This window comes from Hakea prostrata, chromosome 5, assembly GCF_041222555.1.
Source record: "Hakea prostrata isolate BN-2017 chromosome 5, UWA_Hpros_2, whole genome shotgun sequence".
Lineage (NCBI taxonomy): Eukaryota > Viridiplantae > Streptophyta > Magnoliopsida > Proteales > Proteaceae > Hakea > Hakea prostrata.
In genome coordinates, this window is record NC_142604.1 from 4,088,687 (window position 1) to 4,201,049 (window position 112,363).

Here is a 112,363-nt window from a genome sequence, read left to right on the forward strand (position 1 = left end):
CCACATATTTTTTTTTTTACCACCATTTTTTCCCACCCCACCTTTGCAAACAAACGCAGCCAAAAGAAAATGAATTTCGATAAAAGAGATAAAAGAGAGATGAACACATCGGACACTAGTTTCGATACATTGAATCTAATTTTCTTGCAATTTGAGCATTCGTCTATACACCAAATCAACAGGTTATTATTACATGTTTCAATCAAAGTTAGTAGTTTGCCCAAGACAAAGGTTTTCGTTTAGGTGTAATATATATCCCTTAAAACAGGGAAGAGTAAATGATTATTGATTCATTCTCCCAAAGCTTGGCAATGAATAAAATCAAACTTTAAAATGAGAGAAGAACATAGAAAAAAAAAAAATCACCCACCTTCATTTTCTTTTAAGAATTAATAACACATCAAAATAATAATTTGTAAAATAAATGAAAAAAATGACATGAACATAGAGTATAAATGTTTTGTTTTGAAAAAAGAAAAAAAATTGAAAGATTATATGATTTATCAAAGATACATTAGGTAGGATATACATCCTATACTTTCTTTACATCGAGCATTATTGAGGCGATGTACTCATTTATGCATTTAACTTTCTAATACTTTTTAGAGTAGATGTAATGCAAATGAAAGACGTTAAGAATGTAAACCTTACCCAAAAGTACCAAAACCCTTTCCATATGATCAAATTTTATGATATTAAAATTTTTTTTTTAAAGAATACTTTTCTTTTTTGTTGTTAATAATATACTTTTCTTTGACTACCTCAAAAAAAGCATACCTAATTTCCTTAATTGAAGGGTAAGAAAAATATCTGACATAAACATATTTGTAGAAAACTAAAGGAACCATTCAAACACCACCAACCTTATATAATTTTAAAATCCATACATGCTTTAGCTCCATTATATGTCCATATCACATGAGTGTGTGAAAATGATCTTAAAAATCTTCATTATTGAGTGGCTTTTAGCTTTGGATAAAATAAATTCCCATTTCTAAAGTTTTTGTTATGGTCTATGATTATTGATACATAATCATGAGTAGGTTTAGATTGAACGGGAAACAAATTCACGGGGAGAATTTTCTTGAGCCAGTACTGCAATACAAATAAGGCAATTTCATGTGAGGAAATAATCATGTTATGTGTTTAGATCTGATTGCTTGCTTTGCTAACCATTGAACTGGGTTTCCTTTTTCTCGACCTCATAATGAAGCGGCCCTTAATGCTCTTCACGACAATGTATGATACGGACATTAATTCAATTATACAACCTAACTAGAAGACTAATCATGTTTCGCCTTAGGTTATGGATAAGATCAAACAAAGCTAAATACAAAAACCAATCAATCACCTCCAAATCAGGTAGAATAGGTAGACCAGACCAATATAAGACCCATAACCCATAACCTAGAGACATCAACTATGAAATACAAAAGTCTATGAATACCTCCTATATAGCTTTTGAAGTATACATTTCATATCTTTACTCTCAACCACTATATTGTATGGACTTGAATGACCAAGATTTGAAGGGTTCATGAAATGCCACGTATTGAATCATATTTATGATACACTTTTGTCAACTTTGACAGACAGATTATTAGAATTTGAATCATATATAGACATTCTATAGCAAAACCCATGCAGAGAGGACAAATAAGTACCAAAGAGATTGGTTTAGAAAGGAAGAAACATGAGGATAGCTAGCTCCAGAATGATTTTGATTTGACAAAACTCATACATGATTGGCATTGTGTAGCTTCATTTTCATATCATATCATATCATTCATGCCAACCTATTCATTGGTAACCACTAACTAGATATGTATTTATCAAACTAATCTTAAGGAGACTTTATTTTACTCCTGCCGTCCAGCAAGTCTCATCTTCCTGTGTTAGATTTGTAGTTTTCTGCAAAGAAGCCAAAAAAATCCAGAAACCCATTAACCCCACAAAGCAAAGGTGCTGCAGTGTTGGGTGTAGCATCACTATCATCACCATACAAGAGTGATCTTTAATCAGTCTTCTGTTCTCTCTCTTCCTTGTTGCGTGCTTCAATTTGTTATAATGAACAAAATTAACAGAATCTGTCTATGTACACTGTTCTCTCTCTCTCTCTCTCTCACACACACACACTCTCTTGAATAAGTTATCTTTTGTGATTGTTAGCTAGCTGTGAGTGACATATAATGCTCTCTATATGAAATATCTCTGCACAAGAAACAGTTATATGTCACATATGATATTGAAAGTTGAATGCAGACCATACAGCTCCAACTGTTAGACGACTTTACTGCCTTTAATTTCTATCTCTAGATCTCTCTCTCTCACTTAAAAGATGAGATTTGCTTGGGTTCAGTACAAGGGTTCTATTTTCAGATATTTGGGATTTTGTTCATTCAGTTTAGCTGATTTTAAGCTGTTGGATCATGCATCTCGGTCAGAATTTTAATTTTCACTGCTCGTCTTTTAAGTTAGAGAACGAAATCTCGATCCAATAGCCCACAATGTCTCGCTGAATGATTCAACACCAATTAAACATGCAGATCAACTATCTCAAAATGGGTCCCATTGTGGTTTTGAATTATTGTGTGCAATGCCTTTGCAGGAGCTGTCTTTTTATCTCTTTCAATTCATTTCAAAACATTCTTCATTAAATATAATTTTTTTTCTAATTTTTCTGCACACGACAAACCTGCAAATACCCATCAACCCACTGTAGTAGTCTAGTGCAAGGATTGCTGCAGTACCTAGATTTGAAAACTCTTAATAACTCTTACCAGAAAAAATCTCTATTCAGATCTCTCTCCCTCCCCTTATTTCATTTTCCACAGGTATATATATATATATATGCAGATTCATATTTGGTTTTTGCTTCTGTTCTTGTAACCATCCAATAACTTCATGGAATGGATAAGCATCAAATGTGGAGAGAAAAAATACTTTCAGAAATTGTAAGTGGAGGTAGTTTGTAAAGCATGGCAGCAAAAAAGAATGTTGCTCAGATTCCATCTGAATAGGTTTCTTTCAATAATGGTTTCTCATAACTTTGGTATTTTCCAGCAATTCTATCTTTTGGGCAACTACCTAAAACCAGAAAAGTGGAACCAAAAAAGCTTAATTGGGGCACTAGAGATAGCTAGAGTTCTTAATTAAGTATTAGTAACTAGATAAGCTGGCTTAAGCCAATGGCCACTATAATGCTAAATGAATACCTTTAATCCAACTTAAAGATTTAAAACTGTTAAAACATAATGGTTGAATAATATCCTTTCAAATCTGCTCATATTGAATCTCGTCTGCTTAACTTATCCGTATCTCAATTATATGGAATTTGTTATATGATTTGTATACTTTATTGAGATTCATTTGGCTTCGAGTGGATCACAATTTTTTTTGTCAAATTAAAAGCATCTAGTCATTTGTCATGTAACTCGTTCTACTTTGTTTCTTTTTATCTTTTGAAAGCTTCGACTTTTAGTATGTCATTGTTCTTATGTATACATGACTAAAGAGCTATCACCATCAATTTGTCACAAGACAAAATGCTATAGGTTTCTTGTACATGTATCAAATTTTTATTATTTCTTCTTATAGTCGTCTCACATTTCTTAATTAAAATTTCGAACCTTACATCAAATGTATGTATGTTGAAAGAGGAAAATGAAGTAAAGAGAATAACAGTTGGAAGCAACTTAAAATGTAAGAAGTCTTCATCATAGCAATAAGTTTAAAAAAGCAAATGCTTTATTTAACACTTGATTGTGTGCGAGATCGTGGCCATCATTTTAGCTAACTCAAATCAAAGCGAGAAAAATAAACAATTTCATATATGATGAATCAATGAATCTTTGGTATTGGGGTGGAGACAAATTAATCCAAAAAAATAGTAATTAACAGAAGTTTATTAAACATAGATTATAGAATAGAAGTGTGATATTGACATTTAACACTTGAAAAGCTGCATTGATAAATAAAAGAAGATGAAAATGACTTTTAACATACAAAGATAATTTCTTATCTTGATGTAATGTGCACACAACTTTCCTAGCAGATATACACGAGAAACCCATGTAAAGATAGAACATTTAAAGATGAAGCCTTTCTTGTTCAACATATATTTTACTTTGTTGTGTGTATCTTGTTCCCAGAACTTAGTTAATAAATTTTTTTAATTGTTATGATAATTCAAAGGGTTACATTTGTTTATTTATGCATGTTCCACCTAAACTTTAATCTGATGTGCATTTTCAACGAAGAATCATTGCATGACTTTGAAATCAAATTGATTAACTAATGCATTTACAAAAAAGAATGTTAGGTATTTGTTCCTTGCATGAAAAGCTTTGAACTCAACCCATTAAACACATAATAGAGAATTACTAAAAAAAATAAAATTCCCAACTCAATTATACATTTAACAACCCATGTATGTTGGGCTTTAAATTTTTTTATAAGTAGTTATGTTTTTCATCTTTTGGGTATAAATTCCCATGTTTTTTTGTTGAGTAGGGCACGGTAGGAAATGTGTAAGACCTTCCCTTCGTATAGGACATCAGGAAAAAGTTCCAGTCCTATGCATTTTAACGATCTAGATAGAGATTGATCTAGCGGTGTCTCACTGGACGGTTTACCAAAAAAAAGTTATCTCACCTTGGGCATTAAGGACTGAAGCAAAGTAAAGGTTTAACTTCAGCACGTGTTGTACAATACTGTGTTGTCGGGTATCGAGATCGAGATCGAAATCTTGATCGAGATTTTGATTTTGTCCGTTAGTAACGAGTACTGTGTATTTAATGTGTAGCATTCAAGTCTGCCTCGACAAATAAACACATCTATGAATAGGAAAAGGAAAGGACGGCGGCTATAAACGGATAGCTATGAAGGTGGACACCGGTGCGGGGATGCACCATTTACCAAACCAACCCCGTATGGCTTACGATAGCACCGAAAATCAAGGGAAGGGAATGTGGGGCCCATAATTTTGTTAAATTATAAATAAATAAATAAAAAAACTAAAAAAATGTTATGTTGTTACGCACTGCAGTGCAGCGAATCCCAAGACGAGATGCTGCTGTCTTTTTCGGGAAAGACGTAGTTGTAGTAGTAGTGGTGGGTTATAGCTGGCATTTACGTGACGTGGCCTTCACTCGCATTTACTCCTTTTTTTTTCTTCCATCTCCTCCGTCAACATCTCCATCTCGATCCAATGATCCATCGGCACGAAACCATCTCTCTGACTTTCGGGTAACAGACCACAGCCGCAGTTTTATAGTTTTATTATATTTGTTTTGGCCATTTTTTTTATTAAGTCTGTTTAACCACGTCACCCAACAAACCATCATTGCACTTGTGGGCCCATCCAAATTGACATACGTGGCATAGCAGGTGGCGGGTCATGGAAAAAAACCTACAGACTCCAGGTGTGGATACAATCATACAATACAATACAATACAAGTGGAGGGAATATATCGGGTATGGTATGTGCCGTGTCAGAATGCTTGGTTGGTTGGTCCTACATGTTTTGGGGGCACGGGAGCGGGACCCACATGTTAGTTTCTGTGGAGGAATGGTTTTGGTTTTGGTTTTAGTTCCGGCATGTCCAAATTAAGATGGCGTAGCAATAGAAATTCAATGCACTTGCATATTTGCGTGGCGGTCCCCTCGAAACGCGACACCAGAGAGAGAAAGAGTAAGTCCCTCCATCCATCCATCCATCCATCCATCCATCCATTGAAGCCTCACTCAAGCTTCAACTCGACGACGACGACATCCATGTCTATCCACTTGTTTTTCATGTGACACAAACTAATAATTCATGAGAGAGATCGAGACATATAGAGAGAGATCCACATAAACAACTCTTGGCCCTTGGGCGGTTTGACGTGGACCTCGCCTCTGCTTCACCCGTTACCCTCCCTCTCTCTCTCCTACTTATTTGCCACGTTTTCTTTTTTTTTCTCTCTCTCTCCCTTTCTGCTTTTGACTTTTGTCTTTGCTAAATTATTTTCAGCATCAAAAAATTTTTAATTTCAAATTTAGATCAATTACCCAACCTGGGAAGATTTTTAGTTGGTTGGAGTCCAAGAGAATTCAGCTAGATCACCTTCCCATTAGTAAAGAACAGTAAAACTTACTTGTAAGTGGGTCCCACATATTCGAATGAATGATGAACTTCTATTATCTCTTCGACACATCCATTTTTTTCGATCAAATCAAAGATTTTCTTCATCGTTAGACAAATACTTCACTATTCATCCTATCATAGAGTCAATGAAATAATACTACAATTTTAGTGTGTTTTTTTGATATGTCCACGCATGTGAAGCATCTGTATAGATTTTCATCACATCCAATTCCCTTCTTCAGCAACAACTATGTCTGTTTAGATTCTAATATGCACTTATTTCAATTGGGAAAGAGCTCTCATCTATTGTCTGACTTTAGAAAAACTTTGACTTCTCTCCTTGCTTTCTTCCCCTTTTTGCTATTTATAAATTCAATATTTTCCTCCTTTGTCAATGAATTTAAGAACAAAATAAAGCAATGTGGTCCATAAAATATCCCCCTCTATATAAGGATACAAATTGATTCGATTCTCCACAATCATTTAGGTTTTTCAAGAGGTGAGGATCATAATTGTTTTTAATTATTAGCTTTAAATTAAGAAGAAGTATTGGTCGCTACTAACTGAACAACCCTTTAATGGTGTAATCAAAAACCAAACTTGATCAATAAATTAATAGAGTAGTTATCAGATGATAGATCCTAAGTAGAGTGGTTAAATACTAAGTTAATTAAAATCATTAAGCATATAAATTATGATTTAATATCTAAATGTGATGCCAATTGCAAACCTAGACCGTAATCTATATACAAAAATTTATTGTGTCATAAATGCTGTAACGGTATTATCCAAACTAAGACAACACTTAAAAGAGGAAAGATATAGAAGAAGATTATTGGATGAAAATTAAGTAAAAGAGAAAGAAACTTCCTGAAGAAAGGTAAGTCTTCGTAGGGCAGTTGAAAAAGTTATCTAGAAATTTATCCCTTGGAAAAATGCTTCTTCTTTTTCTTCTTCTTGTTAATCAAAAGGAAAAAATGCTTTTTTTTTTGGTAGTTGGAAAGCTTATCCAAAATTTATTTGTCTTGTTCAATAAAACATGTGAGGGCAATGCTAAGGAATGTAATTGTAGTTAAATTTTTTTGATAAAAAATAATATTTAAAGGGAAAATTACATATATACCCCTTGCATTTCGAATAAAATGTAGCCATTGGATTTCGAATCAATTACATCTACTATTTGTTGGAAAAAAAATCAATTGTAAGTATCACTATTGTCAAATTTTGGGATTAATATTGTAATATTATTGTATTTTTTTTTTTGTATTTTAAAGTACAAATTATGTATAGATCCTTTGAATTTTGAATTAATTACATAAAATACTCGTTAAATTTTTTCAATTTATTATGTTATAACTTTTAAGGAATTTTATACCACAATACATTATCATTTAACTCGAATACTTAACAACAAAAGACATGAATAATTAATTTTTTTTTAAATAATAAATATAATTGATTCAAAATCTAAGGGTATATATGTAATAATGATAAGTACTCAATACATTTGTTAACCAATGATGTCATTTTTTAACTCCAACACGTAAACAGCTGAGAGACATTTATAATTGAATTTTTTTTTTCCCAGAAGAAGTAGTAGATGTAATTTATTTGAAATTTAGAAAATCTAAATATGATTTTGAATTCACCATTGAAATTATGAGAATGCAAAGGCCAAAGAGGTGATTTTATCAGGGAAAACAAGAATGTAAAGCAGTGATTGATTGTTTTCCAAGTAATAATCACTGCAAAAGTCTAAAGTGGAGAAATTACTTGAGAGTTTGGGCGGCGGAAGAATCTTTTTTTGTAGAAATCAATGGAGCTTCATGATTTACTTTGTCTTCCGTTTTGATTTAAAAATCTTAAATTTAGGATTAAGGTCGTCCCATTACGCTAACCAAACACACAACTAAATAATCGGAAAGAAAAAGAAGAGAGTTTCCTTGGCTGGGTCCTCCGTCAGGGTGGGTGGTGGTTGTGTGTAAACTCAATCGTTCGTTTGGACGCGAAGAAAGCAGCAGCGGAGAAAGTATCGTCTCTCTCTGTTCTGCAATGTCTCGGGAAAGCAAGTTTCTGCATTTTTCTCCTTTTCTGCTCCAATTGGGATTTTCTATTCAGATTCAGAGAGACAGACAGAGAGAGCATTTAAAGCTCGAAACTAGAAATTAAATTTTCTAAGCCAACTTGTGCCACTTTGAGGAAACATCCTCGATCCTTCATTAACACGTGCAAATCCCGGTTTTCACATGACCATCATACCCTTCTTACACGAGTGGATCACACGTGACGATCACCCACACACACGTGCCTTATTTCTTTTTTTATTTTTATTTATTTTTTAAAGTTTAATGGCGTTGCTGTACAGACTGGGGAAGGAAGGAGGGATCAAGCTGGTAGTGGTCACTTCAGTTGTGTGGACTCGGACTCTCAGTCTCTGCCCACCTCCCTCCAGCTGTCTCCACCAACGGCTACTTATTAAAGGCACGATTCCCCATATCCAGCTTTTCTTTCTTTCCGTTTTTCCTGTTTTTCTTTTTATTTTTTTTTTAAATTTCTCCTCATCCAAATCCTATTCTCATAATTCATTCTTTCGAATCACCACCGAACCTAACTGTTTCTAATGTATATCGTTAAATTTATTTTATTTTTGTATTGTAGGGTTTTCTGAGAATCTCCGATTCAATCCAAGAAGATAGAGATGGAAAGACGTTGGAAGGTTCCAGTCGGAGTTTTATTTTATATAATAAATAAATAAATAAATAAATAGAAAAGAATAAAAATCTCATCTTGTCAGTTAGCATCAGTTATCACCGACTGTGAGGAAGGAAGAAGGATGGTCGTTCAGTCAAACCGTTCAAAAGAAAGATTTTAATAATTTTCAGGCATTAGGTAGTAGGTAGCAGGTACGAAACGACGACGTACGAGTAACGGATTCTGGAGATACGTATCAGATCGGTTTTCCATCTCTGCCACCATATTTCTTTTTAATTGTTAAAATAAAAGAGCCCATCTTTTGCTTCACGTTCAAATTTGAACGCTTTTCTTTCTGATGGAATGAGTGTGACTAACTGAACTTCCCCAAAGCCTTCTTTCTCTCTTTTGCCAAACCTGGTCCGTACAGGTGAAAAAGAGAAAGAATAGCTGGGGAAGGACAACGGTGACCGGATGGTGTCGGTGAAAGGATGGACGTTAGTTAGGGTTTCTATCGAGGGTTCACAGGCTGGACTGACAAGATGGCAGTAATGATCCTCCACCATCCGATTCGGCAAACATGGTTGTCGTTATTGCCACCTCAGCAGACCCGTGCAGCCGTTCTAATTAGAAGCAAAATCCCTCACGAAATGCTCTCCAGCCTGGCTGGCTCAGTCAAACCATACTAATCTCTTTCTCCCCAACCAACCGTAACCCCCAAGTCATCCGGTTTTTTTTTTTTGGTTTTTAAATATTCTGGCGATAATTTCCCCATTCTTAATAGGTTTCCCTCTCATTATTAACCTCCATAACTTCCGAAACTATCTTTCTCAACCCTCAATCTTTCCATCGCCACAGTGAAAGCGTGACGCGTGTCCTGATTACAGCTGTATCCAAAGCAACCGCTTGCCTGGAAGAAGCATTACTCTTTTAACGCCTATAACCGGTCACCCTAACCGGTTCTTTCCGTTACCTCCTCTCCTTTATATTCCCTTCACAACCTCCACCCTTGGTTTTCTTAACGCCCAAAAGGGTTGAGGTACTTCTTCTTCTTCTTCTTCTTCCCCCTCTTTCACTCCCATTGTTGTGATCTCTTTTAGAAATTTCTACAAACAAGACACAGGCGAGTTTCGAGTTTCGATCATGGCTTCTTCGAGGAAAGATATGGATAGGATCAAAGGGCCATGGAGTCCTGAGGAAGATGATTTGTTGCAGAAACTTGTTCAGAAGCACGGGGCTAGGAACTGGTCTCTTATAAGTAGATCCATCCCTGGGAGGTCCGGCAAGTCTTGCCGTCTCCGGTGGTGTAATCAGCTCTCACCTCAGGTAGAGCATCGAGCATTTACTCCGGAAGAGGATGATACTATCATCCGTGCGCATGCCAAGTTTGGGAACAAATGGGCAACGATCGCTCGTCTCTTGTCTGGTCGCACAGACAACGCGATCAAAAATCACTGGAATTCAACCCTAAAGCGCAAATGCTCTTCGATGATGGAAGACGACAGTGTCGATGGGCATGCAGAGCAGCAACCTCTGAAGAGATCGTATAGTGCCGGAGCTGCGATTCCACCCGTTAATTCGTTCCATCTCAACAGCCCAGGCAGTCCTTCTGGTTCAGATGTAAGCGATTCTAGTCTCCCTGTGATATCTTCGTCTCATGTTTACCGACCTGTGCCGAGAACCGGAGGGATCTTGCCACCATCTCAGCAGCAGCAGCAGCAGCACGAAACATCATCGTCGACGAATGATCCACCAACCTCGCTCAGTCTCTCCCTACCAGGAGCAGATCCCTCTGAGGTTTCGAATCATGCTTCTGGTGGCTCAAGTCATGCACCAAACCCTACCCAGCTACCTACTCCTCTGACCCTTACTACTAGTGCTACTCCGCTCCAGCAATTTCCATCTCCCCAGCTTAATAACCATTATAGACAATACAACGAGTTCGGTTCTTTAGAGGCGGCGCCACCTGCAGAAAAACCATTTGTCCCTTTCAGTAATGAATTCCTTTCTGTGATGCAAGAGATGATAAAAAAGGAAGTCAGGAATTATATGTCTGGTCTTGACCAGAACGCACTGTGTTTGCAGACGGATGGGATTAGGAACGCTGCTGTGAAGCGTATTGGCATCAGCAAGATCGAGTAGAGTTAAATGAAGAAGATGGAACAACTACACCAGCGAGACAGATTAGATAGAAAGGAGAGGATGAGAGGAACTCAGAGAAAAAACGATCTTGGTTATTTCTTTTTAAGGTTCCTTGACCTCGGTTTCTATACAAATAATTTTAGCTGTACAGAAAAACAGAGGTCGATGATGATGGCAAATCAGAAAGAAGAGAAGATTTGGAGTTAAGAACTTGAATGGTTGGTTCCTGAAGGAACGGAAAGCGTGTTTCTCATGGAACACAACTACCCCCACCCCCACCCCAACCCCTCATCCCTTGCAACCCACCAAAAAAAATAAAAACTGCTTTTTTCTTCTCTGGGATCATTGACCAGATTTAGAATCTTCAGAAACTGAAAGAAGAAACCTTCAATCCAAGTTTATCAGATCCTTCCGTTTTCGTTTTTGAAATTATAGCTTCCCATGTTTTTCAGTTTCATATTCAGATCTTTGATGCCTTCTTTTGGTTAAGGTTTAATTATTCCTCCAACGAAATGGTTGAACTTCCCACTTAAAAGTGGTGGCAAAATGAATTCTTAATTGCGAATAGTGAAATTACATGGGTAATTAAAGTTGGAAGCTCTTTCAGGGGCACTGCCATACGAAATCTTACATGTTGAACATGAGTTGGAGATGGAGATCTTCCCTAGTACTTTAAATGAGAAAGAAGAAAATTCAAATTAACAGTGCCAGAAATGGTGGCTGGTTGAGGTTGGAAGCTCTTTCAGAGCACTGCCATAGAAAACCTTACCATGTTAAACAGGAGTTGGGGTCATTCAAAGCAGGAATTTAATTTAGGTTAACAAGAATGGTTCCACCTACTTGCACAAAAACCTGCATTTCATTAAAGAAGAGTAATGAAGAAATGCTTTTTTTGGAAAAGAGTAATGGAAAACTTTTAGTGTAGCACCAAAGTAACCCTTCGCATTCCAATTCATTCATCTACTGAATTATTAGCATGGAGGGTAGGTATCTTATGCGGGGATGTAAGATGTAACCACTAACCACTCCAAATTCTCAACAGTTAAAACTGCTACCAGCTGGATGACATTGAAGACTCGACAGAGCTACAGAAAGGGGGAAAGATAGTTCTCTGTAGTTGGGTTTCAACAGATGTCGGTTACAACAAACTGCTAACTTCAATACAATTTTGATAGTTGAAAGCTGTCATTTCTGTAGTTTCCCCCGTTTATCATTCTCTAATTTTGCCTCATTATATGCATTTCCAGACAATGCCTGTCAAATGTACAGGACAGTCTGCATTCAAACATATCCAGAAGAATTTTTTAGCGGGATACAAGCAAAACCCTAACTCATCCCAATTCTTTTTTGTGTTGGGAGTCCTCACATTATCTAATTTTGAAGCGCCTGTCCAACCACAGAGACTGACTAAAGAATGAATCAAGTAATGGTAACTAGTAGAATTAAAATCTGTTTATTGATGGAATTCTACAATACCAATCAGCAAAACTCTCGGATTGCTCTCCCATTTCAATTATCAAATGGAGCAGGCGGTGTCTCTCTCTGAATTTCGACCGTGTATCTAGCATCGCTGCATCAACACCATCGCTCACAAGCCAGTATATTCTCCTTTTTAAAGTGTAAATAACCTTCAAATGATGAAACAAAGTTTATACATCACATCAATCAAGTCACCTACGACTAAACTTTCAATTCAATGACAAAATCCGTATGAGCAATTGAGTGGAAACTAAGGTGATCACTAATAAATCCAGGTAACTTTTACTCATGAATGCATTGTTCACAATGACAATCTAGTTCAAACAAATTCAACATCCTACATTGTTATCTTGGTGGCTCAAAGTAGACAAATGAAAAGTGAGCCACTTGCATCCTGATACTCCTGCAGGTACAAAAAAGCGAGAGATCCCAACTCCAGAAAGACACTTTTTGCCAGGTTGGTGTAGTTTCTAATGCAGGATGACAACATCTTGAAATGCACCATAGGAAGTGAAAGATTTAGCCAGAAACAGATCCACCAACCGTAAAACGAAAATTCTGGTATCTCAACAAACACAAGCATAACTATATGCATAATTTACTTATCAGCAAGTTTTAGTCAAGCTTCTTTTGTAGTCATTATTACTCTCTGTTTGTAGTTCTTGTAGCTTTTCTAGAAGTGAATCTATAATTTATTTTGAGACTGATTTGAAGCATTTAATGGGTAAGGTTAAGAGTCACAAGTACAGCTTGATAAATCAAATATATAAATATCATTTCAAAGAATGATTGCTTCAATGTTTCTCAGAAGTCATCTAGTGAGCTCCATAGCTGCCTAGCAATCCATATGAATTCTCTGGATGTCCTTCTATAGCAAACAAGCATAATCCATTAAGCTGATTATGATCAACATCTACTAATTGCATGGATACCGACTGATAAACAGTCAACATTCAATTTCTTAAATTGCTAAAAGTTTCGAGTATAATTTTATCACATGACAATGCAATGATGCCACGCATTAACCAAGAGGAGTCACAAAATTTGTGTTGGATTAGCAACCGGATCAACATATGCAGAACAAAAAGCTAATCATAGTTAAATTCCCCATGATACTTGTATTATTCTGCAGCCTGTACATAAACTAACTCATGTACATTATGAAATTGAAATCCATAAATAGTGAATATGACTTCCTTATTTGCACACTGTCAACCATAATGGGATAAAAATCAAAACAGATGGAAGAGAGGAAAAGATAAATAAAAGATAGAAAGAGTGTTATGCATTATTTGACCTGCTCCACCATGTATATGTTATACACATAACAAGACTCACTCCTAGTAGAACAATGCAGATGGCAATGAGATGGAAATTAGATTACAGTAGTCAGACAGGCTTTGACAATACAGAATGGCATACCAGAAATGTTTTCCTGGAATGATAACACATCTGGAACTGCTATTGTCGTTGGACTGGCATGCACAAAAATGATACCCACAGTGGCAGAGGAAGTGTGGTGCATCATTATAGAATCACCAATCATTATCAAACTTCCCCAGCAAGAGTTGCATAATATTTCACTGGTCCAGTATTACGAGTAAGAATGAATTGAAAAAAAATGTATCAAAGACTCTCCGCATATATATATATATATATATATATATATATATATATATATATATATATATATATATATATATATATATATATATATATATATATATATGCAAGTAATGCATGTGGACAGAGAGACTGAGGACTCATGGATACAGTGGATAGATGGGGAGGAAACTTTCTAGGGGGAAAAAGAAGTTGGAAAAGACAAGTAGACTTTGTCTCCATGATCAGAACAGTGAAAAAGCGAGTTATTGAGCTTTCAGGTCCTTGTCAGAGTATTTGTATTCATTCAATTTTACACACTTACTATGTCAGGACAGGACATAGATAAATTCCTGTATAAACTAATCATGACATGCTCTGAATAAATGAAAACACAAAAACTCATCTCCAGGTTAAGAAGATTCCTTGCGCCTTAAGCACACGTAACCTGAAACAAGGATGCTACTGAAAACAAATCACTAGGAATTCACAACATCGGTCACCATCTACAGGATGGAGGTTGGTGCTATATATTTTAATGGGGATGGACAAGATAAAATATTCCTCTTGATAGTCAATTTGTCATCTCATACTGCACGTTTTTTTTGGATGAATAAATAATTATATTAAAGAAAAGGGAACAAGAGAACAAGGTCTTTAAGCAGAAGACCGGAAAGAGGAACTAAGACCCCAGGAGACAAAAATAAGCCTGTTCCTTGGGGTATCATCAACAGGGGGTGGGGAATAGTTACCAGTCTCGAAGAAACATCAAAATAGATGGCATTCCAAATCCTGTCTATAGAGCGAGATTTGGAAGTCCATCTTCAAAGATTGCGCTCTCACCAAAGGTGATGGACAAAGGCACATAACACTAGCTTACCAATCCGATCGCAGATGGAAGAACCTGAAAAGTTCCTCAAAATCCAAGACTAATCTCGACCAAACTTGAATGAACGCCTCGAACGGGGCCATATGAAGGAAAGGGCTTTTCCCTAGATGGATCTGGAGAAAGGGCAACAAGAATTTTTACTCACTGCGTCTGCCGGTTCATACTGCATGTTGATATAACACTAAGAATTATTTAAAGTACTACAACAACACATCTGAGACCATGCATATGGACTGATTGTCTGGAAATCATGAAAGAATAAGCAAAAAAGCTAAGTGCTATAAGGACAAGAGAGTCATGCTGGATCAGGAGAATACAAAGAGATATGACAGCAGTGAGGGAACTCAGGGAAACAAGTAAGAAGTAACTACACTAAAACAAGAAAAATCAGTACAAGTAATTAAGTAAACCTTGACTGGGCTTTATCATATGTCAGTTCTCAAAAGCAATAAGTATATGCAAAGAAACAAGATGCACTCAAGCCTGTGAAGCAAGGACATGCATCATATTTGAAGTGCACGGTAGAGGAGAATTTCAAACCATGAATATAATCAATGAATTTAAAGTCTAAAGCAGCTACATTTGTCATCAAGGAATAAAAAACTCACCCATGTCTATTGGTATAGTTTTCACTTGATTGAGTTTATCCTCAGGCATCAGGCTGCTGTAGACTTCATTGATGCCAACAGCTTTGGCAACTCGTCATGCCTTTGACTCGTGGTCACCTGTTAGCAATCATTACAAGGACCTTCACATAATCTCCTAATGCAGTTATGACATATGACATTTGCAACATGAGGTCAGGGTCTTAACTGAAAGTGAAATAGTGTCACCTGCAAAGAATCTAGTTAGTAGTTAGTACCCCAGAATTTGTCACTGCCATAAGAACCTCATGAGAACAATGATGTTAACGCTAATCCAGCATTTGAGTGGGCATCTTGGACACCATGATGAACAATTCAGGACCTCCTCCATTCAATTTTGGATTATGAGATATGAGTATGTTTAGGCTAGAAACAAAATCTATTCGCAGAGTCATACTGCCAACGCATCAACTATATTTCATTTAGATGTTTGAAAACTGTCCTTGGTGCCTTGGTCAAATGCTCACTGCTAAATGCTTTGTCGCTGGCCTGATAGCCAAATGGAAACAAAACTTTGTGGAAATTGAATTAGTGGATGTCATTAGAAGCATCTGGGGAGAAAGGAACCACAGGGTAGTCAAGAATCAGTACCTGTTACTGCAAAAGTTATAGCTATCATGACTCTCAATTGCTCAATGGATATTCCTAGCTCATTAATTAAGGCATATAATAATTTTGATTCTACATATTGGTTATTTGCCTCTGACTTTAGAGGCCAGGGGAGGCTGTCAACCTAAATTTCAGTGGCTCTTCCCTGGTTTCGTTTAACCTTATAGTCATACCTTTAGAAAGGTATAGTTGACTGGGAAGGATAAAATATGTATGCAACCCAAACCCTCCTTTTGTGGGTGACTAACGATTTGTTACCAAGAAAGATATGCACAGCTTAGAAATTGTATCAAGTATGACCTCATGTAGAGCTGATTGGAGAGCAAGGATACACTAGATGATCCCATTCAGTTGGGATCAGGCTGTTGTTATAGTTTCTTTGCACCTAGAAGGCCCCTAAAAAGGAGACAGGTGAGGAAGACTATGCCAGGAAAAAAACAAATATAACTTGGCCTAACCTCAAGAGGAGGCTGTAAGAGAGAGACAGGCAGACCTAGGAATTACAATGAGCCTATTCTTTCAGTGTCCAAACATAACAATGAGGAAGTAAATGGAGTCGAAGCTAACATCAGTATAGATGGGTTAAGTGAGAGTGGAGGTCAACTAGTCCTTTTCTTGGGTGAACACTATTTTTTTGAATAAAAATTCATCACCAAAAAAAGAGAGAGAAAACAAGAATTCTCTTAAGAGTAGAAGAGAAGGTGGTGGGGCGAGTTTAGAAAGGAGAAACATCCTATAATACATAGGGTTAAGCGAACCCACCAAAGCAGAGAAAGCATATAAAGGAACAATAAGCCAGTTCACTGGGGAGTATACACAAGCAGCAGAGAGGGGAAATGCTTTGGAACTGACACCCAAAGAGATAGAATCCCAAATATGCCTAAAAGATCTAGCAAGAGTTGGTCTGTAAGCCCTTTTATTTGGTGGGAAGTGGAAACTTTCTGGTTTAGTACACTTCTAGTGAGGGAATTTTCAGTTGATTAAGCATTGGCAAAAAGGAGGAAGTTGAGAAAAGTGATTGGGGGCCCAAGCAGGTCTGTAGAGTTAGGGCTTCTGCTTGGGAGGATGGACCAAGAGTACAGTGGCTATGGCTGGTTGTGTGTCTCTTAAGCTTTTCCCTTTTTAAAATCAGCTTTCATTATCTTTCTTTCTTTCTTTCTTTCTTTCTTTTGGTTAAAAGCTTTCAATATTTTTAGTGAAAGGTTTGTTTGTTATTTTGTAGTTTATCTTGAAATTCCTCTCATTAAGTTTAAGGAATTAAGAGGATGTTTGCAGTTTATGGAAGACCAGGCAGGCGGAAACCCTAGTAATTAATGCATGATTGATTTTGCTATATTTGCTCTAGTGCACAGTTGATTTTGCTACATTATCTCTTGTAGAATCAGGCAAGCTAGTACCTTTTTTCAAAGTTTTCTGACTTTCAATATATTGGGTAAATGATTTGGCCAGTAAATGCACACAACCAGACCTCTCCTAAGGTAGAAAACAAAAATATTGCCCCTGTTAATTCTTTGACAGTTTCAGTTACAGAACCGAGAATCTATTGATCTTGGTCCTCTGCTCCATCACCTATTCATTGATCTGAAACCCATTTCTAAATTCTTCGAACTACATCCCTTGTTGACATGCACAACATTGTCCAGACTCACTAGTGCTTGGTGTGGGTTGGTCCCTCTTGTATTATCATTTTATTTCCTCCTAACAGGTACCAGTAATAAAAAAATATAAAATTAAAAAATATAAATATATCCTTTGTCTACTATGCTAACAAGAAAAAGATACATCAAATGACATCTAGGTATAGGCCTATCAGCAATGACATGTAAACTGCTTACTTTCTATTGGGCCACCTTTGATGTACTTTTCCGCCTTATGATGAGCCCTTCCATTAAAGTAATATATGTGGATCTCTTTATTGCAATACCAGTCTTCACTGATTCTTCCAATGTGCGCATTGCTTCTTTGTATTTTCTTTCCTTACATAGGTCATCAATGAGCTTAGAGTAAACAGCAGAACTTGACTCACAGTCGTCATGTGGAGCTTTACTAGCAACCACTACTTGGCTTTTCTCACCTTGTACTCCCGGGGCAACTTCCCTAATAGTTGCAAGAGAAAACTGATCGGGTAATTTCCCATTTTTACTCAAATTGGATAGAAACTCTAGAGCGACTTCAGTTCTACCCGACTCTGTAAGTCCACAAAAAATAGCATTGTAGGTAATGTCGTCCGGTACCAGTTTTTTTCCTTCCATTTCTCTAAGAAGCTCCAATGCCGAATCTACCCTACCATCTTTACACATTCTTGTTATCAGAATGTTGTATGTGACAGTATCAACAACTCTCCCCTTTGAGACCCAAGTTTGAAAAAGCTTATAAGCCCTATCGATCATTCCACTATTGCAGAGTGCAGAAAGAAGAATATTACACGTAAAAGTACCGGGCTTGAAGGATTTCTCAACCATTTTATTGTGGAACTGAAAAGCTTTTTCCAGATTTCCTTCCGTACAGTACCCATGAATAAGACTGTTGTAAGTAGTCTCATCAGGCACCAACCCATTCTGTATAAGCTCATTCAACTTGGCCAATGCCTCCTCAGTCTTGCCACACTTGCAAAGGCCTCCAATAACCGAATTGTAGGTAACAACACTAGGAAGGATCTCTTTCTCTTTCATCTCTTCCCAAAGCTTCAAAGCCCCATCAACATTTTCATCGTTGAAGTATCCCATTATCAAAGTGCCATAACTAACCTCATCAATGGAATAGCCCCTCTTTGCAGCACTATGAAGCAGCAAAATGGCCTCATCTAGTTTCTTCTCCTCACAGAGATGGTAGAGTACAGTATTAAGAGAAACAGCATCCATCTTCAAACCCTTCCGGGCCATCTCATTCATCATCTTCAGTGCTTCTGCCATTTTTCCTGATTTACAGTACGAGCTGATCAAAGTATTGTAAGTAACACAGTCTGGAGAAAACCCATTCTCCTCCATCTCCTGAATGGATTTGCTTGCCTTCTCTATCTTCCCTTCTTTGCACAACCCCTTAATGATAATATTATGGGTAACAGCATTTCGCTCCACACCCTTCTCAGCCATTTTCTCAACCAATTCATACGCCATAGAGTTCATCTTCCACTCAAAGCATGCATTAATCAATGTGTTATACGTAACAACATCTGGAAACAAATTCAATTCCTCCATCTCATTTTGAAGCCTAAAAGCTTCTTCAACCCTAGCCTCTTTGCACAAACCGTGGATCAACATGTTGTAAGTCCAAACATCAAGCAAAATCTTGTTTTGGGTCATCAATTCTATTGTTTTAGCAGCCTCCTTCAGCCAACCCAACTTACAGTACGCAGAAACCAAGGTATTAAATGTATTCCGATTCGGAGAAAGTCCTCTGTCTTTCATATCAGAAAGCAAATCCCGTGCCTCATTTAAAAGACCTTTCTTACAAAGAGCATCCAAGATGGTATTATAAGTAACATTATCAGGTAAGCAAGCTGATTCAGTCATCCGGTTTAGGAACATCATGGCTTCTTTAAACTTAGACTTCAAGCAATACCCATAAATCATAATATTGTAAGTGTTTGCGTTTGGGATGACCCCAAGCCTGAGGGAATCATCAAAGACCTGCTTTGCCATAGGAACTGAATAAGAAGACGGGTATCTTACCAGGGAATTGAGAAGGGTGTTGCAGGTGAGGATGGTTGGCTGGAGATTGTGGCGCTTCATCTTCTTGAAAATCTGAAATGCAAGGTGAGGTTTCCGGTGCAGGACATAGGCACCAATTGCAGTGTCAAGGAGGGCCCTGGAAGGAGCAGGGAAGCGAGAGGGTGGATGGAGAAGGTGGTCATGAAGGACATGACGAGTGTCAGCAGCGATGAAAGAAATGAGAAGAGACTTGGCATCACAGAACTTGTGGTGTGTAAAAAGACAAGGGAGAAGCGTGAGCAGGGAAGGAAGGGAATTGCAGTCTTGAGTAAAATTGGAAACATGAGTATTACACCATTGGAAGAAGGTAAGGAGTGTCCCAGGGCATGAAGAACTTGATGCAGAAGAAAAGATTGATGGTATCAAAGAAGGGGCGAGGTGAGGAATGTATGGCATCAAAGATTGAAGGGAACTTTTGGAATCAAGTACGGTGACTATGTTTTTTACTATCTCGGTTTCAGCAGGTGCTGAAGATGTTGGTGTTTCCATGAGCCTGGTGGAGGAGATAATAACTCAGGGACGATACAGTTGGGGCTATACGCCTATATATCCATCAGTGAAGTTGTTCTTCAAACCATCATCCCTGAAAATCAATGACAACGGGAAAAAAAAGGAGCAGTTGAAGAAGCCATTACATAAATTACAGTTGACCCAGGAACTCCCCCAAAAATACGAAATTTTGGCATGGAAACTATATCTCTAGGTATTAAGGCTTACTTCCGAGTGCACAGCCATTGCCCAGTAGTTGTCACTGAGATACAGAATTTACTCAAAAATAAAAACAAAAACAGAGATACAGATAGCTAGGGTTAAACATTTCGCGGATAGACAAGCTCTCCAATCGGAAAATGCAATGGATCGACAGAAACAAAGGATTTAAGCTAGTACCTGGCTTCGTTGATGCTCCGCAACGTTCCCATCGACTTGCTTGAGCAAGTTAACGGCTATGGCAGATTGAATAGGGACAGGTCTGCGCGAACAAGGAAGCATGGTGGAGTGTATGAAAAAAACTGAAAGGGCAATATGGTTATTTTCACAGAAAATTAGATAGACACTTTTACCCCCCAAAAAAATAGAATATCAAAAATGCCAGTGTAGGCTACGCTCGCGATTCAGAACATCGTTTTTCCTGTGTGCGATTCTGATTTTGACGCTTGATCCGCGAGCTTTCTAGCTTGTAGCAGATCTGGCCAGCAGCACTGTTCCTTCTCAGATCAAATGACGATATGAATTGAAGGAAAGACAGTGAATCAGCGATTCAGAGTTTGTAGCCATCGTTGGAGTTCGGAATTTGGAACTGAAAGAAGGGTGGTAGGTGACTTATCGTAGTAGCAGAAGCTAGCACATCTCGGCGTTGGTGGTGGAAGACGATACAGGACAGTCATGCTGCCCACCGTCTCAAAAGGGCGAGTGCCCACCAGCGGGCGCCAGAATTCATTGCTTCCTCAATACCTCAGGAGAATAGTCAAGGTTATTTTTCTGACCTTTCTTATTACCCCTCTCTGTTTCTGCTAAATTCTTCGTCTCTCAATTTCATCTGTTTGAAGTAGGATATGTCCATTTTATTGCGGAATTCCATCATTTAAAGGTTCGATATTCCATGGGTAGAGGGGATTTGGTGCTCTTTACTGGATTTGAGAAAGAACCCGTAGGGTGAGGCTATGGTCAAATAGCATACTTGTGAGGTGTTATCTTAGATTTGACCTTTTGAAGATAACTTTTGGGAAGCCTGTTTCGAGTTGGGAAAAGTTATGGTCTGCTATTTAGTTGAGAAGAAGAAGAAAAAAAGAAGAAGAGGTCTTATGACATTATAAGAGGAACTAGCTTCCGATTAAAATGTGGAATTGTAACCCTAAGAAAAGAGGCTGCAGCAGCTTCTTTTTTAAAAAACCGCGTTCTTCTTCTTCTTCTTCTTTTTTCCCCCTCTCTTTAATGGAATAGTGATATGTACTGGTAACCTGATCAAACTTGACAGCATCCCATTTGAGAACACCCTGCACAGTCACCAACTCCAAATGTGCTTTATGCCAAACCAAGAATTTTATTCTAAAATTTTGAAAATACCCCTTCAATCTTAGGAGTTGAAGAACCGAATAATTTTAGAACTACATTTTCAGCATTCCAAGGTGTCTTTCCTTTGGTTCATGCTTCTGAGAATAGTGTGGTCTGTGAGTGTGAGATGACGCTTCATGAAAATTGAATCCCTCCACTTCACTTCTTTGTAGTGTATTTTTGACAGGAATTTCTTTTTAGGTTCTTTGCATAAGCATATGAAATGCTTCAGTCATTCAGTGAATCAGTGCACTATTAACTTTCCAAAAAAGGAGTTCCTTTACAATTTGTAGACAACATGCAGATGGATTGGTGGAACTGACAACAGATGATCTGATTTTAACAGATGACTGGTCACTGTTGTTATGGTATATTAGGTTCATAATCTCTTCTTGATGAGATAGGGAGTCTTAACGGTGTTGGGACTCTTCTAATTGGTTCCTTGCCCCCATTCAGTTAGATTTGAAGTGGGAATTTTGGGCATTCTTCTCCTAAAATATGTAAATAAAATTTTGGTTTTTCATTGTCCTTGGTTCTTTTGACTGAGAAGTCAGATGGGGTGTCTTAGAGTATTTGAAACTTTCAGGCCAATGCTTCAAGGATCTGCTGATCCTTCTCTGAAGTTCACTTAGTTGATCCACTGTATTAATACCAACTGGACAAATAGATCTCGATCCTTCGAAACTGGTCCAGTCCTCACTCCATTTCCCTGATCCTCACTTCAAATTGTACCAATACCTTGTTTAGCTAGAAAATAAGTGGGGTATTTGCCTAAATTATATCTACACGTATCTCAACCTTGAGGTTAAAACTTACAATATGGAACTCAATCCCAAACTAACCATCGAGGGGGGGGGGGGGAGAAGCAGGTTGCAGCTCTCTCTCTCTCTCATAAAAGGAAAAACAGACCCAAAATGGTTCAATTTCTTAAAGGATAAGTTGACCATGGGTGATGGGACAAAGATTTCAACTATTGGGAAATGGAGATTATAGGAGTTTTTGTTTTTAATAATTAATAGCATGTAAGTTTGATTATAATTCGATCTCTAAGTTAAGAAGTTGTTCTTTATAGTAAGTATTTTTGTGTTTGTGCTGAAATCTAGCTGTTTTTGTGTGATAGTAGCTTGTCCCTAACTTGCTACTTCTTTTTAACGTTTGGACATAAAAAAGTGAAATGTGTTTATCTTTTAGTGAATTAGAAATGACATTTGTTAACAAGTTTGTATCCCAATTTCTTTTCACTCGTATATGTTGACACTGTCTATTGCATGTTGCAAGCTCTGTCTCATTTTCTTTTTACTGGCTCATTGCAGTGGCAACAAATGGATATTGAATATACTTTCTGGCAAATGCTTCATCTCTGTACCTCTCCAAAAGTCGTGTATGCATCCACCTTCTTTTCCTACACTAATTGCTTATTAATGGAATAGTCATTTTAACAAGTTACAGTTACATGCCACAGTTTTCTACCTTTGATGCCATAACCAATCCTGGTCAACTATTGATGTCAAATACTCAAATTGACATGCGGAAAGTCAAATTAGTCTGGAAATTAACCAATGAGGGAATGATTATGTGAACATGTTAACAAGTTTCTGATCCCGAAACAGACATTTCCATGTGTCCATGTAGGATTTCTCAGTGTGGAAAGTAGCCCCTCCCTCTCTCCCAAGTAGGATTGTGTGATCTCCAAACTGAATTAGAGCATATTCATGACTCAAAAACATTGAAAATGCAATACTCTTACTCAACACTAAGTAAGGGAAAAAGAACATTGACTCTGACTGCTCCTTCTACCCACACAATAAAAAAACACACACACACAAAATGAAACTCCTTGCCATTGTTTGGTTGTTTCAATGCAAAACATGTGGGCCCTGCAGTCAGCAGAGGAAATTTCATAAAAACAAATGGGGGATTAAAATCTGTACTGCCTTTTCTTGTTACTTTAACCAATATGGTTTAACTAGCACAAAATCTTCAACCATTATTGCTAGATGATTCAGTTTTATTTAAAGGTTAGTGACTTCTTCCATGTAGTGCTTCAGACTTAGAGATTCAACTAGAGCACAGAAACAGTCTCACTCTCTAGCAAGGTACCTGATGTTGAACACATACAGAAGTCAGAGATGTTGATGTTCAACCTACAAAAATGAAGTATCCTTATTACAGAACTTAGTGATGCTTTAAAATTGTAAATAAGGGAATTATTTCTACAGGCTGGTCAGAATATGGACCCTTTAAACTCTTGGGAACTAATGATTGAAGAGATATTGCTAATTCATTTTCTATAAATTTTCTCATTACTTTATTTGTCACTTTTTGCATGTGGAATTCAACGATGGAATATAGCTATCAGCATACAAAGTACCATAAGCGTAAGTTTGTCTTCTGCCCTCCTGTCATTTGTCAATTGCTAGTTATGATTTGGTTGGTCTGGATGGTGATTTGTCTGGTATCTTTTTGCATATGTTGATCCGCATGCTATTTCCAATCTAACACATCTGTTATGTTTGTAACTTATTTAATACTAATGCACTTTCAGAAGCCAAGACATCCTGTAGTTTATCTATGTATCCATACGTATTATTTTCTTCTTTCTCAATTTTTTTGAACTTTTGGTGAGTCTCCAGACTCTGCACAGAATGGTAACTCTTCATTTTGAAAAACAATTATATGAGTACCAGTAAAGACTCAAAATACCTCAAGGAAAACAAGTTTTAAACTCATTTTCCTCTGACTTATTAGCCTACAAGAATCCAAATGTTGCCCTTTACTCAACATTGAAATTAAGTTTCCATGGCTGTTCAATAAGTCAATGCTGAAGTTCTCTCAATGGTCTTATTTGCTAGGATGCTCTAAATTATTTTTTTAGAAGAGTTATTTTGCATTGTTGCTTCTTAGTTATGTTACCTTTCTAGGAAATTTAAATTAGAAGACAGTCCAGTCCCTCTCTTTTTAGTAGTATTTGATGTGTTGGCCTTTGTTCTTGGTTGTTGATTTCAGAAACCAAGAACCAGTGGGCAAGGGATGATCCTGCTTTTGTCGTAATATGCAGCTTGCTCTTGGTAGTTGCAACTTCTGCCTATTCTGCTGCGTAAGTTTTTCATATACTTGTTGCTCATAGGATATATCTATGATTGAAATCATTACTGTTTGTCCAATAACTCTATCCATATCGAAGTGTCATAATTTTCTTCAGAATTTATTAAAACAGATTGATGGTGAGAAGTTACATTACCTGAAGACTTGAAAATTTGTCCATTAAATGTTGGCACTCAGAAATAGTTAAGCACCTAATCGCTTAAATAGGTAGAAAGAACTCCTGTTGAGAAACCTAATTCAATGGTCTTCAATGGTGCTTTTTTCTCACAGTTTTTTAAGTTTAGGGAGTGTAAATTCTCTTAGGATTTACATTACCCAAGGACTCCTGAAGCGAGTCTATCAGTTTTATGACATGAAGTCATTTGTAAAATTTCAACCAAAAAAAGAACTCATTTGTAAAATGATTCTCAAGTATGCTGCATTCTGGAATTCTTTCTTTTGTAGTTGTTAAGGTGACTGGTTGACCCAAAGTGTTGAAGGGCTTCTTAGATAGAGGGAATAGCAAGGATAATTTTGTAAGAAAATTATGTGTATAAATTGGAGCCGTATGAATGCAATATGATGTAATTATGCTATTAGTGGCCTAATATTAGGAAACCAATTGTATAAGAAACTAAAAATCAGAAACTTTTTTACTGGCCAATGCAATATGATATAATTATGCTCTAGTGGCCTAATGTGAGAAAAATGAATTTATAAGAAACAGAGAATCAGAAACCATTTTATTGGGAACAAGAGTCAATATGCAATACAAACATTAATACATCCGAAACCAACCAACTTATAAGAAACCATTTTATTGGAAATAACAGTCGATTTGCAATTAAACATTAAGCATCAAACAGTTCCATTAGTGTTTGGTTTACATTGCTTGGTCTTATTTCATTCACATAAACTTGATTAACCCTTTCCCAGGTTATTTCTGGTTTTGCTTTGATTATATTTATTTCAATTTTCAGGTATGCTCATAGTGTGGCCCATGCAGTGTTCACAGTTATATCTGTCCTGGTTTTTCATTTTTTGATAAGTGGAGTAATACTGGCAACATGCTGTTGGTAAGACTTACTATCAAGATGGACACTGTTTGTATGATATTTTATTACCCTACTACCCATGAAATAAGCAATATGAACTGATTTGCTTCTGTGCATGGTCATGCTCGAGCCCATTTATAATACCAATGCCTTCAATGTTTTAACTGAAACTCTGGGTGTTTGTACTTGAGATTGATTCTCCTCCCAACATAACTTACCCATAGAAAATATTTATTTTGTGCTCAGCTAGGGTTCCATCCTTGATGTGATGTTAAACAAAAATGCAACTGTGAATACATAGAGTTCAAGTCTGGGAATAACTAATCCATGTAAAAAAGCTGAGAACTAAGATCCCTTATCAGGTTATGAATCTTCCAAGAAACAACAGTGTCCTTTTTGAGTGATTATGAATGATCGATGATGATAGGCATGGAGAATATTTGACCTCAAAATAGAGATGATTGGAAGGCAAAGATTCATGCAGCCGACCTCATTTAGTTGGGATAAGGCTGAGTTATTGATTGTTTGGTAAATCATCTGAAATATTTACCTCCACTTGTATAATTTGGTGGTGACAAAGGGTAGTGACTAAGGCTCTAGTCTTCAGAAGAGTTGACCAGTGTGTTGCCTCCTCCAAGGACAATCAAGTATTTCCTTGATGCATTGTCATGTGACGGGAATAGAAGAGGATGGCAGTGGGTCAGTTCTCAGTGAAAGCATCTTATATATTCCTTTGTGGAGAGGAATCCAATGTCATGACAAGGCCGTTATTTTTTAAGAGCTCTGCTCCTCCAAGTTGCTGTTTTTGCTTGAATCCATTTGCTTATAGAAGTTGTTAATCTTTGGTCAGTTCAAAGGCAGCAGTTCTTTCTCTTTGGTTCTCAGATATTCTTTAAGCTACATGCTCATAGAATATGAAACATCTTCTGCCCTTTGGAATCTTACTTTGCCTTTCTCATGTTGTTTGCTCCCATGCTCAAATCTCATGCTTACTAATTGGCTGGCATTGACTTCCCTGCTGAGGCTGACCCCCTGGCATTTGATGATTTTGATCCTGTTTGCAGCTTTTTGATTATTTTGAATTTTGAATTGAATGAAAGAGATTTTGTAGATAAGAGAAATAACTCTCACCATTTTGAATCGAAAGAAAGAGATTTTGTAGATGAGAGAAATAACTCTCACCATGGATTGATATTGGTCAATAGTTTGTCAATGATGTCTGCATCCAAGGAATTTTGTTGGAAAAGTGATTGTGATCTATGCAAGTTCACTTGCCTTTTAGTTTTTCTACATCCCTTCTTTTGCCCACTGCACAAGTTTTACTCTGTTTTGGTGGATATGGTATATAAGTTTTACTCTCAATGAATAAATAAATAATTTTGCCGATGCAGATCTAAATGATTATTATGATCATCATATCTATCAAATATTTAACAGCACTTGCCCTGAATAATTTGAAATCACAAGAAAAGGTGCATCAAAGAGATAAGATCAGGGAAGTTTAGATTTCGGAAGAGAGATGTACTACAAACTACTAAGAATGTAAAGTTTTATTCTTTATGCTTGAGAAGTTCATATCATGTCCCACCACCATGCATACCTGACCTTTAAAATTAGTTATTAAAAAGTTTATTCTATGTGCATGCAGGTCCCTTACAAATGCTTATCTTCGTGAGGAGGTTGCAAATAGTCATGTGGTTGAGCAACGGGTTGAATGGCAAGTGATGGAATTAAATTATCTTATGTTAATTATGGTAGTTGCAACCAAGGGTGATGATTGTTTCTTCTCACATTTTACCAAATAATATGAAATTTACTTGTCACTTGTCAACAAAGCTTAACTTGATTTATATGCTAGCATAAAGTTAGCAGTTGGTTTTAAAAACCTCTAGCCAGAATGTGCAAAGATGACCAGATAACTAAAACCTGTGGGAAGTGATTGTTACTAGTTAATGGTCACATTATCGTTTTGGTCAATCGCCTTCCTACCCCTGCCTTCAGGAAAAAGATAATGACATTGCAAGGGAGACTGTTGGCCATGAAAAGCCAGTGCATTTGTTAAATTTCTTTACCAAATTTTCTTTTGCATGTTACCTCTATTTTTGATTGATTTTATCAGTTTCTGTATACTGGTATACCTAATAGATCCTATTTTTCGTTCTACTTGTCATACTTAATCTTGAATGGGATTCTCCCCTCCCCTTTTGCTGGGTTGAAGTTTTCTGTTCTTCGATATAGTTTGCTCTGCTGGTAAAGGCTTTCTGATTTTACTGGCTTCTATGTTTGTTCTTCTGGTCACCACTGTTTCTGTCACTCACACACCATTTTAACTTATGGGTGGATCTTGATTTCTATGTAAGAGTGGATTCCAAAGCTTTTCCTTTTATGTGTCTGTTCAAGAATCAAATAACCAAGCATTGATTGTTATTTGCTGACTTTTCCCTTCTTTTACTTTTATGTGTCTGTGAAGGCTCTATGCATTTGATGTGCACTGCAACGCATTCTTCCCGCTGTTCATTATACTTTACGGTAATTGTTATTTTACTTTTGGGTGCCATGAGAAATATTCTAACTTGTTACTCTGTGCCTCAATGTTACTGACATTTTCTGGTTATGCCAGTGATCCATTATTTTTTATCACCGGTCTTGGTTGCACATGGTTTCATTCCAGTATTGCTATCAAATTTGCTTTTCGCGGTGGCCTTTTCATATTACCACTACCTCAACTTTTTAGGATATGATGGTAAGAGCTTGTGACTCTAGTTACATATCCAGGGGGAAAAAATACTTGGGGTTGATATTGGATGCTGGAAGCAGATGAACTTTCTTCCTTGCCTGTTGTACTTTGGCACGTGTGGAAGTTGCAACACTTACTCTCAATTACCTCTCTTATTGACATCAAAATTGCACTTAGATGATCCTTGTTGGATTATTAGGGTTCTGTCACAAGATAGTGAAGGCTCGAAGAAACTGTAGTTTGGATATCATCAGCAGTTTAGAAGGATGATTGTTGAGAGGTTTCTTGTATCATATCCACTAAATGCTGGGTCTGACTTTGACTGGAAGTATGCACCCACATGTGCCTGCAGCGTCAAGGATCTGCATCTTCCTTGCATATATTGCCCCAAGTATTTGTTGTTTCATTAAGTTCCATTTGTTTATTTGATGATTTAATTAAATTGAATAATCTTTAATTAAGTTCTGTTGCATGAACTACAGTACTGCCCTTTTTGGATAGAACTACATTTTTCTTGCTCCCGATTGGCGGCAACATTATTCTTTCCGCTATCCGTAAGTATATACTGTAGTACTAGATTTAATTTCATTTGGTAGCATATGGCAGTGGAAAATTAATGTTCTTTTCTTGGTTTGCAGTGATTCTCTGTGGCTTCAACCCAACAAGATACGTTATGAGTATATATTTCGGTTAACAACTTTGTTCTCGTTGGTAACCCAACAAAGCATATTGTGAGCGAGAGCTGACACAGATGACTTGGATGGAGGAGTTAGGCTCGGTTTGCTTTCATGGGAAATTTAATTGATTTTTTGGACGCAAAGAGGCAAGAACTGGAGGCACTTACAAATCATTAATGCTTAAAGCTTTTGGTGACCGTGCCGGGGGGGGGGGGTTGTGGTATATTGTATTGTAGGCTTGTAGCATGTTAAGGACAACGAAAACATGGAAAATCATATGCCCTGCTTGAACATTTCTGATCAGTTTTCAGAGGAAAATCAGAAAACCTGGGTTGAAATCTGGGTTTAAGCTTCTGGTCGAGCTTGTGGATGCACATCTGTGTAATTTCAGTGTCTTTGAGTCTTATTGCTGTGCGAAATGTCTTGTAGCAAAAGAATACTGAACTGAAAATTTCATGATTTTGACAATGTCTTGTAATCCCATATCATTTTTCCATGCATATATATAAACTGAGGGGGGGGGATAGGGTTTCAGGATGAAGATGGAAGGTTATGGTAGTTCCAACCGTATACATGTAAGATGCCCAATAGAACAGTGTCGAAGGGTTGATCGCATCGATCCTTTTGCAGCTTGATCATATTCCCCTCATCTTCCTTCAGAACTGTTAGAGCTACCATATGTGGAAATGCAGAAGCTCCTCTGGTTCCTTTGTAAACTGAACCCTGGATCCTTATTCGTCTCATCATCTAAAATTGTAATTATCGGACAAGGAGGAATTATGCCTTTTGAAAATGGATTGGTTCCATTTTGCCTATTCTCAAAGGGACTGGTTCCATTTCAGTCTTTCCATCTCACAGTTGTTATTTTATTTTGAGAGAACATCAATGTGAGTTGTAATGAGAAAAGAGACCACCTCCAGAATTTTTTTATCATTTATTCCTCAAATAATGTAAATAAATTCATATCTATGTTACTTATACTTTACCCTTCACAAATCCTGGAAGCTCAAAAGATACAGAGGTGTTAGTTGTGAGCTAAAGATCATCTTCCATATTTTGAACCCCACGGAAAGTTAGAGACAATAGGAGAAGAAAACTAAAATAAGAAAGAATCAAACACAATCAGCCCCATTTCAATTGATTACCATAGAAGTAGGAGAAAAAGAGAGTAAATCAAAATCTTGATTAATAATATCCTCTAGAAGATAGAAAGGAAAGAAGAAAAAAGAAACAAAAGACACTATCTAGACTCCATTGGGTTCATTAAAGGAAAAGATAGGACCAGGAAGACCCACTCACTCGCAGATTTAGGAGAATGGTCAATCATGGTGGGTACCAGGAAAACCTAACAGGGTAGGTGAGAGATGACTGCTCCCTGTTAGAAAAAAATATGTTTTTGTTCCCATTAGAATATTTCTCCAATACAAATTTCCTTCCCTCACCAACCACACAGAGCCAGAGATAGAGTAGACAAAAAGCAAACAGTAGGGACAGGTCGGTAGATCATCAATTTCTTTGCAACTGGGTGGAGTAGATATCACTAAGATGGACCTGTAGAATCACTGAATTTTTATTTGTTTTGGGTAGGAATTAAATTCTTGGAAAGAAGGGTGATACCACATATACACATATACACGTATAAGCATCAGATCCACCTTGTCCATGCAAATATACAGGCTTTACTTAGAATCATTCTTATTTGGGGAATAATAATGGGTTTTCAGATTCAGAGTGGTTGAAGCTTCTGAGATTTTATTTTAGCAAAAATCTCTCCTTTTCTCCATTCCATTTTGATCTATGCATCTATGGATATCAAATTAGAAATTTAACTGATGCATCAATCGATTCAGTACCTATCAATCAGTATTGATAATATTAAAAATGAACGGAGGAGAGCGATATTACAAAAGGACTCTCTAACCAACGAGTAAAAATGAACCAAAAAGTCGTGCTTGTAATTGACTTGACCCTCCATGCTAATTGATTGGAATCTAATTCAATATTCTACTTTGGTGGCTGTAAGTTTTAGATTTTCTCTAGTGATCGGGTGGAAGTGCGTGGCAATCTTTGTTTAGGACTTGTGTTTGCGTTGATTAATAGTTGAAGCTACAATTTTTTACACATTTTTGAAAGCAATGTTAGACATTTTGATCTTCCAATAGAGGGTATATGGACTAATTGTAACAAACCATTGACTCTATATGTTCTACATTGAATGTTTTCTACTTCTTTTGTATAAGAAAACAAAAATACCCTACACAAACAAAAATATCCCGTTAAATTTTTGATGGAAATAATAATTTGCAGGTCACCAAAACATATATAATAAATTGCAAACCCATTGTATATGTAATTATTTTTTAAAGAAGATTTCTAGTTGGGAAGCATCGATTCAAAATTAATGGAGGCATGGTGTATATATAATATAATATGATTCCACTTCATTCTGTCGGGACATGGAAGCAAAGAAGCCAGTAACTTTTTCTTCTCCACGAGAACACACACAAGGAAATCATAAATTCACTGCAAGCACTGTAGGATTAAAGGGGATAGAATGTTTCTGCAACAAGAACAGAAAAAAAGTATGATTTTTTCCCACTCAGTTTTCACTTGATGGTATCTCCGAGTTTGTTCACCCTTCAAGCTTGCTGCCAGCAACATCCACAACGAACCTGTATCTCACATCGTTCTTCTCCAACCTTTCAATGGCTTTGTTGACATAATCCATCTTCACTACTTCCACCATTGAAGTCAATCCCTTATCTTTACAGAACTCAAGCATCTCTGCTGTCTCGTCCATGCTTCCTATAAAACTCCCTGTAATCGACTTCCTCCCTATAAAAAGCAAAACCCACATCATCAGCATCACAAATCTCTAACCCAGTTCGAGAAATTATAAAAAAAAAATAAAAGAGAGAGAAGAAGCATTTACCAAGCATTACAACAGGGGAAACGAATTGCAGAGGAGTTGAAATGACACCAGTCAAGATCAATTTGCCATCGACCTTCAAGAGAGAAAGGTAAGGCTCAAGGGGATGAAAAACAGGAACGGTGTCGATGATGTAATCGAGGCTATCAGAAGCCGCTTGCATGCTTTCAGAATCAGAGCTCACTAGGTAGGCATCAGCACCGAGATGCTCCATTGCCTCTGTTCGCTTCTTATCAGAAGAACTAATCACAGTGACATGGTGACCCATCGCCTTAGCTATCTTGACACCCATATGCCCAACACCTCCAAGTCCCAAAATCGCTCCTCTCACACCACTGCGATTATACCCAAAATGCCTCAATGGGCTATAAGCTGTTAATCCTGCACAGAGTAGCGGCGCCGCCTGCTCTGCCTCCATACCTTCTGGTATCTTAACCACAAATCTACAGGAAAAAGATAATGGAAACTAAATAGAATGAGAAATTGAGAGAGAGAGAGAAGATAAAGAGAGGGTTTCTGAAAGATATGGATTTACTTCTGATCGACGACCATGGAATCAGCAAAGCCTCCTTGGGTAGGTTTACCATCTGTGTAAACATCGTTGTAGGACCAAATCTTCTTGTTGCAGTATTGTTCAATGTTTGAATTGCAAGGAGAGCATTTCCTGCAACACCCAACGATGCAACCCACTCCAACACAATCTCCAACTCTGAACTTAGTGACATCAGAACCAACCTCCACGACCTCACCAACAACTTCGTGACTTTTTAGGAAGTAATTAAGAACACAACCAGAAACATAGAATTTTAGATATTTCACAAACGCAAAAGCATTAAATGATGGAAGAAGATGAAGTGGGGTATTGTATTGTACCCAGGAACCATGGGGTAGTTGGACATTCCGAGGTCGTTTTTGATTTGATGAAGATCTGTGTGGCAGATACCACAGGATGTAACCTTGACTACCACATCCTCTGGGCCTGTGTCCCTGTAGAGAAGAGTTGGTAAGAGATAAAACTTTCGAATTGAGAAATGAAGCTTCTTGTTCGTATCAGATTTTGATTGATCTTTACCTAAGAGTGTATGTGTATGGCGATAGAATCCCAGATGGGTCTCTCGCTGCCCATCCTACTGTTGTTCTCCCATTTTCTTGGCTGCCCATTTCTTACTCTGTGTGTGAGAGAGAGAGAGAGAGAAGAAGAAGGAGGAGGAGGAGATTTTTGGGTTGGGATAGGAGCGCTCTTCTGAGAAGAGAAGCAATGGAGGATTCTTATTAATAGAGAATTTGATGGGATATGGAAACTGAGAAACTAACACCCGAGCTCGATAGTGACACATCAACCAGGAAGTTTGTCTTTGAGCCGTGGTGGATCATGAACGGCTGGGATTGGTCCCCCAAAAGCACTGTGGGTTGTGGATTCGTTGGGGTTGGTGAGTCTGAGTTAATATGTCATGATTTCGTCACTTATGCTTACTTTACTGTTCCGGCACGATAATACCATGGTTTAGTGTGATCTATATAGATTTCAAGAGATTTTACATAAATAGAAAACATTAGGAAATAAGTTATTTTTTTATGACAGGGAAGTGATTCAGATTTCAAGGTGAACCCAATTCTTATCACATTTTATTATGTGATAGAAAAATATGAACTTCTAAAGGACCTAAACCTCTTTTCCAGCTGTCGAAAAATAATGCATCATCAGAGCTAGTGTTGATTTTGAGAGTTCTATCTGGGAGAAGAAAAAAAAAATGATGAAATAGAAGCCCATGAGCCATTAGATTAAAATTTGTTAGAGTTTAGTTGGTAAAAATCAACAAATCATGATTATAAGATCATAGTGTCTAAATCTTATACCTTAATTCTCAAAAAAATATTACTAATTTAAAATATTATCAATAACAATAATAGATTTACTTAAAGAGACTCCACTGTTTCCTTACCAACCACAATTGTTTATTTTAAGCCATTATTAGCATGGTAAGATATAACCGGGCAACCAAAAAAAAACATAAAAAAAAAAAAAACCAAAAAAAAAAAAAAAAAAAAAAAAAAAACAACCCACCAAAAAATTTTTTAAAAAAAAAAATGAGAGAATCCCAGTAGATAAGCCTTCTTTTGATTACAGAACTAGAACATCTAAAAGGGCAAGAACCCAGAACCAAATCTTAGAAAACCTGAGAGAGTGAACCCTCTGTGCTAAGAAATGGACATCACCATTTGCAAGACCTGGGGATCAACTATATGGCCTATGGGTCTTACTGAGTAGATAAATAAAAAGGAAAATTTTGATTTAAAAACTTGAGAAAAAGTTGTATAGAAATTTCAGGAGTAAACGTTAAACCTCTATCATAACAGGTTTTTTTTTGGCTTTCACAAGTGCTCCTCCATTGCTATTGCATCATGGTTTGCACTTATGCTACAATAAGCTGTAAACGCGTTTGTACCACTTCCTTTTTCTCCAAGATTTATTAGTTATTTACAAAAAAGAATGCTAACAGGTCATCAAAGAGTAAGTGGTCTTATCCTCAGAGAACTTTCCCCTTCAAGATCGGTATGGTTTTTTTTTTTTTTTTTTTTTTTTTTTTGAGTATAAAAAAGGGGTCAAGCAACACTTGGAAAACTAGAAGACTCAAGCTTCATAGTTTGCCTGAATCATCTCCTTCAAACCTAGAGGAACATTTTGAAAGAATCTTCACGTATGCTCAGAGTCAAGCAACACCTTGAAAATCTAATCAGCAGCAGCACGCCCACTGTGACCACACCAAAAAAATCCCGCTTCAAAGAAAAGCTCTAATCTCCTCCACAATTTGACCAAACTTTTCCACCGTCTAGACAACAAGGATCCAACAACCGAAGCGTCTTGAAAGTTGAAAGAGTCAGATTAAAGATCTGTCTGGGTGGGTAACCTATACCTGATATTTAGAGTGAGAATATTAAATCCAGGAGAAATGGTATCCTATTAATATTTGTATGATTAGGTGAGCTAACCAGAATGAGTCAATGTCAGTGTTACTTTACTCCACATCCAATCCAGTTCACACAAAGAGAGGGAAAATAACTCTTTCACCTTCATAACAGGTATCAATCATAGCAGGAAAATCCATATTGATGGAGAATACTTGATAGCTACACTGCGAACTCAACCTCAATTGTTCAAGATGTCCCAACTTCTTTGCATGTGTGGAGGAAAAGGTGCAGACAAGCTGAGTGTCTCCAGTTCTGAAAGTTCACAATGTGATGAAGATGACTCCAAATGCTGTAACGCCAGAGACACATTGGGCAAAATCATCTGCCTGCAATAGAGATGCAGGTAAGGCTGGTCCTCTGAAATACTTCCACCCTCTAAATTGATTCCAAAAGGAACAATCTTCTGCTTGGGAATCGTTTCTGTTGAACAATCCTCAGGCTTTGAACAAGGTAGAGGTTGCCAATTCTTATGAGCCTGCCAACCATACTTGTAGTCTCCAACTATTGGTGTTCTCAAAACCTCAGCACAGTGGACACGGAGCTGTTTCACCAGGAAAAGGGATGGAATATTGTGTGCCAGTGAGCAGGTAGCTAATGGGCTTAAAATATTGTGATGCAATTCTGCCTACTTTTACAGGGTTCAAAACCATACCTGATGCTTCCTACCAGTAAGTGGACACAATTCTATCCATGTAAAACCTGCAGAATTACAAGCAAAAATAAAAAATTCAAAAGAGAACTTGCACCTTTAAGTAAGAAATCCAAAAGGGTTTGCAGAAATTCCACTTGAAAGGTCTCACACCCCCCCCCCCCCCCAAAAAAAAGATTAAAAAAAAAAGGAAAGGAAAACAGAGCCAATATAAAGCACATATCTAGAGTTTTAACTTGATTCAAAATATTGCTCCTCCAAAGAAAACTATAACTAACCATGAATATTATAATAGCAAATAGAAGCATATAAAATCTTCAACGTGCAGTTGGGCGTTGATTGAGATGCATGTAACAATCAGGGTAACCAGATTATTTGGAAATTAAGAATCATCCAAATCAATTAAATCAGGATAATTTATGCAGCGGCAACTCTTAATTTCAGTACATGATAATGAAGTCTTCAAGGAAATTCCTGTCAATAGGTGTGTTCTTTCTTGGATTTTATTCTTTTGGAGTTACTACACAAAATATAGTCCTAAGAGTACAAGACTTCCTTGTCCATTACTAATATCGTTCAGAAAAGAAAAAAAAAAATATTTGACATATTTCCAAGCTAACCATGAAATGAAGGCTGGATCACTCGATACTGCGTCACTGCATGTTGAGGAGAAATTATTTTGTCATTGCTGGCAGTTGTAATTCGCTCAGATTTTCCATTTTCCAGCACAACCTGAATACAATTAAAGCAACAGAGCACAATACTATATTTATAAATAATCAAAAACAGACAATAATACCTAACTCTATCAATTCAGTCATGAAAGATAACATGAAACATATTTTAGAGCCAAAATTCAGAAAAACACATATTCCAAATGTCTGAGTGTCTTGGAAAAAATGCTAGTGCTCTAAGGCTGATCTTGAGAAAGCTAATAAGGCATAGCCTGTATCAAATCATGGTATTCAGAAAAAGAAATCCCTAAGCTTAGAGTTTGCCATGGTTGTTCCAGCTTCCAAGTGCCAATGAAGTTATAAAGATAAAATGATAAATGAACAAAAGTAAACAAAAAGAAGTTGTTCTATCAAAGTCAGTGCTTTGAAAATAACATTATTCATTTTAATAACTCACACTGCAAATGGAAAATGACGTTAATGAAGGACAACCAGGTGAATGGTTTCAAAGTAATAAACAATACATGGAACATTCATATCAATCATTAGTGTGCCAGACAACCAAGATTATTTTTCTATTGTTAAACTGTAATAAAAAGGAAGATTTTCTTTTTTCTAGTGAAGATGATCAAGGCATAAGATGACCAGGTCTGTTTTTCTCCTTATATGGATCCAATTGAGATGTCTGCTTTTGTAGATGCATTAATAACATTACTTGTGACTTCAGGCCACATCTAATGTAATTCAAAGATCTTTATTTTAGCTTTTCTATTACAGTATGAACTGAAAGAAGGGAATACAAGAAACTGATGATAGAGATTTCAGTGGTCCTTTCAATATTTGCATCGGGAATGGATCTCTGCTGCTACTGTCCCAAATCAAACAATTTTATCCTACTTTTCTTTGGAAAATGATTTTTTGCTGATGATTGGATACCAATATGCAATCCAGGATTGGCCAGGAATCAGCCTCAAATGTTAACAATACAACCCAGTCAATCCGATACTAATTCGTTAATCCATGACTGAAACCAAAAAACTCCTGATCTGATCTAGAAACTCAAATCACTCAGATATTATTGTTCTTATCACAGATATGTACTTTTGTCTTGAGTTCATAACCTGGTCATCAATTGAACAACCAAATCTAAAATCACCAGTTTTTGGACAAGTTAGGCCGGATTGTCTTTAATTGAGAGTATAGAGTAGGTTGCCATGGCTGGGCCCTTGGAATTAAATATAGGCCTGCATTCAAATCATGTGATGAAAATAATTTAAGAGGAAAATAGACCGTCCGGTTTAAATTCTTTACATGGGAAATCCTGAGGAAGTACTTGGACTTCACTGATTAAAACATGGAGTTTGCTAAGTCTTGCCTAATATAACTGGTTTCTCAGCCAGTTCGAATATAACATGGAAGAACTACTTGTATCCACAACTGAGCAATGGGATCAAACAATCATATAATAAAAAATTAAACATCTTGAACCTAACGGCCTACAAAAAGGCCGTAGAAGACAAGACCAGGATTAAAGATTCAAGAAGAAAAAACTAACCTTCCCTAATGGAGCAGAAATCAATCCCTTTGAACGTCTTGGAGTTCCTATCACAAGTGCCCAATACTTCCTCTGTAGAGTTCTCTTTCTACTTTCAATGTCCTTGAAAAAATATAAATATATATATGGTTGGAAAATAATTCAAACCAAGAGGATAATAAAAATGACAAGTAAACAAATATATGGGGTAGTTATCTGTGCAACAACAGGAAAAGCATTTTCGAAAATCACAAAGGCACAATGCAAATCTGGGCCATTCATTTATCTAAATTGCCATTTCCCATTCAGAGCTGGAAGTGTGCACAGCAACGTCCACGGTGCTGGTGCACATGCATGGACATGCAAGAGATGCAGGCCAAATGCAAGGAGGGATATCCATCTACTTATTCTTTCAAATGAGTCAAATAGGTACATACACAAAAGCTTCCAAGAAAGAGTACTTAGCGATTGAAGGAAAAGAATACTCACTTCCAGTGATGCTCTGGAAGTTTTATCACGGAAGATGGAATGTAGAACTGTAGCACTCAGCTGCGTCCTCCCCATCACTAATATGCCACTGCTATCTCTATCAAGTCTGTGTACCTGATAAAAAGCTTCAAGCTGTTATGCTGCAATTACAAGAAATCATCCCTTAGAAGTGTTCTAAACATTAGCTCAAAATTGGAAGTCAAGCTATCAGTTTAAATTGTAGACTCAAGATTCTGGAAGCTGGTCAAATATTCTAATAGGGAACAGCTCTTCCTTTGGTTGGTAGAGCTTGACCCCTAACCAGGAAAAATTCAAAACTAGTAAAGAACTGCAACCAGGACTGAGTGAAAATGGCTTAGAGGATTCTGAACAAACTTGAAGGGTCACCCAAACAACTGAATTAGGAGAGAGGGATTCAATGAACTTATCTTCTTCATTTTTCTGAATGCTTCGAGTTTCTGAATTCTTAAACCCCATTAAGATCAGGGTAAAGTCTCCACCAGTTTTTGTTTCAGTTATTGGTTTTATCATTAATGGTAATTCTACGTTAGATCTTGTAAGTAACTGATACCTCTTTTATGTTTCCTCATTTATATAGTGTATCACATAGTATTTAGTTCTATAGTAGTCAAAAGGGTACAGTTGGTGATACCAAAAATTTTCTTTAATGAGTTGGAAATTCTCATGTCACACCAATGAGAAAAAAGACAATGTTTGTTTTTTCAAAAAAGTATTTTGATCACAGTAATCTTGCTGAAGTATGGTGGTTGTTGGAATCTTGGTCTGCTGCATAGGTAACACTATTTGCTCCACCTTAAACACAACAAGAAGGAAGGAAATGCAGAAGGTGCAAGTAGCAACCATATCAAGATTAAAGATGTTCACTGGCAGACGGCTTGTGGTGTTTGGCAAAATCTGGAAATCTGCTAGGTTGGATTATATAGTTACACGTTAAAAGTGGGACAGCAGAAACAAGTTTCAGAAAATACTGCTTATCCGTTATATTGGTCAACTCACAAAATCCAGGCATTGAAAAATCCAAGGACCTGGATCACATAGTCCAGCAAAGGACCTCAAATTTCAGCAACTTGAGACCAACCCATTCAACAAGTCTCCCATGTTCATGGACTACTGCAGCCACAAATGGAATGTGATGACAGTAAATGTGTAATTCTGGTTTGCATTGCTGTGTTCAGTACAGATGATGAGTTTCATACTTAGGAACCACTTTTTCCTTCTTTAACCAAATCTGTGAAAAACTCACCAGACGGGGAGGTTCTGAGTAATCAAATCTTAAACATGTTGCTGCAATCTCATCTAAGCTCTTTTTTATGCCAATGCCACCCTGTTGAAAGATGCAACCAGTTAAAGATGCACACTCTATAACATAATCAAGTGAATATTGAATATCCTAAAGAATAACTTATGCATGAGTTCAACTTACCTGAACTGGCATGCCACAAGGTTTATTGATAACAATGATAGCTGGATCCTGCACCTCAATAAGCATTAGTAATCACTCTGATGGTCAACATGGTTAAGTCACAAATAAAAAAAGTAATAAAGGAAGAACATGAAGACCTTGTACAGCTCAAGGCTACGGATATAGTTGATTTCATCCTCACTGTAAGGAAATTCATGCTTCTCAGTCGCCAGCTCTTTTACCGTAATGGGGAGAAAAATCCGATCCCCTGCATTCAGTACATCCTTGGCTGACACCTTACCAATAATTGAAAACTATCAGATTTGGGAATTTTATTTCTTCTAAGAAACTATCAAGAACCGATGTACTTTTTTCAACTCGATGCGAGGAATCTTAATATTTTCCCAGATTTGAATTTCTCATTTAAGTGAATAAATTTGTATTAGTTGGAACCTTTACCCTTCTGAGATGAGGTGCTTGAGCTTCGGTTTCAACTTCACAAGCACTCCCCGCTGTCATGGACTCCCTCCGAACCTGTTCAACACACAAAATGGAATAAAGAAAAGCTCAGCAACCAACTAGGATGTAAAAACCAGCCATGACTAGCAAATTTGATCCCAACGAACAGAGAAAATAAGGCAGTTAATCAATTGAAGCATGAGGAATTACTTATGTAGACATCATTTGGCAATCAGCATGAGACATGAAGACATACAAAAAGTGAATTAAGATGTCTAACATAATGACTTCAGGATGGTCAAAATCCTTATATTTGCAACAGGACATAATTCTCCAATATTATGCCTACAGCATGATTTCTTTCCCAATAAGAAGTGTGTAATTCCGCAATGTGGATAACAAAATTTTCTCAACACTGCCCAACTCCAGAAAACTCATTATCCATGTTAATTTATCAAGTCAAAAGTGATTACCTTCACTCTAGAGATATAATTTAAAGCAACAAGGTTATTGGAACATAAATATAGAACATAAAGAAGATCCTTAATAATCCACTAAGACACTTCAAGGATTGTTAAAGACAGGAAATAAAACTTAGGGAAAAAATTTGACCTGTCTCAAACGGAATAGCTTTTGTACAAGGGACCTTGGGATACGCGGGCAGCAGCGAAGTACCCATTTGAGAGCCGTTGTGGTGTTGGTAGTGTTGCTGTTTTCTCCATTTCTATCAGAACTACGTCCTGAAAGCTCTTTGGCAACAGAGGCAGCGTCAATGGTGGACTTAAAGGGAGGCAAGGTGAGCCATTTCCCCTTCTCTACTGTGTGCACTTTCTCTTCTTCTGAGACGACCGTTGCAGTGCTAAAGGAAAGTCGCAGCTTTAGTATGAGAGCAGTACAGATGTTCGCAGTGGCTTGTTTCGTCGGCGCCGGAAGGGAAGATCGCCGTCGGAGAACCTGTTCAAACATTTGTGTTTTCAGCCGCAATGTGCCGTGTGGTTCCTCCTCTCGCTTGGAGAGGAAAACCGAAAACCACCAAAATACCAAATACCAAACGTGTCCGCGGTGGGCCATTAAGCCTATACTGGGCTATACCCAACCCAGCTAGCCTGGGCCGCTACTTGGGCTTGGGCCTACTCTGAGCCTGGGTTCTGGAGCAAGGCGTCAATTTAGAACCGAAAAAACCTAAAATGGTCGGACCGGACAAACACCTATACAGGACCAGCCGCCGTGGTCGGACCATGGTCGGCACGCCCAATAGTGTGTAGACCTGCCCTAAATCCTATATGAACCTAGTACATTGACATTATTACGTACGTAGACTCTTGTCTATTTTCTTTTATTCAAAGCTCTACAACATTCATTCTTCTAAGCTATGAACTTTCACTAAATTGATCGTTAGAGCCTAGACATGTTTTTCTGTTGCCACAGCTCAACAAGTTGTTTTGCAGGCCAGTGCAAGACGAGCAAGTTTTTGAAGCAACAAAACCCAAAATCGAAATTCACCTTTTAAATTTGAAAATCGAATCAATTGAGATAATTCAATTTGGTTGTAGATCAGATCAACCACTACAACTCTGCTTGTACTTAAAGACAAGGGGTGTCAAGGGCATAGGTTGTGTCGGGTCGGTTTAAACCCAATTACCCTAGGGACCTAAACCCCCAAACCCATACCCTAACCAACCCTATTAGGGTTTGAAAACCCCAATCTTGATTTGTAACCCTACTAGGATTAGCCTATTTAACCTTGACCCAACCTTGATTTTTAACCTTGAAAAATAAAGCAAAATGCATAGCATAGTGACACCTAGGAGATTTGAAGTCTTGGCCTCTTAGTTATGAAGTGCCATGTTTACAAATTGAACTAATCCATTGATATATATAGTTGGTAATTATTTAAACTCAAGTTATGTATAATTCTAACTTGACTAAATTGATACAAGGTTGGGTTAGATTGGACTGAGGACTAAATTCGAGTCCCAATTGACCTTGTCAGGTTCAGTTATTTTGTAATCCAAATATGTCCTTCGAGTTAAAAAGTCAGACCAAACTCGAGTTGGACTCAAAGTGGGTTTGGACCGACTCAGGTTGATAAGGTTTTATTGACACCCCTACTAGACAGTAGAGAGTTAGAAGAAAATTCCATTTAATCAACTTATTTGTTTCAGATTTCTTCTCTAGAGACCTTGTTGTCAACTGTCAACATTGGCTGTGGCTGTCAAATTAGTCCAATGAAACATGGGACATGTGAATGTCACGGTGACTAGCAGTTGATTACGTTGACAATTGAAGGGCATAAAAAGGAAAATTGAATCAATTTTGACTTTGGTCAGCAAGAAACAATTATACCAATCCAATGGTCCTACCAAAATTTTCCTTTTGTCTGGCCAATTAACGCACCAAATTCTTACGAGTCCCAATCAAAGCATACTAGATTATTGGAATGTTCTTGTTGCTCACTTGCTCCCCTGTTGCAGGTGTTGAATTTAAACAATAACGTTCTAATTCGATCTGCTTGAGACATTACAGTATTTGTTAATATTACACGTTACTTATTAGCTTTGAAATGCTTTGTCACGTCCCACCAAAAGAATTCTACACGTACACGTACATCTATGCATCCTAAGTCAAAAGACTCAAAATCAATAGAGTGATAAGTTCAAACCACAGTAGCTCGTGCTCTAATAGTGTAACTAGTTTTTACATTAGATGAACTCAGAACTTGGTAAGAAACTGGTAATAAGTAGCAGATTACAGAAATATACTGGATGGAGATCTGTAAGAATTCAGGTACAGACCTTACCTGCAAAAGAATAAATGATTTCTTCCTATTTCTCAGATAACCAAACTGGGTTACCCGGATCTCACTATATCATGATCATAGTATTTATGTATTCTAATAAATGAAACAATCATAAACCTAGTGTCCATCACCAGGGCTGTTACCAGATTCCTTAATCCCTCCAAGAGTTTCAGCTTTTGTGAACTTGTGGTGGCCTGCACCAGGAGGGCTGGGACCTGAATCTTTGTGCCCACCCAGTGTTTGTGCATTTGTGAACTTGTTACCTCCACCTGGGCTAGGACCAGAATCCTTAATCCCACCAAGAGTTTGAGCGTTTGTGAACTTGTGACCAGCACCAGGAGGGCTGGAACCAGAGTCCTTCTTCCCACCAAGGGTGTCAACACGGTTGGCTCGCCTGTGTCCTCCACCACCAGGGCTTGGGCCAGAATCCTTAATACCACCAAGATTTAGAGCGTTGGTCTGCCTATGTCCTCCACCACCAGGGCTTGAACCCGTGCTCTTGATTGCTCCAATAGACAAAAAGTCGAACAACCCAGAGCTCTTTTCAATACCGTCGATACCAACCTTCAAGATATTGAAGCCACGCGCAGCTTCAGTGAAGGAGAAGGTAAAGCAACTCAAACCCAAGAAGAGGAGTGGAAGAAAGAAACGAAATGAACCCAGTTCTCTAACCATTGCTAGTTGGTTTTGCGTGTTCTTGAGGACTTGCAGGCTTATAGATGTGTTGGTTGTTCTGCAGATTTGAGGTCACATATGCAATACAAGACGCCTTCAGATTTGTTTATATAGAGAAGAAGAGTGTTTGACATTGATAGTTCATTTGACTTAGGACCAATAGGCTGGGCATTTTGTCAAACACGTGGAGTCTTAATTGGTTATCGACTGCGCCACCTCCGTTCTCATATTCGTACGACGAAGTATCGTGTCAGGTTCTTAACTTTGAATCTCATTTTCATGAATGGACCAGTTCCATCTCTCTGAAATTTGGAATCAAATAAATTTTCCTTTTCTGGAACGCGAACAATCGGGGTCAGCACCCACATCGAAATCGGCACATTCAAGGGCATTTCGGTTTCTTTTAACCGAATTAGCCCGAGTCAGATCAAGGTGGATCAATTTGCTAATTCTGTTCCAAATCAATCGGAATCAATTCTGGTTCTTAAACCCCTGTTCAACCCTTCCACTGAAGTCTGCTAGTCACTGGCGGCATTCAAGATGAAAGAAACAATTTCAGAGCAGCCAGGGAAGTCCAAAGAGGCAAAGACTATTCAATGGATTGTGGAATCTTTTCAAATCCCTCTGTTTTTATATTTTGAAGGGTTTCCTTGACTAGATTCTCTGTTTCTCATCTTGCAATATTGTTCCCTAGTCCTTACTAGTGGAGAATTTTTCTCTTCTTCCTTTTCTAATTTCCCACAAAGAAAGTTAGGTGGTTGATGGAGATAGGTTGATCAGTATTAGGGTTTGAAAGGAAGGCCGTCCATAAGCTTGAAACCCTCCATTTCCAGATTGTATTCAACAAGTCCCCATAAACCTAAAAAGAGACTCTTTATGGGGGATGTGATTACTCCATTGGAGACCAAAAATGTCTCTTTCTTATAGTTTTTCCAAAGCTCCCACTCTCACTCTTCTCAATAGAACAGTATTTACCTTCCCCAATATCTATCCGATACCTACCTGAAAAGTGATCATTCAATTAGGGTTTCAATGGGTTTTTTTTTATCAGTAAAAGATTTGCATGTTCAATTGTGCAACAATACTGATATCACTTGCTGTGTGCAACCCAACAGAACACGCAACATCACTCTTGAACCCCACAATTACTGTACGTCAATGTGAATGACTCACCTCAGCAAAGCATATCAATTTGGGTTACCAAATTAAGAAATGGAAACTGACAGATTATGGTAAACATTCATGCAGAAGTGGCACAACCATACCAGAAAGACAACGGGCACACCATTTCAAGAATTGTCTTTTATGTCTTCCTTCAGAATCGAGAACTAGGGTTGTGGAAAGTGGAAACTTAATTCGAAAAACAGATATTTTGGCTTCCTTAATCTCTGTAACCGTGCAGCGCCAGCCAATTCTAAAGATAACACCTTGGAAGAACCTGCACTTGTAAGGTTTTGAGAAACCCTAAATCCCATTGCATGTATTTTGATCAAGTCTGCATTTCAGATGCCACAGTGCAAAGATAAAAAGTTTTTATCTGGCATTACCGCATTACCCACCAGCTAAAAGACAAATCAATAAGTTATTTTCATGAGCAGACACTAAGTAGAGAATTAACAACCGCACTGCTATCATATCTCAGTAAAAGGAACATCAAAACACCACGGATAAGCTTTTAAGTCTCCTGGTTTTTAAGTGGAAGAGAACCGAATCAACAGCTTCCAATTTCATAAATGTACAGTTGCCGCCATTTTCTTTGATCATGTTGGCTTTCCAGAGAACCTGCATTTTCATTATTTGTCCCTAATATAAAGCAGCCTCCTAGAAATGGATGTTAATCGGTACCTTTTATGGGAACTGTGAGCCTCTTGCAAATATTCACTTTAGATCAATTCCAGCTGATTTGATAAAATAGTGAACTTCGGGATTACAATCTCTGGATGACCACAACACAAAATCTTAATTAAAAAGCATTAACACCGCAAAAACAATTAAATATTTAAAAGCATACAATTAATCAATCCTGATAATAGGAAGCACTTAAACCTGAGACATGATCAACTGAGTAAAAAAATTGAAAAGGGAAGCACAGGTAAGACCCATCCAGTCCCAAGTACAAGATCCAACACATTTTTGCTTTGGTAAGAATCATGGTCCACACAGAACAAATGTTTTTTTTAGCATCCAAAAGAATGCGATCACTACAAGGTGGCTCTGAATTCATGATTAACCATATGAAATTTGATTAAATCTAGAGGACCTGTTGATGGTATCTAGTTTTCCAATAAAAATTGCTGGAACCAGAACCAGAATTAATGCAGCATTGTAAAAGAAGTGATTCTCACAATGCAGCATTGTAATTTTACAAAAAAGTGGATGGTATTAGTCAGTGCTTCAAATCCCCAATGCAGAAGTCATCAATCATGTCAAAGACACGGGTTGCATGCTGTGGCCTGTAAGTAAAACATAAAATTGCTAAGAATGATGGAGAAAATTACCCAAACAATCAATATAAGAAAAAACAAGCTGTGCATTACCCATAAAACCCTTCTGTTGAATCATCCCCTGCATGTGCTAGGATTGCGTCTCCACCTGGATGTTCCTCCACATAAGAAGTGACATCATACACCTACAGTTGACAAACAGGATAAGTAATGAAAATCAAACAGAGTGTGAGAAATAATATAATGGTTCCAGTTTCGGAAATATGACAACCTTATCTTTGATGATAATCCAACAATCATTCTTCTTACTATGCAAGGAGACTTCACTTCTTGTGTAGGCTTTAGATGCCTGGAATGTAAGACAGGAAAATAACGAAGATGTAAATCACAAAATACACCTATGGTTGGAAATATGGCCCAACATTGAAACAATTAAAACATATTAAGTAGGGTCAGTTGCTGAGGAAAGAGGCAACTCTAACTACTGCTTGAATTAAAGGGGGGGATAACTGAAGGGAAAAATCTCAAGCGTTGCTATAAGATATGAAAAATACCAGATGCTTGAAAGGAGCAGATGGGAATGCTAAAGGTTGAAAGGTAAGACTAATATGATAGAATCAGAGATGAACTCAGTCAACACAAAGGAAGCATTACTAAATCACAAGATGAGAGAACAAACTCAGATACAGGTAGTCTGGTTAGTGCAACAATGACAGACCAGTGGTGGTGATGCAACAGCAGGGTCACAAAACCCACTGGGTTTACTTATGGGTCCACGCAAATAATACAACTCAATTAATGCTAAGCTAATACCAATTCCATGATCTACAGAACAGACGTCAAGCTAACAATAGGAGCAAGAGCCAACTCCACTGTTGATATGATCTTCAATGCAATAGCATGTAGGTGGGATGATGACAAGACTCATTCCACAGTCATTTCAGGAGCTGAACTTTATCACCAACCCCAAGCTAGCAACTTCAGCCTTAAACTCCAAGAAGCATGCAACCTGAACTTCAAACACCAATCCTCAGCCTAGATTTCAAATGCCTGACAATCTAATGCAGGACAGAGAGAGATAGCAGGAGGTTTGCAGCAATTTGATTTAATGTGGTCTAACCTTATTCTTCCATTAATGGGTGGGGCACTCAAAGCCATTTACAATGTCGTAATCTAACAATCAATAGAATTTCTAACTATAACATAACACTTCCTCCCATATCTACTGAGGCAGGTATGAGGGTTCTAATGAGATTCTATTTATGGTCCGTAAATCTATGCTGAATTGCTGATTAGGTGACTAGTGTCAGAACACCAGGGGGCCAAGGCAGTGAATACCCAACTTCAATTTGAGGTACCTTGGAGCATCACCTTGCAGATGATATTGTTTTGGTGGATGATACACAAGCTGGAACGATAAAGTGGGGTTTCTCTCTCTCACTCTAAAGGTCAGCAAATGATACTGATGAATATAATGAGAAGGTTACAGAATTAACATCTATGTGTACACAGGAAAAAAAGACAGAAAAATTACAAATTTGAGCTTACAAGATCTACCTTTGGCATTGCATACAGCAGGAACTCCTAAATCTCAAATTTGAATCTATTTTGAATTATTATACCCAAAATAACATCAGTTCCCCAAAAAATTGGATGTGTTACCCAAGAGTCCAATGTTTGAATTTTGCACCTTTCTTTGCTTGAGAGTCAGCAATCACATTATCCTCACTCCAAATATGGGAAATATTCTAATGTTTGAATTTTGCTGGCTTCTTGTCTCAGCAATCACATTTCCCTCTCTGTGAATATGGAATACTTCAACATATGGAAGAAGAGGTAAGACCGGAGAGAAGCACAAACTTGCAGAAATTTCCACAGAATCGAGTTTGGCAGGCATGCATCTGTGTTATTCAGGCAGTGCTACTCCTGTGGGATTAAAGAAAGTAACTCTCACGAAATCAGCAGTATACACTAGCAGGATTCCAGGATGGCGGTGCTGGTGGGTTCTAGTCCTCCAGATCAGGTGGATTCTTATCATACTTTTTTCCTCTCTTCTCCAAAATCTTCAACAATCATCAGGTTCCTTAATCCAATTTTAAAACCTGACTTTGAGTAGGTCTTAACGCATATTATGGGATGCATCCTTGCTGAACCTTGGTGACATTGCCACTGAATCGCTTTATCAATTATCGGTTTCAGATCCATTTTCAATTCAGTTCTTCCCACCAAGTTCAGATTTCCTATTAGCACTCAGTTACTTAAAAAAAACTCAGTTAACTAGATTAATTTTATAGAACTGATTTCTCTTTTCTTTTGTGGCATTACTATTCTGTTTTATTTCATTAGAACTGTATTTCTGGATCCTTTAACAACTGCTATTGAGTCTTTCTTGACTAGGTTTTCATTTTTTTTTAAACAAGTAGATTACTAGCATATCCCTGAATCTGTCCACCAGATTTATACATCATTTTTCATCATCCACCATTAATTGAGATGTACATCCAATCAGAAGTTCTCTGCACTTATGATATGTTGGATGAGTTGTTAATTGTTTCTCAAACTGGATTTTATCTTTATCTGCGATCCCACTGCAATCTGATCTTTGACTCTATTTCACTGGCTTATAAGTTATAATTGGATTACAAACAAGTTTGCTTTATTATGTTTGGATATTTCATGACGACATTGTGTGAGACTCGCGGAATGGCAAACCACGATACACATAGCTGAACCTAATTATTTGGGATAAGGTTTCCACGAAAACAATTATTTGGGAAAAGGTAGGTATATTGAATTCTTTCTTTTTAGCTCTATACTACAAAACTTTGCATTTAATATGGTAATGGTCCATGAAGAAAACTATGCAGGGAGTTGGAGCAACATAACATATTCAATTCTCACATATTAAACGTTGAAATAAATTGTTTGCAATGTTTCAAGTAAGAATATCATCAACAATGATGTTCAAATCCATGATAGTATTGCATGAAAGCATTAATTGTGTACCTTATTGTTCTGATTTGGCTTACCAACTTCTGCATTATCTGTACATGATGGACACAACACTATTATTAGGAAAGGGGGAAAAATTGAAAGTTTTGCAATCCACAAGCTTGTAGTTACACTTGCTAGTTTTCAACAACACACAATAATTTACCAGGTCTACGTGCTCGTGGAATGATAAAAAAGGCACCCAGTAAGACACCCAAAACCAACGTTATTAAAACAATCAACATATCTTGGGCTGTCGTTCCCTGCACTACCTGAACAAAAACATATAACGAAGACGATTAAAATAAAATGACGAGAATATAAATACTTGCCAAGGTGACAAGGCCAACAAGCACTCATCTAGGCAACTAAAGTCTAAAGTACTTTAGTATTCCTACTGTTGTTTCTTTTCATTCAATGATTTCAGCTTCACAAAGTCTCTAACACAACCCCAAGGGGGTCGCTCAGTTGCCAAAGACCAACACGACACAAATGAAAGGTCATGAGTTCAATATCCCTTGGGTCCCAATAACCGATAAAAAGGGGGAAAACCTCTTTTTTTTTTTTTTTTTTTTGGGGGGGGGGGGGGGGAGAGGGATCTCAAAAACATAACATTCTCTATTTAAAGAAGCAATATAAAAGCTTTCAGCACGTATGATTTAGAAATAATTTAACAGCCATTAAAGGTACACAAATCATATAAATTAACAGCTCATGACAGAAATAGCAATCGTACACTTGCACATATTAATCAATGAATACTAGGAGAGTTTCAGACTTCCACCTAACTGTTCATACAATTGAACAACTTAAGCTAACCAACTACAATGTGCAAGGCACGCGCACAATTCTGGTGAAAATGACGATATGACGATATGAAATTAGAGGATTCAGATCAATCAATAAATTTCGAAAGCTGAGCTCTAATATTACATATAATAAATAAATGCAGAATACAGGTAAAGGGGAATCTGAACTTGTACAACCAGCAACTTTCAGAGCAATAGTTCAATGGAAAGAAAATCCACCAAAATGGAACTAAGAATGAGAAAGGAGAGGAGAATAATTTATTTGAAATTTGGAAAACGCAATGCATTCAGAGAGAGGAGTGACACGTAAAACACAATGTCGTTGTGGTTGTGGTTGATGGTGTTGTATGTGTATGTATGCCTGAAAGAGATGACTCTTACCGATTGGAAGAAAGAAATCCGACAGATTCCTTCGATTCCTGGTGTGTTTCGATTCGATTCGATTCTTCCTCGCGCAGCGCCGGTACCCTCCGCCCGGGTGGAAGGTTACATTGATGAACGACGGGCTAAAAGATTTTCATCTGTAGATCCCCAATGTGCTATTGGGCTTCTAAACCACACAAAAAAAAAAATCTTCTATTGGGTTACAAGCCTACGATTGTACTGGATTGAGCGGGCTCTTCAAAACCTTAGCCCGGCCCATTGATACCCAAAACAATTCTCTTTTTTTTCTTTTTTTTCCTTTTTTTTTTTTACATTTTTTTTTGTGGTGTATTTGTTAACCATCTTAAAACTTGTTTCTGTTTAAAATAATAAAATTATCCCTCCAAAAATGTTGATTCTTTTAATATATATATTATATGTGGGTCTCAAGTAAACTAACACCATTAGCAGTTTAAATATATTCAAATTTTGAATATAAAAGGACTACAATATCCTTTAGGTTATTTAATACATTGTATTAATATATGGTTTTGAAAAGAAATAATTGGTCATTAGACGTTAATTTATATATATATATATATATATAAAATAGCATAATGCATTAAATAACTTGAGGGAAATTTTTGTCCTCCCACATTTGAAATTTAAATATATTTAATTGTAACTAATGGTGTTAATTTAAGTTAAAACCCTACTTCCTCTGTTCATCAAAGCAGCGAAGTTCGTGTTCAAGTTCCCTTGCAAAAGCGCCATAAATCCCAGCTCACAACCCAAATCAAAACCTTTCTCAAATGGGTTGTTGCAGACGACATTGAGCAGCGAAGACAAGCAGGATTTCATAGGCAAGAAGGACTGTACTTGAGACGAGTCAAAGTTAAACAAGGACAACGGAAATCACGATGAAGAGTCCACTGATTGCAGCAGTAGATTCTTAGTTGCAATAGGGTTTGAAGACACGATGAGGTTTTTCATATCTTGGTGGTTTTGGATGCTCTGAAAGTCATGGTGAGATGGGTTTCCTCCACTGTGAACGTACCAGTCGTCTTCGAGCATCGACTTGAACGCAAAAAGATGACCCATGTCGTCCCTATTTTCTCCAACACCATTGCTGCTGCCACCGTTTCCCTAGTCCAAGAAATTGCATCTCCTTCCTTGCCCTCTTCTTCCATCCAGACCACATCATTAAGCCTGGACAACATTGTTGCGCTTGCTTTTATTTGTTCTAGCCTCTTTTGGAGATTCCAGGGGAAAAAAGACAATTCAAAGATGACATGTCACCCGACGCTTCGAATAGTCGACTGATCGTATCGTTGCAGGGTTTTGTGTTGCCCCAGCAACACGTCGAATAATCGCCTTGTATCGGCAATATACGGTACATTGGTTATAACCCACACGTAATATAAATATATTAAAGAAACCCAACATTAGTTTGTGGTATTCTAAGAATGAATTCTTATGTTCATCACAAAAAACAAAAATAATTCTTATATTTATTAATAGAAGGTCTTACATATATCATATGATATATCGTTGATTCTCATCCGTCGGATTCGATTCGGATTCTGAACTCCGAATTTGTAAACCCTTGTCCGTTCTCACGAGACGAGCGAAATCCCTGATAAGGTGGGAAACTGCTATCGACGGAGAAGTTGCTGAGAAAAGCGAGAAGAAGAAGAGGAGATCCATGGCGTCGGCGGCAGGTTCAACCGCGGCTGCTCCCTTTTGGAGGGCGGCAGGCATGACTTACATTAGCTATTCCAACATTTGCGCGTCTCTGGTTCGGAATTGCCTCAAGGAGCCTCACAGGACCGAGGCCTTAAACCGCGAGAAAGTTCACTTTGCTGTCTCCAAATGGGCTGACGGCAAACCTGAGAAACCCAGTATGTGCTTCCTCTCTGCTCTCTTTTTATTTTTGGGTTGAATATTGAATGATCTCTAGGACAATTTCTGTCGATGTCGAACTATGTCTTTTGATTTGGATTTTTACTTCATTTCGTAAATAATAATGATGATTCTTGTAGTGAACTTCCACTGGCCGCTTCGAATTAGGTTATCTTTCAGTATTAATGTTCTGGCTGCTATGATTTTTCTGGGCATCAATAGAAGTAAGGAGCGTTCAGGAGTGTTTTGGGATTTAGGGTGAATCTGATTGCCTGGATGGCCTTTTAAAATAATGTTCTGTGAGGGGATCTTCTTTTGGGGCTTCCCGCGGGAAATCTTGCAGCGCATTTTCCAAAACTTCTGTTTGGAATGAATCCATGTTTTTCAGAGTGAGTATATCTGACATCTGAGTCAATCTATACGAAAAAGTTTGTAGTGAGTGACCATCAAATAGAGGAATAGCTTACTAAGTCTGACCTCAGTGAGGCGTAGGACAAACACATAATAGACAAGGATCTGTGTTTTTCATCTTTTAGCCTACGTCCATTAGTGAAGACAGTGAGATGGTTTCACAATCAAACAATTGGAGAATGCAAGAGCATTCTCTCAGTGACCCCAAAGCCCAAAACATTCATTTTATTCTTCCAATCTATCTCAAGCAGAAGTATCACAACACCAACATGTACTTTATGTTGGGGTTATTCTGTACCTGATTGTCTGATTTGGTTCATTTCCCTATCCCTAGTTCTATATGGGGATTGAAGGACACTATGTAACTTTATATTCAAATTCTTTGTTCGGCATAAGGGCAACATCAATTTATTTTCAAGTCAGGGAGGCGGATGCCTGATTTTGAGGAAATATTTTGTTTCTTGTGGACAGTTTCATCATCCCCATTGGATTTTGGGAAAATTTCTCCTGTTAAATAAACTTTAAAATGGGATAGAGAATTCCTGATGAATAGAAAGAAAACAAAAGGAAGATTTTTTTAAGACAAAAGGGTAATAAGCAAATAGAGTTAAAGTTGAGATGTGAGGTATTATGTTTAGAATAAATGAGAGATAGTGGTATGTTGATCTGAATAAGGAGGTCATCGGTTGGGTGGAGAGTGTTGGCGCGTTCGGGATGGTGAGGGTCCAGATGAATTGCAAAAGAAAAAACTGGATTTCCAAAAACATTTCAAGGACTAGACAGAATTCCCACATTGATTGTTTAAAGTGCAAGTGTTAATAACTGGAATGCCCTAGTAGTAGAATATTTTGAATTTTTATTGCTTAAGGCCTGCTAGCCTTGATTAATTGTTGTATATATCGTCTTCAGATGATCTTGGTGGAACAATAGGATGGGTGGCACCTGATGGATAACTAGGTTGCATTATTTTACTTGGTTTTTGTTTGCTGCTTTAATGACCATTCATCATACACAGTTTCCATGTGTCATCCCATACCTCTTACAAAAGAAAGTGTTTGACGCTGAGAGGTGGATGTGTCAGTCCTGTAAACATTTAGGATTGTTGACCCAGACTTGCAGTGGTGGGAATCCCATGCACTGGGTGTGTGCATTAGGAGATGTGAGTAATGATACTACTGTACTGAAACACATTAGTGGGAATCCACTGGCTGGTTTTTGTTAGTGAGTCAAGATCCATATCTGTCCCAGTTGGGCACCATCTTAGAACACGAATAAATTGTCTTTCATCTTGATAGATTTTAAACTAGGGCATAACATGAGCCTTTTTTAGAGCAAGATATCTGGATGTAGTGTGGAATCAAGCTGAAACTGCCAAAGAAATACTGTACTATCAAGGGAAGTTTGCAGTTTCAAATGAACTCCTACTGTGTGTGGGATTCTTGTCTGTTTATTTGTACATCTTCCTGTAGGCAATTGCAGAATAGGTTTGAAAGAAGTTTAACGATATTACCAATCCCCAGAATGATGCTAGCTTTTTTATCTTCACACAAAAGTATAGCAGCAAAAAGAGTCCAAAATGTGGACAAAGTAGGGCCATGTTTTTAAGCACCAATGGTAGGATGAAAGACAACCTTGTAAATGCTGGAAGTTGTATGGAAGGCCTAGTAATAAAAATTACTAGGGATGCAAAATTGGTCTGGAACTCCAACATTCTCTATTTCAATCCGATGTAAGGTCTCATATCTCAAAGAAGGCTCCGTTCATATAAGCCCTGAGTGTAGCTTTCCAAAAGAGGAATGTAGGGTGACCTGGAGAAAGAGGCATATTAGGAAACCACCATGGATTTTTTGGGGCAGGAGGCTGGTATCCAGGTGTGCTAGTCATTTGAAATACTCTCACACTGTTAGTCATTCAGAATTTTTTTTCCACCTAACCAAAGTAACTTCTTTGATCTGGCCATAAAAAACAATCGTCATGATTTCACATGCAACAGTTTTGGTTCTTTTCTGTATTATTGTTGCTATTCAATAATGATATCAATAAGCCCAGTGATCATGTTGACATTGTTAAATGAAAATAACGGAGCATGAGGTAGGTTAATTGCTCGATTGTTGCTGCTGGGTGATTTGTCCCAAACTCATTATATTGCATGGTGGTGGCTGCCAGTGCTAAGTCGAGGGAAAGGTTGCATGTGCATCTTCTTCAACCCCCCCCCCCCCCCCCCAAAAAAAAAAAAAAAAAAAAGAAAAAAAGAAAGAAGAAGAAGAAAAAACCTCTTTCCTCTCCTCGCCCTTAATTGTAGATAACCAAAAAAGAAAAGGTAAAAAGGAACAGAAGTATTTGTGGGAGTGCATTTTATTCTGTTGACTTAATAAATAGTCTGGTGAGGTATCTTATCATTGCTGACTGTTGGTACTTGATGTATATGCTTCGACATGAGATGCTTGATCTTCAGGCTTATAGACCTCTGTGTGGTTAGTTATTTGGTAATATGATGTTTATACTTATTCATTGAATGTATGTCAAGCTTAATAATACTAACCTTTCCCTCAAACCCTAAGAAATAAAAAAGAACTAGGGTTTCTCAACAATGTTGTGGTGAAAGCATCTAGCAATTCTTTTCTACTGCTACTAGTCATGTACAAGATATTTCAGTCATACGACTATGATACTGACCAATTATTTGTGCTGCTGTTTTCCAGCACTTCGCTCGGATACACCTGAAGACTGAAAGGAGAGTAGGGCTCAGTCTTAGAGGCAGTGGAATAATGTGTTGCTGTTTTCTTGGCAGTTTTACCTTACTTTCTGGATACTTAAAAAGTTAACTGTGGTTTTGGATTTGTAAGTACAATGTACTCGCAATAAGATAATTGATGTATTGCACGTTTGAGGTACAATTTGGTTCTATTGTTTACTCAAGTGGAATTTTTGTGAACAGTTTATGGACTGTGTCACAATATTAAAGCATATGGATCGGCTATGCTGCTAGGTGGTATTCTTGGGACTGTATCGAATGAATACATTAAACACTTGCATTACATACTTTTTGTCCTAATAGGTTCTCAGGGGCTCTCAGGGCTGCATGTTTGCATTTGTACTGCTTTGTTTGTTGATAAGATTTTAAGGGCTGTGGCTTATGTCTCATGGACTTGGTTCCCATTGGATTATCACTTTCTAGGAACTTGGTGATTAGTGACTTGGCAGAGAAGTCTGAAAGAAGGAAGTTTCCTTCACCGTTGATTTGGAACTAGATATTGTACTTCACAGTACCATATCACAATTGATATGGTACATCTCAATATGTCTCTCTATTGAATTGTTTTAAAATACATTAGACTCTATAGTACAACACTCGATACGAGGCGATATCTTTCTTAAAATCACATAACTGATATGATACTTAATACCGATACTTTAAACTTTGCTTCATAGCTTGTGTTACCCTCTTCATGCTGCGCATTAAATGTGCAATACCTGCTGCCAACTGTTGAGATCGAAATATTGACCATTGACAGCACTGAAGTCGAATCAGTGTAATACCTAGTCTGTAGGGTATCAATAAAGATTTCAAGATAAGAGTGGTTGGAGACTGCAGTACCTAAGGCTTGGAATCATATCAGTGTTGGTTACACCTTACAGGGTTCTTTCTTATTTGTGACCAATGCCAGCTGAACCAGAATCAAAGTTGGCAGAGCCGTTAATAGATGGAAAGTACTAGGAAGTAATAGGAGATCTGTAATCTGCACTTGATAATGTTTTCTGATGTTCGCTTCCTGGAGAAGGTATTATCCTAAATTTGCAACATATGTACATAAATAATTACTAATTACATGTAGAATCTGAATTTAAACAATGGATTCCACTGAGTAGGCCATTCAAGAACTACTAGACTTTCCATATGACCTAAAGAACTCAATAACATTACTGTACACATCTTCACCTGCGGTTTCACTCAATATAAAGTCAATATGACCATAGTTATCAAGATAAAGCAGCTCTGGTTTTGACTGGAGTTCCTTGAGAGTATGCTTTACATCCGTGATATCTGCTAGGGCATCATTTCCCCCATACCCCACCCATAAGGGCAAGGACTTTGGAATGAGTCCAAGGTCGAAGGCTGGGGGTCGCAGTTGGCTGTATTGCTTTAGGTTACCCCACCAACCATAGTCGTATTTGGCAAATGTGCCTTTCCGTATCACTGCCAGAAGGAGCAAATGGTTAGGGATACTTTAAGCAATGGGTTTACTGAATCAAGGACAATATATAACAAGGGCATCCCAGGGGTTCCAGCAAGCACATAAATAATTAAGTGTAAAAAGAAATAACTATGTATTAAAACAGATTGAAACGATGATAGTTTTCCCCAAACTAAAACTGCATGTAAACAAACACCCCAGTTGTTAAAAAAAACTCAGTTGCCTCAGAAATTGAACCAATAAATGGAATCTCAAATTTTAATGTACTTTCAGCAATATCTTTTTTGGTATGACACTGTACAATCATCCCTCAATGAACAAATCCCTATCCTCATATTTGATAAAGGCAAACCTTCACCCATCTCATCAAGTCAAATTTCCCCAGACAAGCAGGGGAAAAAAGTCTCAAAAGAATGTCAAAACAAGAGTACCAAAAGACTACTGTGAGATGAATGAGAATTCTGATGACTTTGCAGAACCTCTCTCACTAACCATTTTTCATGCTTGTTCTTGGCTGACATTTAGCCATGAAGGTATGTGTGGATCCCCATCATGGAAGGAGAGCATGATTTCCATACAAAACTTGTCGAACTGATGAAATATGACAAAGCTACTATTCCATCAAAAGGTTGAATCAACCAAAATGGTTGGGGAAAAGAAAGAAAAAAAAAAGGATACATCCAACAAAAATTGAACTTCCATGTAAGAGAAGCAAATGAATTGCTTTCCTAAAACTTTCAAGTGGAATCAACAATGAATATTTCACCCTGTACATGTCAGGCAACAATCACCAAAATAAGCCTCAAATGTTTCAAAGCTTTCTGTTTTTGGAATGGAGAACATGTGCAATCCCCATTCCCCAATTTTAAAAATGTAAACTTGTGTCATAAAAAATCCACAGCATTTCTGTGCAATCTTAAGACAGTCAAGCCATGTCCTAATAGTTTGACTGACACAATGATTAGCCCATTAATGATGGAAAGGCAATCTCATAATTATAAAACTTGACTACTGCATATGGACTGAACTAGAAAATATTTAATGGTTCCTACAAAGACATGAATGACAAACAAGAGAGAGAGGGGGAAAAAGTAGTAGCATTAGTAGCCAAGACTACATACTCTGAAAAAGGTGATTCAAGTTCTTTAATGATGACGGATGAGGCTCATATTCGAGATAGCGGTCCACACGTGAGCCATTGAAGCAACAATTTTCCCCTGCAAATAGATCAATTTTGTATAATATCTATTTCAGGCAACAAAATATAACACGAAAGGAGAAAATAATGAAAGAATATATACATTATCACCTAATACAATTAGCCATTAGGGCACCCAGAACTTCAAATCCTTAAAATATCATCCTAGATTCTTTTGACAGTAAATGCAAGCTACACCAACTTATTTCATCTTAGCTTTTATAGCATTGCTGCATGACTATGAAGTAATAGCTACCTACCATTCTGTTTAAAAAATATCGAACTCTACTTTTAAAAAGAGAATCCAAAAATATTTGTCTCCATGTGTAGGTGGTATTTCAGAGCGTCTATTGCTGTAAATAAGCCATTCACATTTTAAGATTCCACTTCATTAGTTTGCTTCTGTACAAAATTTGTTGGTAATTCTTTCTTTGCAGTGGAGGGAGGAAAGTTTTTTGCTCTTATCCAGTAATATACTGAGCCAAATCTGGCTTTAATAGAACCTAATTTGGGGTTTTACCCCTCCTGGTTTAGTATTCAGTTGATCTAAAAGAGCTCAGAGGAAGGCCTAGGCTTGTAAATTGCCCTGAAGCAAGCATGAAATTTAGGGCGCAGTCAATTAGGCCGACCTGCAGATGGCTTCAGGCTGGTCCTGATGTATGCCCAAAAATGAGTCAGATTTAACACAACTCATCCTGCATATTAACTTCATTTTGATAGTGTGTGCACACTTTTGAATTGCATCGCAAACACCAGGTTTCAGGGGACTGATGGGGTAAGGGAGTTGTCCGGATGGTGGGACTGGTTAGGACAAGGGTAAGTAGCTGGGGTGGGGAAGAAGGGGGAGATACAACAGAGTCATAGTTTACTGGTTGAAGGGAAGAATAACAGTGAAGATAATATTAAGGGTAACTGGAAATTAAAGAAGGAAACAAAAACCTTGATGATTAATCTTGATATATGAAACGTAGGATACCTAAGCTGCATTTCTTGAAATGTTAGGTATCCTAGGTGTCTGTTTACCTGAAAAAGTTAAATAAATGGACAGTTGGGTTTACCTGTAACAGAAGAGAGAATATTGCTACAGTCCACACGACCATCACAAACAGAATCCATCAACTGAACACCGAATTCACTATATACAAAGGAAACATAAATTATAATAAAGAATTTCAAACACAGCCTAAATCAGAGAAAGGATATGAAGAAAAGGACCTTCTAAAATTAAGCTGATGGATGCCCATAGTCAGAAGCACCTAGATATATAAAACCAATCTGCTGTCAGCTGAAAGTATTGATTAAAGCAGGCTGTGGAAAAAAAAGGAAAAATAATACCTGATCAAGATGCATGCTAACCATATCAAGCACAAATTGAGCACTGATATGATCCAAATAAGATATAGGACAAAGTAAGGCAGCAGCTTCGACCATCTCCACTACATCAGGCTGAGTGAAAGCAGCAAAAGCCATGATGGTTCCCTACGATAAAATAAGCAAAATGAGCTATTACTTGAAGAAGCAGCAAAATTAGATGATACTATTGGAATGCAAATGAGATCTGGGCACTGCGAAGGAATTAGTGACCTGGGAATGACCCACGTAGAAAATTTTGGAGTTTGTTACTGAGTACACATAGGTAATCACATCTGCAAGGTCATAGAGAGCCAGTTCCTGCCAACTCCAATCCCAGAATTCCTGCAACATAAGTATAACCTCAGATAGCAGAATGAAAGAACAGGAGTACGAATACACACACACACACTCATGTGTACCAACCCACTAAGGAAGTTAAATATGTCAAGTATCCATACCTTATCCTTCTCAGAAAAGGAAACATGTCCATGACTCCAACGAGTACCTCGTACATTTGCAACCCATACGTCGAAACCATGATCAGCGAGTATGAAGCCTAAGGATTGTTCAAATGAATTTGCAAACCATATATCTCCTCCCTGCCCATGCTTTGTAGTTTGAGATTATGCTGAGAAGGAAAGGAAGAACATAACCAAGCTTCCTCTTAACTATTCAAAAACAAAAGCTATTGGTTAATATGTGTTAAGAACAATCCAACTAACTGGCCTTATTCCAATTAAATGGGTTTGCTACATAAATTCATTCTGCAATTCCAGTGTGGCTGGGGCGATATCTTCCAAGGTACCTACCATGCACTAAACTGATGAATTTTTCAGATTTTCACTCCAATGGTTTCCGGAGAGATTTTAACACCAACAGCACCTGAACCCTCCTCCTAAATCCAAGGCTCACACTATCCATTGATACCTTTCTCATAGGTCTAAGGTTCAAGAACTTATTCTGGGTAAATGAAAATTACCTCAAGATTATGAAATTCAGATTCAAGCAACAAACTACAAATGCACGTTAGGTCTGAGTTTGATCCACTCCATCAAAACTTTAATTAAACTCCCTTCCTCAAGGGAGAAGCAAGAAATCGACACAAAAACAACTCAATTGAAAAGTAACACAAAATGTAATAAACAAAACCAACCAGAAAGAGGCCATGTTGAAGGAGAATTGGAGGGCCGCGACTGAGCATGATATCACCGCCTGTTTTAGGAGAAACCCGTTGAAGAGCTAAGATGTAGCCATCCTTAGTTTGAACCTAAATAAAGCGAAGCACATATATCAGTTCTAACTTGATCAGAATAGTCACAGAACGCCGGCAGCGAGAGCGAAGAAGAAGAAGAAGAAGAGTTGAAATTACAGTGTGTTCAGAGCAGGGATACCCAGATGGTTGAATGAGCTGAGCACACAAACCCTCGCTCTGTGATCGGCCGAGATTCCACTGTTCTGGTGAGCATCTAACCACGCCGGTGACCACAAGCAAACATAGAGAGGCTGCCAGAACCGCCACAATTCCCATGCCGCCGGCACTTGCGAGGTACCTCAGGCTAGTGCTCGCTGCTCACCAAGATCTCCTGTAAGTAGGTAGTGGTTGATTGATGATCAGAAGATCGCAATAACTTCTTTTCAATTTTTTATTTTTATGGGCTAAATTTTTAGTTAGAACTTATATTATCGATTATATAATTTTCTAAAACTTAAATTAAATATGGGAAGGGGTTGCTGAACTGATATGTGAATATGTTAACTCAACAATTCTAAATTTCTATTCTATAAAATTTTTATTTTTTCTTGTTGGTGGTTAGAGTAAAATTTCTTCTTACTCTATTCGTTCTCTATTTCTTCCTCTATTTCTTCCTCTATTTTCTCTCAATCATCGGCTCAATTCTTTCTTGTTTCTAATTCCATTTCCATTTCGAATGATACAAACAAGAGATTATCACATATTTATGTTCAATGAATTTCTCACAAAAATGAACATTTTTCTTCTAAAAGTCTCTCCAGAAAATCAATTATGTTGAATAACTATATTAGAGAAGAAATTGAGGAAGAAAAAAGTGTTCAACTTGTAGAAGAATTGTATTAGAGAAGAAATAGATGTCATTGGTGATATTATATTAAACTTAACTAATCCATAAATAATGAGAGGAAAAATAAGAACATTATTGAATGATTCAGATTTAATTTAACAAATGTGACGGTAAATATTCAAAGCAGTTCAACTAACCTATTCACACGTCCGTTCCGCTATACTTTAGTTAAAATTGAAACGGACACATGACATATGAAGTAATGAAGAGCATTTTAATTTTTTAAAATTATACATTTTAGGGAAAATATGAGTGTACTGGCAATATATCTTTGAAAATTTGGCAATTTTTCTTATTTTTCATTTTTGCCCATGAAAATATTTTGATTATCATCCAAATTTCAGCGAAATGTTGTACCATTATTTTTATTGGATTAATTGTAGATTTACCTTTTATTTTTTTTTTCTCGTTTAATCTAAAATTCATCCGAGCCAGTTCATATGCACTATAACTACATCAAAGTAGTTTTTTATGTATAATTTTTCTTTTTACCTCATGAGTTTCATTTATAGGTGTCTCGTGTGAAAATTCATTTTATTCGATAATATTTGACGAGAAAAATCACTTGATAATCAAACGTTTGATAGACAAGATTTAGTATAAATAATGTGTTTTGCATAAACTAATTTCTCGTGTGCATTCAAGGCCAAGGGTCATGCCCCCTCCAAAGCTTAATAATTGAAAATTTTCTTGATAGAAGCCCATTATGGGTGTTAATTTTTTATTTTTTAGTCATTTGACTTTTTTTCTGTTGTGAAATATTATCATCTTTGAATAAATTTTTTAAAATTAAAATAAATGAATATAAAAGTCATTGTAAACCTAATAATGAATCTTATCATGTTACCAAAAAAGAACATTAATGAATCTTATCTCCACTCGTGTGCATTCCTCTGTGAGAATTTTCTAAAGATTATCTTATAAACAAATCTCCCCAAGAAAAGCACAACAGATCATCTGGGTAGATTTTTTAATGAAGAGTCCTATACATCATTTTAGTAAAGAGATAAGGCATGAAAGCAAGATTATTGGCGATTTTCTTTCCATGTTGTTTATTTTTAATTTTCATTATTTTAAGAATGTGAATTTTAAAATTTTATTTATGTATTTCATCGTTATTTAAACAACTTGTTTATTTTTAATTTAATTTTATTTTAAGAATGTTTTATTTTTAATGAATTTTAATGCTCCATGAGTTAAAATGCCATCGGCTAAAACCAGAGCAGGAGATTTTGGATCGTACCTTTTGATTGAGCTAGCAAGGTAATCTACCAAATTGGACACCCTAAGATATAGAAGGAAACTTAATTGCAGTTTTTGGGTTTTTAATTGCATGGAAGCCAATCCAACGTTTTAATCCTTTGCCATTTTCTCTGAAATGGCATCTTTCAGGCCTTCTCGTGCTTCTTCGTTCATTCCGTAATCCATAGAGAAACCCTTGCCCTATTCATAATTCTCAGAGTTATTCTCTTGTTCTGCCCAACCAAACCCTTCCAATTTCAATCTCTCCATTGCTCATTCATCCGTTGGGTTATCAGAGATTGATTTGGGCATTCGGTTTCTTAATATTCATCTGGGTTTCCTTCCTTCCATACATGAACGGTGACGGGCCTCAACTCTCAAGCTTCGTTAAGAAGTTAGAACCCTGAAGAAGCTGTATGATATAAGAGGTCTGTCTACTTATTTCTCATGAAAAAGGTAAAATTTTTCGTACTCTTCTCTCCTCCCCTACTTTTCCTAAAGTGGTTTTTTACTGTGTTTTGGCTATGCTTTTGAAAACAAGCTTGAACATCATGCAAACTCTTTGACCAACTCTTTGTATAATTTTCAATTTCCTTTTTGGGATGCACCGGAGGTGGGTTGTTGCAGAGAATTGTGAGGGATGAACAATGACCTCTGATGAAATAAGTTGAAGTTTATTGTGCGGCTGCACCTGAGCTACACTGAACCTTTCTCCGGAGATATGCCTTCATGATATCCTTGTCAAAACCACCATAGTTTTCCCTTGTAAAGGATGCGTTGCATAGGACTCCTTTTTCCCCCCTCTTTAGTGGTTGGTGCGTCGAGCCCCTGTTGCAGCATGTATGGTTGTCCATCTCCTTCCTGTTTAATTTTTCCCTCTTTAGCTTTCGGGCCTGCTAGTTGTGGAATGGTTGCTTACTGAGCTACATTCAATTTATGTGCAATTGTTGTATGAATGCTGGCTGTATGAAGAATGAGAAAAAAGAAAAGAACTTGTTTTGGGTTGCAATAACCATACTTCCTTGCAAATACTTATGCCATGATATGTATAAACAGACCCAGGGGCCCTTGAAATCCAAAACCAGAGTCACAAATGCAAATATTTAATGGATTATTTACTAAGAATATTTTACAGATAGATAGGTAAGTTGTCCCAATTTCCTGCTCGAAGTTGGAAGTAGCCCTATTTGTTAGCCTCTGTTCGTTTTTTCACCTTTTGTTATAATTTATTATTATAAAAAATGGAAGTCTAGTTAAGATAAGTTGAACTAAGGGCATGGCATACTTATTTTTTATAACTATAATTTGGTAATTCTGGTAGGTTAGTAAAGCTAATTGAATATCAGAGAAACTTAGTAGAGAAAGAGAACATCATTGGAAGGCAATGCTATAGCATGCTTTCAGAAATGAACATATTTTAAGCTGTTTTTATACAAGCAATGTGCGGCCATATCTGAACAAGTGTCTAGCTCTGTCCATTCAAGTGTTCAACATGGCAAATGGGAACACAGGACTTTTGAACAAGAGAGAGGAAGGTCATCTACAAATCATAGCTCCCATTCTCACCTCCATATTCTTTCTTCATATCATCATGAAAATGCTTTTGTAGTTTTTTCAGTGCCATCTGTGTATTTCTGCTTTGGACTCCCACGTAGTTCTGTTCAAAAAGGTTATTCCCTGTCCAATATTTCATTAGTCTCCATGGATATTGTCTTTTATTTGTACAACCCAATGATAGTTCTCTACCTACCTGGGTGGATTGTTTGTCGAGAGTTGCAAATGAAAATCTGAACCTTCATTGCTGACATAGTTGTGGAGGAGATCCTTTGTGATTAGAAAGCTTGAAGCAGAGGAGGGGTTTGGGAGGAAGAGCAGCTGAGAGGACTTAGCCTGCATACATGAGAGGTTTTCCCTGTTCTGCTAATTTCAGTACTGAAAATAGAAACTGTAAGAAATACTCAACATTATCTTTCTTTTATCTTTGAATATGATTAGAAAAAGAACGAAATTGCTCAAAAGCTTGAAAAATCCATTCTGTAAGCTCATGCTAGACTTTTACCAAGAAATCTATAATATTAAAGCCTCCTATCTGGGTATTGTTCCGCATTGTTCCTTGTCCTATCAATTTTTTTTTGATAGGCAATCCCCACGACGAGTACTATAATGGGTGAAAAACTAAATTTAAACCAAAAAGATTTTCCATTCTTTTTTAATTTGAGATCAGCTGAGAATGAAGTATGAACCACTGTTAAGATGAATTGTCTTTCTTATTATGATTATTTATTTATTTGTTGTATTTGTTTTATTTTATTTTGGGGTTGGGGTGGTGGGGAGGGGTTGGGTGTGAGAAGAGGGGTCGGGGAGTGGAAAGGCAGACAAGTGTGGAAGAGAAATGATATTGGTTAACAGAATTGACAGCTGAATTGATGGGTGTTGCTTGCATCATCCTCATAGACATCGGATGTTTTGTGGTCTTAAGCCATTACAAAAGTTGTCTAGGGAAAACTTTGTCCTCCAAAAGAAAAATGAAGATGAAGAAAATAAGGGAAAATCCAATAAAACTTACCTGCATTGGTTTCAAATTGAACAAATATAGGCATCTTTTGGTACTGCACCTGAATCACTCTCTTAGTTGGGTTCACCACATGAAAGCTGTGTAGACGAGCAGCCATTTATAATATTGCTTTGACCTTGAACCTCTGGTTTCACTCAATGGATATCTGGTAAATATTTATGGTGTTGGCTTTGCAACTCAGGTCCTAGTTGAAGTTACATTCAGTTGCTTCATGATGAATTTAAGAGAACCTTATTTAGTTGTATGTTCAAATTATTGAGTTTTTATTCTTTGGAAGTTCTCAAATTGCTGAGTTACTAGATGATCTTTCTTTTCTTTCTCTATAAATGATTGCATAATTGTTAATTTTCTGCAGGAAGGTATAATTTTATATGAAAATATTAATTGGTTAAAATAAAGAAGGAAAGGTACATGAGGTAAGCTTCAGTCCTTTTCTTCTCTTTGTATTTTTCTTTAGTATGCCCAGCATGGCATTTTGGAGTTATGGTCCTATGATCACTAGAAAGTTATGCTAACTTCATATGTGGTATCTAGAAAATGAGTTTTACCATCGGATAGTCAGCAGCTTCAGCAGCTGTGTACCTCGTCGTGTTATTCTATTTTTTACTCCAAGGAGTACCTCTATGCAGATATTTTAATCCATTTGCACATCCTGACCATCTATTCTGCTGACCCATTCACGATACTTCTTTTCTGGTAAATCAGTTTATTCAGTTTTTTTAGCTATCTGACTGGTCTATTAGAGTGCCATCTCTTATATAGAATCATGAGGTGGCAAATGAAATGATTTTTAGCCCAAACATTTTTCTGATCACTTTCCGGTTATTAAATGGCAGTTTCCATTACATCCACTGTGCCTCTGTTTTAATCGACCCACTAAATGTTTCTTGCCCTAGTAGACAATGTGCAACACCTCCTGTCTCAATTCAATCGGCTTTTTGGCTTCTCATGCCATTTTGTGATGTTTCGTTACCTGAGGAGAATAATTACTAATTTTCTTATGGAAAATCATAGGTTGGTTGAGTATCTGCACTTTTTGTTCAACTTCAGGAATACTGTTGTCAAAAGAGAAAAATTGATCCAACTAGGACATACCTAGCATGTGACTGGATGTCTTTGTTAAATCGATCCTATTGTGGTTACTGACCCACCTATTGCAATGTAGCGGTCGCAATTCTTGGTCCAACACCCAAGCCCACCAGGTCTGTTTCCACGTTCAGTTGACATAATTCGAACTAGGCCTGTCTGATACTTATGAAGTACCTGGTCATCTTGCAAGGACCTAATCAGCCCAAAATTTAACATGACTTTCTGCCTTTACCTGTCATTCTTGACAGCTAATTGCAGTTCTACTCAGACAACTTAATGACTTCTATAAGCCATCCCCTTTTACAATACTTCTGAAGCTCTATTTAATTTTATTTTGTTTTCTGATGCTAAAGAGAGTCTCTCCTGCAGATGATTAATAGCATCATGGACTGGAGTGCAATTGAACAATGGTAGTTGCGCTTCTTTGTAATCATTCTTCTCGGAAGTGCCAGCAGAATCCTCTCTTATGGCTGGACGATCCCTTCGTCTAGCTCCCAGACGGGCTCCACCAAAGTTTTTCTGGGTCCTCGTGCTCATTTTTATCCCAATTTGTGTGTTTGGAATCTTCAACCATGGACAGAAGATATCCTACTTCTTCCGCCCACTTTGGGACAACCCCCCTCCCCCGTTCACCCATCTCCCTCATTATTATGCTGAGAATGTCTCTATGCAACAACTCTGCCATCTCCATGGTTGGTCCCTCCGTTCTGAACCTCGTCGTATTTTTGATGCCATTATGTTCAGCAATGAGCTTGACATTCTTGAGGTTAGATGGCGTGAGCTTCTCCCTTATGTCTCCCGATTTGTGATACTCGAGGCAAACACCACCTTCACTGGCATTCCAAAGCCTTTATTCTTCATGGAGAACAGGGCTCGTTTTGGATTTGCAGAGGGAAGAATTGTCAATGGTGTGTTTTCAGGCCTGACTGCAAATCACAGGATTGTTGGGAATCCTTTCAAACTCGAGTCAGAGCAACGTGGGGCCATGAATGCATTAATACGTCGTTCAGGGATCTCTAATGGTGACCTCCTTATAATGTCTGATACTGATGAAATTCCAAGTGGACAAACTATGAAACTCTTGCAATGGTGTGAAGGTATCCCACGTGTGATGCACCTTGAACTGAGACACTACATGTATTCTTTTGAGTTCCCTGTGGATTACAGCAGTTGGCGGTCCACAGTTCACACCTATGCGCCTAATACCCGCTACAAGCACTCCCGACAGACAGATCTAATATTATCAGATGCAGGGTGGCATTGTAGTTTTTGCTTCCGTCATATTGAAGAATTTGTGTTTAAGATGACTGGATACAGTCATGCTGATCGTGTAAAACGGCGAGATTTTCTTAATTATGCAAGAATTCAAAGGATCATCTGCAAGGGTGATGACTTGTTCGATATGCTACCAGAAGAGTACAGTTTTCAGGAGCTGATTAAGAAGCTGGGTCCTATCCCTCGGTCAGCTTCTTTAGTTCACCTTCCTGCTTATGTTTTAGAGAATGCAGAAAAGTTCAGATTCCTCCTCCCCAATGGTTGTTTGCGGACATCAAAGTAACTCTTAAGAGTAACACATTTCCTTGAAGCCAAGTAGGAAACTTAGTCTAATGTTAATGTGGCTTGTGATTAAGCTGTTGCCGGAGTTGTTTTCCACTTTTCTCCCACTTCAGATGAGAGGCCTGAGAAGTCCGGTTGTATATGCAGATTTAAGATCCTTAGTTTTATGGTCCATTTCTAGCTCAATGAAATTATCAGGTAGTTATCAACTATTTCCCAGCTCTCTGTTTTTTCATCTTTTCTTTCTTTTCCTTTTCCCGCTTGTTTTGACTTTTGAGTAGGAAAATAAAAATTTGAGCATGGGGTCTGTTCTTGGGTAAAGCGTCCTGAATATGACATGCAATTGAAGGAAACCTTTGTTGCATCTTGTTTCCCCGATTACTCTGTTTCCGATCTCTCACTAAGAACAGCATACTAATTTCTCCATTTCTGATCTCTCACCAAGAACAGCATACCAATTCCTCCATTTCTGATTTCTCTCTGTACAAACAGTATGGCTCATTTTTCATTCACAGTTACTTAATCAATAAAACAAAAATAGGGTGTACCCCTGAATTTGATGGGATTGCTAATGGACCAGGGAGAGAAAGAGTTTGATTCCCCTCTGCAATTTGAAAAGCCCCAGTGACCTATTCGATTGAGGTCATAACAGAAAGAACTGTAAAGTATACAATTGCACAAAAATGACTAGAAGTCACCTCATGCATTCAAAAGCTAATTGCCCAAGCATGAGTGTTCAGAAAAATTAAATCTCAAAGAAAAGGAAGGATGAAAAAAAGCATAGGATCGATTATATACTCCAGAGAAGAAATTTGATTCATTTATACAACATCCATACCTTTTTGATAAACCGAAATAATTTATTTCAAAAAGCAACATCATACAAGAAGAGAACCCTATGACAGTAATCAACTCCATAGGTCTCCTTTGTTGTTTTTCATCTTCTCAAAGTATCGAATGGAGAGGAGAGAGAGGGAGAGTTGAACCTCGTTTTTCCCCCAACGAATTGGTCCAGAAGGCAACTCTGGATGGACAGACGAAGAAGAAGAAGAAGAAGAAGAAGAAGACGAAGAAGGGGGTTTACGAAGGGGAACAAGGCATTGAGAGTGGAGTCCACGGAAGCCACCGAGAGCGAGAACGACGGAGCGGAAGCGTTGAGGGCCACAGCCAATGCTGGCCCAGTGACGAGTAAAGATTATTTCCCATAACCTCTCATCGCGAGCAGTCTCGTTCCATTGTTTGTTAACGCAGGCAGAGTAAGCTAGTGAGCGTGCATCAACGTACTTGAGAATCTCGAAGAGAAGATCTCCATTCAGATGCAAAAAGCTCGTCTCTTGCTGCGACTCCTTTTCTGGGTCTTCCTTCATCTTCTTCTTCTCCTCGTCCTTTTCTTGGGTTTCTATTACTCGCTTCATCATCTTCTTCTTTTATTCTTTTCTTGGGTCTCTAATACTCACTTCGTCTTCTCCTTCCTCCTCTTTATAGCTCTGTATCTGATGCCCCTCACAGAAAAGAGAAAGATGAAGAAGAAGAAGTTAAAAAAAACTAACGTGAGCGAGAGAGCCACCATGAAACCCCACATGCCCAAATGGGTTCATCCACACAGACGCAAACACAGAACGATTGGCAGAGCTATCCCGCACGCAAGCACAAGAACTGATCAGGTTTTTCTTGAAACTGTATATGACCATTTGGATATAAATGAACAAAAATAAGTAAACACGTGGAATTTAACAGATAATCCAATTAATAATAATAGCAATAACTTACTTGATCAATATAACCTCCCAAGGATTCAAATTTTTGGGGCAAAGTCCTATCATATATTTAAATTATATGTAAAGTGTTATCGTGAGGATCTAATCAAGGTGCGTGTGTTCATCATGGTTAAAGCTGTGATAATCTTTTAAAATATATACATATTAGTAACAACTAAAGTCAAGACATCATACATGACATACCAATGCATTTTGAGTGTATATCATCCATGAAAAAAATGTAGTTTATCATGAATTCGGTCAAATATTAAGTCTTATTTGAAACTTAGTGATTTATGATCTCGTCTCGTCATTTTTCTTAACTTTATTGTAACGCATTAACATACTTGATCTTTGACTTGTCTTAGTCAAAATCTGATTTTTTTAATATGGCTGTCGTTTATGCCAAATCTTCTCTACCCTGGAACAATAATATTTTTCTTGATGAGTTATGGAGAGTTAACGCAATTTATATAGTGTTTTTAGACATTTATATGGTTATACTGAATATAAAAATGTTAAACTTATCATAAACGTTTTCCAGCGATTGGAAAAAGTTAAATATTAAAGAAAACATTTCGATTTTCTTTCTTTTCTACACTACAAAACAAGGTCTCTTGAGAACATTTTAACTTGTTTTATCATTTTAAATGAGAGGTTGCGTTACTTGTTCATTTATGTATGTAATTATATTCTCTACCATGACCGAACAAGATCGCATATAACTTGTTTTGTCATTTTCGTCTCTTGGTTGAAGACATATTATTTGTTTGATAACTTACTGAAAAATAGTTTTTGGTGTTTCTTGTATCGAGAAATAGAAAAATTGGCCAAAAATCATTTAATAAAACTAATTTTCTTTTCACATGATTTTTATAAAATAAAATGAAATTTATGAAATGTTTTGCTTTGAAAAAAACACTTTTGATGCAACAAGCCAACAACTATTTGTTGTTATGGTCTGTTTTTTTGAAAAAAATAAGTGAAATAATTTTAGAAGGGATATCTATGGAATTTGACACTCCAAATATAGCAATAGCAAATTCTATAAATTTTATTTTAAATTTTCAGAGATGTTTCAAGAAACAAAATCTATCAAATCCTTACTAGTATTATTTCTACTTCTAAGAATCATGAATTATCAAATGCCTAAAAATGCTTTCAAATACACTTGGTGAGTTATCAAAGGCAGTTGAAGACTTGCACCGTATACAACTATCAGAGTTATCAAAGGCAATCAGAGACTCGCACCATATACAACTATCTCTTTTTTGCGTAAGTATGTGGAGAGAGAGTATGATGTATCTTAATATGATTTAGGTTTTGTACCGGGTGTAATCTCAACTTAAGAGTTAATTAAAGAGGATTTGACATAGAAGTTATTTAGCTAGGATAAGACTGAGTTGTCGCTGATTATGTAGACTACTATAATATATCACATGAGTCTATTATCATTTAGCACACCAAACAAGAATCCATGATCTATCAAGGTAGAGGTTTATGCTTTGTTCACATCTCTCCATTACATACATTACAAAGGGTCCCACCTTTTACTCATTTTGTTAGAACTCAGAGGTGGGTCTTTCTCCTAATCGCTTTTGCTTCAGTGCAGCGGCTGCATGTGTAGCCAACTGTTGGATGTGCAGCTGTACGTGCACCTTAATCCGAGCCGTTTAATTCAACAGCTCAGATGTTGGATGGGTGTACGAACTGCTCATCCAGTTGTTGGCTGCAAGTGCAGCCGCTGCACCCAAGCAAAACCCCCTCCTAATACGTGGTAGTGAGATGTGGGAGAAACACGAACCTCTACTCAAATACATCCAAATGGGTTTTTTTTTTTAAATTATCTTCCCAACTTCTGGGTGCACACTTAATAAAGATCCACAATTGGGCCCGGCAATAATCAAGGAGGGGGACCGATTGATCCCAGATGAGAAACCAATTCAATAGTTTTTGCTGTGTTTATGGATCGAAATCCGTCTCTAAGCCAAAACTTGTCTCCCATCGATGTTGCCAGGATTGTTGTTCTGTTTGATTAATTAATTAAAGTTTTAAAGAATTTGTCCATTTCATGGATTTTCAAATTTCCAAGTTATTTGCGTGTTTCACGGCATTTATTCATATACGTTACTTCTGCTGCTTAACTTTCTAACTTGTTATGTGGTTTCCCATACTCTGCTTCTTCTTCTTGTCTGTTTCTTGGGTCTCTCAATTAATTAAAGAGATATGGAACAACACATTATAGAAAAACGAATTGAATGCAACTGAAAATCTGCCGTTTGAATTCATGCCGTTTGAATTCAACACTGTGAATTAAATGTGTAGCTCTGTGCTGTTTACGACAATTTTGCTTTTCACCCACTTATAAAAGGGACAATTAAGATCAATACCCAGCAGGTGCTGCATATTTAATGTATATCATTCAAGTTCAACTCGAAAATCTGGGATTGGAGATACAAGAAAAATAAAGAATAAATCAATTATTGAAATCTCATTGATGCTAATACATACAGAACCAATTACAGAGAATGTAATATAACTTATGTATAACTCTAAGATATGGCTTCTTTCTCTCACTTGATCCGAAGAACAACTGTTGCACACCAACAACGCCTTCTGGGTTTCTTGTAAAATCTTGGAAAGATTGAAAAGAACGTCAATTAATGTGCAGTTGAGATAGTATATGTTGCAGAAGAATGAACCAATTGCTAGTTTAATGCCCAGCTCCGCCCCTGCTCGGACCAGAATATGCTTTTTGGCTGACAGCAAAGTGATGAGAAGAAGAAGAATAACGGTGATGATCATTAAGAGGCCTTGAGCACTCCACCGCAATCGAATAAGAGAGAATCACCAGAAGGAATAGAAGATTGCAAGCCAAAAGATAAAGGCAGCGATTCTTCATTGTAGGAGAAATCTTAAAGACAACTGGTGATGGGTTTTGTTCAGAGGGAAAATGAAGAGGAGCTGCTACAACTGAAATGCTAAAAACTAACTGAATCAATTTAAAGAGGTGAGAATAAGAGATGAGACTAGCGATAGGATTGATGTGGGTTTTTGATGTTTTTGACTTGGCAAAGTTGGCGGAGGAGAAAAGGTGTTGTATTTTCAAGAACTGGGAAAATTGAAGATGGAGAAGAATGAGAACTGTATTTGAAGTTTGAACAAGTAAAGTAAAACCAGCTGCTGCTGCTTTGAGAAATAAAATAAAAAATCACTTTAAAGTCTAGGGAATTTGTCAATGAAAAGCTGTTTTTGTTAATGATTCACTTTTACCAAACACCAAGCTTTTGTGCATTGTCGTCTCTGTTTTTCTTATTCGACCAGCTTCCCTAAAATCGCAGTTTTTGACCCCCACTCAGAATGTCACAAGTCATAACCCAGACAAGTAATGGAACACATTGTCAACTCTTACCTCGCACACCTTTCGCTCATTTTCTCAAACATGTAGTGTGCACCGTCTTGTACGAGTTGCGGACTTCAAGCTAGATCCATGGCGGAACTTGATCCAAAGCAGACCTGAAGACCCCACTGCTCGTTTCACGGCTTGGGTTGCGAGATTCGTTGGACCAAACATGCAGAGGATCGTTTTTTCTTCCTTTCTTTTTTGTCACTTTTCACTGATTGATAGATACAATTACAAACTTGCGGCTTGGGTCACAAGATTCCTTCGAGCAGAATAAGGGAACAAAACCAAGGTTCATTCTTTCTCTTGGGCCTCGCTAGCTGTGCTAAGGTTGCCTAGGTCATTTCAGATTCAGGTTCGAGCCAGGTGCTTGTTTGGCTATAATATAAGGAAGTATTAGTGGCATCATATCCACAAGTCTGAACTTTTAGAGTAACGACAAACGCTTGATCATACACTTTCACCCCTCACCAAATTGACTCAGCCTGCTTTTGCTGCCATACATCTATGCTCACAGACCTGCCTGTGTCAGGTTAGGGCAGTATGGGTCGCACAATTATGTGAGTGTGAGTATATGATTGTATGAACAAGTTGGATGGAGAAGATCTAAATTTATTAAATTCTTGTACCCAACTCAGAAGATGGACTCACGTCATCATATTTTGGATGAACAATCTGATTCGTGCCCAGCGGCACAAAACGACCCAACTCAGTGCATCGTTCTATTTACCTAATTAAAATCTATAAATATTTATCATATATTCTCCTATGAAATCATTGTGAGAAACTGAGAATTGAGATTTTCGTCTTAGGGTTTTGGATGGGAAGAGTTCTATAATGCCATTTTAACGACTGATTGAGAGATCGCCATTAGTTTCTTCTTTAATATAATAGAAATTAAGTTCTTCTTATTTGCTGTGGACGTAACACGTCATATTAGTTGCACAAGTTAATAACAATACAATCAAACATTCAGAGGAAAGAAGGGTTAGGTGAAATTAAATATTTCTGTTTAGTATGCATTTTAGGTTGACTTGTAGACACCCAGGTTTGAATCTATATCCACTCCACGGAGGGAAGAGTCAGAGCCTTTCTACTTATCCTTAATTCTTCGTTCATCAACCAAACAAATTCATCAAACCAAAAAGATTGACAAAGTCATTCATACTTTTAAGATTAATTAAACATGAAAAGGTATCGCTTTTGAGCATTAATTAATCTTCGCTTCATTAACAACATCTTAATCAGTTGTTATGGAAGAAGGAAAATAATTAACCTAACTACTAAATAAAGTAATTGTACGTGTTCTTAACTGGTCCAATTGATTTTCCTTCATTTTTGTCCCTTTTTCTTTACCAGTAATATGATATTAATTTGCAAAATTTTCCATTAGAATTTCGAAAGAGTACTACAAATCTTACCTAACATGAGACCCAACCAAAGAACTGATCATCAGCTTTAATTTTCTTATGTTTATTTGTTCTAGCTTGAATCCCTTTCACATTGGAGTATTGCAGTAGTCAATATCATCGGTGGAGATGAAATCTATCATAGATTTGATAAAAATACTTTATCACCAAAAAGTTGGTCGTTAAGTAAAAGGTTAGGATTCAATTCTTTGAAATATATTAAATGATGTATAAAAGTTATTGGGAAGTAGTCAATATCACATCATTTTGATTAACTTTTGTTCAAGTATATATAATGTCCAACCCATGATACACCAACTCCAGATTGTCTGCCTCTGGGCAGGGCTTTTGCCTGTACTTCCGGTCGCTAGATGCCCTAATCGTGATACTTGCAGGATATCCAATTACCAAACTAACTCTAGATTGTCTGTGTCTGGGCAGGCGTCTGTCCGTACTTCCGGTCGCTAGATGTCCTAATCGTGATACTTGCAGGATATTCAGTGACCAAACTAACTCCAGATTGTCTGCGTCTTGGGCAGGCGTTTGTTCGTACTTCCGGTCGCTAGAAGCCCTAATTGTAATATTTACAGGATATCCAGTGACCAAACGTATGAACAAACACCTTACCCAGACACAGAAGATCTACGTTTTAATAGAATTCAGTTCATTAGGTGCCGTGCCAAAAAGCTATGGGTCCACGTCACTTGCAAATGAATGGCCCTACCAGAGCCAGCATTTCACAAGAAACACATGATCAGCATCTTCCACAATTCCAGCACCCAATTGAGGTATAAGTAGATCATGGCATTTCTGCCCATGAACCATCCATTAATAGAAGATGCTCTGCTCATTCACTCACTCACATGGTGATTAGCAAAAAGGTAGAAAGGGAAGGATCAAAAGTCAAAACAGTACTTTTTATGGTGTCACCAATTTATAGTAAATTTTGACAAAATCCAAAACTTGAAAATCAAATCCACGGTCAAAGAAACCCAAATCTTGAATTATGTAACAATGCCTTGGTTTGAAATTTGCTTTTTCAACTTTTCTGTATATTTGATACTCACTTTAGAATTAGTCAAATTCCATGCAAAGACCCAAAATTTCCTACCACTTAATCTATTAATTCCTTTGTTTTCAAACTGTTTATTCTATAGAGAACAATGACCAGACAAGATTCTATATGGTTCATCCGAAAGATACATTCACAACTTAGCAAATACAATGTTTTTCACAGTCACTAAGATTACAACCTAATTGTTTCTTGTATCCCTCTAAACCTAACGCCCCGAAAAGAACACAAACTCCGATTGAAGAACTTGAAAAATAGCTATTTCGTGTTGGATTTCGATCTAAATATTTCGCATGGTGAAAATTGGTCTTCACCGGAACAGTGATTTAGCTTGTTTGGTTAACTAATCAGTACTGAGGATACCATATTTTTGCATGGAAAAGGATTCAACGTGTGGGGTCATGTGTACTACTCCTTTGGCCGGTTCATGCTCACCTAATATTCTGCTGGCCTTCTCTGCCCCAGAGATCTTATCTGCAGGGGCGTGGGTCACATTATTAAATCATCAATTGACATTCTTTTCTTTTAGCTTACAGTGAAGTACCAAGAACTTTAAGTGGCAGCTTCACTGCTAAGAGAAAGAAACTGCAAACACAGGTAAGGTCACTAGTCATAGATCACCGACAGATCCATCAAAACCTTTTGGCCCTTATGATTCTTACACGTTGCTCTCTTCCCTGTTTGGGTTGTCTACTTCTACTTTCCATAAGGAGTTATTAATAAATAAGACACAGAACGCGTACAAGACTGACAGCAAAAATGGACGCGGAGGGTTCTTTTGTGTGAACAATGCTGATATAAGCTTTTCGTAAGCTTGCTTGAAAGTGCTTTAAAGTCAGAAATTGGAACAACCCAAAGTGTGAAACTACCAAGGGATTAGCCATAGCCCGCGCGCCATGTGATTTGCCGTCCCCTACAATAGGCCCCATGCCCAAAGCCCAAGGGTACGCCTCTCACCGTCCTTCTAACAAACACCTTGTAGGCATTCGCTTATAAATACAGGAATAACCACCAAGAAGTCCCTGTGCTTCTCCAAGATCTTTTAGAAGATAAAAGAGTAAAGAAAGGTTTCTCTGACAGAAATTAAAGATGGGTATGAGTTTGATAAAGACGAAGAATAACCAAACCTTGTGGACGGCTTTGATGGTTTTGACGCTGGTTCTAATGATGTGGCCAAGTCTTGTGAATTCCAGAGCCCTTCGGTCGACGACCCAGGTTGAGATTTCCGGTTGCCAACACATGGATGGAGAGATGGAAGACCCAGTTGCAGTAGCTCCGTTCTCTGTTTCTTCAAACAACAACACCCATGGCCGCCGTGCTTTTGAGAATGTGAGGGTTAGTAAGCTATCTTCTGGACCCAGCAAGAAAGGCCCTGGCCACTGACTCATCTCTGCAAAAGTTGGGATCTCTCCTTCAATTTTTCTGTCCCCCTTTCAGACGCTTGTGAATGAATTCTATACATGTAATCTATTACCTCCTTAACCATTGTAACTGTAATTATACTCGGGAGAGTTTCTTTATTCTTTCTTTTTCTGAGAGTTCATATAACTGAAAATGTTTGAAACCCATGTCAGTGATCTTCATTCTTCTCTATATATCATAATCAAATTCATACATACTTTTTAAGGTTAACCCAGAAGATGTTTTGAGAGTCTGTGTAGCCAATGGAAAAGCTTCATCAATCATGTCCAATGAACAGAAGGAATAAAGAAAGATCAAGAGCATATCTATTACCAACTTAACAAACAAAGCCAACCTCATTAATTGAGATCTCTCATTTGTTTATAATTGAAGTTGCAGGTGTTCTAACCACCCCCCATGTCACTTTGTCGAGAGTCTTCATAGAAGACTAGCCGAATTGATCCCAGCACGACAACCACGACTTGTCCTTCCAGCCACCCAACAACCCTGACTCGCAAAATTTTCAAAATTTCCTCGCACATTAGTCCATGACGAAGCACAATAGCCGGAGATGGTTGGCCCACGAGGAGCAAAAAGGACCCATTTTCAAATTTCACGTCAGTATTGTAGTGTCTGTTTTGGACTGTTTACCGTGTTTCATCCAAAGAAACATCATTTCACCGTAATAGTAATTTTGCTTGGAAATGCGCATGATCGTCAAGCCGAGATTTTGGTTCGTTATATCCAAAATTTTGATCGAAAGTGAACCCGACCATCGAATTTCAATGGTCGAGATGGACATTTTGCCTGCAATTCATATATGACGGCTTGACGATCTTACGCGTTAGAGCTTCATTTTTTATGTGTGGACCAAGGTAACAATTTGGGCTAGGGTTTTATAAAACCCAGCCCAATCCGACCATATTGGAGTAGCACTGCTTGGCCTACTCCAGTCTCTCTCGTCACTTTTGTTAATGCAAATCTTCTGCGTCTGGGCAAGGTGCTCATCCATGCATCCAGCCACCGGATGCCTTGCTCGTACTTTGAAATATGTATAGACCATGGAAATTAAGGAGAAAAGCAATTGAGCGAAGAAAGGTCTCAAGTGTTGAAGTTGGAGGCGTGGAAGACTTTATGTGGTGGCAATGATAATGAATTTCGGTTGGGCCAAATCCTGGAGCACATTTGATAGTTGCCCATGCCCGCCGGCATCGACTTTAAGATGGTCGGCAAGGGGATGGAATTGCATCAAGAGGGTTCTGGCAAGAGGTTTGGGGGTTATATGGTAACGTTCCTAATTCTTGTTGTTTTGCTTTTGTGTGTCCTTGTTTGCTTTTTCTTTTTTACAATAGAAACTGCGAAAATCATGTATGTGGAATCTTTTTATTTTTGTAAACAAAACTGCATTTTGACAAATTTTTTAGTGTACTTTGAGAAAATGCTATTTCTCACCCAAAAAAATGCTTATCTTGAAAAGGGTAATGAATATTATTGTCTTCTTTTTTTATTTTTTTTTTATTGTCAAAACACAACTTATTTTGAAACTCTGCAAATTCAATTTTCTTTTTCATTCATTTTTTTTGTTACAGATTTTTTTTTTTAATTGTATATTGGCAGTCAAAATTAGGGGTGTAAACGGATTCAGATAATATCCTATTAGTTTTCGAATGGAGTCAGTCGGATTCGATGATAATCAAATTGTTTTTCTTTTAAATTGATTCTTCTAAATGAGCATAAATACAGATTGAATACAAGTTTTCAACTACTCGTTGACATCTTTACCATTTTATTTGTGGGGGCTATCTTTGAAATTTAAGAATTTTGCAACTTCGGTAGTTATCTCAATAGAAAATATAGAAAAATAGTCATATATCTCAAGTAAAAATTATAAAAATAAGAAATATTAACCTAAATAAGCAACTTAATCAGATAATTTAATCGAATGGATTGGCAAGAAATGGACATACTATATCTGCATCCTATCGGTAATCGGATAGATTCGAATACTACTAAATGGATACAAATGCGAATTCTAAAGCGGATTTGGGTTATCAGTTTATACCCTGCTAAAAACTGTGAGAAACAATGAAAATGTAAAGAAAGAGGAACACTTATTTCTTACCTAAAAATAATCAGGAAACGGCACAGAAAAGTGCAAACCCTTGCAGCCCCAATTATTTAACCAGGTTGCAGGTCAGCGACCTTGTAACTCCCGAGAGTTAAAATTGATAATGAAAGCAACAGAGTTCAAAGAAATTATCAACTATAGATACATGATGAAGGAACTTTGGATGATTGTTTGCTAGACTATCTGCCATCATTGATCATCATCTGGGAAAAGACTTGGCTTTCAGACACTTCTGAACGTGACTCAGACGAGATTTCGCTACTATTCATCATCATTGGCACATCGTCTCTTTCAATTGAATCATTCAGTGAAGGAACACGATGAACTGTAGGCAATATGAGCTTGGACTTACTGAAGTTAGTAGTGTCTTCATGGGGTTCCCTCTGCACTCCTCCCATCTCTTGGAGTTGAAGTGCATATTCCAAGTCCCACAATACTTCTCCCATGGTGGGTCTATCAGCTCCATATTCACACAGACATTTCTCTACAGTCTCAACAAATTTCCTCAGAGAGTTGGCTTTGATCTTTCCCACCAGAAAAGGATCAATTATCTGCTCAAGTAGCCCCTTCTTGTGCTTCTGCATTGCCCAATGAACCAAATTCACTTGCTCCCTTGGAAGTGAAGGATTGATCACTTGCCTTGCACATAGTACTTCAACAAGTACAACTCCAAAGGAGTAAACATCTGACTTGTTTGTCAACTGTTGTCTCCTAAAATACTCAGGATCAAGATACCCAAAACTTCCTTTCACACTTGTGCTCACATGACTTTGCTCCAGCGACCATCCCGGCTTCGATAGACCGAAATCTGCAACTTTAGCTTCAAAATTCTCATCAAGTAAGATGTTTGTAGACTTCACATCGCGGTGAATGATTCTTTCTTCTGGACCAGTGTGAAGGTAATGAAGGCCTCTTGCAGAACCAATGCATATCTCAAGCCTCTGTTTCCATGATAAAGGGGGCAAATTTGAGTTGTAGAGATGGCTTCTTAGTGTGCCTTTCTCTATGAATTCATAGACCAGTATCATCTCTCCTTGCTCATCACAGTACCCAATCAAAGAAACAAGATGTCGATGCCGTATTTTAGATAGCACAAAGATCTCAGTTTGGAATTCCATAAGACCCTGACCTTCTCCTGGTTCACTTCGTTTCACAGCAACTTTCATGTTAGTGCTTTCAAGAATACCTTTGTAGACTTTACCAAATCCACCAGACCCAACAAGTAAACTTGGATCAAAATTGTTTGTGGCAGTCTGAATATCTGCAAAAGGAATCTTCAAACCTAGATTTGTGACAGGATTGTACAACCTACCATATGAACTTACTCCAACCTCATACAATGGGGTCTGTGGGACAGTTTTCTCTCGTTTTGGTTTCCTACATTTCAGAGCCAAAAGGGCTCCGAGAATGAAAATACCCACGGAAACAGAGCTACCTACGATTGAACCCAGCAGGTGATTAACACGCTTCTTCTTTGGTTCGCTCATCACTTCCATGATCTCCAATCCATTCAAAAACGCAGTGTGACGTGTAATATCAGGACCTACACTAACCCACATCAAGCCAGAATCATCAGAATCAACCACATAGTCAATGTAATAAGGAGCTGCAAGCTGCTGAGTAGTCTCAGAAGGATCCATTATCTGCTTGAAATGTCTAGTGACGAATAGTCTGAAATACAGGGTATGAAGAGAATTGCTCACAATATCACAGAAGTGTAGCCGGACCAAGTGACTAACTTTTTTGCTCACATTAAAACTCCAAGTAATATTGAAATTTAAGTTTAATCTAGTGTCATTGTCATTGAAGTTCATAGCCTTCGCGGTCATGTAGACCTGTGAGGGAGCAATGTATTCAGTGGCTCTTCCTTTCTGGTAATTAGGCTTCTTAGAGATAGACATGTTCTTAGCTGCTGCATGAATGAATAGATACTGGTCATCTGGAATCCAATTTCTCCAAAGAGAGTCATTTTCAGGTGTGATCTTGGGACCTCCAACATTGATCCTGTGAACAGTCTCTAAGATCTGAGACTGAAGACCTGAATAGCCTTTCTGACTACCAGTGGGAAATATGTGATTCTCGACATGATCATCAGAGATGAAACCCTCAGGCACACGGAAGACTTCTATGGCGTTGACAAAGGCAAAAGCTTTCCCATTTGAAGGCGAAGGCGTGAACTTAATTGAAAATTTCCCATTTCTGATACTGAGAATATACTCCTTCAGAACAGGTGTGTTGGCGCTGCTCAAGAAACTGAAGTTCATGAGCTGTGGAAGCATGGGAGCAGCATCTATGTTGAACACAGCCATGCCCGTATCATAATCCCGGTAGGAGGACGGGAAGAAATGAAAGCGTACGATATGCAGACCTGTAGGACTGATGTTGAACTCATAGGTGGAGGGCTTAGTGAAAATTCTTACCGTTTGATAGAGAGAGGACAACCCAGAAGAAGGACTCTTAAGCTTTTCAGAGATGTCTGGATTTGCAGAGAGGTACGAGTTGGGGTTGGAGTCTCCAGTGAAGTTTCGAGTGTCGATGGCAACAGTGCTGTTGGATCCGCAGTTGATGAAATATTTGTCAGGAAGAACATAATCCGAGGAGACTAGAAGAAGAAGTGAAAGTTGGACAACAACAAAGAACACAACAAGATTGTTTTGTGTCTGAATCTTGTCCATGGTTATGGAAATTTGGATTCAGTTGCCAAAAATTGAGATAAGCGGAGCCACTTAGTGAGAAGCTCAGCAAGTGAGAGCAGGCGAGATTCATCCGAGGAAAAAGTCTTAAGTGGTTATGGTTAGCCATTGACTTGACTTCATGCCATCAACCTAAATAGTAATGGCTAATTAACCAGGATCACACAACAGCAACCTTATCTTCTTCCCTTCTTCTCCAATACGGTGTTCCTGTCATCTTCTGATAGAAATCCAAGTTTTGTATTTGTTATACATCAGGGAATCAGATTCTGGCTCTATTCTGTTTTGTGTTTCCAAGTTACCTAATATCAAGAAAAATTTACATTTGGGGTCTTTAATAGGGTGTTTTGTGTTTCAGAGTTCTAATATCAAGGAAAATAAATAAAAAAAAAAATTTGGGGGTAATAGAGCCTTATCAGTTGGATCCCCATTAGAAATTTTGTGTTTCAGAGTTCTAATATCAAGGAAAAATTTGGGGGTAATAGAGCCTTATCAGTTGGATCCCCATTAAAAATGGCACACGAACACGTCGTGGGACAATTTGGTCCATATATCCGGCGTGGCCGCCGACATTTAGGCGTTGAGAGCATTGAGAGAACCTAATATGAGAAATCTGAAAAAGACGTACCTTCAAAGTAATTCATGTCTTCTCACCCCCTGTAATTCCCTATAATTTTATTTAAGATTGTGACATACGACAATTAATTATCCAATAGTCACAGTTAAAAGGAAAAACATCTTCTAATGTACACATCTCTCTACTGCGCACAACACTAGACTAATATGCCAAACAATTGGCTGAGATAACTTAAAAATTAAAAGAGTATTAAAAAAAATTAATCCTTTAATCATAGTATTTTAATTTAAATAAAAGTGCACTGGTGTGCACAACTGAGGATTTTTTTCCAATTAAAACCCAACTAAAAATTAAATCTAATAAATTCCTAAAACTTTTTTTTTTTCTTGAGACTTAATTTAAAAAAATTTATTAAATTTAATTCCTAAATAAATTCACCCTTAATAGTTAACTACTCCATGTCTCCTAAATAGAAATTACAGGGAGTTGCAGAATGTGAAAATTGTAAAGGATGTGAACCAAATCCACATATAATTCCTTTCCTTACAATTCCCTCCTAGGATTGTACCATATGGCATTAAGTAATCCAATAGTCACCCAATTCAAACTAGAGATTAAATAAAATTCAAATTTATGGATGAATTTAAATAAAATTCAGATTTAGTATGAATTGAATAACCGTTGGATTGGCGCCTGAAAGGGACTCGATCGGCGCCGTGCTTTGAGGTGGAGAGCCAGAGACACCTCCCTCTGCTTTTGCTTTCTCGTTTCCTTTCTTCTTCTATCCAGCTCTATTCTTCATCTGTCTCACCTCATCTTCTCTTATTTTTCCTTCGTTCCTCTCTCCACTTCGTTTCTCTTAGCATCTTTCCCTTCGATCCTCTGTTTCTCTCTGTTTAGGGTATTTTCTTCCCTTCGTTTCTCTCCGATATTTCGCATTTTTCCTTTCTCAGTTTCTCTCTTCCCGCGAAGTTTCCTTTCTCGTTTCCCCTACCCCGCAAGGTTTCTTGATTAGTCGGATCGAGGCTCTCCTCCTCAAACCCTACTGATAGCGGATCTTTCGCATTCATCTTCGTTTTGAGCAGATTAGTCGAAATGAGGAAGCAGAAGTAAAAATCTCAGTTTATTTTTTTCTCCGTTTTCTCTTTTTGTCATCTTTTTTCCCAGTGGTGGAAGTTTGTAGTTATCTAGAAAAAAATATATATATTACTCAAGTAGATGCGAGATATAGTCGTGCATTCCACAAATTTGAAGGTTTTACGCCGGAGCTAGAAGTGCCTCTGGTGGATCTGGAAGCTTTGCTGCTGCGAGCGTCTCGTGTTGTTGGTCACTGTCGGTGTATTTTTGCCGTTGTCGTTTCCGCCCTTGTGACGTGTTATCTTTCCGTCCTTGTGGCGTATTATCTTTCCGCCTTTGTAGCGTGTATTTCTGTCTTTATGGCATGTATGTGTCCACCTTTGTGGCGTGGTGCCTATTTGGGCGTTTGTGATGGAGGATACGTATGTCGTATTCCTTGTGCTTAGTTGTTGTGGTTGCTACAACCATTATTCTAAGAATTTATTGAACTCGACTCATTCCTTATCCTGGATGACCTTGTCTATTGCATGTATGACAATTAACCTTGGTGTTTTTCATTTGATGTATGTTTGTATTTTCTTTCAAGTTAATGAATGAAGTTTTTTTAATACAGTTATGGCACAATTCGCAAGGTGTTAATAGAAATGACCATAATACCCTAATTTTAATACAATTTTACCTCAATACCATATTCTCAAAAACAAGACGGGTACGTGAAAGGATTCCTTCTTCCTGGATTAGTTCGATTGATACATGAACTTACCAAAAAAAAAAAACATACATGACACCTATGAAAATTGAAGCTCAACTAACGCTAGCAACCATTAAGTTGTGTATTATGTATACAGTCCAACATCTACACTTGTCCATCTGCTTCTTTCCAAAAAAACGAGACCCCAAAAATTCAAACCAAAAAAGAATTACTGTAAGAAACAGCCATGGAAGCAAGAAGAAAAGCTCAAGAACAAGAAGTTATACATGTATAAGAGGAAGGGGAAGGATTCACTGATTGATGCTGGACTTGGAGGAGTTGGATGCCATGGCAAACGACCAGTAATCAGCTCCATTACTGTTAGCCATGTGAACCGTGCAAGAAACTGGCACCAAGCACAATCCTCTGCTTCTCAGTTCGTATTTTGACTCTTCTCCTCCTCCTCTTTCCTTCTTTGGAAAACAAAGAAAACCATCATCAATTACGATTCATTCTTATTCTCCCCGAACTATTCAATTATTTAGAAACAAATTAAGTTAAATATTTACATGCAGAATCAGCCCATGGCCAGATGAAGGTAATTGCTGCATATAAGGTGAACTCAGAACCTGCGATAGAAACAGATAGTGGGAGAATTAAGAGAATTCAATCAATAATTTTTGTTTTATGCGATACTTTATGTCCTGCCAACATGGAAAGCGAAGAAATTTCTTAATTACCTGAACTTGGTCATGTAGAAACTTGATGTATCCCATTGCTTCATGAAGAACAGAGGCAGTATCTGTCTGCATCAGTCAAAAATTCCAAAAACCCAAAGGTGTCCAGAAATTGTCATTATCGTATGAGACAGAACAGACAACCAAATATTTGAGTATTTTCTTCCCTGATAAAATATTGACAGACAGTAGAAAATTCTAGTCTCATTCTTTATCACCAAAATGGTTTAAAAATACTTAATATTTCATTTCACCTTCCCAAAAGGAGAAACAAGTTGCTGCAATGCTGTAATCCGATCTCCAAGCTTCTCTTTCCTCGCCTATAGATATAAATTACACAAATTACAGAACAAAATTTTCCATTAAAGAGATAAATTATCAAACATGCAGAACCCAATAAAGATTCTCTAACCTTTGAAGACCTTGTAGCGGTGAGGTTCTCTGTTTTAACCTTCTTACTCGTTTTCCTGTTACCACTTGAATCTCCTAAGCCCAAGGTCGAACTAGGAACTGTTCCCTGGCTCAACCCATTTCGCTTCTTCTGCTCTACCTTCGCTTCTCCGCTTAGGCACTTCATGCAAGAAATTCCGCCCCAAAATGGTAGCAAAAATAAGCGAAGCTTCAACAAGAGAAAAAAAGAATTATGGGTTTCGTTGTGAATCACTCACCTTGGGGTTCGAAAAGCTACTTGTGCTACTGTGATTGCTAGATGAAGCCGAAGAACAATCACTCGAAGTGATTCCCGATCTCTGGGCGATCATACCGTAATCACCAAACCCTTTATCTCCTCGGCTGCATGGGTTCCCAAAACAGAGCATAGTAGGAGCGTTCTTAGCGGGAAAGATAAAGCTTCCAGTTTCCACCATATCATCGTCTCCGGGATCTAGTAACCGAGTGAAACTCCCACCAGGAAGTGGGTTTTCATCAAAAACATTTTTCGCAGCAGCCATTAAAGAGCTTGCTTCTAAGAGTCGGTAATAACAAGAAGAGCAGCGAAAAACACGGAGTGAAAAGCTAAAAAGAAGGAGAGAAATGGAAGGATAGTGAGTGAGTGAGTACTGGAGTACTATATGAATAAAGCGTCGGAAGCTTCGCAATATGAAGTGATTAGCAGGTGAAGCAGGAGAAGAGAAGAGGACTCTTTATTACTTTGTTCTTCTCTGCGTTTCTGTCATTTTCGTTTCGCGTTTTTCTAGTTTCCCACTCTTGTTATAGTTGCAGGGACTGGGAGGGGATTCCCAGGTTTTGTCGGTTTCCCTGTCTCAGTCAAAACCGCTTTGGAAAACCGTGAGTGGTTTCGAATGGAAAAGCGGTTTCATTTTCTACCGTATGTTCAAAAGCAAATGTGATAAACCTAACATTGAATGAAGTGGACGATTTCAACCGTCCGATGAGATCATTTTATGCTCATCGGTCGTGTGGTGTAAGAGCTTGTCATGGGTTTGTAAACACAGGGAAAGAAGTGCATTGAGGGCTCCGTCCCTGGCTGCATGATGTGACACGTGGCGATTATCGATGAACACTTGTTAATGCACATTGCAACGACGGCGGAGGATGGGAATCTCCACGGCTCGCAGTAGTCATTACTCTCTGTCGGGAGTGAGAGATCTTAGCTGGCTGATTGATTTTCTCACACCCAAAAATGAGAAGGAGAAAAAACGTAGCTGGGTGAGGAAAGAAGAAGACGACAAGGCAAAATGCCACGTGGAAAATAGTCCCTGGAAGATTTTTTTGAAACGTGCAATTAGGTCTTGAGAAATTCAAAAAGTCAAAACACCAACATACATCATACACGTGGCATCCACTAATGCAGGTTGGCACCTATGAAAATCGGGAGATCCCTTCCAAGTATTATTTTTTGATGCTTTTTCAAATACACAATTGATAAAATAGTCTAAAAGTAGAAGCTCTCTAGTGAATCTTTCAAATGTGGCTACTATATTGTATAGTAAAGAAGTGTCAGGGAGCAGTATGTATTCTCTTGACGTGAAGGTGATCCGAACTCCCTCTACTCAACATACCAGTGTATATTATACATGTGGCAGCTATTGACGCATGTTGACACCATTGGGAGTTAGAATTCTCTACTCGTCATAATAATATATATCATACAAAATCCTCTACGCATTGAGGTATAGAATTGGAACTCCATTCTTGGATGCCTTCTTATGCTTAGGAGGTTCTACATTTCAATTTAGTTGGTAAGAACCAATCCTTCATAAACAAACTAGTCGGAAGTTTTTTCTTTTTTCTTTTTTTTAATATAAGAGGCTAAGAATACCATCCAAGAGTTGCTTGGTAAGTAATGATCAATATCTCTTAGGCTGTTTGTTTGTTGTAATAAAAGTGAGGTGGGAAAATTCTTGAAAAACATGTAGATTTCATACTTTTCCCTAAAATCCCAAAATTATGGATTGTTTGGTTGCTTGGGGTGGAAAAGTGAGAGACAAACTTTCTTGAATCAATGAAACTTGTATGGTGATGTGGTAGCCCAACTTTCCCACCCCAAACCATTTTAAAATCCCACAAATTTGGTGGGATTTTGTGGAAAAAGTTTGAAAAAGTAAAAAGTGGGACCACTATTATCACTTTTCCACAAAACCCTTTCTTTTTCTTTCTTTTCCTTCTTTTCCCTCACCCCACTGCACATGGGGCCCATATTTTTTTTTCCCCACTCATTTTTCTCACCCCACCTGTGCAAACAAACGCAGCCTAAACGGTTGTTTGCTGGAATAAAGATGGGGTAGGAAAAAAGGGGTGGGAAAATTCTTGAAAAACGTGTAGATTTCTTACTTTTCCTTTAAATCCCAAAATGGTATATTGTTTGGTTGCTTAGGGTGGGAAAGTGGGAGACAAGTTTCCTTGAATCAAGGAACCTCGTCTGCTAACGTGGCAGCCCAACTTTCCCACCCCATGCTATTTTAAAACCCCACATATTTTGTGGGACTTTGTGGGAAAGTTGGGAAAAGTAAAAAGTGGGACCCACCCCTATCACTTTTCCACAAAACCCTTTCCTTTCCTTTCATTCCCTTCTCCCTCACCCCACTATACATGGGACCCACATGTTTTTTTCCCCACCCCACCTTTGCAAACAAACGCAGCCTTAGTGAAAATGTCACGGGTTCTTGTGTGATATATAATAGTCTACACCCCTAATATAAAGCTACCAATTCTCAAAAAAGAAAAATAGATAACTCAAAAATTACAGTGGTCTTTTGCAACCTATATGATAAATCTTTTCTTTTTCTTTTTTTGAATCCGAAGAGTTTATATATAGGATGGGGGGAATATTACTAATATAGGTGCCACCAGATGGGTGCAAACCCAGAACCTCCCCATGGGAAGTTGGGCTTTTTAACCGCTCTACTAATCCACCATTGGCTTTAATTATTATTATTATTCAACAAGAGTTCGAGGTTTCTATCGAATACCCCCATTGGAAACCCTTTTGGGGTTGTTTTTGCATTTTTCAAAGTGTTTAATTTTTTGCATATCAATCATATCATATCGGATTGCTAGTTTCAAATTTCATGTAAAGGTGGAAAATAAAAACTTTTGCTAGCTCAATACTGAAAACTACACATATTAAACTTTACAAAATACCATGCAATGAAAACATTTTTAGTATTTAAAGAATTTGAGGTGTTGTCACGCAAACTAGAGAAACTTTTCATTGTTCTTGATAAAGAAAAACTCTCTATCTACCTGATAAGGATAAAATAACACCTAATCGGGTTCAACCACGGTCGAGTTAGTAACCCCAATTGGGTTGGTTCAAAAGATAAACCACCAAATAACATAAAGAAAAAGGAACTCGACAATTATGGAAAGAAGCGTGTTCCCATGAAATTCGGAATATGCGATCATGCCATATGAGGAAACTATAACCAATTCCAAAAGACGAAGAAAAACTCTATAATCGAAAGACCACCAAGAAGAAACACAAACGAATCCAATGGTCGAATATAGCAGGTAAACTCTATATAAACTAAGAGATCGCACAAAGGAATTTGAATTGTTTCCCTTCATTAACATTATTCAATTAAGTTCTGCAACTAACCAAAGCTCTGTGAAGATTCATCACTGATTTAACCTTCGGAAGTAGCTTCTTGACTGCAGAATCGGCCCACGTCTAACCTTGTTTTGTAAGCTAACTTCAAGGAATCCCAGGGCTAAATAATTTTTGGACGCCTCACTACTAAATCATATACTTTATTCTACAAAAAGAAAATTTGATTGTGTCCTTACCTCATTATGAGTTAAGCAAAAAATATTTGAGAGAAGAAAAAAGTGAATTATGGAATGAATATTAACCTTTCATGCTGATGGTAACCCAATTTTATAAACAACTCTATTTCCCTCACTGTGATTTTTTGGAGGCCAGATTATCCTCGTCTCCCTCCTGGGCTTGGAGAGGAATCCTTGAAGGAAGAGAAGTTCTAAAAGCAGGGCTATTGTGGAGGATTGGTACAGGTGTGAAAATCAATATTTGGGAGGATGGATGGATTCCTCAAAACCCTGAATATAAAGTTGTGCACCAATCTTTTAGGTCTTCGAGGGTCACTTGGGTAGCTGATTTAATTGATGAAGTCAACCGAGTATGGAAGGCTGATCTTATAAGGGAAATGTTTCATGAGGAGGATTCAAAGGCCATTCTCTCTATAAGACTTGCTTTGTTTCCAAAAGAAGACCATCAAATTTGGGGTCCAGCTTCAAATGGTATATTCTCTACTAAATACCAGCACCAGAGATTATGTGACATTTTAGACAGAGAGAATAGAGAAGCACATGGTGCTGAACTGTCCCGTATGAGGGTCCCTAAAGAAGTTTGGAAAGCTATTTGGAGCTGCAAGACATCCCCAAAAATTCGGACCTTCCTGTGGAGAGCTCTCTCCGGAGGTCTAGCCTACGCAAAGGCTCTTCGGATTAGGCATTTGACTAGGGACTCTTGTTGCCCTAGATGTGGTGGGGATGAGGAAACCGTTGAACATATATTGTTGGATTGCTCTTTTGCCCGAGCCGTCTGGTTTCACTCTCCCTTGGGTTTTCCCGCTCCACTTGTCTAACTTGTCTCTTCCATCTTTTATAGGAAGGATGGAATCGGTTAGGGATATCAAGTCTCTCGAGCATTCATCCGTTGGGAAATTGGGGTCGGCCGTAATAAGCTCCTTTTTGAAGGCGTGGAACTCTCTCCATTGCGGGTTGTGCGGAAGGCCACGAGGAGTGCAAGCAGATTTTCAAGCAACCTTTCGGGTCTCGGCCCACCACCGATACTCCTCTTTTACCATTGGAGAGAACTAATCTGAAATGGACAGCACCTCCTAGAGGAGTTTGTAAGCTCAACACTGATGCTGCTACAAGAGGGAAGAAAGGAGGATTGGGTTTTGTTCTTCGTGGAGACACGGGGGCGCCCACTCTTGACGGTTTCAATCCCCCTCGGATTTCGGTTCGGTGTCGGAAGGAGAGGTATTATGTATTCGAGAGGGGCTACTTGCTGCTGCTGCTGCAGGAGTTGATTATATTGTTGTGGAGAGTGACTGTCAGGAGGTTGTTCGTTGGCTGCATAATCCCTGCCTTACCCCTGTAAGTTTGAAACCTATTGTGGAGGATGTTACTCACTTCTCTTCTTACTTTTTGAATTGTTCCTTCTCTTTTAGTCCCAGGGAGTGTAATCATGTAGCACACTCTTTGGCTAGGAAGGCCGCTGCCTCTACAGGGAGGATCAGTTGGCCACTTTCCACCTCTTGGCTCTTGGACCTTTGTAATTCTGATGCCTTGCCTTCCTGTGTAGTTGAATGATAGTTTCTTTACGGAATGAAAATTAACCTCATGCAAAAAAAAACATACACCCTATTATTTTTTCTTTCCTTTTCATATGATCATTCTTTTTTTGTCCATGATCATAAGTTATGTTTGATATGTATTCTCAGTACACTCCAATACTCTCAATAATTATTGTTTTTATCCTCTAGAATGCAAAACAAACATAGATTTAAGAACCACAATTACATCAGTAGAGCACTGGTTTGTGCACTAGCTTGATCTTTGAATTCACACTTTTGGAATAAGAACCAGTGTCGAATATGTCTTAGAATATGCTTCAGAGAAACTCACTAGTAAGTAGCTAGAAGCCTACGAGGAATAAAAATTTGATCCATTCATTCTAAGTTTAAGATATCAAATGGTTAAATATTAATTGTGCTTCACCATCATTTCATGTCACCAATGTCGTCATTATTCTCTTCTTGTATGTTAAATACTTTCTAGGCTGCATTTGGTAACCAAGAAAAGTAAACAACTTTCGGAAAAACAGACACATTAGACAATCATTACATCAGCTTTATTTTACCTCATCCAAAATTTTGTTGTCTCTTTCCATACCTACTATTAATGAACACTATGGTAATTCTATAGCATCCGGTCTGACCTGTGAGTACACGGTCCGACCATTAATTCAAGAAGAGTCGATTCGACCATATAGTCTATGGGCGGGACGACCACAATCTCAAGAATATCCGATCAAAGGTGAACTCCTATTATACCTCAACTATCTAGAGGAAGGAGTAAGGTAAACAACTCTTCTCAGAGTTATATTCTAAGTTAATCTCTAATACCTTACACTATATAAACGCATTAAGTAGGCATAACAAAGTAGGTATTCATATTCTATGTGATCAATTACTTGAATTCTCTATTGAGTAGTTATGATCATATCTCATTGATACTGACTTGCTCGTTGGAGACATACCTCGATCACTCAAGGTCGAGCACGTATTTTGCAGGAATTTGACAGGGAAGGACGAGCAAGATTCCGTATCAACACCTACCAATCATAAGCTCAATGCATTTCAAATATTGATTATCTTAGGACTGTTAGGTTACATGAATCTAGATATTTCAAATCTCAATATTCATGAATGTGAGATTTATACTTGTTTAGTTGTGAAAATTCTTTGATTCATGAAATCTATACATTCATCTTTTTACATTAAAAACGTAAATTTGGTTGACCAAACAATTTTTCATAATGAAATTTTCACAAATTCACGTTAACCAAACAATTAATTTTACAAATTATGATTTCATAGATTCAAAATCTCGAGATATTTAAAATCTCCAAACTCATGTAATAAAACAGACCCTCAGGACACGTTTGGTAACAACATTTTTTGAAAATAATGTTCTTTGCGAGAATCAATTTCCAGCGTTTTATCAAAGAACGCTAGTCTGAACACAATTTTAACTGTTTGGTAGAAATTATACTGAGAATACTGAAATAATGGAGATTTAAAAAAATAAAAAATTCTTATAAAGACGGATAGAAATTAAAAGTTGCATGTGAATGAAGTTTGAGTTGAATGTTCTTCTTTAAAGTACTTTTTATTTTAAAAATATCGAAATAAGTCAAAGTTGTTTTGCAAAACACTTTCTCAGACAAGAAAATTAGGCCGGTTCGTTTCCTAAAAACGCGAAAGAATAACCCATTTTACCAAACGTTTTTTAGCGTTTTGTTCTCGTTACCAAACGCGCCCTTTAATGCCATATTGCTCTGGCCTTCTCCGATTCCAAATAAAATAACCAATAAAAGTTATCACCTTCTCCGATTCCAAATAAAATAACCAATAAAAGTCATCACTAATCATCTTCATTAGGTTATGTATTCCAGGCGTCGCCTGTAATTCTCAAACAGAGTGAAGCCAAAAACCTTCTTTCCGATATAGGATTGAAGAAGAAGAAGAGAGCCGGAAAATCACCAGATCACAATGGAAGCAGCAGGATCAGAAGAGTGGGCGGTGAGGAAACCAAGCCGCAGCGATGAAGTGTTGGAGGCAGAGGAGCAGTTGAGGATCGCCATTAAGACCAGGGATCACTTTGAATCCATGGCTCCCAAGCGACCCCTCAAACCCAACCGCAGCGAACCAGATTCTTCTGCTTCTGTGTACACCTTGGAAGCCGATAACGTTCCCGAATTCCTGAAGTTCCAATCCCTTGTTAACTCGCAACAAGCTAATGTGCTCTTAGCTTCAAAACTTACCTACTCAAACTGCTCTTTCTCCCTGTATAATTTTCAATTGTGGCTTCTGACAGTTCTGTCTGTGTGTTTTGTGTTATGTCTCAGCTGATCATTTCTGGAGAAGGATCACAGTCGGTGCAAGAGGAATTTGTGGAGACCCACTATTACAAGGAGATGATATCGATTGACAAACAACATCATACGGTTGGAATTTGACATTAATATATGATAATTATCATCTTTGGTCACCAACGATCATCAATCAGCTTCACTTACTGTCCTTGTTCTCCCTGCCATATTTGACTTGTCTGTTCTTTATTTGTTTTGTTGTGTTTTGATTGGGTGCAGACAGGAAATGGATTTATTAGGGTTGGAGGGAGCTTAGGAGATGGATATGATCTGCAGTTAGAGAAAGGTGATGACCAAGTGCGAATGGGAGTGACAGAGACTTTCAGAACCAATCCGGCGACAAACGACTGGATTCCAAGCACTCAAGTCACAGGAGAGGTAACTCTAGCGAATTACTGATGTAGAGACATGAGGGTTTCAACTTTCAATCTTCTTTAGTTTTTTATGATCTTCTCTATCTTTACTACTAGGCCAATTTCGTCTCTTCCAAACCCAGTCGCAGTGAGAGTTCGTTGGATGGTTAAACCCAGTTTTTCATGAATCTGCAGTCTTAGCGTTGCTCATCATCCAGTGGTTTACCTAAAGGTCCTAAACTCAGTTGCTGAATTCCAATTTCACGCAAACGAATGTTACGACCACATCCAAGAAAGTAGTCAATTTGAATTTGCAATTTAGATATTGCTTTTATGGTTTTATCAAATCGAACTCTTATTTGTTCAATTGGGACTTTGAACGTTGTAAAAAACAGGGTAGAAGCTACAGTGGCTGTGATTCTATGGCTTCTTATCTTTCAATCTACAAAATTCTTTACAAGGTATTCATGATGTTAAACTGTGTAATCAAGGGATCCATACTTGTATACGAAAAACGGATGCTCAAATCCCAATCATCCCCCTCCCCAAACCCCAACCCCCCCCCAAAAAAAAAAAAAAAAAAAAAAAAAAAACCCGGAGTAATACCAGCTGCACAGCACAGCTAGAGTCAATAGTAACATATGGCAAGCTGCTGAATGGTGAATTACAACAATAATATAGTACATGAAGAAGAGGTAATAACATGACAAAATATCATCCCTACAAGCTTATGTTGTCAATAATAACATACCACAAAACACCCATCCATTATCGGCTACCCAAAAAAAAATCCAATCATAATTGATAATTAGTTGAATAATAGGTTACTGATTTAGCATACAATAGGGTACAGTTGGCTTCATGCAAAACTAATTATTATGAGGATTGAATGTTCAGGTTTTGAGGCTCCCTTGCAACCAAGTCTCCTAATAAACTATAATAAAAGTTTCACCTTAACTTGCAATCAATCCAGCAACATTCCTCAAGACAGTTTCAGCAATAGCTTTACTACAATAATACTTCAAAATTTTCCTTCCCAGCTTTGGAAATGAACTAAAATCTTTGAGGTTGAACAATCATAGAGCTCAGTGGGGTCACTCAAGGCCCAGTCTCAACTTATGAGCAGAATTTCTTCAAATACTAAAAAAAGTGTCAAGCTGATAAAACATACCACAGCTAAGAAAACATCTTGATCCATGTGAGATCAAAGAAGGGATGCTCAACTAAGAGAAAGTTCTGATTTACCAGGAGAAACCTCAAGCTGACCATGTGCTCCAGCAAGTGCTTCCCCCCCCCCCCCCCCCCCCCAAACTTTCATTTTCCAGAGAGGAAGGGGATAGATGGGTGTTTTTTTTTCTAGGTGTTTCATTATATTCCGGGGTGTTGGAAGAAAAGGAAGATGATTGACTTACTGCATTGTCTCCAGGTTTGACTAAAAATAGATGGAATCATAATAGAATTCATAAACCAGCTAAGAGTTCCTGCATGTCACTGTTCCTAAATATATCCTAACAACAATACTGCAACCCCATCATCCATCATATTTTCCAGCATGTAGGCCAGATAAAATTTGAAGGACTAATTTAACAAAAACATGATAACCTGAAATACTTGCAAGGATTTTTTGAATGAACTTCATAATATCATTAATGGTTGCCTAGCCAAGATTTCTTGAAGATTTGAAACTATCGTCTTTGTGAATAGGAGGAGGAGACATTTTATGCTCAAAGTAGCTTGCAACAAACATCACTCATGTACTTGAACAGTATAATCAAGGTGATATGTAGATAACGGAAGGAATATGTTGTCATGCCCAGGAAGCAGAAGGAAAAGGTTCAGTTCTCCACATATCAGAGGATTGTTCCCACAAGCTAAAGGAAAAAGATGCACATTCAGTCTCAAAAGATATATACATCTCAACATCCCCACGTTGAGATGAAGTTAATTTTAGTTTTGGGTTGGGATTGGAGTATTGCTCATCAATAATAGAATCTATAAATGAAAAATATGGAAGATAATTTAAGACTGTAAACCCAAGGGTAACAGCCCAATATGATGTTCAAGCTCCAAATACTCCATTAGGGAAACCCAGGTTTATGTCTAGTAAAAGTCCACAAATAGAAGATTAGAAGGTAATGGATACGAAGCAATCCAACCAATGGAATGGACTGGATTGGAAGTAAATGTAGGTACAAACAGCAGTAGAGAACACTCAAAATCTCAATCAATTCTGACAATGGGTTGTTGAGTTATGGTCTTCACAAGTTACAGGAACAACAACAGCCTTCAATAATGGGCAACACCTAGCAGCCTCTGGAATCAGCCGAGGATGGATCATGATCTTCAATTTGAGGCCTTAATGGATTGCTGTTGACAAACAATAACGACAGCAAGGAAAAGATAGGGAGAAGGGGATAAAGAGTTAGGGGGGGGAAAAGGCAGGAGAGAAGGGGGGGATGGGATAACCCACCAACTGTTCCTGCTTTGCAAAAACACTATAAGCAGTTCTGATTGTTTCTAGAAGCAAAAACACTTTTTTAGGTGTTTGATAAAACTAATTTCTGAAAGCAAAAAATGCTATCAGCAGAGTTTTAGCAGAGTTCTTATTTTTAGAATGACAAATTCCATGAAGACCCCTCTCTAAATTCTTTTACATAAACCTAGCCCACACCCAACTTTTTGCAGAAATTTTCATAAATTTCAATTTACATTTCAAAAATCACCTGAAACACAACAGTTTTATCAAACAGTCTTCAACACATTTTTTCCCCTCTTGAAGCAAGAAACACCAGAAACTGTTTTCCAGTGGGTTATCAAACAGGTCCTTGATTTCTCTAAAGTCTAAGCTTCTATTGTATTGAAAGGGCCTTATCTATATCTTGGCTAAAGCTTTAAAATGAATAGAAAATTAGTAGACTGAAAAGAGAAACTAATAACCTAGTAACTAGTGACAATAAAATCTTATGGAAAATACAAATTAACTAAAATCAGAAACTACTAGGCTTTGTAATTCAGCCACAAGCATAAAAACCAAAATAGAAATTAACCTAAACTTTCTAACTCTCCCAAGAACAATGTCTTCATGTAATCTGATATTCAGCCCCACAAATCCCCTATGAACATTCATACAAATAACAGGCTGTTACATTGTTCACGTCACCTCAGTGTTTTGGCCTCCCTTCTTCATGTTTTCTTCTATTGCAGCAGTCCAAGTTGACTGGTCAAAATTTGTGGAGCAAGAGGACCTTCTAAGTTGGGACCAGCTGGCTGGTTTGAGCTGGCATCCAGTGCTGCTCAAATTAGTCCTAGTTGGTTCCATTCTTACCAGGTTCTACATCAGCAGAAGGAAACTTATATTGTAAAGAGTGCAATTGGCAAGATGATCATCTACCCCATTTCCTTCTCCACTGTGATTTAAACATATCCTTCCAAGTCTCCTCTCATGAAAAAATCCATTATCTACATCTAAGTTCCTGGTGTTCCAAGTCATGCTGTTTTACCCCAAAAAACATTGATTATAGACACAAGCAATCGGAGTCATACTTAACAAACATCCCTTCCTTCATTAGAGAGCTTCCAATTGCAGCTCTTCTAGGAAGTCACAATTGAACACTTCTCCAATCCATTCAGCTCTAAGCCTCCAACTATGCTACAATAAGGTAAAATGCGACAGCGGCATTAGATTTGGGTTGAGGGCTTTTTTTTTGTGTGTTGGTGTGGGGGGTTGCCTTCATTGTAACAGGTGAAAACAAAGAGGTGGGGTGCTGTAGCAACAGCTGAGAAAGAAGGTTTGGAAGTTGTGGGAGTCAGTAGGAATAAAGACAAAGGGAGGATAAACAAAATTAACATGGTGGATTAAGATCAATCCTTTGGCTCTGATAACAAATTGGTGTAGGGCTGGTCAGTAGAAGAGAACAATCACAGAAGAGGAAGGGGGGGGGGGGTTCAAATCTCCCAGTCATTGGTTATACATCTATTTATTAAACCCAAATAACAAACAAACCTAATTCCTAAAATTTAAGACTTAAAAAATAATAAATTCAATAAAGCTAAAATTGGAATTTTCTCTAAATGTCTAATAGCTACCCAAAAGTAAAGACCAAATATCTTTCCCGAATAAAATATATCATGATCATCCTATCAAATAAAAAACTCACACTGGACCCATTCATCTTCATTTGTACACCCAATTAGGTTTGTGTCAATCCATGGTAGCATATCTACATCACCAAGAGACTTCACAAACCGTACTCTTGTCGATGGCTTCCTGTAGAAAAATCTATTATCATCCACTCCAAGTCCCACTCTATCTATTAATTTTTTTCTTAACCAGCACATTTTTGTTTGAATGGTTGAGCTCCAAAAGTAATTTTTGGCTGACATTTTCTCCAAAAAAAAAAAAGGCAATCACCTTGGGCAATGAAAGAATGGGCCATCATTTCCATGCCAACATATCCTTTGACAATGCCCTGATATACCTCCTCAACAATATTGTTTGTTGACAATGGTCCCAACAGTTCCACAAAATCACAAGCTTCTGTACCATGCAGCTCTGCTTGGACCATTACATAAAACTTTCTAGCATTCAAGTATTCAACCTTGAAACAATCATGAATATCATATTTAATCCCATTTCAGGATGTCCAATGAAACTATGGAAATAAATCTTATGATTCATGTATGAGGTCATCGCCTGATATTGCTATGTTCTCTAAGATCAACAAGTTGGTACATAGCCAGGGAATATTGATGCTGGATGTATGCCTATAGCTGACAAGGATACGTATGCAATTGGACACTAACATGACAAGAATGGAATTCAATGAATGTGTTTGGATTCGCTTAAGACAACTGGTACAAATTGCAGGCATGAACAATTAGGAAGTACAAAGGCAAACAAAATGAAGTACCAACTAAACTACATTCATCTCAGAATATTTTAACGTCATCAGGGTCGCCTCATGTATGGCACATATACCTGTTTTCTTGTTTAGTGCTACAGAGAGACTGTGAACCAAACTGTAGAAGTACAGGCTCAAAGACTTTGTTTCAAGTATAACAACAGTGAGCACATTGTACAAGGGAAATTTATAACCTAATATTACAAAACAAAAAGATGTAGTAACAGAGTTAACCAATGAGAAAGTTAAAAGCCACTGAGAAATATGTGCATGACTTCAACAACAGAACAAAAGAACAAATATGTGGATTAAGCAGAAAGGACTGGAGGATAGAACTATTTTTTACCAAAACAATAGTTACAATATCATTTCCTACTAATTTAACTCTTTAGAATTCTTAAAAGAAAAGAAATTAGATATTTCCATGCATTCAAGAACAACCGGATCAAACAAGAAGCATACTACATTACCCTATAAAGAGCATTCCGTAACGCAATCAATATAGTATACCAATCCATGACTAATATAGATTCATACGAAGAGTTAAAACAGTAAACCCGAAGGTACCAGGAACCACGAGTACATACACGAGTACATAGGCATTTGAACATAAGAAGAGTTAAACAGTAAACCCCAAGGTAACCAGAAACCCTAAAACGAAAATCAAAACTCAAATTCAACTATCAGTTTGGACAGATGAGATATCCTCACTGGCGGGAGGAGTGACAGGAGAATCGGCGGGAACAGAAGTCGGCGAGGAATTGTCAGCAGAGGCACTCCTGGCTTTCACGGTTTCAAGTATCCTCTTGCTGATCTCCCTGGAGTAGAGTTGCAACACATCGACGCCGTCGTCTCCTGCTGTGGTGGAAGCGGCAGCGGCGGCGGCGACGGAGAAGGCTTCCTCTTCGATTTTGTTTGCGGCTGAGGAAGCTTCGTCTTCTGGCATCGAACCATAGCGCTTGGAGAGAATGGAATTTGTCGATAGGGTTTCGAGAAGGCGTTTGATGACGGCTTCCCTTGTGTGCTGCATCGGAGGCCAAAGGCTAAATGTGAGGTTCGTTCTCTCCAGTTTCACGCTGGTATTCTGTAGTTCTTGTTGATGGGTTCCTTCGGCTTCCGCCATGAAAGTCGCGGACTCGGTTTGTTCAACTTCCATAATTTCGCTGCTCTCCTCCTCTTTGTCACTCGCAGAATTGCAGAAACAGATGATCTGACCAAAAACCATTATTTATTAAACGATTTATTTTTATTTTTGGTATTTTATTTTAATTTCTTTCCTTTTAGTTTTACTCACACAGGACATGGATTCACGTCTTTTACAATTACCAATCCAGTAATTTCTTGCAATTGACCATTAGGATTGTGGCACATGGCTTTAAATATCTAAAGATCAACACTAGAATCCATAATAAGACAAGAAAATTGATGTTTCTAACCATTTCTCCCCTATTTTCTCTCCATTACTCACGCCATGAGTAAAGATTTCCAATGTTACTCTCTTTTTTTCCTTAATTCTTCAACTCATCCATGGACCCTTTTCCCTCCCGGCATGATTATCCATCGTGAAGAAATGAGAAGAAAATTTTGAAATTTGTGTTGTTGTAAATCAAAATTTTGTATCTCTTTTCGAAAATGGACTTATATCAATATATTTTGATAGACAATCCAAATAATCCATTTTTGAAAATATGTAGTCAAAGCTGATGGGTTTAGTCGGAATTAGAATTTATATATATATCAATAATGTGGTATATTTATTGAGAGATTTTAAATTGGGTGAGAATTCTTATAATGTTGTACTTAACGATTGGTTGTGAAATTCCTTCTGTTCTTCTTTTACATAATGAAAAAACTATTTTTTTCGCCCATGAATATAGTATACCGAATTGGTGTATAAATATGTTAAATCTTTGTTTGTTTCTATTTAGATTTGCTATTTCTTGGTGTTTGTTTTAACAATTTGAGAGAAATTGTGGAGGTTTACCAAAGACAGCTTTAATTAGATTGATCGTTGTCATACCCAAAAATAAAATTGTGATCATTGGATAATTATTGTCACGCATTACAATCCTCTACAATTAGCAATCCTGCAATGTTATTTAGAGAAACCGTTTAGGGAGTAGTTGTATTTATGTTGGTCAAGACTCAAGCACAAACATGGTGAAGAAAGCATGAATGTGCTTTCACCTTCGTCTCTTTCTGTCAGTACCAATCTCCCTTTTACAGCATATGGGAAACCTGGAATTTCCAGAAATTTCAATAAATTAAGACTCCACTGGAAAAAACCAAACCAAAGCTAAGCTCACACACTCACTCGACTAAGACTGTCTGACAGATTTACCTTCATAAATATCATGTGGATGCATAATTTTCTTTGTATAACCCTCTGATTCTTGCTTCAAATGAAAGCAGACTCAAGTTCTGACAATTTGAATACAACTATCCTCCTAATTTTGCTTCAAAGATGCTCAACCCAAAGTCAGGTGAACCGCAAGAACACAAGATGAGTCTGCTTTCAACTCAAAAACAGCCATGGACACCCATCCTTGGATCCACCTGTGTCAATGGGACTTTTTAAGACCCTGTAGCCACTGACTATGACCTACACACCATGGACATCTGTCCTTGAGTCTGCGGATCATTAATTTAAGGCATATGACTGATGAAGCCCGATCTGCACTCTCTCTCTCATCTGAGTTCTATCTTACCTGATTCCAGTGACATTGAAAAGAAGATTCAAAGGGATACATTTCATTTTAAGGCATCTTCAACCCAAGTTCAATGCACACTTTCCAGTTTGATGTCTCCGCTAGACTTCACATGCTCCCCCCACCCAATGGTTGTGGATAATCCAAGGAACAGGCTTACTGTTGTTACCTGGGGTTTAGGCTCACCTTTATTGCTGACTAATCGGTTGTAACCCCCCCCCCCCTCTTTCTCTGTGTACGTTCTTCCCTCTTCTTCCCGTCAGGGGTTTTGGTAATGATATTCTTTACTCATCCCCCCCCCCCCCCCCCCCCCCCCAAAAAAAAAAAATGAACACTTTCCAAAATGCTGCTTGAACATTACTGATGTGCAACACGTTTTGCCTAAGATTATGCCATAGCTAACCACTGCATAATCAGTTGAACTTCATCCAAATTTTCCTGGAAATAAAAATCACATGTCTTCATTTATTCTCTGTTGAGCTCATCCAAATTCCAACTGCTTGGTGGCCCAAAAAATAAATACTTGAAGCTACTGCTACATTACCTCCGCACCTGCAAGGCTGCCTCCCACAAGTGCAGCTACACATTCATTAAATCATTACTAATTTTGTATTACACGTCCTAGAGTCTTTTGCAATATCTTATAACACCAAGCATTACATTGGCCACCTTGACATACTGTATCAGCCAGAATGCAAGCTCAACTGCACATAGACAATATTTGCAACCAATGGTCCAGCACAATTCCTAGATGACTTCAATGGCCTTTCACAACCACATCATTAACCTTCCAGTGATGCAAGTATGCCACCACCATAGCTAACTGTCATATATGTAGCATAAAACTGAAATCAGAAAGATGTTCAGGATGGTGAAATCACAAAAACCAGTCAGTGAGTATCATCGAATTACTGAACCCTAAGGAGGATAAAAAGGAAAGCTGAATAGCAGAATCCACAGCACCCAATAAGAAACAGAAGAACAAAAAGGGAAAGTCTATGAGCATATAACAGCCAACTCAAAACCCCAAGATCCATGGAAGTTGGTAAATTATCAAAGTCATATTATCCCCTTCAGGACAAAGGTAAAACTTGCTTTCAAGTATGACTCACAAAATGAAGAAATTATTCTCAGAATCTGGATGTAGAAGCTAATTCAAACCACAGGAAGTAGTGGATCCCTCTTTCTATAAAAGAATTGAGGGTTCATACTTCTGCGGATAAGTTGTGGTGCCCCCTTACAAAATGGAAACATCCTACAGTTCCTGCCAACAGAATACTGGAATATTGAAAGATCTAGTATATGAGCAACAAGGAATAAGGGCATGAGAAAACAAACACCAGGCATATGCATTATGCATAGAATAGGTGGCTACGGAGGGAGCAGTAGGAGGAAACAGAGGTGTATGGCAGAATTGTAAAGTAACAAAATAAAATGATGTGCCTTGTAGATAAACCACATAAGAGTGGGAGTCTAAGGTATTTATGTAGCCAAAAAGAATATTTAGGTTCTTGACACACAAGAAACTTACATGGAAAAAACTGAGGCCCTTGAATGGTGGAGGACATACCCTGGAGGGGTAAAGCTTTTCTCAGATAATAGAATTTCACTCTAACAGCTCTTGAATAGAAAAAGGAGGTTTCAATAGCAAGGTCATAGCCTTCCATAATGTATTATCCACCAGTAACACAGACAATTTATGCTTTTCAGTAATTTACTCATGCATTCAAATGTCTCTGGAAATTACAACAATTGCACTCCAATAAAGTGATGAGAATCTGAGGAGATTCCCACTTTGATTAATCATCAAAGGAAAATAACATTGATCATGGAACAAAATTCCAGAATACATAATGCAGCCCACAGGATCCCATTCATATGTTACAAGCATGTTCTAGATCAGATTCTTTTTGTTTCTGATAAATTGGCACACAAGTAAGATCTACTGACACTTCTTGCCAAATAATAACTAGAAATTTGTTTCTCCCAAGTACCGTAATCTATAGTTACATAAGATTAAAAGAATGGAAACCGGAGTGGTTGAGTTTGCGAAGAAGATAGTCAAAAATATTCACTGAAGACAATGAACCAATTTTGCATCCTCCATGTTCTCTTATAGTATAGAAACATCAATATTTTGGAGAAATAAATCCACGAACAGAACAGGAACGGAAGAATTACATTCTGTCGCAATAATTTGGGGATCTACTAAAATTACAAATTTTCAAGGAAAAGAATAATATGCTTTTCTTCAAGATTTAACCTAAAAGAACACTATTTCCTCTCAATGAACTCAAAAGTGTGTTTTCTTCAAGACTCTACCAGAAAGAAAGAAAAAAAAGTAAGACAGTACCACCACATGCTACCATTTCCCTTATAAGATTCCCAAGAACACTGTCAGTGAACCTGAAATCGTAATCCAGGCCCTGAAAGTTGAATGGATCGAACCTTGTTGAATTGAAGAGTAAAGTTTGACTGTAAAGAAGAAGAAGAACCTCCAAAAGTGCAGATCTAGCGTTTAGATACAATGCAGAAATGACAGTTTTAAGATCCAGATTCAATATTAGGGTTGCAGGTGGCAGGGTTGAGGGATGTTGCTTGAGATGTGAGGTGCTCGCAGGTGTGGGGATTCTCAGGACTCGTGTTTCCTTGTATCATTTTATACTATGTATTCAAAATGTGGATTCCATCCTGAAACTACCACTAGCTACCCATGTGGTCTCACTTGAATCAATGAATATGTACTAAAATGTAGAATTCATGGACCCAATGGAATCAGGCTGATTCTATTATTTTTTCAGAACCAAACAAACAAAAAAATTCAGAATCATGATTCTATGGACACTGTTTCCCTGAAATCACGGAACCAAACGCGACCTCAAAGTACAGCTGAAACTACCATATACAATAAATGGTCTTACCATCCACCCATATAAAAGGTTCAAATTTCTCCTCAATAATCATGAACAGACTCCTTAACAGACAAACTGAAATCACCATGCGTAGTAATTGCCCTTAAAAAGAATTCGCAAACCACAGACAACAATCCATAAAAGGTTCAAACTTTCCATATATCAGTCCATACTATACCAAACTGAGTCAACAAATATGTCACAACTACAACTACATTAGCAAACTATTCTAGTAACTGCAATAAACAGATGATATTTCGGTAAGAAAGCCAACATAAAACACGAGTTCAACGAACATTTTCGTATGGCATACTTATTTGGGAATACACACAAACACGTGGTGGGAAAAAGTTACTGATTGCAGCAAATTTCCTTCAGCTTATCAGCAGCCGCTGCGTCCACGGAATACTGCACATTCAGGTGAGACAACAGAGGAGGGTTAAGTGGATTCAACATTGCGCACATACCCAGATGAGTTAGAGTCATGATCAAACAGAGAGTAAAGGGGAGAGGACCTTGGAGAGAACCCAAACAGCATGGACGTAGGTCCTGTTGAAGATCTCGTCGATGGCATTGGCGTCAGAAGGATCTGCATCCCTGTAGTTGACGAAATTCTCCCTGGTATACTTGGAGTAGTAGGGCCTGGTGTCCTTGGGCAACCGCCGCACCAGCCTCAATAGCTCCCCATACGCCCGGAGTCCTTTCTCCATGCTTTATATTGAACTCTCCTCGCAGAAAATTGAGAATGCCCAACCTTTCAATCACCGATAGGAACTGGTGAGAGAGGAAGGTTGCAGTGGATGCGATTTGCCGACTTGAGAGGCAGGCTTGAAGTTTTGGAGAACAAGACAATAGACACCCTGCAATGCATTTCGATGGAGAATTCTTCTTAGGAATCCGATTCCAGTTAGGGTCGATCAGAAAACGAACTCACTCGCCTGTTGGATCAATTTGGCACCGACCCGGGTTTGTCTCCGGTTTCTCCCCGGTTCACATACTAACCGTATATAGATTTTACACTTCGGACACCCGTGCTTGGGCAGACTAATAAAGAATTGGAGCATGCACGTTTGAAATTGCTTCAGTCATGCCATTTATTTTTATTTTATTTTTATTTTTTTGGTAAATTAAAGAGGGGATGCAGTAGCCGCAACCTAGCACCCCCCGCTACACAATGTTCAGACTTTTTATCGAGTGCGACCTATGCAAGCATTAGCTCTGTGCACTACCAACTAGCACAAGCACTAACCTCATCAGCAGAGCCCCACCAGAGGCCTAATATAGTCCATAGAAGCCGATAGCACTCATGCCAGGCCAAAGAGCATACAATTATCTAATTCAAGAAATAGAGGAGTAAGGGAATTCAAACTTGGGGACATGAGGTTTACCGAACCACTTGAGACTTGAGAGTGAGTTTGGGACCACTAGACCATTTAATTGGAGCATTACCGTTACCCCATTATCTCTTTTTTTTTTGTCCAAAACTACATATAGTAGAATTAAGTTAAGCGAAGGGGGCTTGGGTTTTTATTTCACTTGTAACAAGTAACAACCAACCACAGCCAACTAACGGTTGCTAACCTTTCCATCCATGAGTTCGACTTCAGTGTTGTATTGCAGTGCAATTAATGCACAACACTGTGCTACGAACGGCTCGACCGTCAAATTCTCAAAAGTGTGAAAACAAAATTTTCGAAAATGGACGGTTGAGATCGAAATCTCGGTCAAGATCTCGATCTCAACCGTTTATTGTAGGTATTGCGCATTAATTGTGTAGCACCCAAGCAATTTCCTTCCATCCACACGTCACCCATCGGGTGACCAGACTAACGGCACGGCGAGAATCTAAATATAAGATGTAGGCCCACTATAAGAAGCACATTAATGTGTGTAGCCCTAAGAGTGGAAAGAGTCAAACTCAGTACCTATTACTTATCCATGGCCTTACCAACTGCCCTTTGGCAGGGACCATATGGAGATGTGGCCAAACTTCGAACCAGAAATATGGTCTCCACTGAGACTCTATTAATGGGAAACATGTCATTCGAAGGGGGCTGAGAAAAAAATAGAAGGTTGATTATGATACCATTTAATACCATCGGATTTTAAAGAAGAAAATCTTTCTTCCATGGGTTTAAATGCTCCAAGACTCTTCTAGTGTTGTAACTTAGAGAAGTGTAAACAAGTGATAATAACATCTTCTGACTCTTAAATGAAATTCAAATGTTGCTCACAGGCAGAGCAAATCAATCAACATTAAAGCCCAGGGCATGCAGTTACCAAACATCCCGTGACATTAATGTCTCATTAGTGAGGGACGTGTTATGTTACAGCACCGTAAATGTGCACTTCTTGCAGATACGGTCCTGTGTATCAAAACCTTCCAACGTTCATTCATGGTTCAACCTTATCCTAACTTGGCAGCAAAATGGTAACCAAAGAGAAAAATCAAAGACGAGGCCAGTATAAGAGCCACCAATGTAATTTATCAGTTGGCACTCTCATAAGTGGCTAAGGCTGAAGCCAAGTTGGCAATCCATCTATCACTCGTTTCTCTCATAAATATTGAAACAAACACTTGATAGGCTTACTTTCAAGTTTCAAGTTTCTCAACCAATCCAGTGTCCAAAATCCGGAGAAACTGAAAACCAACCTATCAATTATCCAGGGATGGATCTGTGGTCATGGATATGCGAATTCCCCAACTCGGATGAATGGGCCGAGTCAGATTCCCCACTTGTCTTCCACCTCGCGACTGAAGAAGATGACAAACACAACATCCAGAAATCGATTCTCCTCAAAGCAGAACGTACTTCAGGTTCCAACACAGAAGCTCTTGTGACCTTGTCAGTTTGCCTCGAGGGATTTTACTACCCTTCTCATAACCCAAACAAAACCCTATGGGTATCAGACCCTTGCCCACTCTCCGCAGACAAGCTCTTCCTTCCGCTTCTCCTGCAACTCCTCCAAGAAATCATAGCACGCGCACCAATCGAATACGATACCACCTGCCCTCGTTCCCAGTTGCAGAAGCTCAAACCAGAGCCGATTTCTTGGATAATCGACTCTCACTCGCCCGAGTCATTCTCCACTTTCTTCAACCTTGTTTTCCTTTGCCGTCTCTTCTGGCTCTGCGTATGTGATGCTCCTGCAGAAGCTGGCTCTCTCTATATGGAATCCTTGCTGGGTCCGAACCTTACTGCTCTATCTACCTGCAAGCATGTATTGAGAAAGTTCTTAACTTTGATCGGAGTTGATGCAGAGCTATGTTTCATGCGCACCCTTGGGTACATGTTAGCCAAGTGGATGATCTTAAGAGGAGAAGCAGCAGGAGTAGGAATATCGCAGTCACCAGAAAACGATAACCTGAGCCTTGGCTTCTCCTACGCCACCGAATCTCAGGGGTTCTGGTCATTGAAGGGTTACGTTCCGGTATTATCCATGACCCGCATGGGTAGTCCGGAGCACGAACCGAGTCCGCATCCCGCGCTAGTAGGGAAGGACTTCGTGCTAACATACGCTTTGGCGCACCAGCAGCTAGAGGCAGTAATCCAGCTGGAGTACATGGTGGAGTTCCACGAGGGCTTCCTTCAGGTGACCGCACGTGTCGACAACCTGCGCTTCCACGTGGCGAAGCTGGGTTTCGGCGCGAAGGATAACGGTAAATACGACGAGGAGAAGCATTTTCCGTCGAGGATAAGAGTATGGATTGGACCGGAAATCGGGGCCACCTATGTGGCTGGGATGAGTCTGGGCCGGTCCACGGATAACCCGGAGACTGAAGTAGAGACGCAGAGGGTCGTGAAGGGCAATCTCGGAAGATCAAAATCGTCGCCTCCGCAGAGACTACTGAAAGCCACGGCGAAAACGTCGACAAGGAAGAAGATGAAGAACTGGAGATGGGAGCAAGACGCAGAGGGAAATGCAGCAGTGTTCGATGTGGTTCTGTGCGATAACATGAGCGGAGACGAAGTGGTGGCGTGGAAGCTTGGAGGGGTTGGTGAGGATTTGAAGACGAAGAACAGTAGTTTCATGAAGAGATACTCTGGAGCGAGTAGAGCATTCAACAAGACAGGAAGCGTCGTGTTTGCAAGAGATGCGTATGGTGAAGAGGTTGTATGGAGGCTGAGCAAGGATATGGAAGGTAGCGTGCTCAAATGGAGGATTGGTGCGAAGGTTTGGCTGAGCTATTGGCCCTGCAACGTTCAGAGTTCTCATTTTGAGACGAGGTGTGTAGATTGGTGTGATGAGGTTGATTTGCCCTTAATTCCGCCAGGAAAATAATCCTATTATCTAAGACCTAGAAAGAATAGACCTTTTCTATATTTTTGCTCTGTAATCAGAAATCCGTGTAAGATCGATCTTAGAAGAAATCTTCTTCTCTCCAATTAAGTTGCATTTGGTTGGATGGTTAGGCTCTATTGAAGGGCTTGTAAGATCAATCTCAGAAAAAATCTGTATCAACCCAGAAAAAGAAAATCACCAAAATGGCTTCAAGACGAATTGCAAGTTTCAAGGAATGTAAAGTAAGAGCTTAACACACTTGCCAAATCTTCAGAGTGAATAAAGCTCAAAACTGGAAAGGGAAAAAGGAAAAAAGAAATTAAAGTATCACAAGCATATGAAAAAGGTAAACGGAAATCGAGTAAAGGTAAGAGTAGAAGAACCTAAAGCGAGAAAAAAGGAGCACGAAGGAGAGAGGACGAGGACAAAACGTCAAAAACACGATTTTTTCAGCAACCCAGAAAAAGAAACAAATGTTTTGCTATAAACTATTAAGGCATGATACCTTCATTTCCAAACACAATAATGGTTAAACGGATAACAATTAAAAAAACAGAGGCAATAACCCTGAACCCACCAATATTATGAAACATGGATTCCAATTTACGAGGTAAAAGCACTTCTTCATCATCATCGATGTTACCATAAGAGTTGATACAGAAATACACAAATTAAGGAAACAGTATGCTATTGAGCTATCACTTAATCCTAAATCACTAGTATCTTGTCCCTATTCACATGCCATGGATCTTACCCAGATTAGATAACCCATCTACCATTACAGACAAAGTGGCAAGAGGAGAAGCAGCAACAGGAGAAACGACTTCAACGATTGTGAAGAGGGTCTGATGTGTTCGGAACTCTCCTTTTGCTGGAGAAAAAATCATCAAATGAGAGAAGAACCCGCAGCTTCTGGCGGCTGTAATGTTGATTCTTACTCCCTTGGACACCCAGAGAATCGTCTTGGTACACAAATCTCGCCGCTTCGTTCTTCTCTGCTATGACCAAAAGCGAGAAGAAAGCCAGAACCAGTAGCTTCTGCAACAAACCCCCCTGCAGAGGTGACAAAATGTGCATGGTGCTTCTCTCAATTTCAATCAAAGGGGAAGAAGGTGACACAAACCCAATAAGGGAACTGACCAGAGAACACAAGAGAAGAGTGACTGAGTACTGAATCTCACTGATAATTGAGAAAGAAAACGAGTAAGAGAAAAAAGACACTTGGAAGAAAACACTTTAGGAGATTGGGCCATGTTAGAGAAAAGGATAAGCAGGTGCTAATGAGTACAAACTGCAAACAGGGTACACGTTTTACGAGAGACACTTAATTTTCTTCCCTTCCCTTTAAAATTTCTTCCTTTCACGGAGCAATCTTTAATCTTTTTCATCTTTTCCAGTTTCTCTTTTTCTAGCTTTCAGTCCTGAAACATGGATTATTCCTATTTACATTTCTCGATTCTTGTGCTCATTTTTGTCTATCAATTTGTCGTCGGTCAATTATCTCACTGTGATAGAGACCTTCGAGCGGACCCAAAGCCTAAAATCTCTTCTGAGGGTTCTGAAATTCCACAAATAAGAAAAGGGTGGCATGTGAAAGACTGATGACCAAGCTTAGCTTCAGTGGCCACTAGTTTGTCTTCCCTGCTGCTTGCCTTTTGGGCAACTCCTGATCGTAAAAGTCAGATGTAACATGTAAGGCGTGCTAGTAATGTGGTTATTATTTTTTTTCAGTTTGAAAAGAGAAAAATTATCTTAGATGTCTTCATTAGAATAACCTGAGGAACCACTAAAATGTAAATTTGTGTGAGTTGCCATCCTCTACTCAGGGTCAGGGTGAATGTCTATACAACCTCACAACATATTACGAAAGGGGTCCATCTCTCAGAAGTTTGGATCACCTTCTCTGGGAAGATATATGTGCTCCTTTGATGCTTTTTCACCATACAATAAGAGTCTTACTTCATTTTGTTACTATTCAAATGTAGATTCCACTCCTATTATATGGTGGATAAGCCTCACAGGAACACATACCTCTCCTTTGATGAGGAGGTGATCCAGACTCAGGACCATTATCCTATCCATTTCTAACTTGTAGATATACAAGGCCATTTTTTCTAGCCCGACACAGAGCTTTCCTGGCTAGGAAATCTTCTATAAAAGTTGCACTCCTAGGTACATAAGAAACCCTTAAACTCAAAATTTTGATCGAAGAAGAAGAACATTTATCTTACACAACAGAACTCGCTTTATATCAACAAACAACTGAAACGCTTAGAGGATTTATAAATATAATCTACAATTGATACAGTTGCACCAAGAACCTTAGAGTAAATCCCAAAAGGTCCCCATCACTTCTTATGAGTAGTCATTTACCGAACGTTAAAAAGTCACTAACTCACCCCACAATTTCGTTCTTTTGAATTGACAATGCTGTATCACCAAGAACCTTAAAGAGTAAACCCCAAAAAGTCTCCATCACTTCTTATCTAAGAGGATCGCTCACCGAAGGTTAAAGTCGCAACTCACTCTACACTTTTTGGTCCTTTGAATTGACAATGTTTCAATTTACCAAAAAAAAGAATTGACAATGTTTCAAATCTACCAAAAGGGAAAAGAAAATCGATGTAAGACCCACTAGGAGTGTCACTTGTAAGACCCACTAGGAGTGTCACTTTATTTTGCTACCATTCACATGAGATTTCACTCCTATTGTACAGTGGATAAGCTTCACAAGAACACATACCTCTCCTTTGATACGGAGGTGATTCAGCCTCGTCACTGAATTCTAACACAATGAATTTAATAATAGAATCCCATTAGTCCCGCCTCCTAATATATGGTGAAAAGGCCTGCGAGGAGCACAGACCTCTACCCTAGGAACATAATCTAAACTCATTTTTTGGGTTAAAAAATTGTTTATTCAAAACGGACAACAACAGAGGCTAAAAAAACTCTATAAAAGCTACAAATCAGAACCAGATCATTTTTTCTTACCCGACGCAGAACCTTCCTGGCTAGGAAATCTTCTAGAAACATTTGCACTCCTATGTACATAAGAAACCCTAAACTTGAAATTCTGATGCAAAAAAGAACAGTTATCTTACACAACAGAGCTCGCTATAAAACCACAAACAACTGAAACGCTGAAACGCCTTGTAGGATTTATAAATATAATCTACTATATACAGTAGTTGCACCAAGAACCTTAGAATAAATCCCAAAAGGTCCCCATCACTCCTCAAATTATTTGAGAAGTCATTTGCCGAAGGTTAAAAAGTCGCAACTCACCCCACAATTTTGGTTCTTTGACTTGACAATGCTGTATCACCAAAAATCTTATAGTAATCCCAAAAGGTCTCCATCACTTCATATCTGAGAGATCTCCTTCAAATTAACAATGTTTTCAAATCTACCAGAAGGGGAAAGAAAAGTGATGTAAGACCCACTGGGTCTCACTTTATTTTGCTACCATTCATATGAGATTTCACTCCCATTACATGGTGGATAAGCTTCACAAGAACGCATCTCTCTCTTTATCAAGTGATTCAGACTTAATATATGGTGAAACGGTCTGCAGGGAGCACAGACCTCCACCTTCCATATCAACATTATCTAAACTCATTTTTTTATTGGGTTAAAAAGTTGTTTATTCAAGACCGACAACAACAGCGGCTAAACAAAACTCTATAAATCTACAAATCAAAACAAGGCCATTTTTTTCTAGTCCGACACAGAGCCTTCCTAGCTAGGAAATCTTCTATAAAATTTGCCCCCCTAAGTACATAAG

General features: G+C 38.0%; 13 protein-coding genes and 3 pseudogenes across 20 annotated transcripts; 6 read left to right on the plus strand and 10 right to left on the minus strand.

Annotated features, from left to right (window-relative positions):
• The first annotated feature begins 9,826 nt into the window (after positions 1-9,826).
• On the plus strand, positions 9,827-11,332 carry LOC149014496 (transcription factor MYB44 pseudogene; annotated as a pseudogene).
• A 2,859-nt stretch (positions 11,333-14,191) lies between these two features.
• On the minus strand, positions 14,192-20,868 carry LOC149014497 (Pentatricopeptide repeat (PPR) superfamily protein). 2 transcript variants are annotated; one of them, XM_089156301.1, is made up of 3 exons: positions 20,783-20,868; positions 15,540-20,477; positions 14,192-15,044 (listed from the first exon to the last, which is right to left on the minus strand). In XM_089156301.1, the coding sequence occupies exon 2, from the start codon at positions 20,381-20,383 to the stop codon at positions 18,023-18,025; it is 2,361 nt and encodes a 786-aa protein (XP_089012427.1). In that variant the 5' UTR covers positions 20,384-20,477; positions 20,783-20,868; the 3' UTR covers positions 14,192-15,044; positions 15,540-18,022. The 2 variants fall into 2 exon arrangements, with proteins under 2 accessions (XP_089012427.1, XP_089012426.1); XM_089156300.1 differs by having other exon boundaries at positions 14,192-15,094.
• A 124-nt stretch (positions 20,869-20,992) lies between these two features.
• On the plus strand, positions 20,993-29,705 carry LOC149014498 (uncharacterized). The gene is made up of 10 exons (XM_089155813.1): positions 20,993-21,364; positions 23,260-23,327; positions 24,299-24,324; positions 24,953-25,043; positions 26,011-26,106; positions 27,734-27,802; positions 28,556-28,614; positions 28,706-28,828; positions 29,305-29,376; positions 29,461-29,705. The coding sequence occupies exons 1-10, from the start codon at positions 21,278-21,280 to the stop codon at positions 29,514-29,516; spliced, it is 747 nt and encodes a 248-aa protein (XP_089011939.1). The 5' UTR covers positions 20,993-21,277; the 3' UTR covers positions 29,517-29,705.
• Positions 29,706-31,890: 2,185 nt separating this feature from the next.
• LOC149014499 (cinnamyl alcohol dehydrogenase 1-like) lies at positions 31,891-33,668 on the minus strand. The gene is made up of 5 exons (XM_089156479.1): positions 33,501-33,668; positions 33,302-33,415; positions 32,964-33,191; positions 32,432-32,871; positions 31,891-32,334 (listed from the first exon to the last, which is right to left on the minus strand). The coding sequence occupies exons 1-5, from the start codon at positions 33,587-33,589 to the stop codon at positions 32,132-32,134; spliced, it is 1,074 nt and encodes a 357-aa protein (XP_089012605.1). The 5' UTR covers positions 33,590-33,668; the 3' UTR covers positions 31,891-32,131.
• Positions 33,669-34,684: 1,016 nt separating this feature from the next.
• Positions 34,685-41,623, minus strand: LOC149014500 (Pseudouridine synthase family protein). Its single transcript, XM_089156853.1, has 10 exons — positions 41,239-41,623; positions 40,627-40,701; positions 40,326-40,463; positions 40,189-40,236; positions 40,009-40,089; positions 38,745-38,858; positions 38,277-38,378; positions 36,668-36,779; positions 36,051-36,097; positions 34,685-35,939 (listed from the first exon to the last, which is right to left on the minus strand). Exons 1-10 carry the CDS (start codon positions 41,590-41,592, stop codon positions 35,577-35,579), a joined length of 1,434 nt encoding a protein of 477 aa, XP_089012979.1. The 5' UTR covers positions 41,593-41,623; the 3' UTR covers positions 34,685-35,576.
• Positions 41,624-45,912: 4,289 nt separating this feature from the next.
• On the minus strand, positions 45,913-50,870 carry LOC149014501 (cytochrome B5-like protein). 3 transcript variants are annotated; one of them, XM_089156833.1, is made up of 7 exons: positions 50,727-50,869; positions 49,703-49,808; positions 49,552-49,589; positions 46,817-46,894; positions 46,639-46,730; positions 46,447-46,554; positions 45,913-46,037 (listed from the first exon to the last, which is right to left on the minus strand). In XM_089156833.1, exons 2-6 carry the CDS (start codon positions 49,779-49,781, stop codon positions 46,488-46,490), a joined length of 354 nt encoding a protein of 117 aa, XP_089012959.1. In that variant the 5' UTR covers positions 49,782-49,808; positions 50,727-50,869; the 3' UTR covers positions 45,913-46,037; positions 46,447-46,487. The 3 variants fall into 3 exon arrangements, with proteins under 3 accessions (XP_089012959.1, XP_089012960.1, XP_089012958.1); XM_089156834.1 differs by lacking the exon at positions 45,913-46,037 and having other exon boundaries at positions 46,049-46,554; positions 49,703-49,804; positions 50,727-50,870; XM_089156832.1 differs by lacking the exon at positions 45,913-46,037 and having other exon boundaries at positions 46,050-46,554; positions 50,727-50,868.
• Positions 50,871-52,273: 1,403 nt separating this feature from the next.
• On the plus strand, positions 52,274-56,059 carry LOC149014502 (ATP synthase epsilon chain). The gene is made up of 2 exons (XM_089157017.1): positions 52,274-52,609; positions 55,724-56,059. Exons 1-2 carry the CDS (start codon positions 52,414-52,416, stop codon positions 55,750-55,752), a joined length of 225 nt encoding a protein of 74 aa, XP_089013143.1. The 5' UTR covers positions 52,274-52,413; the 3' UTR covers positions 55,753-56,059.
• Positions 56,060-56,479: 420 nt separating this feature from the next.
• Positions 56,480-61,422, minus strand: LOC149014503 (triacylglycerol lipase 1-like). Of its 2 annotated transcripts, none has more exons than XM_089156858.1 (9): positions 61,160-61,422; positions 60,922-61,035; positions 60,227-60,367; positions 60,000-60,110; positions 59,751-59,894; positions 59,631-59,671; positions 59,474-59,550; positions 58,339-58,434; positions 56,480-57,219 (listed from the first exon to the last, which is right to left on the minus strand). In XM_089156858.1, exons 1-9 carry the CDS (start codon positions 61,232-61,234, stop codon positions 56,897-56,899), a joined length of 1,122 nt encoding a protein of 373 aa, XP_089012984.1. In that variant the 5' UTR covers positions 61,235-61,422; the 3' UTR covers positions 56,480-56,896. The 2 variants fall into 2 exon arrangements, with proteins under 2 accessions (XP_089012984.1, XP_089012983.1); XM_089156857.1 differs by having other exon boundaries at positions 56,485-57,219; positions 61,138-61,421.
• A 1,668-nt stretch (positions 61,423-63,090) lies between these two features.
• Positions 63,091-69,099, plus strand: LOC149014504 (uncharacterized). 3 transcript variants are annotated; one of them, XM_089156267.1, is made up of 3 exons: positions 63,091-63,565; positions 64,920-65,056; positions 67,143-69,099. In XM_089156267.1, the coding sequence occupies exon 3, from the start codon at positions 67,240-67,242 to the stop codon at positions 68,329-68,331; it is 1,092 nt and encodes a 363-aa protein (XP_089012393.1). In that variant the 5' UTR covers positions 63,091-63,565; positions 64,920-65,056; positions 67,143-67,239; the 3' UTR covers positions 68,332-69,099. The 3 variants fall into 3 exon arrangements, with proteins under 3 accessions (XP_089012393.1, XP_089012394.1, XP_089012392.1); XM_089156268.1 differs by lacking the exon at positions 64,920-65,056 and adding an exon at positions 66,040-66,100; XM_089156266.1 differs by lacking the exon at positions 64,920-65,056.
• Positions 69,100-69,101: 2 nt separating this feature from the next.
• Positions 69,102-69,757, minus strand: LOC149014505 (F-box protein GID2 pseudogene; annotated as a pseudogene).
• A 9,728-nt stretch (positions 69,758-79,485) lies between these two features.
• Positions 79,486-82,279, minus strand: LOC149014506 (putative receptor-like protein kinase At5g24010 pseudogene; annotated as a pseudogene).
• Positions 82,280-84,644: 2,365 nt separating this feature from the next.
• Positions 84,645-86,440, minus strand: LOC149014507 (basic helix-loop-helix (bHLH) DNA-binding superfamily protein). Its single transcript, XM_089156288.1, has 6 exons — positions 85,944-86,440; positions 85,688-85,846; positions 85,530-85,595; positions 85,279-85,344; positions 85,108-85,167; positions 84,645-85,011 (listed from the first exon to the last, which is right to left on the minus strand). The coding sequence occupies exons 1-6, from the start codon at positions 86,223-86,225 to the stop codon at positions 84,850-84,852; spliced, it is 795 nt and encodes a 264-aa protein (XP_089012414.1). The 5' UTR covers positions 86,226-86,440; the 3' UTR covers positions 84,645-84,849.
• A 6,509-nt stretch (positions 86,441-92,949) lies between these two features.
• Positions 92,950-94,226, plus strand: LOC149014508 (uncharacterized). Its single transcript, XM_089156220.1, has 4 exons — positions 92,950-93,287; positions 93,395-93,493; positions 93,638-93,796; positions 93,889-94,226. Exons 1-4 carry the CDS (start codon positions 93,039-93,041, stop codon positions 93,940-93,942), a joined length of 561 nt encoding a protein of 186 aa, XP_089012346.1. The 5' UTR covers positions 92,950-93,038; the 3' UTR covers positions 93,943-94,226.
• A 4,934-nt stretch (positions 94,227-99,160) lies between these two features.
• On the minus strand, positions 99,161-99,881 carry LOC149014509 (MFP1 attachment factor 1-like). Its single transcript, XM_089157051.1, has one exon. It carries the CDS (start codon positions 99,826-99,828, stop codon positions 99,349-99,351), a length of 480 nt encoding a protein of 159 aa, XP_089013177.1. The 5' UTR covers positions 99,829-99,881; the 3' UTR covers positions 99,161-99,348.
• Positions 99,882-101,755: 1,874 nt separating this feature from the next.
• Positions 101,756-105,168, minus strand: LOC149014510 (complex 1 protein, LYR family protein). 2 transcript variants are annotated; one of them, XM_089157476.1, is made up of 3 exons: positions 104,808-105,168; positions 104,606-104,700; positions 101,756-102,203 (listed from the first exon to the last, which is right to left on the minus strand). In XM_089157476.1, the coding sequence occupies exons 1-2, from the start codon at positions 105,000-105,002 to the stop codon at positions 104,644-104,646; spliced, it is 252 nt and encodes an 83-aa protein (XP_089013602.1). In that variant the 5' UTR covers positions 105,003-105,168; the 3' UTR covers positions 101,756-102,203; positions 104,606-104,643. The 2 variants fall into 2 exon arrangements, with proteins under 2 accessions (XP_089013602.1, XP_089013601.1); XM_089157475.1 differs by lacking the exon at positions 101,756-102,203 and having other exon boundaries at positions 102,212-104,700.
• A 1,619-nt stretch (positions 105,169-106,787) lies between these two features.
• Positions 106,788-108,795, plus strand: LOC149014511 (uncharacterized). The gene has a single exon (XM_089157262.1). It carries the CDS (start codon positions 106,963-106,965, stop codon positions 108,574-108,576), a length of 1,614 nt encoding a protein of 537 aa, XP_089013388.1. The 5' UTR covers positions 106,788-106,962; the 3' UTR covers positions 108,577-108,795.
• Positions 108,796-112,363: the final 3,568 nt, after the last annotated feature.

Coding starts and splice junctions, on each gene's coding strand:
- LOC149014497 (XM_089156301.1), bottom strand. CDS start 20,383: ATGGAAACACCAACATCTTCAGCACCTGCTGAAACCGAGATAGTAAAA.
- LOC149014498 (XM_089155813.1), top strand. CDS start 21,278: ATGCTGCCCACCGTCTCAAAAGGGCGAGTGCCCACCAGCGGGCGCCAG. Junction 24,325..24,952: donor GCATACAAAGTACCATAAGC/GTAAGTTTGTCT, acceptor TGTTGATTTCAG/AAACCAAGAACCAGTGGGCA. Junction 27,803..28,555: donor GTTGAGCAACGGGTTGAATG/GCAAGTGATGGA, acceptor GTGTCTGTGAAG/GCTCTATGCATTTGATGTGC.
- LOC149014499 (XM_089156479.1), bottom strand. CDS start 33,589: ATGGGCAGCCAAGAAAATGGGAGAACAACAGTAGGATGGGCAGCGAGA. Junction 33,416..33,500: donor CCATACACATACACTCTTAG/GTAAAGATCAAT, acceptor TCTTCTCTACAG/GGACACAGGCCCAGAGGATG. Junction 33,192..33,301: donor AACTACCCCATGGTTCCTGG/GTACAATACAAT, acceptor CTTCCTAAAAAG/TCACGAAGTTGTTGGTGAGG.
- LOC149014500 (XM_089156853.1), bottom strand. CDS start 41,592: ATGTTTGAACAGGTTCTCCGACGGCGATCTTCCCTTCCGGCGCCGACG. Junction 40,237..40,325: donor GTAGCCTTGAGCTGTACAAG/GTCTTCATGTTC, acceptor ATTGAGGTGCAG/GATCCAGCTATCATTGTTAT. Junction 38,859..40,008: donor ACTCAGAACCTCCCCGTCTG/GTGAGTTTTTCA, acceptor GCTTTTTATCAG/GTACACAGACTTGATAGAGA.
- LOC149014501 (XM_089156833.1), bottom strand. CDS start 49,781: ATGTTGATTGTTTTAATAACGTTGGTTTTGGGTGTCTTACTGGGTGCC. Junction 46,895..49,551: donor AGCCAAATCAGAACAATAAG/GTACACAATTAA, acceptor CTTACATTCCAG/GCATCTAAAGCCTACACAAG. Junction 46,555..46,638: donor TCAACAGAAGGGTTTTATGG/GTAATGCACAGC, acceptor TTTTACTTACAG/GCCACAGCATGCAACCCGTG.
- LOC149014502 (XM_089157017.1), top strand. CDS start 52,414: ATGGCGTCGGCGGCAGGTTCAACCGCGGCTGCTCCCTTTTGGAGGGCG. Junction 52,610..55,723: donor CGGCAAACCTGAGAAACCCA/GTATGTGCTTCC, acceptor GCTGTTTTCCAG/CACTTCGCTCGGATACACCT.
- LOC149014503 (XM_089156857.1), bottom strand. CDS start 61,296: ATGGGAATTGTGGCGGTTCTGGCAGCCTCTCTATGTTTGCTTGTGGTC. Junction 59,672..59,750: donor TTAGCATGCATCTTGATCAG/GTATTATTTTTC, acceptor TTATATATCTAG/GTGCTTCTGACTATGGGCAT. Junction 57,220..58,338: donor CTTGAATCACCTTTTTCAGA/GTATGTAGTCTT, acceptor TCCTTCTGGCAG/TGATACGGAAAGGCACATTT.
- LOC149014504 (XM_089156267.1), top strand. CDS start 67,240: ATGGCTGGACGATCCCTTCGTCTAGCTCCCAGACGGGCTCCACCAAAG.
- LOC149014507 (XM_089156288.1), bottom strand. CDS start 86,225: ATGGCTGCTGCGAAAAATGTTTTTGATGAAAACCCACTTCCTGGTGGG. Junction 85,596..85,687: donor CCGCTACAAGGTCTTCAAAG/GTTAGAGAATCT, acceptor TTATATCTATAG/GCGAGGAAAGAGAAGCTTGG. Junction 85,345..85,529: donor TTGTTTCTCCTTTTGGGAAG/GTGAAATGAAAT, acceptor TGACTGATGCAG/ACAGATACTGCCTCTGTTCT.
- LOC149014508 (XM_089156220.1), top strand. CDS start 93,039: ATGGAAGCAGCAGGATCAGAAGAGTGGGCGGTGAGGAAACCAAGCCGC. Junction 93,288..93,394: donor TTAACTCGCAACAAGCTAAT/GTGCTCTTAGCT, acceptor GTTATGTCTCAG/CTGATCATTTCTGGAGAAGG. Junction 93,494..93,637: donor TTGACAAACAACATCATACG/GTTGGAATTTGA, acceptor GATTGGGTGCAG/ACAGGAAATGGATTTATTAG.
- LOC149014509 (XM_089157051.1), bottom strand. CDS start 99,828: ATGGAAGTTGAACAAACCGAGTCCGCGACTTTCATGGCGGAAGCCGAA.
- LOC149014510 (XM_089157476.1), bottom strand. CDS start 105,002: ATGGAGAAAGGACTCCGGGCGTATGGGGAGCTATTGAGGCTGGTGCGG. Junction 104,701..104,807: donor CTGTTTGGGTTCTCTCCAAG/GTCCTCTCCCCT, acceptor CTGAATGTGCAG/TATTCCGTGGACGCAGCGGC.
- LOC149014511 (XM_089157262.1), top strand. CDS start 106,963: ATGGATCTGTGGTCATGGATATGCGAATTCCCCAACTCGGATGAATGG.